General features: G+C 52.9%; 6 protein-coding genes and 2 non-coding genes across 15 annotated transcripts; 5 read left to right on the forward strand and 3 right to left on the reverse strand.

Moving 5' to 3' along the window:
• The first annotated feature begins 4,226 nt into the window (after window positions 1-4,226).
• On the forward strand, window positions 4,227-41,743 carry DTX1 (deltex E3 ubiquitin ligase 1). Its single transcript, XM_068990031.1, has 9 exons — window positions 4,227-4,561; window positions 22,304-22,982; window positions 38,111-38,172; window positions 38,539-38,700; window positions 38,936-38,997; window positions 39,511-39,669; window positions 39,755-39,916; window positions 40,004-40,093; window positions 40,747-41,743. Exons 1-9 carry the CDS (start codon window positions 4,303-4,305, stop codon window positions 40,969-40,971), a joined length of 1,860 nt encoding a protein of 619 aa, XP_068846132.1. The 5' UTR covers window positions 4,227-4,302; the 3' UTR covers window positions 40,972-41,743.
• Window positions 41,744-43,628: 1,885 nt separating this feature from the next.
• Window positions 43,629-75,136, reverse strand: RASAL1 (RAS protein activator like 1). Of its 6 annotated transcripts, none has more exons than XM_068989797.1 (21): window positions 75,057-75,136; window positions 70,359-70,415; window positions 67,369-67,482; window positions 67,168-67,229; window positions 62,038-62,167; window positions 59,696-59,777; window positions 59,414-59,545; window positions 56,630-56,718; window positions 55,963-56,080; window positions 55,672-55,825; window positions 55,223-55,287; window positions 54,815-54,927; window positions 52,699-52,903; window positions 50,181-50,318; window positions 49,306-49,450; window positions 47,699-47,871; window positions 46,136-46,273; window positions 45,916-46,051; window positions 45,072-45,192; window positions 44,067-44,125; window positions 43,629-43,768 (listed from the first exon to the last, which is right to left on the reverse strand). In XM_068989797.1, exons 1-21 carry the CDS (start codon window positions 75,119-75,121, stop codon window positions 43,629-43,631), a joined length of 2,436 nt encoding a protein of 811 aa, XP_068845898.1. In that variant the 5' UTR covers window positions 75,122-75,136. The 6 variants fall into 6 exon arrangements, with proteins under 6 accessions (XP_068845898.1, XP_068845894.1, XP_068845893.1 ...); XM_068989793.1 differs by having other exon boundaries at window positions 46,136-46,189; window positions 52,711-52,903; window positions 75,057-75,121; XM_068989792.1 differs by having other exon boundaries at window positions 52,711-52,903; window positions 75,057-75,121.
• Window positions 75,137-85,650: 10,514 nt separating this feature from the next.
• On the forward strand, window positions 85,651-95,476 carry CFAP73 (cilia and flagella associated protein 73). Its single transcript, XM_068990258.1, has 7 exons — window positions 85,651-85,706; window positions 88,278-88,383; window positions 89,161-89,265; window positions 92,370-92,570; window positions 93,182-93,421; window positions 93,625-93,783; window positions 95,399-95,476. The coding sequence occupies exons 1-7, from the start codon at window positions 85,651-85,653 to the stop codon at window positions 95,474-95,476; spliced, it is 945 nt and encodes a 314-aa protein (XP_068846359.1).
• Window positions 95,477-96,319: 843 nt separating this feature from the next.
• Window positions 96,320-113,954, reverse strand: DDX54 (DEAD-box helicase 54). 3 transcript variants are annotated; one of them, XM_068989738.1, is made up of 21 exons: window positions 113,781-113,954; window positions 111,358-111,487; window positions 110,295-110,365; window positions 109,518-109,706; window positions 109,125-109,174; window positions 107,981-108,022; window positions 107,759-107,854; window positions 106,872-106,993; window positions 106,687-106,748; window positions 106,448-106,579; window positions 104,977-105,187; window positions 102,315-102,449; window positions 101,454-101,684; window positions 101,289-101,362; window positions 100,481-100,684; window positions 99,283-99,425; window positions 99,076-99,189; window positions 98,333-98,437; window positions 97,953-98,062; window positions 97,849-97,851; window positions 96,320-96,949 (listed from the first exon to the last, which is right to left on the reverse strand). In XM_068989738.1, the coding sequence occupies exons 1-21, from the start codon at window positions 113,952-113,954 to the stop codon at window positions 96,717-96,719; spliced, it is 2,631 nt and encodes an 876-aa protein (XP_068845839.1). In that variant the 3' UTR covers window positions 96,320-96,716. The 3 variants fall into 3 exon arrangements, with proteins under 3 accessions (XP_068845839.1, XP_068845838.1, XP_068845840.1); XM_068989737.1 differs by lacking the exon at window positions 97,849-97,851; XM_068989739.1 differs by lacking the exon at window positions 97,849-97,851 and having other exon boundaries at window positions 97,977-98,062; window positions 113,781-113,951.
• Window positions 97,609-97,680, forward strand: TRNAC-ACA (transfer RNA cysteine (anticodon ACA)). The gene has a single exon. It is a non-coding gene; the product is annotated as a tRNA-Cys (tRNA).
• On the forward strand, window positions 103,402-103,474 carry TRNAG-CCC (transfer RNA glycine (anticodon CCC)). The gene has a single exon. It is a non-coding gene; the product is annotated as a tRNA-Gly (tRNA).
• Window positions 113,955-114,260: 306 nt separating the features above from the next.
• RITA1 (RBPJ interacting and tubulin associated 1) lies at window positions 114,261-119,687 on the forward strand. Its single transcript, XM_068990049.1, has 5 exons — window positions 114,261-114,511; window positions 114,685-114,826; window positions 115,474-115,839; window positions 118,683-118,774; window positions 119,212-119,687. Exons 3-5 carry the CDS (start codon window positions 115,556-115,558, stop codon window positions 119,526-119,528), a joined length of 693 nt encoding a protein of 230 aa, XP_068846150.1. The 5' UTR covers window positions 114,261-114,511; window positions 114,685-114,826; window positions 115,474-115,555; the 3' UTR covers window positions 119,529-119,687.
• A 2,789-nt stretch (window positions 119,688-122,476) lies between these two features.
• On the reverse strand, window positions 122,477-131,575 carry IQCD (IQ motif containing D). Its single transcript, XM_068990335.1, has 4 exons — window positions 130,847-131,575; window positions 127,992-128,225; window positions 124,352-124,423; window positions 122,477-122,779 (listed from the first exon to the last, which is right to left on the reverse strand). The coding sequence occupies exons 1-4, from the start codon at window positions 131,573-131,575 to the stop codon at window positions 122,477-122,479; spliced, it is 1,338 nt and encodes a 445-aa protein (XP_068846436.1).
• Window positions 131,576-132,435: the final 860 nt, after the last annotated feature.

The raw sequence follows: 132,435 nt of genomic DNA on the forward strand, positions 1-132,435 counted from the left end.
ATGAAGCGTGGCTGCATCGGAGAATTGGAAATCACTGATGATCGCAGAGCAAGAACATCATTGCGAAACTCACACACAGGTCAAGTAAGCGTGATTAGCCTTGAATTTGACCTATCACTCAAAGATCTAGAAAAGTGACAGGATCATCTTCTTTCATCTCATTGCACCGATGACCTCAGCTAGTATCATGGCTGCAAGGAAGCGAGACAGAAACACACAGAAGAGAAAATCCTGGGACTTTCTATGAGGGGCGTCATTCCTACACACAATACATTTTAAAAAGAGTTCGTGATGGACTGCATTTGTTCTATTGGCTCCTCCACTGGTGTCTGAGCCATCTCTCCAGTGGCTTGTGAGCTCCGTGAAGGTCAAATTCTTTTCCCCTCTTTGCAATTTCTTTCTCCCAGGACGGTGGGTGAGCTGGGCTCTGTACTTCCGGCTGCTCCACAGCCCAGTTGAGAGGGCCCGCCGCCCGTGAGGGCCATGCTGCCCTCAGCTGGATGCTGAACAAACACCACGGCAGCGCTGGTGGTGTAGGAGGTGCAAAAGCATTTTGGATTCAAATCCCAACTCTGCCACTCACTCCCTGGGGGAACTTGGACAAGCTGCTTTGAGCTCCAGGAGACTTTTTTTTTCCCATCTGTAAAATGAAGACAATATTACCTACCTTGTAGGACAATTGTGAAGGGGAGTGAGCATTACATAAGCGCCTTGGCACATAATAGACACACAATAAACAACAATGCTTATGTAATAAACACCAGCCATACCACACAAGGGTGAATAAGACGCAGTCCCTTATCTCAAGGATGTCTCACTCTAGCAGGGACAGATTCCACTGAAGTGGCTTGTTGTGATAAAGGGTGTCCTGTCGAGGTATATTGGAGAAGACAATGGCACCCCACTCCAGTACTCTTGCCTAGAAAATCCCATGGATGGAGGAGCCTGGTGGGCTGCAGTCCATGGGGTCACTAAGAGTCAGACACGACTGAGCGACTTCACTTTCACTTTTCACTTTCATGCGTTGGAGAAGGAAATGACAACCCACTCCAGTGTTCTTGCCTGGAGAATCTCAGAGACAGGGGAGCCTGGTGGGCTGCTGTCTATGGGGTCGCATAGAGTTGGACATGACTGAAGTGACTTAGCAGCAGTCGAAGTATATGCGATGTAACGCAGAAGATGGGATGAGTTCACGGAAGGCTTCCCGGAGGAGGTGACCTTTAGTCAGATATTGAATAGCGTTGTACAGTCTGGAGTCTTGAGTTCTTCTTTCCAACTTGCTGCTAAATTTCTAGGTGACCTTGAACCAGCTTCTTCTCCACTTTGAGGTCCCCAGACCCCCTCCTGTAACATAAGGTTGTTCAGCATCAGCTCCAAATCTTTTGGGTCACAGCCTCCCTTGAGAAGAATCTGCAGAAAGCCAGAGCCTTTCTAGAAAAAAAAAAAAAAAAAAGCACAGACATGTAAGTCAGTAATGGGAGGACAAGAGAGCCATCAGTGGACCCTAGGCTAAAACTCCAGAGCTCAGCCATCCCATTGGCACGGTAGCATCTCAGAGCTGGCCCTGCCCTCAAACACAGCTTGTCTTTAGTCTGTGGAGGCACAAGCAAACAGAATCAGGATCCAGTCTGGAAAAGCCCCTCAAGCACTGGACAGCAGGAGATAGCAGGGCCCTAGGGAACTGGCGGGGGTTGGGGGGGTGGGGGTGGGGTGGGTAGGTCACTCTGGCTGGCTGGGGAACCAGAGTTCCATTCTGGGAAAGCTCCCCTGAGCCGTCTGCCCTTGACCTTGTCTAGTTTATCACCATCTGCCCTGGAGAGGAAGAGGAGCGTGGGCTGCTCTGGGCAGGCTCCCAAACAGGCTGCTGACCCCCGTCTGCCACCCAGGCTGGAGTTCCCGGACGCATCCTTCATCTTTCCTAATCTAAACACCCGCAGGCCCCGAGTGGTCCATCCCTGCCCCCCCGCCTCCCCCCACCGCCCAGATGATGTGTTCTCAGTTTCATCCAGCTTGCTGGACAAAGGCTAGCTGGCCCTCCCATTAACACTTGAGCTGCGGCCACCACCTGCCTCCCTGTCCATCCAGCCTGCCCTTGCCTAGCATTTATTGAGCACCTGTTGTTGGCAGGCATCCCTGAATGAGACGACAGAGGGCCCACCCTTACCTTCCTTCGAGGTCTCTGCCTTCTGGCTTAGGTCCCCTCACTGTCCTGGAGGCAAGATGTTCTTGCTCCCTCCACTTACCTGGAGCAGATTAGTTGTCTTGGGGGAAGCTGGCTCTGGGCTGGCTAATTGGGTACTGGGAGGAGAATCAGCTCTGAGTGGTGTCTGAGCATTGCTCTAAGCTGCTGTGTGATCCTGGGCTGATATCTTGCCCTCTCTGGGCCTCAGTGGGCCCATATGTACACTCCAGAGTTCACAATTCCCTCTGCCAGCCCCTCCTCACTCCCCTCCCCCAGAAGAGTGGAAGGAGAAAAGAAGCCTACCCTAGAACGCCTTAAGATCTTTCTTTAAACAACCTCTGGATCCTAATCCATTCGTTCCAGCATTTATTGAGCATCTATTGTGTACCAGGCCCTGGACTAGGCAACTGGAACGTAAAAATGATTCAGATTCAAGCAGGTGACCAAATGGACACCCCATTCCATGGCCTGAATCCTGCTGGGGTCAGGAGGCCCCGTGGGGTCCCAGGTGGGCCTAGCCCAGGATATGGAGCGCCCGGGGACTCGCGTGTCAGCGCCGGCGGTGCTTAGGGCCGCGATCTGTCTCCTCCCCTTCCTCCTTCTCCGCCCCCTCCCCCTTCCCTCCCCTGAGCGCGGCGACGGCCGCCTCCCACCCGCGGGATCCCGGCGTCCGGCCGCCGGCTCACGCGTCCGTCGGTCGGCTGGGTAGTCTGTCCGCGCGCAGAGAGCCCAGCGCCCCGCCGCGCGGCCTGGGAGGGAAAGGGCGCGGAGGCGGGACCGCGGCTCCCTCCCACTCCGGGGGGAGCCCAGGAGGCGGCGGTGCTGAAGCGAGAGCCAGAGAAGGAGGCAGAACCGGGGAGAGGCGGTGAGAGCGCGGGGTGCCCAGGGACCCCACCCCCGGCTCCTTCGGGAGGCCCGCGCGCGCTTTGGGGAGGTCTGGCCTGGGGACGGAGGGTTGTTACCCGCAGGGCGGGAGGCATAGGCGATCCAGCTCCTCGCTTCGCCTGCTCGGTGACGCGACCCCTGAGGGGCCCTGGGCCGCGCCTGCAGCGCCGCGCATCCTGGCACCTCCCGGCGCATCCCGCATCCCTTGGCCCGGAGCGGGTCCCGGGGGAGGCGAGCGCTCAGGGTGCTGAGGAGGGGGCGCCGCAGGCGAGGGGTCTTGGAAAATCGCGCCCCCAGCCCCAGCCCTCCCTTGAGGCCTGCCCCAAGGGAGCGCGACCGGGCGACCCCCTTTAGCCCCCCTCGCTGCCCGCTCCCCCCATCGGTTCCCCATTGTTCTCAGCCCATCGCTCTCCGGGGGAAGGGGGGAGGGGGTGCCGCGCTCTGGTCTTAAAGGGCCCTCTCCCTCCCCTTCTTGTCTCCTGGCAGGTGGTGAGCGCGAGTGGGGTGGGGCGTGCCCACGGGCCCCCGCCCCCCTCGTCCCCCAGCCCAGCTCGGGAGCCGCAGCTCGGATCAGGGGGCTGGGAGTAGCCGCCGCATCCTCCCCCGTGCGTTCTTCGAGCCACCTGGGCCTTCCAGGACGGCGTGGACCTGGGGTGGGGGTACAACGGGGACAGGGACGCCCCCTTCAGCGGGAGCCGTCGGGGGGCGGGGGGGCGGACCTGAGACAAGGCCAGCAGCCCCCTGGAGCCAGGCGCAGGGTCTGCGAGTGCAGAGGGCCGGCCAGGGCGCTGCAGAGAAGGCCGGCTGGGGCCGGGCCTCCTCCGGGGGTGACAGGCCCTGCCGCGGCCAGAAGGAACAAGGGGACCAGCAGGAAAGAGCCCGGACCTAGAGTAGAGGCAGTTGCCTCACCCCCTCGTCTGAGCCTGGAGGGAACCCAAGGATTGAGAGCACCGTTTTCCCCTTCCTAAGAAAGACACTTGCCAGAATACACCTAGCCTGAGACAGCTCTGAGGGGAAGGGATCTTGGAGCCTGGAACATTCCCCCCCAGCCCCCAACACTCCTTTATCTGAGGCCTGCGGGCCTGAGAGGGCCGCGAGGACACAAAGGAGGCCGGACAGTCCTTGCTGCCCTCCCTGGGGTGAGAGGAAGCTCCCCTCCACCCCCGCCGGCTGCCAGGCCCAGGAGCAGCTGGGTGGGGAAGAAGGGGGTCCTGCCCCCTCGGGCGGCAGCGGCTATGTCACGGCCAGGCCAGGGAGTGATGCTGCCAGTGAACGGGCTCGGCTTCCCACCGCAGAACGTGGCCCGGGTGGTGGTGTGGGAGTGGCTGAATGAGCACAGCCGCTGGCGGCCCTACACAGCCACGGTGTGCCACCACATTGAGAACGTGCTCAAGGAGGATGCCCGGGGCTCTGTGGTCCTGGGACAAGTGGACGCCCAGCTGGTGCCCTACATCATCGACCTTCAGTCCATGCACCAGTTTCGCCAGGACACAGGTGAGTGGACTCGCGCCCCCTCCCCTCCCCATCGCCACCACCATCACCATCGTGCCGGGATGCTGAAATACCCCAGCATCCCTGAGGAGGGAACCCAGAACTGCGAAAGGCCCACCTGCTGCTCCAACCCCCTCTCCCTAAACGGGTCAGTCTAGCCTAGTCCAGTTGAAGAACTGGGTTCCAATCCAGCCTCTTATGTAGGGCTGCAGATGAGTTATATCGCTTCTGTGAGCCTCAGGTTCCCCTCTGCAAAATGGATGGGCCAGTGTCTCTAACAGCTGTGTGAGGATTAAATAAAACTCTGCTCACTGAGCCCAGAGCATAGATCATTAGCGTTCAATCATCAGAATGAAAGGGCTTTTCCTGCACTTCCTCAACTGATACTTTTTCAACCACTACAGCCAGTCTTCCTAGCCTGTTTGTGGTAGTCCTGGTAGCTGTCCCATTTTACAGATGAAGAAACTGAGTCTCACAGAAGCTGAGCATTAAACTCACAGAAGCTGAGCGACTTAAACTCAGAGCTGAGATCTAAGCCCAGACAAGGGGTTTCCAGAGCTGAAACTCTTAACCAGAACCTCCTATCAGCTCTGAGAGCTGGTATTGTTGGAGTGATGTAGTGGTGATTGCAACGATGGGGGCAGCTGAGGGGGATTGGTGGTGTCGATGGTAGAAGGGCGGTAATGATGGAGGAAATAGTGTTGGTGGCAATGTCAGTGGTCGTATTGACTGTGGAATTGGTGGTGGTGGTGGTCTTGGGAGCGGTGTGATGGGGTGGTCATGGTGGAGAGAATGAGGCTGATGGCAGCCTTGGTGTCATGTGATAGGTGATGATGACGATAAAAACGAGGATGTGATTAAAAACAGCATTTCTGTTCGCCATCACTGTGGAGACCTGCCGGAGTCATTGTTGCCTGGAGGTCTGTATGAAAAGCTTGGTGGGCAGTGAGGAATGGCAAGGTCTTGCCTCTTAGAAGCTGCCAAGAATCCTTGACATGATCACCCCCAGGAGTGCGCTGATGGGAGGTTTGAGGGAGATACAATGACTCCCTAGATGATAGAACTGCATGTAACAGCCTGGGGGATAATAGAACACATTCCATCTCTCTAGAGCTATCCTGTCCAATATGGTAGCCACTAAGCCCTTGTGGCTATTGAAATTTAAGTTAATTAAAATTAAATCAAATTTAAAACTTAGTTCCTCGCTCCCACTAGCCACATCCACATGCTCAGTGGCCACAGGTGTCTCGTGGTGACTATACTCGACAGCATAGGTCCAGAATACTACCACCATCCAAGGGCGTTCTAGTGGCTAGCTCCACTCTAGAACATCGCTTGGTGCCTACTCAGTCGTCCCCACGTGTGGAAGCAGGTGAATTCATGACAAATGGTTTGTTGTGACTTTCCCGCACATCTGTGTCCCCAAACTCTGGGAACTGGCAGCAGTCACTGGTGGTACCATTTGTTCGTTCAGGCCGTCATCGACTTACCGATCTCCTGTGTGTCAGACCCCCGTGCTGAGTGCTAGAATGCTGTAAGGAGCAAGACCGCCAGGGTCCGGGAAATCCAATGGTTAGGACTCAGAGCTTTCACTGCCATGTCCTGGATTCAATTCCTGCAAGCTGGGTGGCACAACCAAAAAGAAAGACAGCCGGGGTCCTTCGTAGAGGTCTATTTGTGGAGGACCTATGCAGGAGATCCCTGTGTAGTCAGCAAGCAACACATTAGCCACACAGATAATCAGGTGCAGGTCTCAGAACATGGAATAACTTTGGTCGAGTAGTGGTCACAGAAGGCTCATCTGAGGAAGTCAGGTTTGACTAGAAATCTAAAGACTGTTTGAGGGAGACAGCTTCCCAACAGAGGGAACAGCTAGTGCAAAGGCCCTGTGGCAGGAAGGAGCAGAGTATGTTCAGACCCATTGCGTGTGGATGAAGGGAGGTGGCATGAGATAAGGTCGGATGGGGGGAGAATGGATACATGTGCACGTATGGCTAAGTCCCTTGGCTGAAACCATCACAGTGTTGATAATTGGCTATATCCCAATACAAAATAAAAACCTTTTTTCTTTTCTTTTTATTTATTTTTTATTTTACTTTACAATACTGTATTGGTTTTGCCATACATTGACATGAATCCACCACGGGTGTACATGAGTTCCCAATCCTGAACCCCCCACCACCTCTCTCCCCATATCATCTCTCTGGGTCATCCCAGTGCACCAGCCCCAAGCATCCTGTATCCTGTATCGAACCTAGACTGGCGATACGTTTCTTACATGATAGTATACATGTTTCAATGCCATCCTCCCAAATCATCCCACCCTCTCCCTCTCCCACAGAGTCCAAAAGTCTGTTCTATACATCTGTGTCTCTTTTGCTGTCTTGCATACAGGGTTATCATTACCATCTTTCTAAATTTCATATATATGTGTTAGTATACTGTATTGGTGTTTTTCTTTCTGGCTTACTTCACTCTGTATAATCGGCTCCAGTTTCATCCACCTCATTAGAACGGATTCAAATATATTCTTTAAAAAAAAAAAAAGATGAAGTTCGAGCAGGGGCTGGACATAAAGCCGTGAAAGGGGCTCTGGATTTTATCCTGAGCGTAGAAGTCACCATCGAGCTCTCATGCCGATCTTTCCAGAGAGGCAGAGTCCCTGATGAAGAATTGCTGGGCATCCATCCCCTGCCCCATTCTCTCTGGCTTTATTCCGGAACCATCCCTGGTGGAGGGCAGGGATCTGACAAAGCGTTTGATAGGTTCAGTGCTCGTGCTGGGCGTGGGGAGAGTTTTCCAGGGTCTGACAGGTGGTCCTTGGAAGCAGGAATTGCCCCATTCGAGGCTGCCAAGTTGGCCAGTTTGTCTGCGATCCCCACACCTCTGTTCTGGGCTCCTTTTCTCTTCCCACACCCTCACTTGGGCTCCCAACTCCCCAGACTCCCTCCATTCCCCTTTTCAGGGAGCCCCTTACTCTCAATGGCATTCCTTTTATGGGTCAGCCTTGCTGGATCCCCTAGAAGTTCAGCATCAGTCATATTCCCACTGCCCCCTCCAGGAGCTGCTCACTCCACACCTGCCCCCTGTTTGCCGGAAAAGAGAAAAAAAAAACAGTCAGCCCTCCACAGGCTCCTGGGAGCCTGCCAAGACCCCCCGGTGAGAGAGGAAAGCCTGGAAACCTCTGGGGCCAGCAGGAGACCTAGGATGCCCGGATAACTGCCAGAGGGAGGGGCAAGGTGTCTCCCACCAGGAGTGTTATCATGTGCTTGCCCACTTCTCCCAGGAGCAATACAAAATTAAGGGAGGACATCTGGTCCTCACCCTTCATGACTCAGGGAAGAGCCTCGAGCAGCCATTGTCACCTCCCCAGACCTCAGTTTCCACATCCATTAGATGCGCAAGAGTTTCACTTTGCCAGCATGGTTGTTGAGTTGGTGGAGAGAATCACACACCTTATTTTATCCCAGAGACCTTAACTAACTGATTGCCCACCATGTATCCAGCATGTATTGAACACTGCAGATGCCTGAGAGATGAGTAGGAGATCCTAAATCTTGAAGATTGTGGCAGGCACACACACACACAAAACAATATAACGTTGTAAAACCCAAAGCTCGCATGTATATATTGAAATGAATACAGCCTCTCTTTAGATTTTTCTCTTTTTAATATCTATTTTTATTTATTCACTTGGCTGCTCTGGGTCTTAGTTGTGGCACACTGCATCTTTGATCTTCGTTGTTGAGTCATGCGGGGTCTTTTCTTTATGGCATGTGGGATCTAGTTCCCTGACCAGGAATCGAGCCCGGGCCCACTGCATTGGGAACGCAGAGACTTAGCCGCTAAACCACCAGGGAAGTCCCCTAGATTTTCTAATTGTAAGATTCTTGACAAATTCATTGCAGCAGAACTTTATGTTTTTATGGGAGTTAGCAGCATGCCCCAGTGACCCTGACATTGGCACCACAGACTCTGTGATAAGGTCAGATAGAAATAGGTTAGCCTCTGTGGATCCTACAGTCTCCATCGTAACTGCTGCTATAGCCTGACTCTGCCGCTGTAGTCTCAAAGCAGCCAGACAGTATGCAAATGAATGAATGGGTCTGTGTCTTAATAAAACTAGTTGCAGCCACTGAAATTTGAATTTCATATTATTTTCACGGGTCATGACATATTCTTCTCCTTTCTCTCCCCGCTGCGACCCCCACCCACCAACCATTTGAAAATTTAAGAACTGCTCAGCTCATAAGCTGTGCAAAAGCAGGCAGCCAGTGGATTGGACCAGTGGGCTGCAGTTCACCTACTCCTAATATATCCTTAGCCTGCCCGTGGAGTAGGACCGTGCAGATGCCATGGCACACTCAGTGTGGCCTGTATGAAACACTCGCCTCCTGGCGTGTGCCGAGGTGTACGTGTGTGTGCTTACACACAGCGCCGCCCCGCCTCTACATCATTGACACCCGAATGCCCTGTCTATAAGCCTGTCATGCTGCCAGCGGAAAGCAAGCCCAGGTGTCAGGCTTGGGCCACAGGGGAAGGGCCAGCCCTGGTCCCATGGGGGCTGCTGTTTGTTCAGCCTGTGCCCCATCACCTCTCCCCTGCTGGGCTGTTTTCATCACTCATCACGGGGGGTGAGTTTCCCTTTGACGCCCTGAAGGTCTGGAACCCACGTGGCAGGGATGCCATGACCCTGGTGTTCCTTTCACAGGCACGTCTGCTGTGATGTGGGTGATAATGGGCCAGCGTGGCACTGGTCCCCCATAGCTTTCCCGGTTTTCCTTTGTCTTGTGCCGACCAAACCAGGATTTCACAAATGGGAAAACCAAGGCGGAGGGGTTGGCCCAGGTGGGCAGAGCCGCTGGTGGTGGAGCTGGGTCCAGGAGCCAGAGGGGTTCTTGGAGGAAGGTGTTGGCTCCCAACAGCAGTGGGAGAAAGATGTGGGAACTGCCTCCTGTCCCCTGTGAGAGGTCACCTGCTGAGAGCCACGTCCCCGCTGCTGTGGAGGCAGGCGGCCACCCCTAAGGGCTTCATCTAGACCCTGGGTCCTCCTCTTGGTCCCTGCATGGGACAGAGATCTGAGCTAACCACTCCCCAGGCCATTTCCAGATTTCTCTCTGAGCTCATGTGGCTGGGAGTAGGGGCAGGGGAGTGATGAACTGACCTATTCTTTTCTCCCTCTGCTGCTGGGGGCACTCCTGGCCGCCTTCTGCCCATTCTGTAGATGGGACAGCTGAGGCTGGGGGATGCCAGCCTGGGGACCATCCACAACTGCTGTCCCCACAGCTCAGAGCATGGCTGTGCCTGGCACTCCCAAGCTGTCAGGCTGGGGTGACAGGTGGCGCCTGGTTTCAGCATCTCCCAAGCCAACATCAATCCCTTCTGTGGGCAGCCGACGCTCCACTCAGCCCGGGAGCCCTGATGGGACATCCCGTCTGAAGACACTGAGGCTGTCGCAGACTGGGTAGGGCCACCCAGAGAGAGGAGCAGGCGTCACCAGGGAAAGCACCACCAGGATTTAGACCCCTAGGCAAGTCGTTGTATCCTCCAAGAGAGAGGCCCAGAGAGGGTGCGTGACTTGCCCAAGGTCACACAGTCAATCACTCCTCTGGAACCGGGTTTCTCACACAGGTTTCAAGGATAGAGACTAAGGTTACATTCAACAAGCCTGCCAAGAGTCGCCTCCCCCTCCCTTGAGCGCTCTGCTGGGGCTTGTTGCCAGATTCTGTACCAAAGTAGGAATAGCCTTGTGCAACCCCAGAGGCCTCCAGGGCCCAGCTCCCTGGTTACACAACCCCTTGGGACCTTCTCCCAGACAACCCGGAGGGCCCCCAGGGGGCTGGGCCTGACACCAGGGGCAGGAAGGATGATATGTGTTTGGACTGGGAGGGGGTCTGTCCCCTGGTGGCTGCAGCTCCAGCTGATTCATACAAGGGTGTCTCTCACCACCACCTGTTGCACTGCCTGCATCTCCACCCTGACAGATCCATCCTTTTGCCTCCGGCTGCTTGTCTGGCTCCTGGAGTTTCCTCTGGTACCATACATTCATCATCACCTTTATTTGATAATCACTGGTGCCTACTCAGTACCAGGCCCTGGACCGGTTCCCTGGAACTCAGAAAGATGGACAAGACCCCTGCCAAATGGGTTTCAGAGTCTAGTTGAGGCAAAGGCAAGTACATATCATGGGAATAGCAGCCAAACTCTCAGATGCAGATATAGATCTGGATTCCAGCTTGGCCCTTTGCTGGCTGTGTGACCATGGGCTAGCCCCTTAACCTCTCTGAGCCTCAGATTCCTATCCTGCAAAATGGGAATAAGAATAGTCCCTACCTGAGAGGATTATTATCGTGAGGATTGAATGAGATAATGTAGGTAAAATCACAGAGAATATTACTTTGCACACAGTACTCATGTTCAAGTAGGAAAAAGATTTAAATATCTCATAGGAGAGGTATAGGTTGCCTGACCAGATGTTATGGACAGTGTATGCCAGGGGCCTCCGAGTGGGAGGACTTCCTGGAGGAGGAGTTCTCCAAGAGTCTGTATGGTTTGAGGAACACTTCTGGCTGGAGGCAACCCAGGCAGGCCTGAGTGGAAGAGGGAGGCGGTGACAGGAGCCGGGAGAGGTAGGGAGGGGAAGAGAGGCCTCTTGAGTCTCACCAGGCATGACTGGGCCTCCAGCTGTCACCCTTTAGCAGCCAGACCCCAGGGGACCCAGAGCCACACTACAAGACCAGCCTCATTAATCATGGGCCCTCAGAGGCCAGAGGTGAAGCCGGCTGGGCAGGGGCTGACGCAGGCCCTTCCCAACAGTCTGGGCTCCCTCCTCCCAGCCAGCAGGCATCAGCCCACTTTATACATAGCCAAGGTGAGGCTCAGAGAGTGGAGAGCCACCTGCCCAAGCTAGGAAGACGTGGATCAGAGATTCAGATCCGGGTGGCCTGCAGCACCCGCCCTGCATCAGGCCTGATTGCCCCAGCACCTTGGACAGCACCACCCCATGGCTGGACCACTCCTGTGGGGAGTAGGGGTGAGAGATGCTGGGTCACATCCTCCTCGTAACATCTTCTCTCCCCTTTCATGTACCCTGCCCCTGCTGCTCCCCTCTCTGTCCTTTCCTGCTCTTTCCCAACCTCCCCACACCCCGCATCCTCATCAGTCCAAGGGAGCTGTAGAGTCTGACCTAGAGATGAGGGAGGTGGTGGAAGCTGTGATGGGGAAGTGTGGGGGCTGGAATAGGAGAGGAGATAGGGAAGGTGATGAGAGCCATGGGGGTGGGGAGGGGACAGGGAGGTGATGGGGCTATGATTGGGGCTATTAATGGTAGGGTGGGGTGGGGTGGGGAGGGTGTGATAAAGGGGACTGTGATGGGGAGGGTCATAGCAGCAGTCATGGAGAGACAGCAACAGGAGTGCTGTGCAGACTGCGATGGAGGATGGTGAAGAAGGCGATAAGGAGTGAAGGGGGAGGCATAAGGGTTCTAAAGGGGGTGGTGGAAGACGTGATGAGAGGACAATGAGGAGGGGCTAGGGTGGGGAAGTGATGACTGGTCACACGAGAGCTGCCCATTCAGGCTGCAGGCAGTGGGATCCTTAGCTCCCTCCCCATGGTATGGAGGGTGCCTGGGGCCCTCCGAGGTGCCCTGCTCCCATATTTGTGTCCCCCTGGGCCTCCCTCTCACTCCTATCACACCCAGCAGTAGCCATTCCAGGACAACCTCCAGGTCCCAAGACAGTCGTCACCGCTTCCCCCCACAACAATGAACCCACTCAGGCTCCCAGTCAATGCAGGTATCCTACCAACCCCCAGCTACCCTTGACTGATACCAGCTGAGAGCACGGGGCCCCCGATCTGGAAGCGGCTGCCCCGGGGAGCCTTGTTGGTGAGGTCCGGGCTCTGAAGTCCCTTCTTCCCAGCTCTCTGGTAATTGTGGGGCTGGGGTAAGGCTGCGAAGGGGTGCTGACTTGTGACTTTGAGTAAACCACATTATCTGCATGAGTCTCGGGTTCCTCCTGTGTAATATGGGCCCAACAACAGTCCCCGCCTCATAAGATTCTGATCAGTATTAGTTTGTTCATTCAGCAGGAACTTAATGAGCACCTACTATCGGCCAGACACTGTCCCTGGCACTAAGGAGGCAGCAGTGAGTGGGACACACACAAATCCCTGCCCTCAGAGCCCTTCTATTTTGGTAGGAGTGATGGGCCTGGTACAGGAGGCCAGACACTGAGGAGGTCGGGATGTGGGGGTGGCCTTGATCTGGGGGCCGCAGGAGCAGCCAGGCTGGAGGCTGAGTCTCCCCCAGGTCCTGTGGAGCTGCCTCCTGGCTCTGCCACTCCAGCCAAGTGCCTCTCTCTGGGCTCCTCCCGTTATCCCTCTGGAGTTGTTCCAGGCTGCCGCTTCCACCTGCCCGGACGGTAGTGGCAGGCGGGTGATGGGCTATGGGAGGAAGTCTGGCACCGGGCCCTAGAGCTGAATGCCCTGAAATGCAGAACAAAGGAGGAGGCAATCAAAGGAGGCGGTGCTGGCGGCCAGGACAGTCCTGCCAGCAGCCTCAGCGTAGCCACCTCTTCTGCTGATGACAAGCTGAGCCCCACTGTCACAGAGCCTTTGTCACCTCTCCCTCCAACTGACTGCAAGCAGAGCACACCGGGGGAATGCATAGGGTTCACCCGAAATGGCCCCGATATGGAGCCCTCCCCGTTCCTCTCTTCTAGGGAACAAAGGTTCATTTATGCCAAGGTGTTAGTCACCTGGGACCGTGAAAATACGAGTCAAGGAGCCAGGGGTCAAGATCTATCTCTACATTGTAGGTGATTTGAACCAAGTCCCTTTCTTTTTGGGGGGTCCAATTTCCCCATCTAGAAAAGAGGCTGAGAATTCAGATGCTTCCGGGGCTGGGGCAGCCAACAGAAGTGTGTGCAGTGGCTGAGAAGGCAATGATGTTTAACTGTGGTTCTTTAGTGCCTGGTACACAGTAGGTGCTCAATAAGTACTTGAAAACATGTAGGGTGACTGTGACTCAGCTTCTGCTAACCATTGCCAAGAAAGCCAAACGGTGTCACTGACTCTTTGGATATTTGGGGATTTTTTTTGGAATCCAGACTTGAGTGAGTCCACTTCATTTAAAAAAAAAAAATGTTTATTTATTTGGCTGTGCTGGGTCTTGGTTGTGGCATGTGGGATCTTTTAGCTGTGGCATTTGAACTCCCAGCCATGGCAGGTAGGACCCAGTTCCCTGATCAGGGATCAAACCCAGGCCCCTGCATTGGGAGAGTGGAGTCTTGGCCAATTTTTTTAAATGCCTGGTCATTATACTTAGAAGATGTAAATAGTGTGAGGACCAAACAAAGTCACAGTCACGCTCCACTTTGCAATCTCCAGCCTAGTCATCTGTAGTACTCAGGTGGGTTCACATGTGTGTATTTGGTCATTCATTCACTCATTCCTTCATTCATTTTTCCAAGTGCCACCTCCCTGTGCTCCTGGCTATGGAAGGATGCTAGGGTGGCTGAAAATCACCCAGGCTTTGAGAGGCTTCCGGGCTGGAGAGAACAGACACCTCAACATTTAGAGCTTGTGTTCTGTGCTTTAACGGCGGTTCTGCAGGTACAAGGTGCTGTGTGAGTCCCAGGGAGGTAGTGATTCTCCCTGAGGGTGGCACAGATTTTAAGAGGATGGTGGTTGAGCTGAATCCTGACAAGCGTGCGGGAACCCAGGAGAGAGGGACATGGGGTGGTTTGAGTGGAAGGACATTCCAGACAGAGGTAACAGCGTGGGCAAGTACACAGAGGCAGAGCCGTGTATGTTGCATTTAGGGAATAACTAGACGCTTGGTGCTATTAGGGTGTGAGGCTGTGTAGACAGCTGGGCTTCGAAGATGAGCTAACACACTTGGACTGATTCATTCTGAAGGGCGCTAGGGAGCTACTGATGGGTGTAGATCAGAGGAGTGATGTGGTCAGACTGGAGTTTATGAAAGACCCTCTGGCTGCCTTGGGCGAGAGTATGCCTTACAGGGTGTGAAGGGTACAGACTGGGACACAGGACAGAGGGTGCTGCAGTCGGCTAGGCAAGCAGTCACGGTGGCTTGGACCAGGGTGGTGGCGCTGGAAGTGAGAAGTTCAAATCTGGCTGGGTTGAATCCCAGCTAATAGCTTATGTGTGTCATTTGGGGTAAATCACTGCACCTCTCTGTTTGGCATTTGTGCAAGGCAATGATAATAGTGGTACCTGTTCTGTAGAGGGTTATGTGGATTAAGTGTTAACATGTAAAACACTTGGCACAGTACCTGGCACATAGTAGGTCTTCTGTGGGTGCTTACCATCAGGATGGGGAGGAAGATGTCAGTTTCACAGATGAGAAAGTAGAGGCTTGGAAGGGTCAGGGCAGTGGCCCAATAGCACTGAGTGCTCCAGGAGATAGAAGACTCTCTGCTCCTTCTCTTTCCTGCCCCCTCATTTCCCTCTCTCAGCTGCTGCTGCTATGCCAGGGGGTCCTGAACCTGAGTGTGTTGGAAGCCATGTGACCGGGAAGCCACACACACAGCTCATAAAGTGGGCACAGCCAGCTTGCAGCTGCCGGCAGCCTCCGGAGGGAGGGCTTTTTGAAACCATTTTAAGGCTGGTAGCCTCTCCAAATGCCCCACAGCCCTTCAGCCTCCTCCAGGCAGGGCTGGAGACCCCCTCCCTTCCCCTGCCACAGAGCTTAGGGAGACTGGGCCAGCTTCAAACGTGCAGAAACCGCTAATGGGCCGCGGCTCAGTTGACAAGTCTCCTGGGAGAGTTTGGAGGGAAACAGAACACGGCGGGATTATTGATCACAGGGCGGGAGGGGGAGTTGCCCCGGGTCCACAGACTGCAGTTCGAATCCCAGCTTGGCCACCATTCCCGGGTGGACCTCCAAATCTTCCCAAGGAGCCTCAGTTTCACCATCTGCCAAATGGGGCCAACTACAGTGCACAAAACCTCTCAGGCTCTTTCAAGGGCTGAACGGTACGCATCAGCTCTTAGCACAGTAGCTGGTGTTCAATAAAGCAGGATGGCTCTTGTTGTCGATGTCAGGGAGTTGGCTAGCCACTCAGATAATCAGTCGAGGCATCAGGGAGACGGCTGCTATTCCAGAAGGCCATATAACAGCTTGGGTCTGAATGTCAGCTGTGTCCCTTACTTGCTGTGTAAACCTCCATGCCTCAGTCTCCTCCCCTGGAACACAGGCCAGTAAGAGCTGGGCAGTAAAGGGGATAGCTGGAGTCGAGCAACCCAGGGTGGGTTCCGACCGGATCACTTCCTTGCAGATGACCTCAGGGGTTCCTAACCCTCTCTGTGCCTCTGTTTCCTCCCCTCTAAAACGGGAAGGTGGATTTCCTGGTGGTCCAGTGGTTAGGACTTGCGACTTTCATTAGCCCAGGTTCAATCCCTGGTCAGGGAACTGAGATCCTGCAAGCCGTGGAGCTCGGCCAAAACAAAATTCTTTTGTAAATAAATAAAATTAACTGGGATGGTAATATCCCTACCTCATAGGGCCATTGTGAGGATTAAATGAGTTATGAGCCTGGCCACAAAAGTGTGTTCTCCGAGCGTGACTGTTACTGTGGTGTGACTTCTGGGTTGGTGGAGGCTTCAGTGAACTATCTCATCAGGCCCAGCATCCACTGGGTGTTGAACTCATGCTTAACCCGCTGCCCCCCACCCCCCACTCCATCACAGACCTCAGGCGGCAGTGGGACTCCCCCCCCCCCACCTGACAGGATGTCCCATGACTGCCTCCCACAGGCCCCCTCTTCCCGTCAGGGTCTGGGTGCCCCTAAACTGAGGTCACTTCCCTCCGGGAAGCCACCCCCAGAGGGAGGGGTTCATTGCTGGGCCTTGGGACTGGCCCAGCCCAGGGTAGAACCCTTTGAAGGCAAGAGAGGCAGACAGGAGGGCTCAGAACCTTCCCCTCAGCTCTCTACAGAGTCAGCTTTTTCTTAAAGCCAAAATCGGGGGGCTGAGACACCCACACACCCCACCTTCAGGCAGAGGGTTCAGATCGGGACCACGTTCTCCAGGCAGAAACCTCTCACCATGGCGAAACAACTGAGCGCAAACTGAGGCAGTGAGTTCCGGTCGCTGGAGCCATCCTAAGCTGGACTATCCGGTGGCTGAGCTAAACCAGTCTTAGAACCAGTCTAACCTGGCTTTTCCTTTACTCCGTGAATAAGGCATCATTCCCCAAATCTCCCAAGATTTCACTTCTCTGGGATCTCAGTTGTGTTCTGTAAAACAGGAACAATTCTAGTTCTTCCCTGGAAGGAACCATATGGGGATAAAATGAGTTAGTGCAAGGAAGGTGTTGAACTCAGCCTCTGGCGCACAGTGGGGACTCAGTCAACATCAGCTTTATTGTTATGGCCGTAGCTGCTGGCTACCCCCGCTGCCTCCCCTCTCTGCTCCTCCCTGTCTCTTGGCTCTCTGGTTCTCCCTGACTGTCCATGACTGCCTCTGTCTCTAGGCTTCAGGATCCTGTTTCTTTACGTCTCTTTGCCCCTGGCTCTCCTGTATCAACCTCAGTGTGCCACATTTTGATCTCAGCCCTCGGTGCGTGTACATCTCTCCCAGCCTCTCTTGCCCTCTCTCTTGCTTCCTCCCGTGTCTCTATCTCTCTTTGGTTGTCTCTGTCCCAGGCACGAACTGGTCACTGGCTGCAGTGACCGCAGCCGCCCCCACACCCCGTCTCCGGGGGCCCAGCTCCTACAATCCTCCAGCTGACATTTGGCCAAAGCCCCTTTCCTCTCAGTTCAGCTGGAACAAGATTGGAATTTTTCAACCAAACATTCCTGAGAAACGAAGGAGGGAGTGTGGGGGGACGGGGAACAAAAGCAGACACAGAAACCAGCCCAGAAATAGTACGTGCTTGACACAGGTTCCTCACCGCCGTGGGGACACAGACCCTGATGACCAGCACAGCTGGGTGCCCAGGAGGCTGGAGAAGGGGGAGTGGGCCCAGCAGAGCTCGTGGGTGTTAGAAAGATCAGCCGTGCATCCAGCCCACTTGTCTGAGGCCCTTCGCATCTCCCAGGCTGAAGAACCTCCAGCCTCTCATCTTAGACCCATTGTTCTGGTCTAAAATCTAGGCCAAGGCCACTGGGGAGGAGAAAGAGTGTTTCCGCGGTTGCTCCCTTGCACATCTCAAGATCGTGGCCCAGGCAGGTCCCCAAGGAACCAGCTGGCGCCCCCTGCCCCTCAGCCTGGTCCAAGGCCAGTGGGAGCTGGGGAGGTAGATGGACGGGCAGGCAGCACTGGGCGCTGCGGGGTGCGGGGCCGGGCGGGGTGAACGGCAGCTGCCCTAATTACTCCAGCTCGCCAGGTTCCGATCTCGTTTGAAAAGGACTCCAGGGACGCAGCCTTTAATAACTACCAGTAAACAGGCAGGAAAATCGATACCTGGTAAATAGAGCCCTGGAGAGAGGGATGCCTGGGCTGGCTGGTCCTGACCTGGCTGGGAGAAGCTCCTGGAGTCCTTTGTTGCAGAGCTGGTCAATGCCGACCTTTGGAACCCTGTCCCCCGCCTTTCCCGGGACCCCGTGTGCACTTTGGCTTCTGCCCTCCACGTCTGCACTCCCTCTCCATCAAGACCAGCCCCTCCCCTTTCCCACTCCCTCTGAGCCCTGACCTGTGCCAAGTAGGTTGCTTGTTTCAGTTGCAGATGCGTCCTTTGACATGCCTTGTGCCTAGTGCTGGGAACAAAAATATAGATGTGACCAAATCCTTGTCCTCCTGAAAGTCATCAACCAGTGAGAGAGATTAAGAACAAAAACAAATAGCTTATTGACAGTGCAAGGATAGACACACAATAAAAAGCAGCATGTGCTAGCTGTAACAGCAGAAAAGCACTTCCTGGAGGAGGTGGGCATATAGAGGGTTTTGTTGGGTGAATAGGAGTTTACCAAGTGACTGAGGGGTGGGAAAGGGCAAATGTGGTAACGTAAATAATAATAATGGCATCTTAGCTAATATTCACCAAGTACTTACTGTAGCCAAACTCTCTGTCAAGCACCTATGGTATGCATTATCTTATTTTGTCCCACAGTAATTCCTTGGGGGGGTAGGTATTAATACCCCCATATGACAGATGAGGACACTGAGGCTAAATGTGGAGCCAGAATTTGCACATGGCTTGTGAGACTTCTGAGCTGTTTTTCTCAACCACTTAACTCTGCATCTTCTGCCCTTGATCCCGCCCTACCCAGCTCAAGACCTGGCACACAGAGGTGCTTAAATATGGCAAGTTTCCACCCATTCCCTTCCCTTCCCAGCCAGGGGTTATACCTTCCAAGTAACACAGTGCTTTAACCCTTGCCAAGGAGGCCCATCAGACTTGAAGATCATCTGTCATGAACCCTCATTTTATAGATGGGGAAACTGAGGCTCTGAGAGGGGAAGACCAGGCCTCAGGAGCAGAGCCAGAGCAGGGTCCCAGATTTTCCCTCTAACTAATCCCCTCACAGCCCTGCCCATTGTCAAGGAAAAAAATCAATTTTTGGACACTCAATTAAAATGATAAAGCAGACAGGAGAAAGAGGCTGCCCTGGAGGCCCAGGGGGGGAACTGCCATGAAATTGACTGGATGTTATAGGAGCCTGGGGACCCCATGCCCACCACACCCCTCTCATTTGCCTCGACTTCCCCAGCTCTCTGGGCACTCGGCAAGGGCCAGGGGTCGTCCGTAGCCCTTGGGATGCAAACAGAGGAGAGAGCAGAGAAGCCTTTTCAGCCCTGGGTAGGGACCCACTGAAGGTCGGGTATAGTCTGTGCCAGAGAGAGAAGCCTGAGGAAGGCAAGGGGAGGAAGGGGTCCTCAGGATGGACCATGATGGGCCCTCATCCATCTGGCTGCAGATTCCAGGGCCAGGCACCCTGGCACTATGCCAGTTAACAGTAGAAACGCCTTCAAGGTAGGGAGGACCCACTGCACGCCAAGCACTGCGCTGGGCAGGGAGTAAAGCAGCCAGGATCCCTGATCTCGGGGGTAAGACAGACAGTAAAGCAACTCTGTAGATCAATGTATCATGCAGGTAGCACTGAGTGCCAGGAAGAGGCACTGAGTGCCAGGAAGAGAAACTGAGAAAGGGAAAAGGATGGCAGTGGGAGGGCAATGGAAGAGTGGTCTTTCCAAAGAGGTGATGTTCGAACAGAGACCTCAAAGAAAGGAGGGAGGAAACTGCAAGCAGGTGTGGAAGGTGGAAGGGACAGTATATGCAAAGGCCCTGAGGTTGGACATTGCTTCGGGTCATTAAGGAGCAGCACGGGGACCAGGGAGTGAGTGAGGGGGTGCTTTGTAGACCTGTGGGACCTTGTAGGAGCTTTATAGACCATGCAGTGCTTTGTAGATCATGGCCAGGAATTTGACTTTGACTTTGACTCCAAGTAAGCAGGGAACCATGGGAGAGTTTTGAGCCAAAGAAGAATGTGATCTGACTTGAATGAGATGCCTGTGGCTGCGGGGTAGGGGACAGACCCTACAGAAGGCAAGGAGAGAGGTGGAGAAGAGTCATGAGTCTACTCCCATGGTCCAGACAGGAGGGACATAGTGACTTAGACCAGACAGATTTGGTGTGCTGGGGAGAGGGGCAAGTGGTTGGGTGTGGGATGTATTTGAAGACAGAGATGACAAGATTTTACTAATAGGTTGGACATGGGGTGTGACATGAGAAGTCAGGGGTGGGTCTAAGGACTGAGGGTTTGGGGCTTGAGCAGCTGGAAAGATGGAGTTGCTTAACTGCAATGAGGAAGATTTCAGGAGGAACAGGTTTGAGGTTAGGGTTAGGAAGGAAGATCACAGCTGTCCTATGGCAGAGCTGAGTTTGAGAAACCTGTTGAACCTGTATGGGAAGCTCCTGAGGGAGCTGCTGGATACACAAGCCTGGCTTTCAGGGGAGAGGATATTGGAATCATCAGCGTACAGACAGTATTTGTCTTGAAGGATTCTTTTAAGACCCTCATAAGGAATGTCTGCTTGTGCCCATTTTAGAGATGAGAAAACTGAGGTTCAGTGTGATTGCATCACCTGATCACAGATACAGAGCTGGAAAGTTAAGCAGTTGGGATTGGAAATGAGGTCTGTCTGCCTCCCAGCCCTGGTGCCCTTCTCAGACACTGTGCTCTGTGGCTATTCTCACTGAATCCTCCCAACAGCCTGGTTTGAGAGGGGAGAGGTGGCTTATGGAATAGTATCAGCTTTATTTTCGAGATGGGGCCACCAAGACTTAGTGAGACTGAAGGGACGTGCCTACAATTGAGGAGCAGTCAAGGGTGCAGCCTTCCTGCCAGTGTGTCACGTGAACCATGCAAAAGATTCTCTCCACACTGGCCCCAAGGCACAGAGCAGGCTAAAGGCACTGAGAAGTCCTGCAGCCAGGACGTCGGTCATCTCTGCTTAACCCAGTGTCCATGGAGCCTTGCTCTCAGGAAGCATCTAGAACTGGGAAACATGGAGCGAAAGTTGGAAGCCAAACTTCAGGGCCTCTGTTTTTTTTAAATGGGTGTGTGAATACCCACCTGGCTGAGGTTATCATATGGTTTTGTTCATTTTGAATGACCTCTCAGCACGGAGCTCAGTGTGTTTGTTAAAAGACAGGAACAGGCAGTGTGTTTGTTAAAAAAAAGGAACAAATAAACAGATGTATGGAAAAAAGGATAAATAAGTGGGTGAAAGAATGGATCAATGCAAGGATAGCAAAAGGCATGACTGAATAAAATAACCGGATCCTGAATGAATCAATGTCTGAACTAAATGAATTCACTCATATATTCAAGCAACTATCTAGTGAGCACCTACTGTGAGCAGGCACTGGGGATACGGCAGTGAATAAAGCAAAGTCCTTGCCATTCTAGTGAAAAGAGAGACGGGAAACAAGATAAATGTGTGAAACATAAAGTATACCAGATGGAGCAGGGAAGGAGAGGGGAGAGACGAGACGGTAAGTGGAGGGGAGAGACGGTATAAAGAGGTGGTGCACATTTTTACATAGGATGGTGGTAAGTGAAGGAATGACTGAAATCGTGGATGATGTAGACGGGGGAAAATACATGCTAGTATGACCTGGCGGCAGGCATGGGTGACTGGGCTGATGGAAGGGTTACTGAACGAATGAACTGAGGAATACATGAATGTGTGAACCAAGGCGTGAATAAAGGAATGAAGGAGCTTGTAAGTGGACTTGTGCTTGAAGTACTCAATGGCTGGATGAACGAGCGACTGAATGAGGGGACGGATGAAGGAAAGAAGGGCCACTGGGGTCTGCAGGGTGGTGGCCTCTGTTGATCCCTGCCCTCACCCCAGGCGCTGACTCTGCCTTCCAGCCCCTCCTGGTCTAAACAGATCCCACACCGCCTTCGCCCTTCTTCCCCGCCCCCTCTCCCACCGCCCAGCCTGTGACGGCCACTGTTGCAGGGCCTGTGTCGACCCTTGAGAGGTGGGGCCGCTTGCCTCCCCTACTCCCCTTGCTGACTGGCAGCCCCGCGCTGTCTTGACACCGCACTCCCTTGCCTTCCGCCCCCTTCTGCTCCGCTGGCCCCAACCCACAATGCGCTGACCTTCAAGCTCGCTCCTGCGCGTGTACTGACCCCCCGGGGTCGTCTCCCGCCCCTCCGGCCTGCCCTGACCACCCCCGACCCCGACCTCGACCTCCCCCGCCCGCCCGCCGGGCCGCGGAGGTTCACCGTCCTCGGGTCCTGACTGCCGTTCCCCTTGCGGACACAGGCACCATGCGGCCAGTGCGGCGCAACTTCTACGACCCGTCGTCGGCGCCGGGCAAGGGCATCGTGTGGGAGTGGGAGAACGACGGCGGCGCGTGGACGGCCTACGACATGGACATCTGCATCACCATCCAGAACGCCTACGAGAAGCAGCACCCGTGGCTCGACCTCTCGTCGCTCGGCTTCTGCTACCTCATCTACTTCAACAGCATGTCGCAGATGAACCGGCAGACGCGCCGGCGCCGCCGCCTGCGCCGCCGCCTGGACCTCGCCTACCCGCTCACCGTCGGCTCCATCCCCAAGTCGCAGTCGTGGCCCGTGGGCGCCAGCTCGGGCCAGCCCTGCTCGTGCCAGCAGTGCCTGCTGGTCAACAGCACGCGCGCCGCTTCCAACGCCATCCTGGCCTCGCAGCGCCGCAAGGCGCCCCCCGCGCCCCCGCCGCCCCAGCCGCCTCCGGGAGGACCAGCGGGCCCGCTCGCCGTGCGCCCCAGCGCCACCTTCGCCGGCGCCGCGCTCTGGGCCGCGCCCGCCGCCGGCCCCGCCGAGCCCGCGCAGCCCCCCGGCGCGCCCCCGCGGAGCCCGAGCGCCCCCGGCGGCGCGCCCACCCCGGGGCAGAACAACCTCAACCGGCCCGGGCCCCAGCGCGCCACCAGCGTGAGCGCACGCGCCTCCATCCCGCCGGGGTAAGCCGGGCCCTGGGCGCAGGGGTGGCGGCCCACCGGGGCTAGGAACAAAGAATTACAGTCATTACAAAAATCATAAGTACTACCTAGCGTCTATTAAGTATTCACTTTGTGCCAAGAGTTAACTAAGCACCTTAACGCTCGTTTATCTCCAGGAATGAGGACCCTATGAGGGAGGGAGCGTCATCAGCCCCAATTTACAGATAACGAACACTTTGCTGCATGGGGAGGGTTAGTAGCACATCCCAGATCGTGCAGTTCACAAGCGATGGAGCCATAGCCGCCGCTACACTGGTGTGTGTGTGCACGCCTGCTCAGTCGCTCATTCGTGTCCGACTCTGCGACCGCATGGACTGCAGCCCGCCAAGCTCCTCTGTCCATGGGATTTTCCAGGCAAGAATACTGGAGTGGGTTGCCATTTCTTCTTCCAGGGGATCTTCCTGTCCCAGGGATCAAACCTGCGTCTCTTGCACTGGCAGGCGGCGTCTTTACCACTGAGCCGCCTGGGAAGCCATAATGGCGTATAGTCCACGTCTGCTATTTACTAAATTCTTTCTCGCACCATCTCATTTATTACCCACCCCCCATTTCATCATGTCCCTATTACAGATGAAGAGGCAAAGGCTGGGAGGGGTATGATACTTTCTGAGGGCCACCCAGGTGGAGGGCAGGGATTGAAATTCAGACCTGTAGGATTCCTGGAGTCTGCACTGTGCTGTCTTTGAAGTTCTAGAGCGTTCCCATACCCTGCCCCAGGCCATATCCATCTCATGTGGAGGCTCAAGCAAGCCAATATTGTCCAAATATTTGTGGCCCTAAAGGCCACACCTGAAATATCACCATTACATGGGACTAATACTACGGTTTTCAAGCTGGGCTTTAGGGACCCTTGGGACAACACGGTATAGTGGCAGGAGAGGGAGCTGGCCAAGAAACCAGCCTCTGCTTTCATTTTAACCAGATCAGCCCTTTCTGGACTCTCTTTTGCGAACTGGTTTTCGCAGGATTTCACTGAGGAAGGGAACCCGGATCATACCAGCTTTGGAAATGCCTGGGTTAAGACACCCATGCCCCAGGATATGGACCCAGTGAGCCTGTCAGCTTCCCACCCAGGAGTCCAGATTCACTTGATCTCAGCGGAGGACCAGACCCTGGAAGAGTTGGAATGGGAGGGCAGAGCAGAGACCTTGACCTTGAGATAGACCCAAAGGGAAAAGGGCAGGTAGGGTGTGGGCTGTGGTGCCCAAAACCAGGAACGAGCACAAAAAAGTCAACTCTGCTCGCGTCCCTCTGGCGTGACCCAGGAGAGTGGCCATGCAAGGGTCAGATGTGGAGACAACCTCTAAGGTCACCATATCCAGGTCTTCTTTTCACCAACAGAAACTGAGGCCTGGGGAAGGGAAGGGGCCCTGTATTAGGCTGCCCTTCAAAATCTTTCTGGGCTTCCCCGGTGGCTCAGACGGTGAAGAGTCTGCCTGCAGTGAGGAAGAGCCAGTTTCGATCCCTGGGTCGGGAAGATCCCCTGGAGAAGGGAATGGTTATCCACTCCAGTATTCTTGCCTGGAGAATCCCATGGACAGTGGAGCCTGGCAGGCTACAATCAATGGGGTCGCAAAGAGTCAGACACAACTGAGCGATTAACACTTTCACTTTCTGAATCTCTCTGGCTTCTGAACTTTTGAGAATCTGGCTGCTTGGGTTTCGATCCCCTCTTGGCAGCCACTTCTGAGCTATGAGATCTGGGGCAAGTCCCTCTCCTTCACTGAGCCTCAGTTTCATCATCTGTCAAGTAGGAGCTGTGTGCCTGATCATACATAGCGCTTTTATCGAGATACATAGCACTTATATCGAGATACATAGTGCTTTTATCGAGATACATAGCGCTTATATCAAGATACATAGCGCTTATATCGAGATACATAGCGCTTATATTGAGATAGCGCTTATGTCCTTCAGTGGCAGCCAGGACTACTAATGTTATCCCGGAGGAGGGTTGGTATGGGGGGCCAGGGAGTGTGATTTTCCACTGGAAGGACTACAGCAGCTGCCACCTGCCTGCCTAGCCCTCCCTTCCTCTCCCCCTTTTCCTCCAGATCATTCCTCTCCAGCATCCCAGTGCCCACAGGGAGGAGACCAGAGGAGGTTTGGGAGAGCATTTTGGGGAAACACTGCAGAAGGGACTCACCCATCTGGGAATCATAGACGGGTATTCATGTGGCTCCTTGCAGATCACAGCCTGGCTCTGGCCAGGCTGGAGGGCCCTAGGATGACAAGACTAGAAAACAAGTTGGAGTAGATGTGGGAGGGGACAGAAGCAGAAAAGTCCCAGGTGCCTTTGCAGCAAGAATTCGAGAATCTTCTCTCCAGGGCTGTATCACTGAAACCCACTAGTGGATTATGAAGTCAGAAGGCTGTAACCAAAATTTTCTGGGAACGGGATGGGATGGAACTGAATAGAATCAAATGAAGAGAACAGAATAGAAAATATTGGCATGGGTCATCCTTAGTAAGAATTGCTCCAGGAACCTTTTGCATGATTTCTGCATGTGTTTCATGGGTCGCCAGGTGAAATGAATTTCTCAGTCACTGATGAAATTTTTGAGAACAGCTGTTTCATGGCAAGCTGGGGGTCACTCAGTTTTTATTGCTCGGTATCAATTCTCTAAATATGTACTGTGGGTGCATGTTCACAGAGCCTGACAAGACAAATGGGGTCCGAACTGCTGGGCATACAGGCTTCAAATGAGTAAATGAACACAGTTGCTGGAGAGAGAGGGAAGCACTAGGGAGGTGATAGGACAGGTGTTGTGGTTGGGAGGCGATGGAGTAGTCAGGGCTGACCCTGCTGAGGAGGTGCATAGCCAAGGAACATCAGCTAAAATTACCCCTGGCTCAGGGGCTTCCCAGCGGTCCAGTGGTTTGGGCTGTGCCTTCCAATGCAGGGGACGCAGGTCTGATCCCTGGCAGGGGAACTAGGGTCCTGCATGTCTCAAGTTGTGACCAAAAAAAATTTTTTTAATAGCCCTGGTTCAGAGCAGGGGGGTGGGCCCAGGACACGTGGAGTCTGCTGCTGAGGGAGGGGATGGGAGGAAGGAGGCATGGGGATGGCAGACCCTAGTTCCTCCAGAGTGAAGCTTCCCGTTGCCCAGGCAACTGAGGCTCAGTGCAGCCCATGAGGGGAAAGGGATGGTGTCTCTGAGGAATCAGGGCCCCCACCTTCGCCCTGGTCTCCAGAATACCCAGAGCCCCTCATGGCCCTTCCCGCAGTCTCTCTGCTTCTGTGTTTAAGTCCGTCGGTGTGCCTGGGCTGCCATAGCAAAGTGCCACAGACTGGGGAGGCCCAAACAACAGAAATGTATTGTCTCAGTTCTGGAGGCTGGAAGCCAGAGAACAAGGTGTTGGCAGGGTGGGTTTCTTGTGAGGCCTTGGCTTACAGACAGGCACCTCCCTCCATCTTCACATCATCTACCCTCTGTATCCCTGTGTCTAAATTTCCTCTCTATGAGAACACCAGGCTTATTGATTAGAGCCCACTCCAATGACCTCGTTCATAACTTGATCACCTCTGTAAAGACCCTATCTCCAAGTGTCTGGGAGTTTGGAGAGGGGTTAGGACTACAGCAGGGACTTCCCTGATGGCTCAGTGGTAAAGAATCTGCCTGCCAACGCAGGAGATGCAGGTTAGATCCCCGGGTTGGGAAGATCCCCTGGAGGAGGAAGTGGCAACCCACTCCAGTATTCTTGCCTGGCAGATCTCAGGGACTGAGGAGCCTGGGGGTTACAGTCCACGGGGTCACAAGAGTCAGACATGACTTAGCAACTGAATAACAAGAACAATAGGACTCCGAGTGTGAGTTTCGGGTCCAGACACAATTGAAGACACAGCAGTGAGTCTGGGACTTTCCTATTACAGCTTTCTGAATCTCAGCCTCCTTCCAGTCTCTCTCTGTCTCTCTGTGACTGTGTCTCCCTGTCTCTGTCTGTCTCTTGCTCCTTCTCTCCTGCCTTTTTCTTTCCTTTTCAGCAGCTCTCTCCTTCTCTGTCCCCTTTTCTGCACCCTTCTTCTCTCCTGCAGAGAGAGGTGCATAGCTTCTCCTCCCTGGCCTCAGTTCCCCCATCTGTCAAATGGAGCTAAAATCACCCAAGTCCACGTGTGCTGGCTCATCAGAACTGATGGGTGTGCAGATGCATTTAAAATCACCACACATGATCGATGCGCAAAGGAGGGATGAACTCAGACATCATTCTTTGTCATCCTTCTTACCTCCCATCCTCAGCTCAAGACAGAGGTCCAGAGAGCGGCACTGACTTGTCCCCAGGTCACACAGCCAGCAGGACTACAGTGTCCTCCTGGCTGGGGTTTTTTTCCACTCCCCTCTGTGATGAGGCGGGAAGCCAGCTGGCAGCTGATGCCTGGGGGACGGAGACACAGGGGTGGGGAAGATCCGCCCTGTCTCCTGAGAGGGCAGCGTCCAGCACTTTGGAACACAGCTGTGGGGCAGACTAAGAGTTTCCAGCCCACGTGTTGGAGGGGAGAGGGAGGGGGAACAGCTGCAGGCCTGTTTCCATTTACTGAGCGCTCACAACGTCCCAGGCTCTGTCTCACGGCTTTCACGTGCATCGCCTCTCTTGCTGTGCACAGAAATGGTGGTAGGCCCTATTATCCCCACTTCTCAGATGAGGAAACTGAGGCTCTGAAGGCCTGGCGCCTGTTCAAGATCACGCAGTTAGGATCACGGTTCAGAAATCCCAGTCGGTCACGGTACTGGGGTGGCCCCTGGCTGCCCACTCCAAGTTTCGGGCCAGGATCCGAGAGACCTGGTCCTGATGCCACAAGGTGTGTGGAGGTCCAAGGAGTCAGGGGACCCGCAGCAGCTGAGTTTGGGGCCAACTTCCCTCTCTCCTCTCACTGTGTGACCCCAGTGGAGCCCATTGCCCTCTCTAGTCCTCAATTTTTGCACCCTGTGCAGTGGGGCTGGCAACAAAGGCCAACAAGGGGGCAGATATCAAACTGCCTGCATTTCAAATCCATCCCTAGCAGTGGGAGAGGGGCTTAGCCCCGCCCCCTCGAGCACATCCCTATCAGACCAGTACGATGTTGTCATTGAGATGCTGTTCGAGTTTTCAGACCTCTGATTCTTAGCCTGAGAACTTCTTCCTGTTTACTGGCCACCCGTGATTCCTTCTTTTACCAATCACTTGTTTATTTCTTTTGCTTCTCCTTCTCTAGGGCTCTTTCCTGCTTTTTTTATTGATTTGCAGGTGCTCCCTCTGCATTTTAAGGGTCTGAGCTCTTTATTTATCATTTTGCCCCAGTTTGCTAATTTTGTACCTTCTTTTTATTTATTCATTTTTGGCTGCATCGGGTTGGGTCTTAGCCGTAGCGTGGAGGATCTTTCCTTGTAGCTCACAGGTTTCTCTCTAGTTGTAGCACGTGGGCTCCAGAGCAAGAGGGCTTGGGCCCAGTAGTTGCACCATGCAGGCTTGGTTGCCCCCTGGCATGTGGGATCTTAGTTCCCCAGCCGGGGATCAAACCCACATCCCCCTGCAGTGGAAGGCAATTTCTTAACCACTGGACCAACCTGGGAGGTCCCCCTTTTTACCTTCTCTATAGCCTATGCTTGTCTGTTTTTTAAATTAGTTAATCCTTTTATTAATATATTGAGCAACTTCCGTGTGCCAAGGACTCTTTGGGGGCCCTGGAGATCCAGCCATAAACAAAACAGATAATCCCTGCCCTCCCGAAGCTCATATTTCTAGAGAGAGAGACAAACAATAAACAAAATAAATAAATCCTAGTATGTGATAGAGAGTAGTAGTGACTACCGAGGGAAAATAAAGAAAGGAAGGGGTGTAGGGAGTAGTGGGAGGGGTATAATTTGAAATGAAGAGGTCAGAAAAGGCCTCACTGAAAATATAATGTTTGAGCAAGGATTGAAGGAGGTTAAGAAGCAAGCTATGCAGAGAACTGGGGTCGGGGAGAGCCCTGTAGACAGAGGGAACAGCTTGTGCAAAGGCCCTGAGGCAGGAGCAGGCCTGGTTTGTGCGAGGAGACCAGTGTGGCTCCAGAGGCGACAGGGGGTGTGCGGTGGGAGAGGAGGTCGGAGGTGAAATGGGGCCAGTCCTGTAGGGCCCTGAAGGCTGTGCTGAGGACTTTGGCTTTTCCTCTGCGGGAAATGGGAGCCAGCTGGTGTTGTGAGCTGGAGACAGGCTGGGATGACTTTGCTGTCATAGGTTCACTCTGGACATGGAAGATAGGTGGGGGGTGGGAGGGGGGGCTTTGATGTGGCTGGTGTGTTCGGGTGTTTTCCTTCTTCTTTTCATTTCCTGCAGTGATTTTACGTTTAGGTTTGAACGCATCCACATTTTGTTTCTCCGGCTCTTTACTAGGTATTACATTTTAATGCTTCAAAAAACAGCAGTCCCAAAGGCACAATGTGAAAAGTCTCTCCCGCACTGTGTCCCCGTGGGGCCTCTGAGCTGCCCACTCTCCCCCTTTTCCTGGCCTTGCTGGAGGACAGTGGCTGTAACCCTGCTTTTTCCCTTGCGGCTGCTGACTGCTGGGCTCCTCCTGCGCCTCACCGCAAGGTCAAACCAAACACCCCCATCCCCCTACCCTCCCACCCCGCCCCCCAGACCTGAAGCACTTCCTGCCCTGCTCCCTGGGAGGCCAAACCACACTCCTGTCAGTACGTGGCTGCCCCAGGCCGTGGGAACCGTCAGCCCTCCCCTCCCCTCCCTTCCCCTGCCTGGGCTCCCCACACCACCCCCCCCAACCACCAGAGCAAGCAAGCAAAGCGGGCTAGAGACCAGGAGGATGGGGGAGGGTGACCTAGAGCCCCCAGGCACCTGGGCCCTAACTGACTACCACCCCTCAAAATGTCGCTCCAGGGCATTTTGGTACTGTTGAATCCTTAGGAGTGGACAGGGTCAGGGACCCATTTGACAGAGGGGGAAACTGAGGCCCATAGAAGGTCAGCGGCTTGTTCAGGCAGCCTGAGGGGTGCTCGAGTGAGGAAAGGGGAAGCGAGCCAGGCCATGGCAGCCGTTGATGGTCTGTGGCTTTGGCTGGCCCCGTGGGGCACCTCCCTGGAGCTTGGTGTGATGTTCTCAGCCCTCTGGCTCTGTGGGGCGTGGGGGTGGGGACGTGGTTGACCCTGGACTGTGGAGGACAAGAGTTCAGGTACAGAAGGAGTGGGCACTGAAGAGGGGGCAGGTCACAGGAGCAGGTCCAGGGAGGTAGGTGCCATATGTTGTTTAACTTCCTTCTCCCCATGACGTGGCGTTCCCACTTCTGCCCCGTCCTCACCCACCTGGACCCAAATAGCTGAGGCCTGAACCTCCAGGGGCTTCCCAAGGGGTCATGGGGTAAGAGCCAGGTGTCTAAGGAGAGCCTGAGGCCCATCGGGGGACCTGAAACCACCATCAGAGACTGTGACGTGCCTCGAGCCTGCCGGGGACATGGAGGGGAGGGAGAGGACAGGGAGGCCAGCCTAGATAGGTGGATGGAAACTATAGGGAGTGTCAGTGTGGTTTCCTGTGTCCCTGGGGTCTTGGACCCCCCACATTGCCTGGGAAGGAAAGGAGCAGCCAGATCAGGCAAACGTACCCACTCGTGCAGCCCCCAGTGAGCCCTCCCAGGCCTGAGCCAGCTCCAGGGCCCAGGTCAAAGGCTTTGCACCACTTCTAGGCAAAGAGGGCTCAGAAGGCTGGCTCACCTCCAGATGGCCCCACATATCAGCCTCCACTCAATACTTACTGAGAACCCATTTGTGTCCAGTTTCATCCTCAATCCTGGGGTCACAGAGCCAGGTTAGACAAGTTTCCAGAAGCTTGCAATCTGGTGGAAGAGATGGGGTGAAACTCCACAGCTAGAAAGGAAGTCAGGAAACATCTGTGTCCTCAAAGAAAAGATAAACGCAGTCCCCTGGGAATTAAAATTGGTTAGGGACTTCCCTGGTGATCCAGTGGTTAAGACTCTGGGCTTCCAATGCAGGAGGCAGGAGGTTCAATCTCTGGTTGGGAAAATAAGATCCATCATGCAACATGGCATGGCAAAAAAAAAAAAAGAGTGGATATGTATTCACTGGGGGTAGATTAGAAGACCCTCCTGAAGATGGTGACCTTGAAACCTGTCTTCAAAGAGAAGAGGTGAATTGAGAATAGACAGTATGGACAGGCAGTGAGTACAGTGTGGCAAAGGTAGCCAGACAGGAAAGGGCAGGGAACGGTGTGAGGAACAGCATCTCGGAAACCCTCCCCATGGTATCTCGTCCTGCCTGTGAACGCGGCCCTTCAGCCAGAGTAGGTACGAGGCATCTCTCTTTGCTTGTCTTTTGACAAAAGAAGGAGAGAGGAGCCAAATGCCCTTTTCCAGACTCATCCTGGGGAGATTTTGTTTCTCAAATACAGCCTCCTGCCTTAGTCTCTGAACCAGGGTAAGAGAACTTGGTTTTGTGTGTGTGGAGAAGAGCACAGACTAGAATCTGACATTCTGGGCTCACATTTGAGCTCTACCACTTACTGGCCAGTGACTTCACCTCTCTGTGCCTCAGTTTCCCCCTCTATAGAATGGGACGATCAGATGACGGAGGCGGGGTATACAGCCGAATCTGGGACATAGCAAGCTCTTGAAATTATTGCCCCCCCACCCCGCCCAGCCCATCTGTGTGAGGCGCGTTCCCTGAGACAATTTCCAGGAAAGGTCAGGGTTCCTCAAAGCCTGGCCATGGAATCTCTGCCTTGAGAAGGATGCGAAGCATTTCTGGAAATTTCTTAGAGAAAGCTTACTCGGGCTGTTCCCACAGATGCCCACAAAGCATGCTCACTTCGCAGCACTTTTTAAAAAAATTGTTTGGCCACACTGCACAGCTTGTGGGGTCTTAGTTCCCTGACCAGGGAACAAATCCACACTCCCTGCCTTGGAAGGGCAGAGTCTTAACCACTGGACCACCGGGGAAGTCCAGTGTGCTTGTTTTAGAATGGACATTGGCAGAGAGTCTCTGAGGGGACCAGAGGCTACAGAGAGGCTTCTCTGGGCATCTGCTTCAAGGCTCACTTCCAATGTGTGCAAAAAAAATTCACAGCAAGATTGTGCCCGAGCATCACCTCAGAACATCCCCACAAAATCCAGTCTTCCTTCCTTCTTTCGTGCCACAAGTCCTGCTTGAAAATCTACTGCGTGCCATGTACTAGCGGTGACAGTGGGTGGGAAGGAAGGTCTTCCTGCCCGAGGCAGCGCTACAGCAGCCTCTGCGGGAAAAGCCTTCAGGCGGAGGGCGCAGCAAGTGCACAAGCCTCCAAAGGGCTCAGCAGTTCATTTTGTTATTATTTTAATCGAAGAGACACTGTTATTTTATATATATATATAGAATAACATCTCATCTATTATATATATAAAACAACGTCTCATCTATTATATATATATGTGTGTATATATATATATATATATGCTTCTTTCAAGACCTTAGTTCCTCAACCAGGGATCGAACCCATGCTCCCTGCAGGGGAAGTGCAGAGTCCTAACCACTGGACCACCGGGGAAGCTGCAGGGCTCAGCATTTTAGAGCAACAGCAGAACCGTGTAGAGTAGAGAGATGGAGAGGGTAAGAGATGAGGTTGCAGTGCCAGGGAGGGTCTGGTCATATGGAAGACTTTTATATCAGACTGTGATATTATATATATAATATTAGTTATGTATAATTATATTATGATAATATAATTAATATTATATCAGTTATATATCATAAAATTAAGTAATGTTAGAGCAAAGGCAGAGGCCTCTCTAAAGCGGCAAGGAAGGTCTCTGGTAGGGTGACATTTGAGCAGAAACCTGTGTTGAGGGAGGGAGCAGAACTTGAGGATAATTGGGCATTCTGAGAGAGCAGTCAGCAAGTGCAAAGGCCCTGGGGTGAGGATGTGCCTGACCTGTTTGCAGAACCGCAGGGAAACCTGCGGGGTGGAGTGGATGAGGGGGGAGCACAGGGGAAACGGAGTTCAAGGGATCAGTACTGGCTGTGTTGCATGTGGTAATGTGTGTGTGCTAAGTCGCTCAGTCATGTCCCACTCACTCTATGTGACCCTATGGATCATAGCCTGCCAGGTTCCTCTGTCCATGGAGATTCTCCAGGCAAGAATACTGGAATGGGTTGCCGTGCCCTCCTCCAGGGGATCTTCCTGACCCAGGGATCAAAAACACATCTCTTAGGTCTCCTGCATTGGCAGGTGGGTTCTGTACCACTAGCGCAACCTGGGAAGCCCATACGGTAAAGAGGCTGGAATTTAAGCAAGGTAAGAGCCAGGAGGGGCTGAGGGTAGAGGAGGAACAGAATCTGACGCTGAGATGGGCAAGGCATCGGACCCATCCCTGCCCTGGGGCAGCCAGGCCTGGCTTCTGGTCAGAACAGGTTTCAGGCCTGCAGGGCTCCTCTGACCCTTTGCCATGCGGGGGCGTTGGCGGGGCGGGGGGGCGGGGGGCGGGGGGGGCGGGGGGGGCGGGAGAGGGCGGAGCCAAGGGCGAAAGCCCGCCCCTCCTTCCCGGAGGCCTGCGGGCAGCGGTCTCCTGTCCAGGGCAGGAGGATGTTCTCACTGACTGACGGGGAGGAAACTGCATCCCACATCAAAAGGGGGCCTGGGTGGTTCCCACGCTCCGGCATCGTGGGAACCTTGCTACCCTGGGTTCTCGCAGGGGCCTGCAGATTGAGAGAGCTGGGGGCCACCTGGGGACTGTCCCTCAGCTTGCTGATGGGTAAATACAAAACAGCCCCACCATCACACCTTACTCACAACCCTCCTCCCAGGAGCAAGACTGATTTTTGTAACCCAGAGCTCTGTGAGTTTTAAAGGGTGCCAGAGATTGGAGGACTGCTAAGATCTAACATAATCCCTTTCTGGGGTCCCCTCACCCCCCTTTCTAACTCCCTGGCCAAAGGCTCAGCATGACCGGTGTCACAGGCCAGACCAGACTTTGTGCTTCATATAGACCTGAGGTAGCCAACTGTCCCTGCTGGTTAGAGGCTCCCTGGAAATCTGTGCTGATGATTCTACTTGGCTCGAGAGAGTGCTGTGATGGATTAGTGATGTCTGCCACAGGTAGGAGTCAAGAAGTGGTGGTCCTCATGCTAAATATTTTTCTTTCCACCCATTTTACAGATAGCCCTGTAAAGAGAGAAGGAAGGATAGTTTTCTCATGAGATACGAGGGAAGGAAGGAAGGAACGAAGGGGATGGGGAAGCCCTGGGTATATAGAGGACCTAAACAGTCTGTCTATACTGCAAGTGTTTTAAGGAATTCCCTGGCTGTCCAGTGCTTAGGACTCCACACTTCTACTTCAAGGGACATATGTTCAATCCCTGGTCAGGGAACTAAGATCTGCATGCCAATAATATTAACAACAATAATACAATGGAAGTGTTTCAAAGGACAGCAGAAAGAGGAGAAGCCAGATGTGCCTCCATGCTATCTCATAAGAGGATTGGGGGACTTCTCTGTTGGTCCAGCGGTTAAAACTCTGTGCTTCCACTGTGCAGGAGGTGTGGGTTCAATCCCTGGTCAGGGAACTAAGATTCCACATGCTGTGGAGTGTGGCCAAGAACAACAAAATAAGAGGATGGGGGTGGGATGAGATTGGGGTGGTGGTCTCCATTCAGGAATGTCCTGGAGGATTATGACAGATCCCAGGAAGGGGGAGATGGATCCCCCATCCCTTGGGTCCTGGAAGGCTGCAAGGTGGAGAAACTCAAGGCATCCCCACTCTCACCCCTGCAACAGACTATGAGCTTTGCATGCTTTATCCCATTGAACCTTTGCAAGACTCTATTCCCATTACACATGGGGAAACTGAGGCCCAGCATCTTTCCCCTGTCACACCTCAGCTACCCAAGCCTGGGGGCCCCATGGTACCTCTCCTCTGTTGCACCTCCCTCAGGAGCTGTGTTCAGTGACTCCAGGTCACCAGAGTGTTTGGAGACCCCGATGTCTGCTCCAGATGCTGCCACCCACCTCAGGGGTGGGTTCTGGGAGGGGTATCCTGGCTGACTGGGTGTAAGCCTGTGATGCTGGGCACGCACAAAATGATGGCTGTGTGCTGTGCGTGTGTGTGTTACTGTGTGTGTAAAGTGGGAGCCTCCCAGCCAAGTGTCTGCATGTCAGTGTGGGGGAATGTAGGTCAGAGTATGTGGACCAGTCTGCTCGACCCAGCTTCTCCTGTCCAGTTGCATGCGTTTGTGGTGTCTGCGCGTGGGTATCTCTCTGGGCGCTGTGTTCCCTGGAGTGTGTGAGCACATATTTCCGTGGTGTTCTCTGTGTAGCAGTGTGTGTCTATGTCTAGACCTGTGTGTGTTCGTGGAGTGTGTTCCCGGAGGTGTGTCTGTGGGTATGTGTGCATGGTATGTATTCCCTGGTGTGTGTGTGTGTGTGTGTGTGTGTGTGTGTGTGCAAGAGTGTGTGGCACATTCCCCGAGTATTCATGTATCTGTGTCTGTATCTCTCTACAGGAAGGGGGCCTCCTGGGTTGTAGCACACTTGTGTGAGCGTGTAGCTGTCATGTGATCCCTGGAGTGTGTGTGTACATGGAGGGGGCGGCATGTTTGCAGGGGTGTGTGCCGGTCTGTGCAGTGTTCATGTGTGCATGAATCTGTGTTCTATTGCCCTTGGCATGTTCCCTACACATGTGCATGCATACATAGCCCATGTTCCGAGGGGGTGTGTGTGTGTGTGTTTCTGGACCCACTGCAGCAGCACGCAAACCTGCCAGGTGTGCCACTGGCTTAAAGACACCTTCCCCCCAGCTCGCTGGGGCTGACTGCGCCTGCCGGGGCAGGTGTCCAAACAGCACTGACCGGGCTCGGACCTGAGCAGGCATGCTAAGGGGGCTGCAGCAGCGCCTTCCCCAGCTGTCACTGCCCCCACCCCTTCCTGTACTTCCTCCTGCAACAACTCCAGGCCCTTTAGGCTGCCCCTGGCTTTTTTTTTTTTTTTTTTTGGCTGTATCAGGTCTTACTTGTGGCATGGGGAATCTTTGATGCCACATGCGAAATCTTCCTTCTAGTTCCCTGACCAGGGATCAAACCCAGGACTCCTGAATTGAGAACATGGAATCTTAACCACTGGACCACCAGGGAAGTCCCTGGTCCCTGGCTTTCATTACACTCCTCTCCTTATCAAAACTTCCCCATCCAATTTCATGCCCATCCACAGCAAGATACCAGTTCACCCACAAAGCTAAACCCTGAAGTCTGGACTCAGGTGGGCACACTGTACAGATCACAGCAGGCCTCCTCCTTCAACCCTCCTGACAGGTATTATCATCCCCATTTTACAGATAAGGAGACTGAGGAGCACAGAGGTTAAGTGACTCTCCCAGGCTTATCACTGCAATGCCTTGGTGGTTTCCTCTCCAAGATGGAGAGAAGTTATACAATGACTTAGTGGGCTGAGGTGCAAGAGAGGTGAAATTAACCAGGACTACACAGTGATGGTGATATGATGGTGCTTGTTGTTCAGTCGCTCAGTCATGTCTGACTCTTTGCGACGCCATGGACTGCAGCATGCTAGGCTTCCCTGACCTTCACCATCTCCCAGAGCTTGCTCAAGCTCATGTCCATGGAGTTGGTGATGCCATCCAACCATCTCGTCCTCTGTTGTCCCCTTATCCTCCTGCCTTCAATCTTTCCCAGCATCAAGGTCTTTTCTAATGAGTCGACTCTTCGCATCAGGTAACCAAAGTATTGGAGCTTCAGCATCAGTGCTTCCAAAGAATATTCAGGATTGATTTCCTTTAGGATTGACTGGTTTGACCTCTTTTCAGTTCAGGCAAGAATACTCAAGTGGGTTGCCATGCCCCCCTCCAGGGGATCTTCCCAACCCAGAGATCGAACCCATTTCTCTTGTGTCTCCTGCACTGGCAGGCAGGTTCTTTACCACTAGTGCCACCTGGGAAGCCCAATGATGGTAGTGATGATGGTTAAAACTATGAGTCTGTAGTAGGTACTAGGAAATGTGCTCAGCCTTTTACGTGTAGAATTTCACTGACTCTTCACAGCATATGTAAGGGAGGTGCCATGAAAAAAAAAAAAAGTGAAGATGTTAGTTGCTTAGTTGTGTCTGACTCTTTGTGACCCCATAGACTGTAGCCCATCAGGCTCTCCTGCCCATGGAATTCTCAAGGCAAGAATACTGGAGCGGGTAGCCATTCCTTTCTCCAAGGGATCTTCTTGAAAAGGAGGTGCCATATTATCCCCATTTAACTGATGAGGAAACACATTTATTAGAGATGTGGTGATGTGCCGTGTGTTGAAGTGAAGTCGCTCAGTCATGTCCGACTGTTTGTGACCCCGTGGATTGTAGCCTATCAGGCTTCACTGTCCATGGGATTTTCTAGGCAAGAGTACTGGAATGGGTTGCCATTTCTCTATCCAGATGCTTAATGGTTGAGCTGAAATATGAAAGCAGCTCTGAATGATTCCAAAAGCCAGATCCCTTCAGAAGGAAGAGCAAAGACGGGAGGCAAGCTACATTTTTCTGAGACCTTTTCATGTGAAGAGGGGATAATGCCTTAGTCACCAGAACTGACATCAATAATACTCCAGAGGGGGAAAACATTCATCATCCAGTGTCTTTGGAAAACCTGGATTAGCCACAGCTAACCTGTTTCCTTATGCAGGACTTATCAGAGCCTTTAATACATTCACATACAGTGTGAATGTCCTAGTGGGAGACAGTGAAGTGGCTCCTTGGTGATCCCTAAATCCTTCTTTCCCAGAACTTTTATGGGTATCAGCAAACTTTGAGAGAAGTTTGGCTAAGTCACGAATAGTTGGGTTTCAGATACAATAGTCAATGAAAAGAAACAGTTGGGAGCCAACTTCTCTCACCTGGGAGGAGGTTAGCTGTGGGAGAAGGTCAGTACTAAGTCTAAGGGTTCATTCCATTATCACGGGGTGGGGCGGGCAGAGGTCCTGGCCACACCTCACCCCATAATATTGACAGAAGGCTGTCAGAGTAGGAATGGAATTCTCTAGGGGTCATTCTAGATGCCTGGGGCAGGCACAAGAGTCAGAGACAGAAGTCAAAGCAGGGTCCCGTGATCTGGTCTGGGGAGGCTACAGTCTCTTCTCTTCTCCTCTCAGGGTCCCCGCACTCCCAGTGAAGAACTTGAATGGTACAGGGCCAGTCCACCCGGCCCTGGCAGGTGAGGTCCAGTCAAGGACGGAAAAGAAGGGCGGGGCCCACAAGGTGGCAGCCCCACCTATCTGCCATTGACCCCGCCCCTTGGTGGGCGTGGCCCAGAGGGCACATCCCCTACCACTGGGCTATAACTCTGGGGTGGGCGGAGCCCGCAGAAGGCTCTCAACAACTGGGCTTCAAGTTCGGGTGGGGCTGAGTGGGCACCGTCCATTGGACACACCCCATCCACCCATCCGAGGATTCCCGGGTGTGCCAGGTGGGCGGAGTCTGGGGAGAGACCCCAAGGGTCTTCTCAACGATGGGAAAGCAGGGTGGACAGGGCCCGGATGAGCACCCCGCCCCCTGACCAACTCTGCTCGGCGTCCCGCAGGGATGACTGGGATCCTGCTCTGCGCCGCGGGGCTGCCCGTCTGCCTGACCCGGGCCCCCAAGCCCATCCTGCACCCACCGCCGGTGAGCAAGAGCGACGTCAAGCCCGTGCCTGGCGTGCCCGGGGTGTGCCGCAAGACCAAGAAGAAGCACCTGAAGAAGAGTAGGCCTCCTAAGCTAGACCCTGACCCCTGAACTAACCCTGCTAACCCATCTGAGCTCTTCTGGCCCCATCCACCGCCAACTCCGATTACATAAAAGCTCAAGCAACCCCTGACATGTGACTCCCACCAGCCTTTACAGCTTCTGACCCCTCTGACCCCTGACCCTGTCTTGAGCCATGCCCTCAGGGCTAGACTCTGGGTACAGTCAAGCCCAGCCCAATTCTGTCCTTGCAGGTAAGAACCCTGAAGATGTGGTTCGAAGGTACATGCAGAAGGTGAAGAACCCACCTGATGAGGTGAGCCCCTGGGTGAGGGGGAGGGACGGAGGGCAGGCAGCCTCCCCTCCAGAGATGGAGACCCCAGCACCCAGCTCCTTGTGAGGTTCTAGGTGTTTCAGCCTCTTCTTCCAGTTTGTGGGTTTGCCGTCTCACTGTCTTTACAGCATCTTTTGATAAACACCAATGCTACGTTTAACAGAATCACATTTATCAACCTTTTGATGATCAAGAGTTTTTGCATCTTATTTTTACCCATCTTTTTCCACCAAACGTATTTAAGCTTTGTTTTCGATAGTTAAGCCTTGAATATGTCTGGAGGGGGTGTGAGGGAGCCATCTCTTCCTCTGCCATGCACTTGAATTCAGTACCTGGGGGTGTCCCCTCCCTTTGACAGATGGAGGCCAGAGAGGCGACAGTCTGCTGCTCTTGGGGGGGTTGAGGGTCTGGCCCCTGCTGAGGGGCACTGCTGACATGGGGGTGTCCTGCCCTCCCCAGTCCTCAGTCTCCTCTCTGTGCTCCCCTCGACTCCAGGACTGCACCATCTGCATGGAGCGGCTGGTCACGGCCTCTGGCTACGAGGGCGTGCTTCGGCACAAGGGTGTGCGACCTGAGCTCGTGGGCCGCCTGGGCCGCTGTGGCCACATGTACCACCTGCTGTGCCTCGTGGCCATGTACTCCAATGGCAACAAGGTGGGCTGGTCGGGGAGCAGCAGGAGGGCTGGGGAGGGGCCCAGACACCTGGGAACCTCACAGCCACACCCCCTCCCCGCCCCAGGATGGCAGCCTGCAGTGCCCCACCTGCAAGGCCATCTATGGGGAGAAGACGGGCACTCAGCCGCCCGGGAAGATGGAGTTTCACCTCATCCCTCACTCGCTGCCCGGTTTCGCTGACACCCAGACCATCCGCATCGTCTACGACATCCCCACTGGCATCCAGGTGAGCCCTCAGCTCCCTGACTTTGAACGCGCCAGCGGTTCCCCACTGCCGTCTGCGGTTCAAGCCCCCTGCTGCCCCTCCCCACAGGGCCCTGAGCACCCCAACCCAGGCAAGAAGTTCACTGCAAGAGGCTTCCCGCGCCACTGCTATCTGCCCAACAACGAGAAGGGCCGGAAGGTGGGTGCCGCGAGGGCAAGGGGGTGTGAGAGCAGGCCGGGGCCCCAGCACGGACCGCAGCCGTCTAGTGTGTGTGTGTCTAGCCCTGCCAGTGGCCTCAAAACCTCATTTCATTTACCAGCCCGCTGAAGTCAAGGTCTTAACACCATTTTAGAGATAAACAAGCCTCAGAGAGGGCAAGTCATCTGTCTGAGGTCACACAGCGAGGTCACACAGGAGCCTGGATTTGAACCCGAGCAGTCTAGACTCTTCATCGCCACACCGGAAGAGTGTCGGCTTTTACTTTTTGTTTTTCAAAATAAGCCAGAAATTCTGATTTTCACGTGAAACCTTCAGGTTTTTGAATACTGCCAACGAAGGAACGAAGCGGCTATTTAATAGAGTGTGAAGTTCAAGCCAAACATAGCTGAGGGTCATCAGTGTGAGACTCTTCACCCCAAAGAAATAGGCTGATAACATGGAAAGTGGTTTTACTGAGGGAGCTCAGAGTGGGAGTCAGTCTAGGGAAGGAAGTGAGCACACCGGGTGGCCACGGGGAATCCTGCAGGGTAATCTCAGGGTGGGCTGAGAGGGACTCAAGCCACTGGGCCGGGCTGCCTGTGACCCTTGCTCGCCCCGCCCCCATTTGCCCCGCCCCTTGCCCCGCCCTCCAGGTGCTGAGGCTGCTCATCACCGCCTGGGAGCGGAGACTCATCTTCACCATCGGGACGTCCAACACCACAGGCGAGTCGGACACCGTGGTGTGGAATGAGATCCACCACAAGACCGAGTTTGGATCCAACCTGACGGGCCATGGCTACCCGGACGCTAGCTACCTAGACAACGTGCTGGCGGAGCTCACAGCCCAGGGTGTGTCTGAGGCTGTGGCCAAGGCCTGAGACCCGAGGCTGCCCACCTTCCCTCCTGCTTTGCCCCTGGTCCGGCACATGCCTCCCTCCGCCGGGTGTGTCCTGGCGGCCCAGGTTCAGGGCTGGGGAGGAGCCTGCAGGAGAGCCAGGAGCGTTCCGGGGATTTGGCTGGTAGCAGTTGGGATGATGGGAGGATGGCAGGCCAGCCGGCTTCGACCCTAGCTCCCTTGAGCGGGTCGCAGGCGTGCACCGGAAACCATAGCAACCTCCCTGCTAAAAAGACAGAGCCCCACCCCCTCACACAAACACACGTGTCCTGTTGAACACATGCACGCACACCCACGTGCCTCTACTTTCCCCCAGACTGGGGGGGAAGAGACAGAAAGACCCCTGTGATACCCCATGTGGATTCCCATCTGTGTGTCTATCGCATCTGTACAGGCTGTCTGCAAGCAGGGGACTCAGGGCTAGCACCTGGGGGCCCAGTAGGGCTCCAGGAGAAAAGGGGGCACTTGGGAACCTCAGTCTCCTCCCATCTCTGCCACCCACTGATGGCCCACGGGGTGGAAGCCCCCAGATTATTCAGCAGTTTTGCAGAAGGGCAGGCCAAGGAGACAGACTAGGAGAATCTTGTTTTGTGCTTGTCTCTTCATCCTTCTGGGACCCTGACCTCCTCCCCTCCCATCCCCAAGCCTTATGTCGGTCCCTGATAAAGGCACTGTTTTCCTTTCTTCCCCACCCCATTCTCTCCACCAAATCACTCCAAACATCAAGATCCAAAGGCTGGAGCTTCTGGCTTCAAGAGCGAGACGAGGAGGCCTGGCTTAGGCCAGCAGGTTTAAAAAGCAGACCAGACAGCAAAGAGTCCATTTCCCTTTCCTCAGGAGTGGGCAGTGGGGTGGCTGATAGTCTCGGCCAACCAGGGGCCTGTTGCCCAGGCAACTCACCAGCTCCGCCTCTGTTGATTGGCTGCCATGGTGGAAGTCAGCCAAGATTTAAAGGGACGCCAGCGATTGCTCTTTTGAAAATCTACCAGTCCCACTGTGGGTGGAGAAATAAATGGTCTTTCTCCTCCTCAACTGGGTCTTTTCCTGTCAAGAGGGGCGTGGGTGGCTCTGTTTCTGGGGGACTTCAGTCCATCCCAGAGAGGAGCTTGCAACAAGATGGTGATTCAAGACCACTGTCCCTGTCAGGCTCGGGCAGCTGGAGATGGAGGGTCCCCACGCTTCTCTTGTCCTGGGGGTGTGATGGTGGCAGAGGCAGACCCTCCCAATCCTAGTCCCCAAGAGGGTACAAGTTGAAGTTCTGTTCTCAAGCACAGGTGCAAGGCAATGCACGCAGCTCCCCGGTTCAATGAATAGAAATGAGGGACTCAGGCTGGGAACCTCCAGGAAACAGTGGGGGAGCTGGGAGACGCCGTGATGGCTTGCTGGAACCTCAGAATCCCAGTCTCTGCCCTCAGGGAGGAGGACCAGGTTCTGTCTAGGGAGAGACAAGGACCTGTCCCAGGATCTGCAGCAAGTCTCCTATCAACCTCTCACATCCCAGGAGGCTGGGAGGCGGTAGTGAATGCTGCAGCTCCAGGCGACCCCTGCTGGACACCTTTGGGATAGCACCGCATCTTTCCTGGTCCTTAAGGTTTCTGTCCTACCCTCTAGTTACACAAAATGGGAAATGAATATTTGGAGACCCTTCCAATCCTGCCAGTTGGGTGTTCCCCAACATTTTAACTTATGTGATTCATTATCAAACAAAAGCTCACCTCAATATAAAATCGCCCAGCCCCGTGATCCTCAAATCTCACGTGCAATCCACATCACCTGTGGAACTTGCTGAGAGCCCTGATACCTGCCCTCATGCTCCTCAGATTCTGATTCAGTTGATCCAGGAAGCTGCATTTCCAGTAGACACTCTGAGGATAGGGTATCCAGTAGATACTCTGAGGATGGTCCACAGATACCCTGTGGACCACAACTGAGAAATCCCTCCCTGTTTCCTACGCTATCGCCATGGAACCCATTTTGAAAATCACACATATCAACACACTCACTCATTTTATACAGGGTAAACTGAGGCTCAGAGAGGGAGAAAGAGCCTGGCCTGAGGTCTCTCAGGCTTCAAGGGTCTGAGTCAGGCACTGGGCTCTCGGCCTCAGTTATTACTGAGGGCTCTGGATTGTAGAAGTTTGTGGTTAGGATTCTTGGCTGAAGACAGGGTTCAGGAGGATCAATGAGGTTACAGGGATTGGCAGACATGAAAATAGGAAGGGTTGAGCCCATGTTAAGTGCCTGACTTGGGCCACAAGGCCACAAGGGCATCAGGGATTCAGGTACAGCTGTATCTAGCAGCTCAGGACCAGGCTGCCCTTGCCAGTGTAGGTAGAGGCCAGTCCAGTGAAGCAGAGACCTCAAGCTGAGCCAAGTAAGTCGGATTCCGTATTCCATCCACTCCAGTCTGCCTCAACCCAGAGAGAGAGATTCATTCAGTGCAAGGCTGGTCCCCAGCCAAAGGACTTCCATGCCTGGGTTCTGGGCTTAGGACACATGGGACTAGGATATCTCTAGGAGCCTGCAAGTCACAACATCAGTGAGGTACAGGGCAGCCACGAGGGGATTCCTGGGCCAGGGGATGTTGAGAAGGGCCCACTGGCTCCTTCCTCCTCCTTCCAGACTGACTCTGGCATCTCCTTAGGGCCTCAGGGGGCCCGAAACCACCTTCCCCTGCTCCTGCTGCTGGAACTCCTCGTGGGCTTGATCCAGGTCTGTGAGCACCTCCAGCAGGCGGGCAGCTGCCTCCCTCTGCCGAGCCAGGGCATCAGTACAGGCCCCTGGGAGAGAGAAGAGGATGCCGTAGGGTTTCAGCCAGGCCACGGCAGGCTTCTCTAATTCAGATTCAGTGGCTTCCTCAGACTCTGGATGTGCCTAGAGCCCCAAGAATCCTAAAATGTGCCAGAGCCGGGCACATGCAGCTCCCCGACCTGCTGGTGGATTGCAAACAGGAGAGTGGGGGTGAGGGAGAAGGGGCTCGGAGACTGGAGTGGGAGGTTCTCGGCAAGTTGTGGGAGGTACCAGAGAAGATAAAGAAAAGGGATTTCCTTATCCCCTTACCTTCCATGGCACTGGAACCCTGCTCTGTGGCTGCCTCCAGAGTTGTATCCATGCTGGAATCCTCGAGGAATTTCATCCTGAAAGTTAAGAGGGAGAAAATCAGGCTGGCCCCTGAGTCCCAATCCTGCTCTCGAACCCAGAGATTCTGCTGGTTGAAGGAGACATTACAGGTTCCCACTAAATCATCACCATTGCCATCATCATCACAGCAAACATAGAGTGTCTGATGCTTTTCCAAGCCCTGTCCATGTATAAACTCATTTAATTAGCACAAAACACAGGTGGATACTTACTAGTAGCTCCATTCCACAGGTGACCGCTGAGACAGAGAGAGCTAAAGCAACTTGCCTAAGGTTGCACAGCATAATAATAATTGTTACCCTTTATTATTAGAAAGGGTATTATATTTCATTTTTTTATATAGAAAGCTAACTATGTGTCCAGGCACCTCCAAAGTGCTTTAGCTGTATGAGTTCATTCGGCCCTCAGGACAACCCCATGAGGTAAGGACTGTTGGTACCCTAATTTTCCAGACTGAGAAAACTGAGGTACAGAGAAGGTAAGCAACTCGCCCAAGTTTCACACAGCCAGTCCAGGATCTGAACCCAGGCAGGCCAGCTTCAGGACTCACACTGTAAGCTGGAACAAATCTCCATCACTGAGTTACAGTGATCCTGAGATCAACCAAGACAGGGTGGGAACACACCCACACTTGACGCCTGTGTCTCAGGAGTCCTGGGTATCAAAGGGTCTCAAGATCCACGGGACTTCCCTGGCAGCCCAGTGGTTAAGACTCTGAGCTTCCAATGTCCAGGGTGAGGGTTCAATCCCTGGTGGGGAAACTAAGACCCTCCATGCCATGTGGCATGGCCAAAGTGAGAAAAAAAAAAAAGGTCCCAAGATCTAGTTCCGTATCAGTCCACCTGAGGACGGCAACAGTCCTCCCCTGGAGCCTGCCCCCACCCAGAAGCTCGTCAGAGGCACACGGGAAGAATGAACCGGTGATCACGGGGTGGGACCCACCTGAGCCGATCCCGCCCCAGAAGCAGCTGCCGATACACCATCTGGGTCTCAGCATCAGGATCCAGGGGGTCACTCCAGTCCCCCAGGGTGACGGCTGAGTGCGTGCGGCTGCAACCGGAAGCTGGGGGCGACACAGCGGCATCATCTGTAGCTTCACATTCCCCTTCCAGAGCCTCCATGGCCAAGCCCTGCCCCTTAGACTTCTAAAACCACTCTCCAGACCTACTGCTTCCTTCCAACCGCACGGCCCCGCCTTCACCCGACAGAGCAAGAGCCTCCCTTCTCTCCGTGCCCCTCCCACACTCTAGGCTCAGCCACACAGACCTTTCTCGATCCTTCAGCCTGTCTTTGCTCTGCCTGAAACACTCTTTCTTCCTCTGTCCCTTTCTCCAACTTCACTACTTAACTCTTACTCTTCTCACAGGTCACACTTGAGCCACACCTCCTCCGGGAAGCCCTTCTTGCTGTCCTACCGTGGGGCTGGGCCAGAGGAGTTCTCTGGCATCTCAAAAGCCTCATCTTGGCATTTGTAACACTGTATTACAATTGTCTGGTTATTCATTTATTTTCCTGAGAACAAGCCTGGCATTTGGTAGGCACTTAGAAAAAAGTATCTGTGTGCCAGGCAGTGTTCTAATCGCTTTGCATATATCAACTTATTTAATCCTCACAGCAGCCCTACAAAGTGGACATTGTTATCCGGCCCATTTTACACTTGAGGAGACTAAGGCAGAGAGAGGTTAAGTAACTTGCTCAAGGTTGCAGGGCCAGCTCAGGCGGAGGTGGGACACCCTGTGATTGACAGGTGTGGAGGGCGGAGCCTGAGTCCGCCCTGCCCCCTCACCTGAGCGCTCGGCCTGGAGGCAGCAGGTCCAGTGCCCGCTGCGGAAGGCACCGGGGTGGCAGGAGGCCAGCTTGTCCGGGTTGGGGGCGCTGGCCTTGCGCAGGGCCGACAGCCATTGGTTGAGCTCGTTCACGTTCTGCGGGGAGGTGGAGGGGCGGTCAGAGATGGGTTGGGACCCCAGAGGCGCCCCCTGCTCCTCCCCCTGCTGGCGGTGCCTCACCTTGCACTGGAGGTAGGTGGTGTGCGGCGCCCCCGCGCCGTCCTGCGTCACCACCTGCATCACGTAGGGCAGCTGGAAGGCGCTCTCGTCAACGCGCTCCACAGCTCGGATGTGCGACACGGGGATGGAGGAGCACATCTGGGAGAAAGGACTCTCGCTGCAGGGCGGGCTAGGGCCAGGGGCCAGGGAGACCGGGCCTGGGGACAGCTTTCTTGTGGGTGCGTGCACCTGGCGGTGTGTTCCGGCATGGGGACAGTCAGCCTTGTGCATCTGAGCTATGTGTGTGTCCACTTGGCCGCCCTGTGAGTCCCGCAATCACTCTCCCAGTGATAACTTCTCTGGGCATCAGTTTCCATCATCATCACCATCACCATGGCAATCCCTGCTCCTGCACTTGGGATGTGGTTCTAAGCACTCTACACCTACCAACTTATTTTATCATGGCAACAGATTTCTGAGGCTGGGTCTATCATTCCTCCCAATTTACAGATGAGAAAACTGAGGCATAAGAGACTAAAGGACCCTCCAGAGGCCACTCAGCTGGTGGAGCCAGAATTGGACAGGGAGTTGAACTCTAGAATCTACACTCTGCTGATAAAGTAGAAAGAATAAGTGTGGACACCGTCTCCGGTGGTAGCTGTTATGATTTGTGGGTGTGCAGACACAGAATGGGTAGATCCCCATGGGTGTCTCAGTTTGAGCTAGACTTGAATGGCAGCCCCATGAGAGCAGGGAGTTTGTGTTTTGTTTATTGCAGTATCTCCAGCACCTAGAACACTGCATGGTACATAGTAGGTACTCAATAAGTGCTTGATGGGTGAATGGATGGGTGAATGAATGCCTGGATATGAGTGCATGTACCCTTGGGTGAGAGAGCCAATTTTCTGTGACTCTCTATAGGACTTGGGTGCATGGGTAGCTCAGTGGTAGAATTCTTGCCTGCCACGCGGGAGGCCCAGGTTCAATTCCCAGCCCATGCAGCCACAGCATCCCCTTTGGGCTTCCCAGGTGGGGTTAGTAGTAAAGAACCTGCCTGCCAATGCAGGAGACAAGAGAGACTCAGATTTGATTCCTGGGTCAGGAAGATCCCTTGGAGGAGGGCATGGCAACTCACTTCAGTATTCTTGCCTGGAGCATCCCATGGACAGAAGAGCCTGGCAGGCTACAGTCCATAGGCTCACAAAAGAGTTGGACACGACCAAAGTGACTTAGCATGCGTGGTATGCAGGCAGAGACCTGCGTGGAGACAGCTGAGGAGGGCTAAGCATTGTCCATGCCCTGGGAGTGTCCACATCTGGGCGGGTACGTCCCAGCCACCACAGGTGCACGTGCTGAAGATCATCTGATGGTGCGTGTAAGCATTTGCCTGTCCCTGTTCTGTGCCCACCTGGACCCACAGGTACAAGCAGAGCCTGGCCTTAGAATTTGAGTTTGCTAAGCTGCCTTAGGACCTTGGGCAAGTCCTTGTCCCCTCCTGGGCCTCAGTATCCCCCTGGGTACAAAGAGGCAGCTCTGTGAGGGAGGCCACTGTGGAAGTCCCTCCACCGCGGGCTGGAGCCCCACCTGCCACTCAGGACTCTTGGAGTAGGACAGCGTCTCCCCGCTGAGCCGGAAGTAGCGCTTCTTGAAGGCAAAGCGTGTGGCCAGGCCGGCAGGCTCCTCCTTGCGCTTGAGCAGGTAGCCTTCTCGGACAGTCACTGAGGGCGGGACCAGGGCCCTGGCTGGGCCCCCAGCCTCTGGAAAATGGGGAGGGGGGACTAGGCTCCACCTTCCGAGGGTCTCATGGAGGAGCGGGATTCTTGGCTCCCCGAGAGGCAGGAGGATGAATTAGATGGACTCTACTTTCTCCAAAGGGAATGGTGTTATTGAGGGCTGGGGAAGGGAATGGGGGTGGCAGGGAGTGGGGGCCCCAAAGTTGGCCTTGGTGATCCCTTTCCAACTTGAGGGATGTACAGGCACCAGCAGGAGGAGGCACGCTTTACGGAGCCAGTCCAGGGAGTGACTGGATGCGAGTCACTATGCCCTGGATCCAGCTACCCTTAGGGGACCCAGACACAGGCCCCCCACCCCCAGCACACAGGGACCCCACCAGGCCACAACCAGGCCTCCACATTCCCACAGGGTGCTCCCCAAGTACTTTATGACCTGGGCCCCACATTATGATACAGACTCATCCCTAACTCCTCTGCTTAAAACTATCCCATGGGGAGTTCCCTGGGGGTCCAGTGGTTAAGAATCCACCTGCCAGTGCAGGGGACACAGGTTCGATTCCTGGTCAGCAAACTAAGATCCCACATGCCGCAGGGCAACTAAGCCTGCACAGCTACTGAGCCCACATGTCACAACTAGAGAGAAGCCCTCGTGCCACAACTAAGACCTGACGCAGCCAAATAAATAAATACTTAAACATCAATAAAATAAATCTACCCTGTGGTTCCACCTCACTCCAAGTAAAAGCCTAACTCCTTCCAGCAACCCCACATGACCTGCCCCCTCACCTCTCCTCCGCTCCCTCTCGTCCATTCTTCTTCACTGGCCCCCCTCACTGTCCACCCCAGGGCCTTTGTACACACTGTCCCCAGCCTGAAACACTTTCCCAGGATCCTCAGTGCTTGCTCTCTGTCCTCTTTCAGGTCTTTGCTCTAATATCACCCTGGGGAGGCCATTCCTGGCCACCCTCTCTAAAAGGCTGATCTGCCGCCCCCCAGCCCAATATCCCCATCCTTCCTTTATTTTTCTCCTTAGCACTTCTCTCTCCCTAACACACCATATGATCTGCTAACTCATCTTGCTTACTGCCTGTTGTCTCCACTAGAATAAAGCGTCCACATGTCCAGGAGCTTCTTCTCTTTCACCCACTGCTGTGTCCCCAGACCCTGGAACAGTGTCTAGGGCATAGCAGGCGCTTAATAGATATCTGTCAATAGAGTAAGTGCCATGCCGCGATCCCCTCTCACATCTCCACAGGGGCTGAAACGGTCTAGAGGGCCTGCATCTGTTCATCCCTGGGCCCTAGCACAGCATATGCCAGGAAGGGTTTGCTGACTGACTAGCTGACCCACAGGTGTACAGTCTCAGTGAGTGCTGGGGTGGGGGAGGGGTGGTGGACGGGTTGTCCTAAGGGTTCCGTAGAGTGACAAGTTGGCTCTGGCAGAGCCATGGGAACTCACCCTCCTTCCCATCCACGTCCACCAGCTGGTCCAGGAAGTCTCTCACCCTGGAAATACTCTGCAGCAGGAAGGGGTGTAGGGGGGCCATCCACAGCTCCTTGCCCTGGCCCAGCTGCTGGCCCAGATTTCCAATGCTCTGCACAGCCTGGAGCAAAGGAGCAGGGGGTGCTGCCAGGGCCAAGGTCACTGCAGCAGGAGAGGGCCTCTGTGGACCCAGAACAGCCCCAGAGTCCTGGCTCCCAACTCAGTGTCCAATGAAAGGAGAAAGTGATAGAAGCACCTGCCTGAAAAGATATCTGCCCCTCTCTGTGCGCAGATGTGTATCCCCAGTGCTTTTACTCTGTCCCCCATCTAGAACCCAAATAACCTCATTCAGGACTGCTTGATCTCATCATACATACTTGAGCCCATCAGAACCTCCAAATGTGGCCCCTTTGTGAACGATGGTCTGATTCATACTAAAGTGTAAATGACTGCTAGCCTGCTTCCCACCTTCCCCCAGAAGGGGAGGGGTTTCGCTCCAAAGAGGGAATTGAGAGCAAAATGAAAGCCTTCACACTTAGGATGAAAAGCTGGGACTTCCCCCACATGGTCCAGTGGCTAAGACTCCATGCTTCCAGTGCGGGGGGCCCCAAGTTCAATCCTTAGTCAGGGAACTAGATCCCGCATGCCACAACTAAAGATCCCACATGGCACAACTAAGGCCTGGTGCAGTCTAATTAATTTTTTAAAAGCTGGAGGTGCCATGTCAAACAGATTTCTCTAGGTCTCATTTGGGTCTTCCATGGGTCTGGCCTCCCAATTTGGTCCTCCCATGCTCCTCCGTGGCTAAGAACACCCAGGATTTTGTGGGGGGTGCCCTCCACGGCCTGCACCTTGGCAAGCAGCAGCAGTGAGCGGCTGGTCTGGGGATCCGCGTGCTGGTCCCGGAGGTCAAACAACTTCGGGGTGAGGATGGCAGGTGCGAAGAATCGCAGGAAGAGAAAGCCGCTTATGGCCAGGTACTTCACATCCTGCGGAGAGGAGCAGCAGGTGAGAGGGGTCCTCCAAACCCACTTCCCAGTTGGGAAAACTGGGACAGCAAGGACAAGGGATCGGTGGTACAGGGAGAAGGGTACATGGCTCAGGAGGCCATCCTGGTCTGCCAAGGAGGCTTTTCTTCTCTAGGCCTCAGTTTCCCCACCTGGAAAACGAAGTAATAATACCAATTTTGCACCATCAGACTTAGCCAAACATCCTCAGAGTCTGCTTTGTGCCAAGCACTGTGCAAAGGGCACAGCCCTGTGAAGGAGGCATCGTCATTATTCCCATTTTACAGCTGAGGAAGCAGAAGCTCAGAGATGTCAACTGACTTGCCCCAGGTCACACAGCTGATGAGTAGAGGAAGCAGGATTCACACCCAGATCTGTGATTTCTGATCATGAATAGCAACAGGCCAAATATTTCTCCATGTATTTGCTTATGTAATACTCACCCTTGGAGGTTCTGTGTCTCCATCTTACAGAGGAAGCAACTGAGACCCAGAGAGGGAAGGTCACTTGCCCAAGGTCACACAGCAATAAGTGGCAGAGCCAGGATTTGAACCCAGGCAGAACTCGAACTCTGCTCTTCATCACACTGTCCTGCATTCAACATTAGCTGCTGCTGCTGCTGCTGCTAAGTCGCTTCAGTCATGTCCAACCCTGTGCCACCCCATAGACAGCAGCCCACCAGGCTCCTCCGTCCATGGGATTTTCCAGGCAAGAGTACTGGAGTGGGTTGCCGTTGCCTTCTCCTCAACACTAGCTACTGGGTGTCAAAAACTAAGCCTGCACAAGCCTGCACAATTCCTCAAGCAATCTCATGGGGTAGTACTACTATCCCCATTTTCCAGATAAAGAAACTGAGGCTTGGTAGCAAACCCATTTCAGCTGGCTTCCTGCACAGCCCCAGTTCCAGCCTCTGCCCTCCACAGATTGTAAAGCGTGATGGCCCTTCATGTGAGACCCTGGCCTGGGCCACCTGCACATAAGGCTGATTCCCCCAGCTCCAGAGGGAACTTGGGAAGAGGCGTGTCTCTCTCCTGGGCGCTGACCCCCTCCAAACGGCTCCTCACCTACCCATCACACTCACCAAGCTATATTTAGCCCCTGAGAATATGCTGTGGTGTTTATTTAGGGGTTGTATTCACACATAAGACAATACCCTCTCTGGGTATGTGCCAACTTTCCAGGGCACCTCTGCATTGACACTGAGCCTTGCCAGGAGCTGGGTCCCTGGAGCTGCTCAGAGATGGGGGAGGAGGTCCCACAGATCTGGAACCCCAAACTGCCCCTAGGCTGCCCCCCACCCCAGTCTGCCATGTTGCTCAGTAACTTTAGCCTTTGACGTCAGCTCATTAACTTCCTCCTTTCTTGAGAAGGAACCAGGTGTCAGAGCGGCAGAGAGAGGGGCTGCTTGGGTTTCTCTGGCCCCCTCCATCTTCATGGGCATGAGGAAGCCTCTGTTCCCTGCCCGCGGCCACCGCTCACCATGGGGGCTGAGACCTGGGGGACACTTGGGTGTCACTGATCGGGGCTCCTCCCACAAGGGCCAGGCTGTCTGGGGAGCTGGTATCCCACCTCCCCTGCCCCCAGCTGTGGATGTGTCCCACTTAGCACCTCCACCAGCAGCCGAGGCAAGAGCCCCACAGGGTGGGGTATAAATCAGCCTCATCCCAGTTGGAGGCCCGGGCTCATGTCTGAGGAGGAGGACAAGGGGAGAAGGGAGAGATTCCCCCTGCGAGTCTGGAGGCTGAGTCTTGAGTCCACGACTCTTAGGCAAAGCACCTCATCTCTCTGGGCCTCAGTTTCCTCCTCTGTAAAATGGGATAATACTGGCACCCACCTCACAGGGTGGATGTGAAGACGAGAAGAGATAATAAGCATGTAACACAAAGTCTGATCCCTAGACAGGGCAGTACATAGTGTGGTGGTGGTGGTTGGTCACAGTTGTGTCTGACTCTTTGTGACCTCACGGACTATAGCCCAGCAGGTTCCTCTGTCCGTGGGATTCTCCAGGCAAGAATACTGGAGCGGGTTGCTGCGTTCTCCAGGGGATCTTCCAGACCCAGGGATCGAACCCAGGTGTCCTGCATCTCCTGCATTGGCAGGCGGATTCTTTACCACTAAGCCCAGGGAAGTCCCAATATATGCAGTGTTAGCTGCTGTTATTATTGTCATCCTCATCATCACCACTATCATCACCCCTGGGCCCCAGATCCTGCCAGAACACTGTCCCCACTTCTGCCAAGACACACAGCACCTCAGGGTGGATAGCCCAGGTTCTGTCCCGCTCCTCCCCTGCCTCTCCCTGGGGCCCTGGACAAGCCACTGCCCCTCCCCAGCCTCAGTCTCCCCATCTACCCAAGGGGACCGCCTGACCCACCTCATGCTCCGCCTGGGAAAAACGCTCCTCCACGCGCTGGCGTAGCTGCTTGAAGGCGAGGCGCATGGCGGGTGGACAGCGCCCCACGGAGCCCACAATGGCATCCACGATAGGCCCCAGGTAGCCCGTCAGCAGCCCCAGGCTGGCCTCCCGCACATGTTCCTCGGAGGGTGCACCCTTGAAGGAGATTCTCCTGGGGAAGCAAGCGGAGGGTTGTGCCTCAGAACCCAACCCCTACTAAACTCAGAGAGCACCCACCTTCTTGTCCCTTCTCCATGGCCTCCCCTCCTACTGGTCCATTCCCCCTGCGGAGAGTTACCTCCTCAAAGAGGCCGTCTCTCTCCCGGTGCTCACCAGCATGGACCTGGGTTCCCTGCATTTTCAGTGCAGACCTGCCAGACACGCACTGCTGCCCCAGGACCTTTGCACTTGCTGTTTCCCCTGCCTGGAACATCTTCCAGCAGACCTGCACACGACTCCCTCCCTCACCTCCTCCAAGCCTTAGATTCCACATCCCCTTCTCTGTGAGGCTGTCCCTGTGACCTCCCTGGCTCTTCCCATGACATTCCCTCACTTTACTTCCCTCCATTTCACTAATCACCTGCAAGAGTCTTTAGTTCATTAATATTACCTGTCTCCCCCAATAAGACAGATTTGTGTCCGTTTGTTCCCTGCTACAAACTCAGCATTCAGCCTAGTGCTTGGCACAAACATGCGTGTGTGTGTGTGGTGGGGGTGTGCTCAGTCACTCAACTGTGTCCAGCTTTTCGTGACCCCGTGGACTGTAGCCCCCCAGGCTCCTCTGTCCATGGAATTCTCCAGTCAAGAATACTGGAGTGGATAACCATTTCCTTCTCTAGGAGATCTTCCTGACACAGGGATTGAACCCAAGTCTCCTGTATTGCAAGCGTATTCATTACCTTCTGAGCCACCAATGTCACTTTAAGTAGCCTGATTGTTCCCACTTAACAGATGAGGAAACTGAGGCTCAGAGAAGTCCCCTTGCCAACAGGTGGCAGAACATAGATTAGAACTCAGGATAAAAATTCCAGAGTCTGTCTGCACCCTGCCCTGGCCAGTTCCCAGATGCCCCTGCTCCCTGCGGGCACCCACTGAGTCCCACTGTCTTTGCCAGGTATTCTGGGAAAAGCCCTGGCCTTGGGGTTTCACAGATGGACTCTGCCCTTCTATTCAGGGGCTGCGTTCAAATCCCCACTTGGCAACTTCCCAGCTGTACAGCCTTAGGCAGGTGACCTCCCCTCTCTGAGGCTGTTTCCTCGTCTGTAAAAAGGGGTCCTAATGCCTGCTCCCAGGTGGTCAGAAGGGGTGGGTATCACTTGCTGGGCAAGGCCCAAAGAGAAGGAAAGACCCTTTCCTACCTCCACCATGGTCCCCTGTGGACTGCCCAGCAGCCAACTCTGATGGCTTGGTAGGAACAAGCCATCTGTTAAATGGGAACAATCTCATCTGTTAAATGGGAACAATCAGGCTACTTAAAGTGAATTGGTGGCTCAGAAGGTAACGAATATGCTTGCAATGCAGAAGACTTGGGTTCAATCCCTGTGTTCAATTCCCCGAGCTGGAGGGAAAAAAAGTCTTGGAAAGAAAAGAGGAGCCCAGGAGAAATGGAATGACCCCCGCAACCCTGTCATTGCCCTGCTCCCTAACCCATGTCATCAAGCACTGCAGCAGGCCAACCTCTGCCACAGACCCTCCCCCAGGGGCCTCAGCCACCACTACCGCAATAACAGAAATAACAGTGCTTCTGGAGTACTGGTTAGTGCCGGGCTTCGTGTGGATGACTCAGTTCATTCTCCCGATAGTCCATCCGGTAGATTTCACGAGGCTTGAAATAACCCACCCACCAGTAATGGCAGAGCCGGGGTTTGAACCCAGGGCACTCATATCTCAGAGGCCCGCTTAGAACCACCGCACCACACGGTCTAAGGGGTTGGCTGCTCTCAGGGGAGGCTGTGAGACTGTAGAACATAGGGCTCCCAAGCAGGAAGGAGGGGTGGGGTGGCAGAAGGCACAGACCCAGCCTGACAGGTCTGACAGGCAGACGAGGGGACTGTGGCGGGTTCATCCCTCAGGTCTGGCTCACCGGGTGCGGCCCAGGTCCATCTTGCAGGGATCCAGCTCCATGTACTTCCTCTCCTCGAAGACGCGGTTGATCACCGGCCTTAGGACCTCATGCAGGTAGGGCATGCCCACGAGCTGGGGGCAGGGGGCACCACACGGGGCGGGGCTGAGGGTGAGGCGGGGGTGTGCCCATGAGCTGGGGGCGGGGGGACCATGCAGGGAGAGGTTCAGAGAGAGGTGGAAGCCTGCCTCTGGGCTGGGGTGGGGGTGCAATTCCGGGTGAGGCCAGCCACCAGCCCCCCGGCTCGGCTGCCCAGGGCCATCTGAGGCCAGCCAAGCTCTGGGCTCCAAGTAAGCACTGGGAAGGGAGTCCCCGTGGAGAAGCAGCTGCCGGACTGCCCACCAATCCCCCAGGCCTTCACCTACTCACCTTCATAAACTGCTCCATTGACTTGGACGCCAGGGAGTTAGAACGGAAGAGGGTGTTGGGGTCAGCTGAGAGGACAGAGAGAAGCGTTTGCTTGGATGTAGGGGGCTGGATCCATCTCACCCCACCCACCCAAGGTGGGGGCAGGGGCAGTGGTCATGATCTTTTCAGCCTCAGGAATCGAGATCGGCCACATCAACTCCTTTCACGATACAAAGGCCCAGAATGGTTAAGTGAGCTGCCTAAGGTCACACAGCACATGAGTAGTAAAACCAGGTCCTGAACCCAAGACCATGCTCCCAGCTGGCTGGGGGTTCCTAGGCCCTGTTGCCCCAACACACAAAGACACAGCAGCCTGTCTTCTACCTGAGCTCCCCAAATCTCTCTCTGAGACCTTCTGCAGACCCATCCTTGGGGAGTGATGCCTGGGGGTAGTCACGCAGGCAACTCACTGGTCCGTGCCACCTCGCGCCGGGTGAGATAGTCCAGAAAGGGCCCAGTCAGGCCCTGGCCCAGAAAGAGCTTCACCAACTTGGTGGCCAGCTCCTGGCGGCAGTCCCCCGAGGTCAACTCCTCCAGGACAGCCAAGGGGCTGGCGGCATCTTCCTGCACAAGGACAGGAGGCAGGAGAGGTGGCCTGGGGCCCTGGGACCTCAAAGCAGAAGAGCTCAGCTAGACATCCCTAAAGCAGGGGGTGGCCATGATCCAGATCCCCCCACACACACCCCCAGCGACGCACCCACCTCTGCTGGCCCCAGCACCGACTCCATGAGCAGCTCCCTGAGCGGCTGGTAGTACTGTGAGGGCAGGACAGAGTCCTCGGTCAGGCGCACCTTCAGCCTCAGAGCACCCAAGCTCCCGCTGGCCGGGACCAGAACACAGGGAAAGGAGCGTAAGTATGTATGGGCAGGGGCGGGGAGCAAGAGAGGCAGGTGTGAGCGCCAGTGAAGAGCACGGATAATTGTCAGACAAGACAGGTATGAGCAGGTGTGAACAGGCGTGGGCAGCATAAACAGGGGTGAACAGGTATCGACAGGTATAAACAGGAATGGACACAGGCAGGCAGTGTAAACAGATCTGGCCAGTGCAGAAAGATGAGGCCAGTGTAAACGCATGTATACAGGAACGGATGGTGTGAACAGGTGTGTGGACGGGTGTGGAGGGACCAGAATTTCTGCACACACATCAGATTGAACCGATGTGTTTGCAGGTGGATGGGAATAAGGTGAACTCATTTGGACGCATGTAAACACACGTGGTGAGACATTCAGCAAGCATCTGTTAAATGAATGAAGGGACCTGGTGACAGCGTGTGGGCTGACGTGGGCACCCATAAGGACTGGCCTGCGAGCAGAAGACGGAACCCAACATGGTTCCAGCCCGGCCTCCTCCCACTGTACCCACATTTACCCAGAATCCTCCTCTGCTCTGGGAAAGGGCAGGAGGCGGAACCAGCCATTGGGCGGGTTGTGTTGCAGGACCTGTGGGGGGAACTCCACCTGTGGGGCGACACACAGACCCTCAGCAGAGCTCTGCCCTGCTGGGCCCTGGAAGAAGAGTTAGACTGCCCACCCAAGGAGGGGTGGCAAAGCCCACCCAGGGTCAGCTCCTCCTCCTCCACCGTGTTCTATCAACACAACGATGGCAACACTCTGTCCCCCAGTTCCCGATTATTAGCTCCTGCCAGGGTACCAAAGGCCTCCAGAGAGCACTTAATATACAATTGAGGAAACTGAGGCTCGGAGAGGTGGAGTAACTTGCCCAAGGTCACACAGTGGCTAGACACAGCATGTCTGGAGTGAATGTATTTTCAGCTCCATTGAGGGGCAAAACTTGCATCTATCAAAAGGCTTAAAGATAGTCCAGAAGGTCAAGTCCCACCCTCCCCCTCTCTTTTTAAATAACAACTTTATGCAGATAAAATTTATTTTCCATATAATTCACCAACTTAAAGTAATTCAGTGGTTTTTAGTATATTTACAGGTTGCGCAACTACCACCACTAATTTCAGACCATTTTCTATCAGCTCCTCTGGCCAAAGAAAGCCTATATCCATTAGCAAACACTCCCCATTCTCCAGTCCCTGGCAACCACTAATTTTTCTGTCTTTATAGATTCTCTTGTATTTAACTTATATGCAGAGTACATCATGAGAAATGCTGGGCTGGAAGAAGCATAAGCTGGAATCGAGATTGCCGGGAGAAATATCAATAACCTCAGATATGCAGATGACACCATCCTTATGGCAGAAAGTGAAGAGGAACTAAAAAGCCTCTTGATGAAAGCGAAAGAGGAGAGTGAAAAAGTTGGCTTAAAGCTCAACATTCAGAAAACGAAGATCATGGCATCCGGTCCCATCACTTCATGGCAAATAGATGGGGGAACAGTGGAAACAGTGACTGACTTTATTTTTGGAGTCTCCAAAATCACTGCAGATGGTGACTGCAGCCATGAAATTAAAAGGCACTCACTCCTTGGAAGGAAAGTTATGACCAACCTAGACAGCATATTCAAAAGCAGAGACATTACTTTGTCAACAAAGGTCTGTCAAGTCAAGGCTATGGTTTTTCCAGTAGTCATGTATGGATGTGAGAGTTGGACTATAAAGAGAGCTGAGCACCGAAGAATTGATGCTTTTGAACTGTGGTGTTGGAGAAGACTCTTGAGAGTCCCTTGGACTGCAAGGAGATCCAACCAGTCAGTCCATCCTAAAGGAGATCAGTCCTGAGTGTTCATTGGAAGGACTAATGTTGAAGTTGAAACTCCAATCCTTCGGCCACCTGATGGGAAGAGCTGACTCATTTGAAAAGACCCTGATGCTGGGAAAGATTGAAGGCAGGAGGAGAAGGGGACGACAGAGGATGAGATGGTTGGATGGCATCACTGATTCAATGGACATGAGTTTGAGTGAACTCTGGGAGTTGGTGATGGACAGGGAGACCTGGCGTGCTGCAGTCCACGGGGTCACAAAGAGTCGGACACGACTGAGCGGCTGAACTGAACTGAACTGATAAATGAAATTATGTAATATGTGGGGAGTTTGGGACAGGCTTCTTTCACTTAGCATTGTGTTTTCAAAATTCATGCATATTGTTGGATGAATGTGTCAGGATGAATGTCACAGGATCCATGTGTCAGGATGTCATTGCTTTTTATGGCCACATATTCCGCTGAGTAAATATACTATATTTTGTTTCTTCATTCGTCTATTGATAGACATTTGAGCTGTTCCTACTTTTGGCTGTTTATGAATGATGCTGCTGTTTACATTAACGTACAATGTTGTGCGTGGATATGTGTTTCCCTTTCTCTTTGGTACACACCCAGGAATGCAATTGCTGGGTCACGTGGTAACTCTAACTACTGAGGAAGTGCCAGACTTTTCCAAAGCAGCGGCACCATTTTACACACCTTGATGACTTTGGTGAAGCATGTGGTCATTTCAAGGGAGGTCTATGACCAAGTCTCCCTCTTATTTACTCTAATCTTGCCTCCTTTTAAAAACTGGCAGCTTCAGGATTTCCCTGGTGGCTTAGTGGTTACGACTCAGCTTTCACTGCCGCGGCCCAGGTTTAATCCCTGGTCATGCGACCCAGACAAAAAAAAACAAAAAAAACTGTCAAAATAAAAATGCTGAGTATACATCCACTCACTACTCCTGAGAGGCAAGAAAAATCATACCCACTTTACAGATGGGGAGACTGAAGTTCCAAGAGAAAGACCTTGAGCCCAGTGCATCCAGGAGTAAGACTTAGATTCTGGATTCAGAGAGACGTGAACTCAAATACTGATTCTGCCATTTCTTAATCATATGACCTTGGGAAAGCCACTTCACCTCTCTGAACCTTAGTCTTCCCATCTGTAAGATAGAGACAGCAATGGTCCCAGCCTCTTAACAGTGGCCATCAGGGTTATATAAATGAAGTGATGCTGGAGAGGCACTTAGCACAGTGAAGCACACAGTCAACCTGCATACTCTCATCCCGGAATAAGAATCTGGGCCCACCCTATGACCTTAGGTAGGTTCCTGCACCAATGGGATCATGGGACTCTGTCACCCAGGCCTGGCCAAGGTACCTGATAAGGCAAACGTCACATCTACCCTTCCAAGTGAGCCCCAGGATGCCCAGCCCTTCTCCCCAGTCCCCCTTGGAGGCAGTGGTGAGCCATGGAGGGTGTCTGGGGGGTGCTCACCATTCCCAAGAAGTCATTCTTGCCAACCATGTCCCAGTCCCAGAGTTCCACTCGCAGAGGGGATGGAGAACCTGGCATCTCCCGCAGCTCCAGCACCTCATCCCAGTATGGGAAGCGAGTCTTCTTGATGGTCTGGGAGGGGAGGGAGTGAGAGACAGAGAGAGCTAATGGGACCATTCTTGTCTCCATTTTACAGATGGGAAGGCTGAGGTTCAGAGTGGTTAAGTGGCTTTCCCAAAGTCATTTAATGCCCCAGTCTCCCAGCTCTGCTCCACCACTTACCGAAGTCTCCAAGCTCTGGCTGCCCCAAAACACACGTGCAAATGGGTCAGATGTGCCAGAGATGTCTCGGGGGGCCAGGTCCCTGAGGACAGATGAGGTAAGGAATGGGGGGGTCACAGGACCCTTAAGGACCAAGACCCAAGCCTTGGGGAAGGGGTTCAGGGTAGACGATTCAAATGCTGCTGATTTCCAAGACAACACAATAGTACATTGTAGGGATCTAGCAAAGAGCATCCCTCACCAGGCCTGTCCAAACCTGGTATCTTCCTTTTGATTAACGCTACCCTACGAGGACACATTACTATGCCCACGTTTTCTAGGTAAGGAAACTGAAGCGCAGAAAGGTCAAGCTGAACATCACAAAGCAGCAGGTGAAGGTGCAGTGAGGAAGGGAAAGGGAGCCTCTGTTTCCCTGGAGCCCATGGATGGGAGACCAGATGCCAGATGCCAGGGTTCATAGCCTGGATTCTCCCATTCACTGGCTGAGTTACACTGGGAGAAGTCACTTGCCCTCCCTGAGCCTCAATTTCCTCATCTGGAAAATCAGAGTAATAACAGACTGACCTCACAGGGCTAAAGGATGAGATGACATGTGAAGAGTGCTCAGCTCACTCATTCACTCAACAAACACTCCTAACCACACTAGGACCAAGAAAAGGCATGAGGAAGGGACCCCCTGCCTCTGGTTGCCATGACAACCCAAGTCTCAGCCTCTCCCACCCCTCCTTCTCAAGGTCCCCCAAATACAGGGACCCTCTCCCCCACACACCCAGGGGCTGCTTGTTTCCTCCTGCTGTTTCTCTCCCACCCTGCTTGGCATCCAAAGCCTTCTTTGGTTTCCTAGGAGCCAGCCTAGTTGCTAAGCGACAGCGATCGGTCCCTCTCCTACTTGCAAGGATCCTTTGTAGCTGGGGAGGAGGCCATGGGCACAGAGTAAGTGAGGAGTCCCTACCCCAAAAAAATTCCCTTTGCCTGTCCTATGCCTGCCTGCTACTCCATTCAATCTCCAGGGAGCTCCAGCTGGGGATAGAAATCTGGAAGCGGTGGGAGAGGCACAGAGAGGGCAAGAAGGGGCTTTAAGGTCACAGAGCAAACTAGAAATAGAAGAAATAGAGACCTAGTCCAACTTGGGTGAGGACTGGCCTAAAAGTAAGAATAAAGGGAGTAAGGCGTGGGGAAAAACATGAGCAAAAACCAAAATAAGACATGGGAGCGTGAAAGGAGTGGAAATAGTTGAAGAAATAGAGTGATGGCGCAGCTGAGAACGAGAGGAGTGATAGACAAGAGGGAAGATGGGTATCCCAGGAGTTGCATCCATCTTTTTTCTGATGTTTCCTTGGGACAGGACCTGCCTGTCCCTTTCTCCCAGCCCACATGCCTTGAGTGGGTTGATTCCTCCCTCTCTGCCAGGAAGGGGCTTGCAACTCAGGTCTGACCAATCAGAGTCAGTGTAATTGACTGACAGGTCAATTGAATAGGCAGGTACTCCAAACTGGGTCAATAAGAGTTAGTCCCAGGATATTGGGTGGAAATGGTGGAAGATAGTTTTTTCATTGGAGCTGCCAAATTGGTAGGAGGCCAGTCTGGAACTGTTAGGGTCAGCTTTGCCCCTACCTGGGGAGAAAGCGCAGCTACTGCTGCTAAGTCACTTCAGTCGTGTCTGACTCTGTGCGACCCCATAGACAGGAGCCCGCTGTCCCTGGGATTCTCCAGGCAAGAATACTGGGTGGGTTGCCATTTCCTTCTCCAATGCATGAAAGTGAAAAGCGAAAGTGAAGTTGCTCAGTCGTGCCCGACTCTTCGCAACCCCATGGACTGCAGCCTACCAGGCTCCTCCATCCATGGGATTTTCCAGGTAAGAGTACTGGAGTGGGGTGCCATTGCCTTCTCCGAGAAACTGTCTGAGAATAAAGTTAATACAAAAGACACCCAAGGAATCTATGTCTACAGATTCCTGATGTCTCTGTTGGAGCACCTGGATCCAGCCATGCCTAAAGCTGCATGTCATTTATACGAGCCAATCTGCTTGAGCCTGTATAAACTGGGTGTCTATCACTTATGATTTGATTAATACATCTCCACACCCATCTGCCTGGTCATTCTGAGTGTCTGGCCTTTGGTTGCTGGTCACTGGGGACCCAACAAAGATTTTGCTCATGCTTTAACCCAAGAAACTTGCAACCTGGTGAGCTTGGACTGTTTGCCTTATAAAGAATGTTGGTTTTGAGCCCAGAAGTATCTCAGGAGTGAGGTGGTCTCAAGGCAGCTGGGAGGAGTCCAGTGGATTCCTGCTCATTCTCAGACCACCCCCCACCCCACCCTCACCCCCATCATGACCATACCTAGCCTGGAGCACGTGACAGTGAAGACAACGGCCCTGCACGTCCTCCAGCGTCTGCACAGCCAGGCAGACCTCACCCTGCACCTCCGCGTCTGGGTCCACACGGCTTAGGTTGATCCAGCTGTCGATTCCTGGAGGGCACAGGCACCAGCATTCATTAAGCACCTACCACCGTCTAGGCATTGCATTATCTTTAAAAATTCAGTTAACGTTTAAAAGATATCGAGTCACGGACTTCTCATTAGCCTTCTGCTATAGGTACTGTAATTATCCCCTCTTCCAGATGAGGAAAAAGAGGCACAGCAAGGAGGGAGCTAGTAAACTGCAGAGCTAGGATTCAAATACAGGCAGCAGTGCCCCTAACCATGTACTATCACACTCTTCATCCTAGTATATAAAGCCCTCCGTCATTTACTCTCCCCTCAAGAAAAAAAAAAAAACACTTGGGCATTCCTATCTCTGAGCCTTCTTATAGGCTCTTGGCCTGAATCAATCAAGTCAGTCTTGGTCTTCTCAATCTTAACCTCTCCTTCTTTCTCTCTCTCTCCGTCTCTCATTTCTCTTAACACATTAAAGATACTGTTCCAGGGACTTCCCTGGCAGTCCAGTGGTTAAGATTCTGCACTCCCAATGCAGGGAGGGAGTATGGGTTCAATCCCTGGTCAGGGAACTAAGATTCCACATGGCAAGTGGCATGGTCAAAAAAATTTTTTTAATTAAAACTAACTAAATAAAAATTTTTAAAGATACTGTTCCACTGACTTCCACCTTCAGTTGTAGTTACTGGGAAGTCATTTCAGCCTAATAATTGATCTTGCATGAATGGTCTATCTTTTCCAAGTTTAAGACTAAGTCTTTGATTTTTTTTGCAGTCTCCCCACAGTATATCTAGGTAAGGATTTAAAAAAAAAAAAAAAACCCTGCTTGGTATAGAGACTTTCTCCAGAGAAGGCAATGGCACCCCATTCCAGTACTCTTGCCTGGAAAATCCATGGACGGAGGAGCCTGGTAGGCTGCAGTGCATGGGGTCGCTAAGAGTTGGACAAACTGAGCGACTTCACTTTCACTTTTTACTTTCATGCATTGGAGAAGGAAATGGCAACCCACTCCAGTGTTCTTGCCTGGAGAATCCCAGGGACAGGGAAGCCTAGTGGGCTGCCGTCTATGGGTTCGCACAGAGTCAGACATGACTGAAGCGACTTAGCAGCAGCAGCAGAGACTTTCTCAGTTATTTTCCATGTCTTGAACTTCTCTTATAAGCTTTTCATTTCTCTGAGCTGAAGTTTAAATAATTTCTTTAGAACTCTCTCCCAGTTCACTAGTTCTGACTTCAGCTCTGAAAGAATGATGTGCCACTCATCCACTTGGTTTTTAAGGTCAACAATTGTACCTTTTATCTCTAAGCATTTGATTTGGTTCTCTTCCAAGTCAGTCTATTTTTTTTTAATGCATTGCTTTAATTTATCATGGTTATTCCTGGCCCTTTATGGTGATTAAATTTTATTTATTGAATTTTAAAAATTCTTATATATCATAAATACAAAGTCTAAAGTCTTTACGGGTCTAAATCTGATGGTCATCATTTCTGCTGACTCTTGCTCTTGGTGGCTCACTTCCTTGTGTGTGTGATGATCTTTGATTGTGAAGTCATGCTTGTTTGAGCTCACTCTGTGGGAAATTTAACATGAGGATGCTTATCCCTGGAGAGGAGTAGCAGTTGCTTAGGACCTTTGAAGGGGAATTCTCAGGTTCAGTAAAAGCCACTTTCCCCCTGGCCTAAGATTTAGTCTGTTGACTGTGAATCTGATATTGATGTTAACTTTCAGGGAAATCCTTCCTTACTCCCTTGCCTCTTGCTCACCACTCCATATTAGGTTTTAGCTCATGATTCACCGGCAGTAGAAGGAGGAATAGAAGAGTGCATGGAATGCTGCTCCAGTAGTCTTGCCTAGAGAATCCCATGGACAGAGGAGCCAGGCGGGCTACAGTCCATGGGGTCGCAAAGAGTCAGACACGACTGAAGAGACTTAGCACACATGCTTGCGTGCAAATGGAGGAATACTGAATCCTCTTCCCATCCTTCCAACAAGGTGTTAGGAATTGCATCTAATTTATATCTCACTGTTATGTGGCCAGAGAGCCATTCTGTGGATCTGGTCCCCCATGCTGCCGGAAGTATAAGTTCTACTTTGCCTCTCTATCTCTTTCATCATTCCCAAGTCCAGGATGCCATCAGCTTTTTCTAACTTGATTAGCTATCTATTGCAATAATCAAGTTAGAAAAGTGAAGTTCCATCTCACCTCACTTCACTTGGTATTGTGTGGACTAAATGTAAAGTGCTTAGCACTGTGCCTGGCACATAATAAGCCTTCCCTAAATACGAGTGATGATTATAATGATTGGCACATAGTGTGCTGTCAACTAATGCTCACCGATGCAAAAATATATTATTATATCATTCAATAAATGGTGTCAAGATAACGAAGAATCATCTAGACCAAAGCAGTAAAGTTCAATCTCTATTGGATACTTTGTATCTGGGCAAGTTCCAAATAGATCAAAGACTTGACTGTTTAAAAAATATGGGAACAAATTGTTTTTAGAAAGAATCATATAAAGCAATCTGTCTTAATATCAAGACTGAGAAGGACTTTCTAGGCATTACATAAAATCACGTGCACCCCCCACCACACACACAAATTTTGATTGCAGAAAAAGAAGCAAATTTCCTACTGGAAAAAATGATAAGCAAAGTCAAAATATAAGCCACAAGGAGAAAAAAAATTTGCAGCTAATGTGACAAAGTTTATTTTCCTCATATATAAAGATCTCCCACAAAAAAGGAAGAAAAGGCAAACAACCCAGTGGGTGAAAAATACACATACAATATGAATAGACAATAGACATAAAAAAGAGGAAATAAAGAGACTTTTGAGTATATAAAAAGGTCTTCGAACTTACTTATACAGAAATGCAAAACAGCCCACACAACGAGCCAATTTTTTAACCTATCGGTTTCAAGATCCAAAAGTCTGGCATTTGTTGACAAGGTTAAAGGGTAGATTAAACCGTTAGCTGTTAAGTAACTGGAGAGCAACTTAACAATAACTATAATCACTATCAAACGTGCTAGTGTGGATACTCTTTGATCCAGCAAATCTACCTCTAGGAATTCATTATGCTGATTGATATAACTGGCCTATATGGGGACTTCCCTGGCGATTCAGTGGTTAAGACTCCTTGCTTCCAACGCAGGGAGCATGGGTTCGATCCTTGGCTGGTGAGCTAAGATCCCACATATTGCACTGCACAGTCAATTTTTTTTTAATTAATATAAACTTGCATGATGTGTGCAACCACATTTGTACAAGGCTGTTCATTGCAGCATTGTTTGAACTAGGAAAACACTGTCAGTAACCCAAGTGCACATCAAGAAGGCACTTAGCCAAATAAATAATGGTACATCCACAAAGCGGAGTGCCATGAAGTCATACTAAGAGCAAAGAATGCAGAGTAAGATCTCCAAGATACACGGCGAAGTGAAAAGACAGGATATAGAACAGTGTGCTTAATGGAGTCCTATTACTATAAAAAATAAAAAACTGAAGTAGCTCAGTCATGTCTGACTCTTTGCAACCCCTTGGACTATAGCCCACGAGGCCCCACCATCCACAGATCTTTCCAGGCAAGGATACTGGAGTGGGTTGCCATTTCCTTCTCCAGGAGATCTTCTTGTCCCAGGGATTGAACCCGGGTCTCCCGCATTGTAGGCAGACACTTTACCATCTCAGCCACCAGGGAAGCCCTGTTTCTATAAGCAGAGAACAAAACCCATATCGTAGAAAAAGCACAGACCTTGGAACTAGACGACTTGGTTCAAATCCCAGCTGTCCCGCTTAATCACTTTGTGATCTTGGGCACGTTATTTAACCCCCTGTGCCTCAGTTTGTTCACCGATAAAGTGGGCACAGGGCTTCCCAGGTGGCACTGGTGGTAAAGAACCTGTCTGCCTATGCAGGAGACATGAGACATGGGTTCGAACCCTGGGTCGGGAAGATCCCCTGGAGGAGAGCATTCTTGCCTGGGAAATCCCATGGACAGAGGAGCCTGGCGGGCTACAGTCCATGGGGTTGCAAACAACTGGATGTGACTGAAGCGACTGAGCATGAGCACGCAGAATGGGCGTAACAAGAGTACTCACCTCTTAGGGTTATTAGAATAATTAAGTGAATTGATACATGTAAAGCACTTAGCAAGTGATCAGCACACAGTAAGCACTATATAAATGTTTGCTGCTATTACTATTGCTACTTGCATATGGGGGGTTTTTTAATATTTATTTTATTTATCTGTCTGCGCTGGATCTTAGTTGCGGCATGCAGGACCTTTAGTTGCAGCACGAAAACTCTTAGTTGTGGCACGTGTGATCTAGTTCCCTGAGCAGGGATCAAACCTGGGGCCCCTGCATGGGAATGTGAAGTCTCAGCCACTGGACCACCAGGGAAGTCCCTTGCTTGCACAGGTTTAAAACGTCCCTAGAAGGACATACAAGAAACTGACAACACGGGGGATGAGAACGAAGAAGCTGGGACAAGAGGGACAGTTCCACTGCTAACTGTATCTTTTGAATATTGAATGTAAATAAGTTAACTGCTCAATAAATGAATTAAATTAAAATCTGGGCTTCCCTGGTGGCTCAGTGGTTAAAAAGAAAAAAAAAAAAACCGCCTGCAAATGCAATAAACACGGGTTTGATCCCTGATCCGGGGGGATCCCATGTGCCGTGGAGCAACTAAGTCCATGAGCCACAACTACTAACCCTGTGCCCCAGAGCCCAGGAGCCACAACTACTGAAGCCCCTGCTCCACCACAAGAGAAGCCACTGCAATGAGAAGCCTGTGCCCGGCAACGAGAGCGCAGCCCCCGCTCGCTGCAACTAGAGGAAAACCCATGCAGCAACGAAGACCCAGCACAGCCAAAAAGATAAATAATACAAACTAAAAACAATAACATTCCAAACAGAAGCAACAACCAAAATAATTTCCCCCGAAGGCTCTGTGCTGCCCTGTGCTGCTTGCCATGCCCCGGCAAGCGCCACCCCGCTTCCCTCTGCCTGGCACCCTCACCCACCTCGGGGGTCCGCTGTAATGGCCTCCCTGCTCAGCGAGATCTTGCCTATGATGTCATCGTGCCTGCAGAAAGGCAGGCAGGTGAGGGTCCAAGTCAGGGACCTCTGTCCTGCCCGTGGAGAGGTGGGCGCAGACGTGGACTGTGCTTTGGGGTGTCCCGCCTTCCCTCAGATGCCCAGGTTTGGGTCCCCAGCACACACACCCCACCGTGTCCTCGTCCAGCACGTAGAAGGACAGATGGTGGAAATCCAGGGGCAAGTGCACTGTGTATTCCTCCCCCCAGAAGGGGCTCAGGCTCCGCCAGATGGTTGCTGTCCTGCAAAAGGGGGCATAGGGGGGCCTTTGGGCCACACAGGCAGCAGATACCTGGGGACACACACACACACCCAGATCTACTCAAACACAAATACAGCTACACATACACACTCACATAGACCCAAGAACCCAGATATGAGATACACACAGATGCACACACAAACCATAACACACACCCAGAGACCTTGACACACACACACAACACACATTCACAGATATACCCAGGAAACCAGACACAAAGAGACACATGTGCACACATACAGATACCCATATGCATCTTCAAAAATCTCTAGAAATATACAACTGTGTCTCTACATACAGACAAGGGCAGACCCACACAGAGAAAACATTCACACGGATAACATAGACCAAAAACAGTGCCCAGAACATGGAGACACACACAGACACACATTCACATACACAGAGTGATACCCGGCAGAGATACACACAGAGGATCACAAAACCTTCAGTAACAGACAAGACACACAATTCCATTCATCCATTCATTCACTCCATAAACACTCATGCCAAGTCTTGGGGGCTATGGGAAATTACAGGAAGAGGTGCCAAGGTCCCCACCCCCACAGAACTCCCCCAGCAGAAAGGGGCTCCCTCCCCGAGCCCTTATGACACAGTGAGAGAAGTCCTGTGATTGGTTAGCCCAGCGGTGCCCACTGGGCTGAGGATGGGAGGGGTCAGGAAAGGCTTTCCCTAGGAGCTAGTCAGGCAAAGCAGAGAGAGGATAAAGACCATCCAGATGGCTGGAAGAGCATGTGCCAAGGCACTGAGGCAGGAATGGTGAATTTGAGGAACAAGAAATGGTGGCTGGGAGGCAGGAAAGTGTGAGGGGCCAGGGGACCATGAAGGCAGCAGGGGCCGGAGCACTTAATCAGCAAGAGAGAACCCCAGAAGGATGAAGGACCAAGAAAGATGCAGAAACAGACACACACCTCTTCACCCCAACACCTCTGCAGATGCACTGCCCTTTACCCAACAGCGAAAGAGAACTCACTTTGCCCAGTCAACGTACACTCAAGTTGACAGCTGCAAAATTTGGCCAACACTCCTGCCTCTGCCTTCTTCCTTCCGAGGCAGAAGGTAGATGGGCCCCCTTTAGGGTAAAGCGATTGGAGACTCATTCCCTATGGACCAAAACTCCAAGACAATAGCAGGACTATTAAGTGGGAGGCTGGGCTCTGCTCAGACCACATACTTCTCATTCTGGAAGTCAGGAGACCTCTCTGATCACACATGCACAGGAACACTCCTTGGAGGTCAAAGGGGAGTGACGTTAACTAAGGCCAGGCTACCCACAGGCCTCTTCAGCAGAGTCCATCCTGGCTAAGAGATGCGTGCACACATGGAAGGATCCTGAGATACACTAAATACGCACTGTGAGCCAGGTAAATCAAAATGACTGGTCAAAGAAAACCTGGAAGAGATGCCCATAAAAGCAATTCAAACTATCACAAGGGTGCAACTCAGGGACTCGCCCTCCGAGTCTGCCCTTATGCCTATCCCCACACATACTGTACGCTCTGCCCTCTTAATACTTGACTTGCTTCACGACTCTCCATCTTTGTGGGAATCCTTTTCTGCAAAGCCCAAGGGCCAGGGCCCTTGTCACTGACCACTGGTCTAGTAGATGAGATGGTCTGGTGCTCTCACCACCACAACCTGGCCTCAGTCTCCAGCTGGGAACTCAAGCCCCACTTCGCTTCCACCACACTCTCCCCCAGTAGAGTGTGAACATGGACACGCACACACACAGACCAGGGCCGCTCCATCAGACCGACCCTTCTTTCCAAACACTCGCTTCCCCCCTACCGCACCCTCTTTCCAGTTGGAAGTCCCCCCAGGCTCCCCAGCCCCTGAACTTGGAGGGTCCTCAGAACCAGAGAGGGGGAGACAGCAGCCTGGGGTCACGCAGAAAATCAGGCTGTGGGCTTGGGGGCTGTGTCACAGAGTGTGGGAAGGGGGCAGGGTAAACACAGAGAGAGTGAGGGGGGATAAACACAGAGACTGGCTGGGGTGCTGCTGGTTGACCCTCCCCAACATGGGCTCCCTGCCCCCAGCTCCCAGCCCATCTGGACCAGAACTGGCGCCAGGAGGATCCTGAATCCTCCGTCTCCATAGGAACCAAGGCTTCAGCCGCCCGCCCACCCACGCCCCTCAGGCCTGCGGGGGCTGAGAGCTGTCCCTCGGCCTGCGGGGGCGGCAACCAAGCCCAGCCCAGCCTGAGACTCGCTCACACAACCAGACATCTTCACATTCTCACGTGTTTACAGTGGCGCCTGTGTACCCAAATAAGCAGGCATCGGTGCACACATGCATGTACATGGCAGCCCACGTGTGCACACAGGCGTACACACCCCACACGCTGGTACACAATGCGAGCCTCTGAGTCTGCACACCCACAGGCATACACACCGGTGGTCACAGGCATTCACACCAGCCCTCCAACACTTCCCCACACACCATACACACTCACATGCAGGTCCAACTGGGCACACATTCACACACACACACACACACACACCAGTGCCCGCAGCACCCAGCAGGCCCAGAACCAGCCAGCCCAGCCAAGCATGAGATGCCCGCCCCCGGGGAGGTGCAAGCTGGCAGCCGCTGAGTCAGCCCCAGGACGCAGGCAAGCGGGAAGGTGGTGGCCAGTTGGTGGGACTAGATGGACAGAGGAGCCGGACCCCACAGACCCCACCATCCAGCCCCGTGGCTGGGGCACAAAACACCCACCATCAGGCCAGCGAGTCCATCCGTGGGGTAAGTCTGCCCCCCAAGGTTCTCTTTTCAATGTGAATCCTTACACCTGGACTCCCCCATCTCCTTCGCCCCATGCCTGGCTTCTCCCCGCCTCACCTGGCCACAACTTCGTCGTCCACTTTCACTATGCAGTAGGGGTCACTGCTCCCCGACCTGCAGAAGGAGAAGGTTTGGGGAGCAGGCTTGAGGGGGTAGACCAGAGTGGGGATCCCAGTCCACCTTCGTTTTATAGACGGGGGCAACTAAGGCCCAGAGAGGGGAGGGGATTTGCCCAGGGTCACACAGCAAGTTCAGTAGAGACAGGACCTCTGGGGACCAGCAGACCATGTCATGGCTGCCCAGCAGCCACCCACTGTGTGCCTGACCTCCTTGAATGGGCCCAGGGCTTCCACCCAGAGAAACAGAGCACTGAGACCCGAAACCAGAACATGCAGAGTCCTGGGCCCAGGAAGCCCAAAGCGCTGGGCCAGAGCCTGTGCTCATCTGGTGAGGCATCCCTGGCCTCAAGCTTGCTCACTGTGGAACCCCAGCAAGTCCTCGCCCCTCCGTGGGCCTCAGTTTCTCTGCTCTGTAAGTTGGGTACAATATTTCCACACACCTCTTAGGGCAGGGGAAGGAGCTAAAGAAGCTAATGTGTGGTGTGATGCATCACAGCTGGCCCCAGAGCTCTTCCCAGACACCTGAACCCCACCCTCGGGGTATGTGCTGCCCCCTCCGTTGGGAGTTTCCCTGGGAGAGGACACTGCATAGCTCAGCCTTCAGTGGGGATGGCCCTCAGTGGATGCTCTCACTGCAAGCACAGACCAGGGTAGCCAGACCTCAAAACTCAACCAGTAGGAGACATGGGCTGCAGCCCCTCAAGCAGCCACGAGACACTGACCAACCAAAGCCAGTTCTGTCCCCTCTTCATAAGGGTTACTAGTCCATCCCAAGACGGGCTGCATCCCCTCAAGTAGCCATGAGCCGTTAGCCAACCAAAGCCAGTTCCATTCCTCCTTCATTACAAGAGTTACTAGTCCATCTCAAGATGGGCTGCAACCCCTTGAGTAGCTATGAGCCACTGGGGCAACCAAAGCCAGTTCCATCCCCCCTACATAATAAGGGTTACTAGTCCATCCCAAGATGGGATGCAGCCCTTCGAGTAGCCATGAGCCACTGGGGCAACCAAAGTCAGTTCCGTCCCCTCTTCATAATAAGGGTTACTAGTCCATCCCAAGATGGGCTGCAACCCCTTGAGTAGCCATGAGCCGTTAGCCAACCAAAGCCAGTTCCATCCCCTCTTCATTATAAGAGTTACTTGTCCATCCCAAGCTGACCAGGGTTCCTCATGACTTCCCCCACCCCTGCCCGCATCCCATCACACAGGATTCCCTTGTCTTCCACCAAGCTCAGTCCAGCCTCAGGGCTTTTGCACTTGCTGTTCCACCATCCTAAGACACCTACTCTGTTCTTGAATGACTGTTCTTTTCATTCAAACCTCAGCCCCAAAGTCACTGCCTCAGAGAGGTGGTCCTTGATGACCACCGTCCTCCGACAGTGGACGGTGTAAAACTGCCCTCTGATCCCTCTGAGCACATGACGTCACCTTGCTCCCTTGTATCTCTGTGCTTCGTGTCTGTCTCCACAGCTCCCTGCCACTTCTGAACACTCAGATCCTTGGGGAAGGAGCTGTGCCTCCGTCCCCCTCCCTCCACAGCCTGGCAGAGTCGGGATTTGAACTCGGGTCTGTGGGGCTTAGCATACATGTTTCCAACCAACGCCACCTGCACTCCAACTCAAGATCCCTTCCCCACATGGCCCCGTTCCCAGGTACTCCAGCCCCCGCCCTCTCTCTTCCACCCTCTCTCGGTTCAGTCTGTCGCTGATCCACAAACACCAGGGATCCTGGGAAAGAGGGACATGGCACCAGGAGCTGCTCCAACCTTGTCTGCTGCCTGAGCCCTCTGCGCGCCGCCGTTTCCTCTTTGGTTGCTTTCCCTCAGCTCGCTCTGACGAGTGTGCCTTCATTTCCCCATCTGCTCTCCATCCCTGAACATCTCAGTCTGGTCGGCAACCTGTGCCTCCGCATTCCTCTTTGGCTTCCCTTTGGCATAATGCCCCAGGCCTGTTTTCCCATCTGGATCTATTCCAAACCCATTGGGTTGAGTAACACTGGGAGCCTCAGTTTTCCCCTCCAGATGCCCATGGCTGGGTGACACCCCCTCCATCTCGTGTCTCTCTTCACATCCTCTATCCCTGAGCTCTTTTAGGCAGGCTCCCATCCCTTGGTTTCCCCAACAGCAGCTGTAGGACAGACAGGCTGGAATCCACTAGAAAAGGGCTGGGAGCCACGCCTCCTCCTGTTCACCCAGCCTGACCCCTGGGCCCCTCTGGGAGTGGAGCACGTCAGCTCCAGGACTCTGACGCACGAAGGCCTTATCAGCCTCCTATCAGGTAGGGGCTACAGTGGCGGGAGGGGGCTGCCCCCTCCAGACCCTGGATCTCTCCAGACCCTTGGCCTCTCCCACGGTCCCTGCCCCACCTCAAGTGTGGGAAAGCTGGCCCCTGGGCCATCGCCTGTGCAGTCTGCTTGGCGTCTGGTGTGTGCGTGCTAAGTCACTTCAGTCATGTCTGAATCTTTGTGACTCTATGGACTGTAGCCCTCTCCAGGCTCCTCAGTCCATAGTATTCTCTAGGCAAGAATACTGGAGTGGGCTGCCATTTCCTACTCCAGGGGTATCTTCCCAACCCAGGGATCGAACCCACATCTCTTATATCATCTGCATTGGCAGGTGGGTGCCTGGAAGCAGTCAGTATTCAAATCCCAGCTGTGTGACCTTGGGCAAGTGACTATGCCTCTCTGAGCCTGAGTTTGCCCATTCATAAAATGGTAATGCCAATAAGACTCTAAAAAGTGTTAAGCACAGGATCTGGCCCGTAGGAAGCCTTCGACCACATATAGCCGCTATTGTGAATGACAGAAATAACTCAAATTATCAGCTGAGGCCTCCTGCAAGCCAGGGTTGGAGCCCTCTCAAACCTGGGGAGGTTTCAGAAAGATTCTGAGCCCTCTCCCTTAGGAGAGGGGAAAGAGGACATACCCCCCTCTAGGAGTCCCCATGGGCATGGAGATCCCAGCATGCTATGAGGGAGCCCCTCTGAGAAGGGCACCAACAGCTAGGGAAACTGAGGCAGGCTGGCGGGATCCCCAACTGGGGCCTAGTCACTTTCCCCTACCTTGGTACTGGGGTGAGGCCCACCTAGAGCTCACCTTGGCCCGGGAACTGGGGGGGAGGAGGGGCAACCAAGAGACTCAGGGATCAAGTATGAGTCAATTCCCTCCCCAGGAGAAGCAGAGGAAGCCCTGCAAGCCGTGTCTGGGTCCAAGGACAACACCCACCGCTCCCTTATGGCCCTCACCCAGGACTGGTAGAGACCGGAGCACCGAGAGAGGGAAACCCATTTCTGAAAAGTCTCCCATATCACCTCCCCAGCAGCTGCCAGGCGACCTCATTGCCTCAACAGTCCCAGAATTGCTAATGCTCAAGGGCTCTGAAAGAGCATCTCAGAAGAGGGGAGACAGGGGGCTTGTCTAGACACTGCATTGGCGCAGCAAGCGAGCTCTCTGCTTTCCTCAGATGCTTGTTTTGGGGGCCACTGATGAGGATGGGGGCAGCTAGAACTGCTCTAAGGAGCTTCCCTGTTGACAGAGCTCCAGGGCTGGGAAGGGGAAGGTTCATGAAGTCAAAGGCAGGACACCCTTCTCACTGGGACCCCCTGCTGGAGGTGTTAGGGCAGAGCTAAGACCCAGCCTGTGCAAAGGCTCAGAATCCACATTCCTGCTCCCCCTGGCCCCCTGGGTAAATCCTAAGTGATTTTTCTACCCTCATAACTGCACGAGGCTTGCAGACTCCCTGTCCAGGGTTCCCCTTGCTCAGAGGGGAAATCCAGACCTGGAGAGGATCAGGTTCAAGGTCATACAGTCAATGCCCTGTCAAGGATCCCACACCTGTTCCAGATACCCACACCCTCAGAGCCCCTTCTGGGCTCCAGGCCAAAGCAGGAGGGGGACCCCTCCCTCCATTCTGCTGATTCAGCAACTGCTGACTCAGCCCGGAGGGAAGCACAGTCAAGGACTGGTACTGCGGGGACCCCATCACCTGGCTGGGGAGGGGGCTGCAGGGGGAAGTTGGCTCTTCATGCAGCTTAGCATCAAGGAAGGCCCCCCACGGGGCTGGGCACTGCTGGCTGAGGCGCTAAGGGCTCTGGGTCCAGCGGAACGGTTTCCCCCAGGCCTGGCCAGTGGGCCACCTGGTGACACTCTGCAAACCTAACCACCAGATGCTTGCAAAGGAATGCTGGGGCTGCCTGGATCCCAGGCCCTCTGGGGCCCCTCCCAGGGTTCTCTGAATCGGTGCCCACCCAGGCCTGGAGAAACCCCACCTCCAACACCTGCCTGGACTAAGGAAGGGAGCCCTCCACCCCTAAATCCTCTCCCTAGCTCTGACAGAATCTGATACTATAAGCCCCAGGGCTGAAGCCCTGGAAGACCCCCTTTAGTATATCCCAGGAACAAAGACACCCCCTTCCTGGCGGCTGGGCGGGGCATCTGCTAAGTCTGAGTGCCCCCTCCACCAGGAGAGCGATGGGCAGGGGGCCTCTCGCCTCGCGACGGTGGATCAGCCCCAGTGTTGTTTTCAGACAAGAACCCCTCTCCCATTTCACCGACTTGCCCTGGCACGCCGAATGGGGCGACCCCGTCCCCATCCATGCCCGGCATGCCCCTCATCCCCGACTGGCCCCGGGGGTACTCACACATCCTTGGCGGGCAGCGCCCGGCCCTCCACGACGCGGACGTTCAAGGAGCTGCTTTTGGCCATGGCGCCCAGCCCCAAACTTTCCGACCAGGAGAGCGCCCGGGTTCCCAGACTGGACCGCTGCAGGGAGGGCGTCTACATGTCACCCGCAGCGAGCCTGGCACCCTCTCTCGGAGTCCCCGGGCCACCTGCCAGAAACGCGCGGGTAGCTGGACGGGAGGTTTCCGAAGGAGGAGAGAGGATGGTGACCGAGGAGGGGGCGCCTCCCTCCCCGGACTCTACAGGTAGGAGCTGGGCGCCGAGCTGGCAGAGCGCGCGGGGGACACACCGCCAGCCCTTGCCTTCTAGTCTGGCGCTTTGGGTGGGCAGGCGGGGCGGGCGGGGGGTGAGGGGGCGGCCCAGGGCCCTCCCCGCAATCCCGCCTCCCGCGGGGTCCCCCTCCCGCCCGTTCCCGGGCCACCCTCGCGCGCCCTCTGCCGGCACCCCAGCCAAGCGTGCCAGAGCGCACCCGCCGCGGAGCCCCGGGCGCGCGGAGGCTGGGACTGCCAGGTGGGGAGCGGCCCACGGCCATGATGGGCGTGGCGGCAGGCTCCTGCTGAGTTGGCACTGGGCACAGAACACACAGCGTGTCCCCTGCCTGCCCTGCTTCCAGCACGATCACACCTCTCCGGCTTTCCCCTGCCTGCCATCCCCGCACCGCCTGCTCGGTCCGACCTCCTAGCGCCGTCCCAGAGCAGTATCTGAGATCGTCGGGAGGCGTCGCTAGAGAAAGTCACACCCTCCCTGGGGGTCCTTTCAGAGTCCAGAGAGGGAGGGGCCTCGAACATCCCCTTCCATCTCTTTTAGTTCCCAATTAAATCCAGACTGTGCGTGCGGCAGATTCCACGTCACGGGCTGGCATTGCGGGGGAGGAAGCTGCGGCCGGAGGGGGAGGGGAGGGCTTGAAGATAACCACCACAGCGACGATAAAAAACCGTCTCCAAGTGTTTGAACACTTACTGTGTGCCAGGCACTGTTCTAAACGTTTTACACGGATTATCTCATCTTCCTCCTCACCATCATTCTATGTGCTACTTACTGTTGTACCGGTACCCCCATTGTACGGATACACAAACTGAGGTTCAGAGGGATTAAATAGCATGCGGAAGATCTTACAGTCAGTAACTGATTTGCCTTTCTGAATTTGAATGCTGACTCTGCCATTCGGTAACTGTGTGGTCTTGGGCCAGTCACTTAACCTCTGTGTACCTTGGTTTGGCTTTCTCATCTATTCCTATGTGATTATAGTATCTCGTTCACAGGGCTTTGAGAGAATTAGATGAGATAAAGCAAGTAGGAAGGAAGCAGGTACAGGTGTCAGAACACCAACAGGCACATAAGAAGCTTTTCAGAAAGTGTTTGCTATTATTGTCCTTCAAGGCAGAGATCAAATATCACCTCCTCTAGGAAGTCTTCCAGGATGGCCTCTCATGCCAGGCAGAGGTTTTCTTTCCTTTTTCTCTGCTCCTACAGCTCCAGGTTTGTACATTTTTTGTACATCTCATTAAGTGAGATAATGTGTCCTAGAACAGATACATACACTGTCTCTCCCCATGAGTTTGTTGTTTAGCTGCCTAAGAGTTCTCAGAAGGGCTGGCTATGAGCCTGACTCACTCTGGTCATTTCAGCCCAGGGCTGGGCACCAATGAGTAGGCTCTATTTATGATGTTCCGGAGGCAACACCCAGATCGGCAGTTCTGGGAGGGCCCCGCCCAGCCGCAGGAGCAGTCTATGACCTGCTTCCCTATCTCCCTCCCTGACTTCCCACCCAGCACGCCAGCCAGGCTGACGAGGAGTTCATATCCCTGGAATTCTCTCCCTGGCTAGCCACTGTCTGGTGAGTCCTCCAGCTTCCAAAGACTGAGCCTCAGTTATCCTATCTGCGAAATGGGCCCAGCAGAGCTGACCCCCCAAAGCTTAAAAGTATTGCAGCATCCTTCAACAGGGTCCGAAGGGTGATGCAGGGTTGAATTCAGAGCAGTAGTATCACCAAGGGAGTAGTTAAAGCCCTCCTGTAATTTTTATCAGTCACCCCAGATCCTCACGAGGGGAAAATGGGACTTTTTATATGACTGCTACTTCAAGACAGATGTCCTGCCTTTCCCCACCTTCCTCACCTAGGTGGGAGCTTACAGAGGAAACTTTTTCTTCTGAAAAAGAGATCTCAGGGTATCTGGCCCCCAGGGACTCTTGATGGAACATAAGAGTGGCCCTAGGGGCCACATGAGATGCCAGCCAACCCACCACCAGCCACCTCAACCCATCTTCCAGAACTGAGCAGGGAGTTACATTCTCAAATTCCCCTCATCTCCAGGATCCCAGGGTGGGGGTGGTTACAAAGGCTATGGACTGTGCCAGCCAGGCCTCTGGGGAGGAAACTCTGTCACCTGTCCAGTATCCGGCATCTGACCCTGCCACTTACCTGGAGCTGTGGCCACAATCCCTGTACTTTCCAAATGGACTGGTCACTTCCTGTTGTTCTGAGAAATTTGATCTGAAACTGGCAGAGGGTTTGAAGTCTCCTAGGACAGCTCTTGTCAAGGAACCAGAGGGGGAACAGTGGCCCACAGAAGGAATGTGACCTACTAGAGGCCACTTAAGAGAGAAGAGGGCAGGCTCCTGAGTGCCCAGGCCTGGGGTGTCATGTGGGAAGGGTCTTACCTTTCTCACGAGATTGTTGTACAGTTAATCAAGTTGTCTGTGTAAAGCATTTGGTATCATTCCTGGTACACAGCAGGTGCTCAAGAAAAGATTAGCCACTTCCCCCTTCCTCTGACCATTTTCAAGACAAACCAATAATCATTCTTGCCAACTCCCTATATAGTCTAGCACCCATGGGATGCACACAGCAGGTGCTTCATGAAGCCAAGCAGGAGGAGATACTGAGCTCAGGATATTTTTTAATATTTGTTTATTTTTGGTGTGTTGGGTCTTAGTTGCCCCACACAGGATCTTTTGTTTTGGCCCGTAGGCTCCAGAGTACATGGACTCAGTAGTTATGAACCATTAGCTTAACTGCCCTGCGGGATGGAACCAGGGTCCCCTGCATTGGAAGACAGGGCTACCAGGGACTGGGCTACCAGGGAAGTCCCCTGAGCTTAGGATTTAAGAGCAGAGGTTTTAACATTCAGCCAACCTGGTGCTGAATCCTGGCATCTACACTTATGAGCTGGATCCTCTTAAGCAAGTGAGTTACCCTCTCACTGCCTCAGTTTCCTCACCTGTAAATTGGGACTAATACTAGAGCCCACCTCATAGGCTGGGTGTGAGGATAGGATGATTAAACATCAAACATTCAGCTCAGCCTGGCATACAGCAGGTATTCATAAGTATCATGACCATCATGGAACCTCCCGATCCCACCACTGTGCCTGACATTGAGCCCCACTGAGTGACTGAGCTCTGAGCCTGGGTTCTAAGGAAGTGGCTGGGGTGGAGTGCCAGGCCCAGCCCTGAATTTTGGGGATGGATGGAACAGCCACCCTTCAGTGGATGGTGGTCACGCAATCTACACAATCCACTGAAGTGTGGATTCGGCTCCGGGTTGCTGAGCTGGGGGAATCTGAGGGTTTGCATCCGAGCTGAGAAATCTGATAGTGAGATCCCAAGGTTGGGCTCCTGCACCCCGAGTGGGCCCCACCACCCAGGACTGGCTGAGTCCCACCCCTGCATCTGAGATGCTGGACCTGGGGCCCAGGGAGGCTCACAGACATCTCCCCCCCATCTTAGAGTGGGGATCAGGCTTCAACTCGGGCAGGGGGTTGCTGGAGGCTGCTTCTACTGGCTCCTCAGAGCCGGCCATGCCTGTGACTTTTCAACCCTGTGTTCAATGATGCCATATCTGGAACTTAAATCAACCACGGTAGGAGAATTTGCACCATGGAAATCAGCAAATAAACATTGATTTTTTTTTTTTAATTTGAAAGTCAGTTTAACAACACACTCCCGGGCCCAGGCTGTCCGCATGACTCTCTAAAAACCACTCCTGAATTCAACACTTGTAAGATTTTACTCACATTGCCCCCACCCCACACTGTCTTTGCCCTGTCTTTCCACCAGGAAAGTCTTTACATTCTTTTTACGATCTACTTCCTGGCTTAAGTCCCACAGATTCTATTAAATAAATATTAGGAGGGGTGGGGTGAAATAAAGTGCAGACAACGTAAGAGCAATGTCATGAAACACTACACAGCTGTTTAGAAGAATGTTCTCGAAGACTTAAATGACAGGAAAAGTACTTTAAAAAAAAAAAAAGCAAGTCATAGAGAATTCCCTGCCAGTCCAGAAGTTAGAACACCATGGTTTCTCTGCCGAGGGCCCAGGTTCAGTCCCCGGTCTGGGATCTGAGATCCCACAAGCTGTGCAGCATGGCCAAAACCAAGCAAACAAAAACCAAGTCATGGGGAATACACAGTATATACAATCATATATAAGCATAAGCGTGATGCTTATAGTATTGATGCCATGAAATATTTTATCTTTTGGTTTTTGGCAGCAGCACGTGGCATGCAGGATCTTAGTTCCCCAATCAGGGATCAAACCCATGCACCCTGTATTGGGAGCATGGAGTCTTAATCACTGGACTACCAGGGAAGTCCCCATGAAGTATTTTATATATAAAATCCTTTTCATATATATAAGATGTTTACACACACATATATATATATATAATTCTTTTCTTACTTAACAAATGTATATTGGGCACCTACTATATACTAGGCAGTGGAAATACAGTGAGGTACAGACAGCCCAGCCCTGTTCTCTTGGGCCCGTAGGAGGGTGATAAGTAAGAGGCAGCCAGGAACAGACCTTCAGTAGAAAGCACGAAGCGTCGTGTAGCTGATAAAGCATGCATGGAACTGGAGGGCTTTCTTCGGCATAATGACATGTGCTTCTTTTTAATCAGGAATTGTAATCAGAAAATGATTCCCACTTCTGATCTCTGAAAGCCCCGCTGCCCCACTGTGTGTGTGTAGCTCTGCTTGCAGCCCCCTGGGGAGCCTGGCCGGTGGCACAGAAGGCAGCAAAGACCAGCCCCCCTCCCCACTCCCCGCGGCTGGCACTTCTCTGTGACCTTGGTCTCCTATTCTCTTGTTTTGTGGTGATTTACATGCTCTTATCTTCTAAATGTCAGGGACAATGTCTGATTCATGCGGTACCTCCCACACTGCTTGGCACAGAAGAAAAACTCAAAACACACTCTCTGGGTTAAGTAGAACTTGGTTCCCCTGGAGGGCTGGAACCTGGCCTCTCTCCTGTGATATTGGTGATATTATTATTTACTTCCTTTCTCCCCACAGTGCCTTCACCTTGCCAGTGCGCCACCTCTCTGCTGCACCCCTAACCTCAGAGCGGGAGGCAGATTCCTGTTCTGGCTCTGCAGACCTGTGCATCTCTAGATTTCAGTTTTCCCTGCTGGGAAGTGGCCCCATCTCCTCTGAGGCCAAGATCGCGGCAAGGCGGACCAGCCCTTGGCCAGGTTGGGGATAAGGAGCGTGTTCTTTGTCTCAGGAACACAAAGTCCCGTTTGTGAGTGCCCGGCACGATTCTGGGCAGGAAGCCACGTGGGACAGGAGGCAACACTGGGCGGAGTGGGCTGGATTTCCAAACCCCCATTTGCGGGCTGGCTGCCGAGGAAGCAGGCCACCAAGTCCCCTCCTCTCACGGCCAGAAGACAAGGTGTCTGTCTGTCAGGCCACACCGCAGCTTCCTTCTTCCTCAGTCCTACCCCAAAGTGCCCCTCCCCTGGCCTCCTGCCTTGGAATGGAGAAGTAGGAAGGGGGAGGCTGACCAAGCGTGAGACTGGGGGTTGGGGGAGTGGATATTTCCAGAGCCTGTGGGTTTGTGGCCAAGAGCAAGGCCAGCTAGAAGCTGTGTCCTGTCCTCTGTCCCTCAGCAGCCCCACTCCATCCCCTAGGATGTGGGGACAGAGACGGGGTTGGGGGGGTCCTACCTCAGCAGTGTGGCAGAGGAAAAACCCCAAAGAGGGAGCAAAGCCAAAAACTTCAAAAGGAGGTGGGAGCAATGCGCCCATTTAACAGAGAGGAATGCTGAGGCCTTGGCTGGGGGTGGATCCACCAGCCACAGAGCTCAAGCCACAGCTCCAGCCTTCTGAGGACTAGTGTTTGTGTGGGGACTGTCTCCCTGCCTCCAAGCCAGAAAGCTCCAAACCAGAGATGGATTATCTCTCTATAAACAAACCCCAGGGCCCTGCACCTCTCAACCTGTGTGTCCTTGGAGGAGTCACTTACCTCCTCTGAACCTCCATCCCTTGTCTGTCATTTCTAATTCAGATACTGCCCTTCCGTGGCGCTATGCAGTCCTCCTGACAGACATTTTTTTCTTTTTTGCTGCGTTGGGTCTTAGCTGTGGCACATGGGCTCTCTAATTGTGGGGCATGGGCTCAGTTGCCCCACAGCATGGGGGATCTTAGTTCCCCAAGCAGGGATTGAACCCGTGTCCCCTACATTGGAAGGCCGATTCTTAACCACTGGACCACCAGGGAAGACCCCAATCAAACTTTACAACACAGACTTTTGTTCTCTTCTAGGCAGGGCCATATCCTCCTGCCTTGGGACTTTTGCATGTGCTGTTCTGAAAACCTGGAGTACCTTTCCTCTCCTCTACTCGCCCCTTCTTACCCTTCAGGCCTGGGTTCATATGTCACTTCCACAAGAAGGCCTCCCTGCCCTCCTCCTTGCACTCTGCACCTCTCCTGGCAATCCTAACAGAGTGTAATGATGTATTTACTGAGTGATTTGATTCATCTGGCCTCCCCATTAGCCTCTACTGCTGCTACTAAGTCGCTTCAGTCGTGTCCAACTCTGTGTGACCCCATAGACAGCAGCCCACCAGGCTCCCCTGTGCCTGCGATTCTCCAGGCAAGAACATGGGAGTGGGTTGCCATTTCCTTCTCCAATGCATGAAAGTGAAAAGTGAAAGTGAAGTCGCTCAGTCATGTCTGACTCTTCGAGACCCCATGGACTGCAGACTACCAGGCTCCTCCGCCCATGGGATTTCCCAGGCAAGAGTACTGGAGTGGGGTGCCATTAGCCTCTAAGCCCCATGAAAGTGAAAGTGTTAGTCACTCAGTCCTGTCTGACTCTTTGTGACCTCATGGACTATAGCCCGCCAGGCTCCTCTATCTATGGGATTCTCCAGGCAAGAATAATGGAGAGGGCTGCCCTTCTCTAGGGGATCTTCCCGACCCAATTGAACCCGAGTCTCCGGCATTGCAAGTGGATTCTTTACCATCTGAGCCACCAGGGAAGCGAGCCCCGTGAAGACAGGTTTTCTCTTATCCACTGCTGTATCCTCACACAGTACCTGGCACATAAAAGGTGCTCCATAAACATTGGTTAAAAAAACCTGTAAAAGAAGAGAAATTAAGAAGGGAAGGAGGCACACCAGCTTCAGGATGATGGTATCCTCTGGGGAGGGAAGGAAGGGAATAGGTCTACGGAAGGAAAGATCCTAAAAGGGGCTCAACTTGGGGCTTCCCTGATGGTCCAGTGGCTAAGACTCCTCGCTCCCAATGCAGAGGGCCAGGGTTCAATCTCTGATCAGGGAACTGAGGTCCCACTTGCTGCAGCTAAAGATTCCTCATGCTGAAGCTGAAAGTCCCCCATGCCGCAACTAAGAACCAACACAGCAAATAAAATAAATAAATATTTAAATAAAAAGGGCTCAACTGTCTCTGGAGTGTTGTGGTTAAAGAGAATGGACTCCACATCCAGATGGCCTGAGTTCAAAGCCCACCTTTAACTTGATACCACAAGCACACTCCATAAAAGAAAATGTGGCAAATCAGACCTCATCCCAATTTAATACTCCACAAAAGACCATCTGAGGAGAATGAAAAGAGGAGCTACAGACTGGGAGAAGATATCCAACAGAGAACTCTCTGGAACATCTCGATATATCCTAGAATATTCAGAGAAGTCTCAAAACTCAGTTAAAAAAATCCAATTAGGACACAGGCAGCAGACAAGAACAGATATTTTGCTAAAGAGGATATACAGATGGCAAAGAAGCACGTGAAAAGATGGTCACCATCATTAGCCAGTAGAGAGATGCAACGTAAACCCACAGTGAGATATGGCTACACACCAATCAGAATGGCTAAAACAAAAAACAGTGATGGCAGTGAGGATGTAGAAAAAAGCTGGATCACATACATTGCTACTGGGAATATAAAATAGTGCAGCCGTTCTGGAAAAGTATATGGCAGTTTCTTAACTTAAAAACAAATAAAAATAAACAGGCACTGGCTATATGACCTAGCAATTGTACTCTTTGGCATCTATACTGGAGAAATGAAAACTCATGCTCATACAAAAACCAGGAGAGGACTCGTCACTGAGGCCTTATTCATAGTAGCCAAAGACAGGAATCAACCCAGATATCCTCCAACATGAATGATTTCTTTTTTGGCCCTGCCTTGCAGGATCTTAGTTCCCCAAGTAGGGATGGAACCTGGAGTCCCTGAAATGGAAGCTCGGGGCCCGTTCCTAACCACTGGGCCCCCGAGGAAGTCCCATAGTGTGAGGTACATCCGTCCCATGGAATGCGACTCAGCAACCAAAGAGGATAAACATCTGTAGCAAGCAGCATGGATCTCAAGAGAATGATGTTGAGTGAAAAAAAGCCATCTCAAGCGGTCACACAGCATATGATTCCAGTTACTGTATGACATCCCTGACATGACAGAATAATACAGCTGGAGAACAGATGAGTGGAGGCAGTGGTCAGGGAGGCAGGAGGGAGAGGATGAGTGTGGCTATAAAAGGTTAGATGGAAGCACTCTCGTGATGAATGTTCTGTATCTGGACTGTGGCAGTCATAGGAATTGACATGTGATGAAACAGCATAGAATGAAGGAATTCCCTGGTGGTTCAGTGGTTACAACTCTGATCTTCCACTACCAGGAGCCCAGGTTTGATCTCTGCTCAGGGCACTAAGATCCTACAAGCCTCACTATTTGGCCAAGTAAATAAATAATGTTTAAAAATTGCATAGGACTAAATACACGCACACACACATATGCACACAAACAAGCGCATAGAAAACGGGGCAACCTAAATAAGGTGGGAGGATTTTAATCAGTGTCCATATCTGACTGTGATCCGGGCTGTAGTTGAGCGAGATGTCACCACTGGGGGAAACTAGATGAAGCAGTATGGCTTCTCTCTTTTTATTTCTTAAACTGCACAGGAATCTACAATTGCTGGTAAGTAAAAAAGCTGTATCCATACAGCCATCCATCTTTTAGAATGACTTTTACAAATGTAAAACTGACAGTCCCAACTGCTGGCGAGGAGATGGAGCAATCCAAACTCACATGCATTGCTAGTGTGCGTATAAAACAGTGTAGCCCCTTTGAAAACCAGCTTTGCGGTTTTTTGGACAGTTAAACATGCACTTACTATATGGCCCATCTATCACACGCCTACATATTTGTGCAAGTGAAAGGAAAGCTTCTGTTTGCACATAAGCCCTGCACGTGAACACAGGCTATATTTATAATTGCCCAGAATTAGAAATAATCCAAGTGGAGGACAAATAATCAAACTATAGTATGTTATCAAATACTACTCAGTAGTGAAAAATGCATGTCAGTGTGCACACGTCAGTATGAATGAATCGCAGATGAATACGGCTCTGTGGAAGAAGCCAGCCTTGAAAGGCTGATCATCTATGCAAGTCCACTGAGGATATTCTGGAAAAGGGAAATGTACAGGGAAAAGGAACAGGTCAGTGGTTGCCAGGGGCTGAGTGAGGACAAAGTGGATATAAAGGGACATGAGGACTTTGGGGGGGTGATGAAAATATTTTGTGTCTTGACTGTGGTGGCTACACAACTTAATGCATTTGCTAAAACCCATAGAACTGTATGCTCCATATACACGGTGCTAGTGGTAAAGAACTCGCCTGCCAATGCAGGAGACATAAGAGACTCAGGGTTCAATCTCTGGGTTGGGAAGACACCCTGGAGGAGGGCATGGCAAGCCACTCCAGTATTCTCGCCTAAAAAATCCCATGGACAGAGGAGCCTGGTGGGCTACAGTCCGAAGGGTCGCAGAGACTTGGACACGATTGAGCATGCACGCAACACAGCTGATCACACAGCCGTGTTAGTGAAGCCCTGTCCCACCCATCTGGGAGGAGGTTTAACTAGCCATGGGGCACCAACAGTAGCAAATTCTTGGCCAAGAGACCCACGTCCTGTTCACTGCACCCCGACTTAGATTGGGAGTTCAAGGCTCCTCCAGAAAGGGCAGAAACTGCCCCCTCCCTGCAACCCCCTCTCTCTGGTGGGGAAGGGAGCGGATTCTCCAGTCCCGGGCTGGCAATGGAATGTTGTGTCGTTGGTTGCCCAGGCGACCAAGGCCTGCTGGGTGGCTGCCTTCCGGGAGTACTGAGCGTGCAAACCGTCCATCAGAAGCCCCCAGGGCCTCCTGCTGCTGCTGCTAAGTCGCTTCAGTCATTTCCGACTCTGTGCGACCTTGTGCAAAATTCCAGAAAGAAAGCAAGTCCGGGGCAACTGCGGGAGAATGGCAGTGCCCTGGGAGGAATATTTCCAACTGGTTTTGGAAGAGAAACTGTCTATGTGAGTGGTGTGCAGGGTGCACTGAGAGGCAGGCAGGATGGGTGGGCAGGAGTGGGTGGGTTGGCCCCTTCCTACCCCCCTTGATCCTGGCTTCTTCGGGCAGTTCTTGGTGGGGGTTTATGCCCCACTTCCCAGAGAAAGACGCTGAGCCTTGAAGGAAATGGCAATTTTCCCAAGGTCTCGGGTAGTTAGGGCCGAGCTGGGTCAATAATCCAGGTCTCTGATCTGTGCCTGAGCCCCACCCCTAGCTGATACCCAGTTGAGATGAAATCGTTTGACCCAAGGTGGGAAGGAATTACTCTTGTACCCTCTCCCTGAAAACTAAATTTTAGAGGAAGATTGGAGGAACCTTGTCTGCCTTGTTCAGCACTGTGGCTGGAGGGGGTCCCAAATTCAGTATCATTTAATATATCATTATATATATATTTTTTGGCTGTGCGGCATGTGAGATCTTAGTTCCCCTGCCAGGAATCTGCCTGCAATGCAGGAGACCTGGGTTCGATCCCTGGGTCTGGAAGATCCCCTGGAGAAGGGCATGGCTACCCACTCCAGTATTCTTGCCTGGAGAATTCCATGGACAGAGGAGCCTGGTGGGCTCCAGTCCTTGGGGTCACAAAGAGTCAGACACGACTGAGCAACTACCGCTTTCACTTTCACCAGGAATCAAACCTGTGCTTTCTGCAGTGGGAGTGTGGACTCTCTTAAGATTTATTTATTTATTTATTCTGATTTTTTTGGCTGTGGTGGGTCTTTGTTGCTGCACATGGGCTTTCTGTAGTTGAGGTGAGTGGGGGCTGCTCTTTGTTGCTGTGCGTGATCTTCTGATGGTGGTGGCTGGCTTCTCTTGTTGTGGAGCACAGGCTTTAGGGGTGCAGGCCTCAGTAGTTGCGGCTTGCAGGCTCAATAGTTGTGGTGCGTGGGCTTACCTGCCCTGGGGCATGTGGGATCTTCTCAAACCAGGGATCAAACCAGTGTCCCTTGCATTGCAAGGTGTATTTAACCACTCGACCACCAGGGAAGCCCGAGTGTGGACTCTTAACTTAGGAGAGTCCCCCAACTTCAGTCTCAGAGTCAGTAAAACGGGAGGGTTTCCCCTGGACCAGAGCTGGGCAAGCCAAGTGGAATGATAGCACATCCTTCCTGCTTCCGACACAGCTGACGCTGTGGGGCTGGGTCCAGCTGCTCCTCTCTCCTGGGAGCCTGGCTCCAGATCTCAGTCTCCTTCTAGACCCTCCCCCGCAGAGATCAACCTGCAGGTCAGTCTCAACTTGGCCTTATGGAAGAGCTGACCTCCCTGCTCCCCACTCAGCCTGCCATCAGCAGCAAAATCCTTCCAGCATCGAGGTTCCTCTTTGAGCTCCCCTCTCCCTGCCTCATCACCCCATCTGCTCTCCTCTCCAGTGGTACCCAGAACCCACTGCTCCTTACCTCTCTACAGAGCCACGCAGACCAGAATCACATCCTCTCCACATTATCCTGTGATCTGTCCCGGGTCCCCTGCAGCTGCCCCGCCCCTCTTATTGGCCTTGCTCCCCAGAGCAGCCAGAGGGGTACCTCCTCTGCCTCAAACCCTCCCATGCTTCGCATCTCACTCAGAGTCAAAGCCAGAGACCCCCTTCATCGCAGCCCACCACAGTCTGACCCTCGTAACTTCTCTAATTTCAATTCCCACCACTCTGCGCCTCCCTCCCTTCCCACCACACTGTCCTCCTAGCAGCTCCTTCTACATACCAAGGTCCTTCTCTTGGGGTCCAGCATTGACTATTCCCTCAGCCTAGAATCTGTTCCCTGCAGCATCCACATGGCTCCCTCCCTCTTCCCCTTCAAGTCTCTGCTCAAATATCCCTTTCTCAGAGACTTGTCTGTCTCCCTATTGAGAGATTTCCTTTAGTCTGCTGACTTTTTCATCTCAATCCCTACCGTGTCCCAGCATAGTTTATTTTTATTATTATTTTTTTGGCTGCACCACACAGCGTGTCAGATCTTAGTTTTCTGATCATTAGTCAAACCTGCACCCCATGCTTTGGAAGCCTGGAGTCTTAACCACTGAACTGCCAGCAAAGTCCCTGAAAGTGTGAAAGTGAAAGTGTTAGTCGCTCAGTTGTGTCCAACTCTTTGTGACCCTACGGACTGTAGCCAACCAGGCTCCTCTGTCCATGGGGATTCTCCAGGCAAGAATACTGGAGTGGGTTGCCATGTTCTCCAGGGGATCTTCCAGACCCAGGGATCGAACCTGGGTCTTCTATGTCTCAGGCAGATTCTGTACCATCTGAACCACCAGGAAGCCCAGGGAAGTCCCTAGCATTGTTTGTTGTTTGTTAGCTTTCTTTTCTGCATTCCCTAGTGGGATGCCAGCTCCTGGAGACCAGGGATCTGTCTGTCTTGACCAAGACTGTACCCCCCAGTGCCAAGAACAGTGCTTGGCACAGAGTAGATTCTCAGGACAATTTGCTGAATGAGTACAAAGTTCCAGAGCCAGGAGGCGGCTAATAGAGGCATGTTAGGCACCGCTGGAGAATTTGGGGGCCTACCTCCTGCCTCCCTTACTCCCACTTCCTTTTGCCCCTCCAGGAAGATCCCGGAGCAGAACATGGACCACGTCCCCCCGGTCCTGCGTCTCTTGGAGAAGAGGCAGGAGCTGGTGGATGCAGACGGGGGCCTTCAGGCCCAGAAGGAGGTGAGCCACTCAATGTAGTCCCTGAAACTTTGGGGGGACTCCAGACCCCTCCAAAAAAAGATGAGAAAGTGATGGAGCCAACTTATTACCACAAGGTCTGAGACGAGCCACTGTTCTGAGCCTTGCTTTCCTCATCTGTCAAATGGGGGTCAAATGAGGTCAGTGGTTGGTGCAAATCAATGTGCACTGAGCAGCTACTGTGTGCAGGGTATGCCCTGGGATGTAGAAGTCTCACCACAGCCCCTGCCCTCATGGGCTCACAGCCTAGAGAAGAGAACAGACAAGTGTCCAGGTAGTGACTGCTGTGAGGGGGGAAGCACTGAGCAGGGATGGCGGAACCCCAGAGAAAGACCCTGTCTCTACACAGGGATGGTCACGGAGGACTTCCTGGAGGAAGTGATGTCTTAAGGATGGCTGAAGGGCAAGTCAGCTTCTCCAGCAAAGAGGGATAGGGTGAAAAGGGAGAAACACACAGAGGGGACAGCATATACAAAGACAGGAAGGTGAGACCAAAACACAGGTGGGTAAGAGTCTGGAAAACAGTGTCAAAGGAGACAGGGTGAGCTGAGGCCTGAAGGAAAAGCAGGGATGCTGACATGCAGGGGCTACTGGAGAGAATTGGGGCTTCATCATAGGTAGTGGGAGCCACAGGTAGATATGAGCCAGGGTGCAGCAGCAAGATTAAGGGAAAAAGATGAGCAGAGTTAAACATGAACCTGAAGCGCTAGATGACTTGAAACGCCAAATACACACAGATATCTACTGCTTATCGGCCAGGTGTTCGAGATCACAAAGGCCTCCCTGAAACAGCGATGGGAACAGTTGGAACAGAAAGAGCAGGAGCTAAAGGGGTCATTCATCCGCTTTGAAAAGTTTCTGCAGGTATGTGGAGACTGGTGGGGGGGGGGTGGGGAGGCAAGGCAGAGGTCACAAAGTCACAATCCTATAGGAGCCAGACAGGTCACAGAAACTTAAAAAGTGGGTTCACCCAATTGAAAAGAATAAAATAAGACCATCCGCAGCAACATGGATGGTTGTCATACCTAGAGATTGTCATACTTAGTGAAGTTAATCAGGCAGGAAAGGAATATTGTATGACATCCCTTATATGTGAAATCTAAAAAGAAATCATACAAATTAAATTACTTACTTACCAAACAGAGAGACTCACAGTCTTAGAGAAGGAACTAATGGTTTCTGGGGAGGCAGGGCAGGGGGGCTGGCGGTGGGGTGGAAATGGGTGAGGAACGGATGGTTATGGAGCTTGGGATGGACATGTACACAGTGCTATATTTACAATGGATAACCAACAAGGACCTACTGTATAGCACAGGGAAATTTGCTCAACGTTCTGTGGCAGCCGGGATGGGAGGAGAGCTTGTGGGAGAATGGATACATGTGTATTTTATGGCTGAGTTTCACTGTTCACCTGAAACTACCACAACATTGTTAATCCGCTTCAGTTCAGTTCAGTCGCTCAGTTGTGTCCGACTCTTTGCAACCCCATGAATCACAGCACACCAGGCCTCCCTGTCCATCAGCATCTCCCAGAGTTCACTCAAACTCACGTCCATCGAGTCAGTGATGCCATCCAGCCATCTCATCCTCACTCGTCCCCTTTTCTTCCTGCCCCCAATCCCTCCCAGCATCAGAGTCTTTTCCAATGAGTCAGCTCGTCACATGAGGTGGCCAAAGTACTGGAGTTTCAGCTCTAGCATCATTCCTTCCAATGAACACCCAGGACTGATCTCCTTCAGAATGGACTGGTTGGATCTCCTTGCAGTCCAAGGGACTCTCAAGAGTCTTCTCCAACACCACAGTTCAAAAGTATCAATTCTTCGGCACTCAGGTTTCTTCACAGTCCAACTCTCACATCCATACATGACCACTGGAAAAACCATAGCCTTGACTAGACAGACCTTTGTTGGCAAAATAATGTCTCTGCTTTTTAATATGCTGTCTAGGTTGGTCATAACGTTCCTTCCAAGGAGTAAGCATCTTTTAATTTCATGGCTGCAATCACCATCTGCAGTGATTTGGGAGCCCAAAAAAATAAAGTCTGACACTGTTTCCACTGTTTCCCCATCTATTTCCCATGAAGTGATGTGACCAGATGCCATGATCTTCGTTTTCTGAATGTTGAGCTTTAAGCCAAATTTTTCACTCTCCTCTTTCACTTTCATCAACAGGCTTTTTAGTTCCTCTTCACTTTCTGCCATAAAGGTAGTGTCATCTGCATATCTGAGGTTACTGATATTTCTCCCAGCAATCTTGATTCCAGCTTGTGTTTCTTCCAGCCCAGCATTTCTCATGATGTACTCTGCATATAAGTTAAATAAGCAGGGTGACAATATACAGCCTTGACATACTCCTTTCCCTATTTGGAACCAGTCTGTTGTTCCATGTCCGGTTCTAACTGTTGCTTCCTGACCTGCATATAGGTTTCTCAAGAGGCAGGTCAGGTGGTCTGGTATTCCCATCTCTTTCAGAATTTTCCACAGTTTATTGTGATCCACACAGTCAAAGGCTTTGGCAGAGTCAAAAAGCAGAAATAGATGTTTTTCTGGAACTCTCTTGCTTTTTCCATGATCCAGCGGATGTTGGCTGTTTGATCTCTGTTCCTCTGCCTTTTCTAAAACCAGCTTGAACGTCTGGAAGTTCACAGTTCGTGTATTGCTGAAGCCTGGCTTGGAGAATTTTGAGCATTACTTTACTAGCGTGTGAAATGAGTGCAATTGTGCAGTAGTTTGAGCATTCTTTGGCATTGCCTTTCTTTGGGATTTGGATGAAAACTGACCTTTTCCAGTCCTGTGGCCACTGCTGAGTTTTCCAAACTTGCTGGCATATTGAATGCAGCACTTTCACAGCATCATCTTTCAGGATTTGAAATAGCTCTACTGGAAGTCCATCACCTCCACTAGCTTTGTTTGTAGTGATGCTTTCTAAGGCCCACTTGACTTCACATTCCAGGATGTTTGGGCTCTAGGTGAGTGATCACACCATCGTGATTATCCGGGTCGTGAAGATCTTTTTTGTACAGTTCTTCTGTGTATTCTTGTCACCTCTTCTTAATATCTTCTGCTTCTGTTAGGTCCCTACCATTTCTGTCCTTTATCGAGCCCATCTTTGCATGAAATGTTCCCTTGGTATCTCTAATTTTCTTGAAGAGATCTCTAATCTTTCCCATTCTGTTGTTTTCCTCTATTTCTCTGCATTGATTGCTGAAGAAGGCTTTCTTATCTCTCCTTGCTATTCTTTGGAACTCTGCATTCAGATGCTTATTATCTTTCATTTTCTCCTTTGCTTTTCACTTCTCTTCTTTTCACAGCTATTTGTAAGGCCTCCCCAGACAGCCATTTTGCTTTTTTGCATTTCTTTTCCACGGGGATGGTCTTGATCCCTGTCTCCTGTACAATGTCATGAACCTCTGTCCATAGTTCATCAGGCACTCTACCTTACCTATCAATTCTAGTCCCTTAAATCTATTTCTCACTTCCACTGTATAATCATAAGGGATTTGATTTAGGTCATACCTGAATGGTCTAGTGGTTTTCCCTACTTTCTTCAATTTAAGTCTGAATTTGGCAATAAAGAGTTCATGATCTGAGCCACAGGCAGCTCCTGGTCTTGTTTTTGCTGACTGTATAGATCTTCTCCATCTTTGGCTGCAAAGCATATAATCAATCTGATTTCGGTATTAACCATCTGGCTATACTCCTATACAAAATAAAAAGTTTTGTTTTGTTTTTTTAAGTTGGTTTACCAATATAAGAGGGGCCGGTGGGAAATACGCACTGCCTGAAGCATTTTAAAAAGCGTGGGAGAGAAGTGAGGGATCGAAAAGATTCTAGTTGAATTTGGCCCGCAGGCCATCTCTTTGCAACCTCTGACTCAACGTGTGAGTATTGGGACAGAGTGGCTGCGGCGAGCTCTGCAGGCTCCCAAGTCTTGAGGGTCGTTGTCTTCTCTCCATCCCCCTTTCTCAGGACGCCGAGGCCCGTCGCAGCCGCGCACTGCGGAGAGCCGAGGAGGAGCGGCACCTGGCGGGCCGCCGGGAGGCGGAGGCGCTGAGGCTCCGGGCTCAGCTGGCCGAGCTGCAGCGGGAGCGCGCGCGGCTGCAGCGCGGGCTGCAGCGTCTGGAGCCCTGCGCTCGCCTGCTGGAGCAAATGTTGGAGCTGTTGCCCGAGGTGAGCGCCCTGCAGGAGGTTTTGGAAGTGAATCTTATTGTCAACCCCATTTTACAGACGGTGCAACTGAGACTCAGAAAGATAACCTACTGAAGGACACACAGGCAGGTGGGGGAGGGGGAATCCAGGAACTCAGTTCAATGAAACAATGAATTGACATTCATCACAGGCAGTGAAACTTAGCTGGGTTTAACCGTAGAGATGGGGAGTGAAAGTCGGCTCAGTCATATCTGACTCTTTACGACCCCATAGACTGCAGTCCAAGGAATTCTCCAAGCCAGAATACTGGAATGGGTAGCCTTTCCCTTCTCCAGGGGATCTTTCCAACCCAGGGATCGAATCCAGGTCTCCCGCATTGCAGGCGGATTCTTTACCAGCTGAGCCACAAGGGAAACCCAAGAATACTGGAGTGGGTAGCCTATCCCTTCTCCAGCTGATCTTCCCAACCCAGGAATCGAAAAGGGGTGGGGAGGGGCGGGAGTAACTAACTCTTGGGGCGCAGGGATGTGTGATGCCCTCATTTCAGTTAGGCTAAGGAGGCACGGGGTTTGAGCATGGGCAGAGGAGGGGGCCGCCGGCCCGGTGAGTACCCCCTCCCGACCCCATCCCAGTTCCAAGAGGTCCCCGAACTGGTGGCGCGCTTCGACGGGCTGGCAGACATGCAGGCGGCGCTGAGGCTCACGGAGCGCCAGCGGCTCGCGGAGCTGGAGGAGGCGCGCGCGCGGCTGCAGCGGCTGCGGGACTCCTGGCAGGACGAGCTGCTTCTGCAGGGCCAGCGGCGAGCGCATCTCTTGGAGCGACTGGAGTCGGCGCGGGAGCGCACGCTGCACTGGGTACCGAGGCCGGAGGAGGTGGGCGTCCGGGATCCCAGGCTCCCATCGCCGCGAGGAGAGCCCGGGTTAATAAGAGCAGATGTGGCAACACTACTTTCATGGGCAGTTTTCCTTGAGAGAGCCTCGGGGATCTGACTTGCGGGAAGCAGAGGGGAATGGGGCTCCAGCCCTTCTCAGGCCGGCTCACACCTTAATGGGGCAGGGGGCGGGGTGTTCTCCAGGAATCCAAGTGGATTCAGATCCAGAACACGGCGGCTGAGAAGACCTTGCTCCTGGGGCGCACCAGGATGGCAGTACTCAATATGTACCAGCTGGTGTGTCAGCATCAGAGACGGCCACCCACCCTAGACATCGAGGACACCGAGGGGCAGCTGGAGCAGGTGAGGACCCCTCTGCAGCTCACCTCCAGCTCCCCAACTTTTGGGAACATACGGTGCCTGCGATCCCACCTTCTCTGGGTTGAGCATAACCCTCTGTGATCAGAGCCAATTCTCCTAGCTGTATGGCTGCCTAGTCCTCTGCCTGAGAGCCTTGGATTGGTCTCGACTCTGCTGCTACAAGGACAGAAGGAAGCTGGACCATCTCCGGCTCTCAGCAGCCTCACTGTACGCTAGGCCAGGGTACATACTGATGGATACAATACATTTATACCAAGAGTTCGTTTTAGGATCAAACAGTGCAAACAAGTGACAACATCGATAAAACCAGGGGACGGAAACTCACTTTTAACGAGTCCCTGACCCTCTGGCTCCTGCATGGACAAGCCTTAGCTTCCCCTGGGGTGTGAAGACGGGGTTGTACAGTGGTTTTTCTTTCTGCACAATGGCATCACAAAGGTCACTGTGTCCAAGGATGCCTGGTTTTTCTATTCACTCAGGTTTTTAAGGTGGTAGAACACGTGACCTGGTTTACACGGGAGGGAGGGGGTTTCTAACGTTGGACCCTTCTGTTAGGATTCTAGTGGGTGCCCAAAGCGTAGCCTCTGTGAGAAGTGGAGGAAGCAAAGCGAGGCATCCCACCTTTGCCCCAGCCCATCTCACTCCTGTCCTGTACCCCGAGGCCAGAATTCCAACCAAATGCCAAGAACTGGATCCCCAGAGCCTACCTTAGTGCCACATCCGAGTCAGGCAGATTCATGTGTACACCACTGTTCTCTTAAGTGTGGCCCAGGTACCCCAAGGGACAAAAGAAGACTCTAGGAGGGACAGAGGCTCGGTATGAAGTAACAGGCAAAAGCCAGTCCCTTTTCAACCAACTCTCTGATCTTTCCAAAGAGAAAGATTCAGTAGTGTTGGGAGTTGGGGGCGGTGACAATTATGCCTTTAACACCCATAATACCCCTGGTCTCCAGGGCCTGGGCTCACATCTTTTGTGGGCAACTGTAGCTGCCAGAATTCAGTAACCTGATTTCATTTTCATTTGTTATTCTTCCAGTTACCCCCACTTATGACAAGGGGTAATTTAATCTCTTTCCACTTTTGGTGGAGACATAGTTTCCTTGTCAGATGTTTATTTCAGTGACAAAGGTGAAGGAAGAGCCCAAGGTAAGATTACCATCATGTTCTAGGTCTTGGCACTGGATCCATGGGTGTTCATTAAGCTCGTATCAATAAATAGGTTAATTTAAACAAAATAAAGGAGAAGATGAGAGTAGGTCATACACTAATGAACATGACTGATCGAACTAAAAAGAAAAAAAAAATAACTGATGTAAGTGAAAATACTAACTCAACTATAATACAGGTGATAGCCAGCTAGAAAACTGAAAAGTGCCTGTGAATGAATTGCGTGGGAGGCTTTGACTGAGATGTTGGACAAGGCTTAAAAAACCTAGAAGGGTTTAGACCAGGTTCACTGCCCCTGGGGAGCCAACATCATTGCTATCTAATAGAAGTCTCTATCTCCCACCTCTGCTTTACATCCTCTGGTTTTGGGGGGGGTGGGGACTGGACACTCAGGAGCTGGGATCTGACTCTGGCTGTGCTGCGACCCCAGGTGAAGCTGTCCATTCTGGACCTCTCTGCCATGCTGGCCGGACTCCATCAGGCTGAGTCCACCACCCTCACCTCCTAACCCGACCCAGGTGAGCAGCGGGAGAGGGACTCCTCGAGGGACCCAGCCCGAGGACAGGGGAGGCACACATTTCCTGCAGGGTGTGGGCTGAGCGGCTCTCACCAGAAAGATGGGAGGGCTGTGCCCGCTCAGACGGCAGTGGGGTGTACACAAGAGGCACAGAGCAAGTACTAAGTAAATGTGAGCTACATGGGGGCCCCCAAACCACATCCACCATGTGGCCTGGTAACTGGTCGTTCCTCCCAGGACAGTGGGGGCATTTAAACCAGCTGATGTTTGTCAGGTTGGAACGGGGCCTGGTGCAAAAATTCTGGGAAATTCTAGATGAGCGTTTGGTAAGTAAAGTAAAATAAAGGACAAGCAAGAGGGTCACATGCGGACACCATTCCCAGGGCGTCTGCTCACAAAGGCTCCTCCACTCTGGACTGGCGCTCAGGGATGGCCAGTCTGAGAACCCAGCTGCAAGATGCAGCCCATGACCTTCGCAGGGTCCCCAGGAGGGGCTTGAGGAGCACAGGGCTTGGAGGAAGGCAGAGGCCAGGACTGGTGTTAACCTCTGGGTGCGTGGTGGACTCTTCACAGCCAAGAGGAACACTGTATGTTCTGATCTTTGACCCTATATCCCATCTGCCTCTCACCATCCAGTCTCAGGTGCAAGCCTGTCCTGGGACCCGAGGGCCAATTTCAAGGTCCTCAAACCTCGGCAACCTACCCATCCTCTGAGTCTGACTTTTTTCATCAGGAAAGTGGAGATATTGGCAGAACCCACACAGGACCCACCCACAAGCTCTCGTCTCATCGGCACTCCAGCTGGAATTCCAGCACCCTGGTCTGTCCCTTCCAACTCCTCAAGCAGACTGTGCTCCTGGTCCACTGGAGGTGCTCAATAAAGGTTTATTACATTAAAAATACATCACTGGGCCTCAGGCACTCAGGGCTCAAACCCATGGGGACACCACCTCTGAATCTGGAACACACGAAAAGCAGCAGCAGCTGAGGTGCAAGCTCAGGTTGTGGCCTACCTGGCAAACTCCTATGAACCCTTCAACACCCTACTCAAATGTGCCCTGTCTTAGGCAGAGGCAGCTGCTGACCCTCTGTGGCTGTGCGGCACTCCTTTGATGGACCAAGGGAGCTCCCCCAGCACCCAACTCAGGGCCAGGCACACAGCCGACCACAGGGAACACTGCTGATGCCCATGCCTGGACCAACTGAGGAATCGCAGGGCTGCGTCACCTTCTTACATCCTCTTCCTCATCTTGCCCTTCTTGGAAGGGGCACCCCGGCCAAAGGCGCCCTGCTGCAGCTCCTGGGCGCGGCGCCGGTTGCGGGCGGAGAGCTGCTTCAGGCCCCCGCGCTGCAGGAAGCGCATCTTCTGGGCGCGGCGCCGCTGCTTCAGGATCTGCTGCTTGGTCTTGAGCTCTGAGCGCACGCGGCCCGCGGGGGTGCCAGGAGTGCGGGGCTGGGATGCACCTGCCAGGGCAGAGTTGCCAGGAGCTCAGCTTTTGGGTCAACTCCCAATGTCTTCTCCTCCCAGAAGCCTCCCAGGTGTTCCCCTGTCCCCACTCCCATTCTGTGTTCAAGCCCCAACACCTGGCAGGTGGTAACTGCTGAATAAGGCTTAAGTCGTCTACTGTAATGGGCAACAGCATGGACCCTCTAGCCCAAACTGCTGGGTGCAAATCCCAGCTTGTGACCTCATGGACAATGACATAACTTCTCTGTGCCTCAGTTTCCCCGCCTGTGAATTATGAATACCATCTACCTCCAAGGTCCCAGAGAGACGTAAATGAGTTATTATGTGTGCAGTGTTCAGAACAAGGCCTGGTCCACAGTAAGGCCTCCTAAGTGTAACTATCACAATCAGAAATCACTCAACAAAGGCTTTTCAGCACCTCCTCTAGGCTGGGCACTGGGGAGCCAGGCAGGTTCCAATCCCCGTCTCTATGGACTGTATTTTCTAGGCTGTAGCTTAATCTTTTTCTAGCAGGAGAGAAATTGGAGGTCAGTGAGGAGAAGGGACTTGTCCAGTCACTCAACAAAGTGGTGGCAGCAGGCAGGAGCAGTCAGGCGCCTGTCCCAGCCTGCTCTCCCAGGTCTCTGGGAGGGCACTTTACCCCTTGCCCAGGGCTTCCCTGGTGGCTCAGAGGGTAAAGCATCTGCCTACAATGCAGGACACCCAGGTTCGATCCCTGGGTAGGGAAGATCCCCTGGGGAAGGAAATGGCAACCCACTCCAGTACTCGTGCCTGGAAAATCCCATGGATGGAGAAGCCTGGTAGGCTACAGCCCATGAGGTGGCAAAGAGTCGGCCACGACTGTGCGACTTCACTTTCACTTTTTCTTTACCCTTTGCCCACCTTAGTCTGTCACCTGCTGAAGGACCTAGGCCGCGCCAAGAGGACCAAGTACCCGAGTTAACCAAATGTACTACTTGGCAGCCTGTGTTTTAAGGACGACCCTCCCGGGGCTCTCACCTTGCCCTCGGCCGCGCTTCCCACCTCTTTTCTCTGGGCCGCGGCGGTCAAAAGTTTCTTCTTCTGAGTCACGATCATCGATTTTCTGTTTCTGTTTCCACTTTTGGTAGCTGGGGGGCTGCATTAAGGAGGCTGCTTGCGGCATGGAGATGCCCTTGGCGCTCCTGTGGTGTGATCATGCTCCCCTCCCCAACCAGGACACAGGACTCACCTAAAAGGGCTTTGGTGGTTGAATCCGCTCGACCCCGCCCCCTCCCTAGCCACCACCTATAGGAAGCTGGGGTGGTTGAGCTAGGCCACTCCCCTTCCTGACCCTACCAAGAGTGGCTGTGCTGATAAGAGCTCGGCCCCGCCCCTTCTGGTCCCGCCCTCCAGGATACAGGTCCCGCTTGTAGGAGCTGCTGATGTAGCGGCCACTCTCCGTCTTGATCTTTTTCTTGTCCTCTTGTCCTGACTGTCCCACAAACCGCTTCTTCTTACGGTCCCTGTGGGAGGAGTTGGGAGGTGTGCCGCAGAGGGTGGTGGTCCACTTCCCCTCCAGGCCTGTGTCCCTCTGACCCCTCATCGGGTTTTTGGAGGATTCAAGGAAAGCGGCATGCCCGCGTCCGGCATGCAGCAGGTGCTCCGTTAAGGCCTGTCCTTGCCCTTCCTCACCATTCCCTGGCATCCCAGGCCTCCAAAAACAGCGTGTGGGTGTCTGGGGATTAGTCCAACCTGGGAGTCCGGGTCAGGGGCATGGGCCCCCTGGGGGGTTCCCGACCCCTCACTTTACCACCTCCTGACTCTGTGACCCTGGACTGAGTCAGAACCAGAGTCTGAGTCTAACTTCTCCAGAACCAGAGTTCAAATGAGCAAACTGGGTCATGAGCCCCTGTCTAGAAAGACTAGCCCCTCAGAAGGGCAGATGGGGTCAAGACCCCTGTAGGGCATGACCACATGGGGATTGGGGGGGTGGGAGTCATGATCTGTGCTCCGCAGGATCCAGTGAGGGGTGGGAGGTGACATAATTCCTGCTCTAGGGGATCAAACGGGAGTCAGGACAGTCAGGGGGTCACACATCTGTCGTGGGGACCAAGTGGAGGGCAGGTGGGCATGGGAGGGGTGTGCCGGCTGGCTCACTCACCACTTGAGCTGCTGCCGGCCCTTGGTCAGGCTCTGGGCTTCATCTCCCATCAGGTCCAGCACTGCACCAGCTACCTGCTGCTCGAAGGCGCCCCCGTCCCCGCTGACGCTCAGGCTGTAGAGGGAGGGTGGAGAGACACTCTGAGGTTGGGAGAGGGGTCCAAACGCCCACCCTATTCCACCCCGGCCAGGACCAGCAGCCACTCACCCCCGCTCGCTGTCAAAGTCCTTGGGCCGGTAGGGGATATAGAATGCCTGGTCCCGCTGCCGGGCCTCCTCCCTCCGCCTCTTGGCTTCCCGGTGGGGTCCTGGCTGCTGCCGCTTCCGGCCGACAACTTCCATGAAGACATCCTGGTGGACAGAGGCCCAGCGTCACCTGCAGCCCCCAGGGAGCAAACTGGCCTCCCCACCTGCCAGCCCAGCTGGGGTCTAGGGCCAGGACCCTCCGTGTCCTCATCAGGACCCGAGGACCAGCAGAGGCAGTACTGATAGGGTGGGGGTGGGCAGGATGCCGACCAAGGTGAGCCCCACCACGTGCCAGGCCCAGCTCAGGCCCCTAGTCACATGACCAAGCCAAAGCCCCATCCCTCCCTGGGTGGCCTTGCTCTCTATGACGTGGACTAGTCCGGGGGTCTTCAAGTGTATTTTTTGCCTACTGGACCCTTTCTCCAAATCAAGCATTAGAAAGCAGGCCTGGGGCCTTACCCACCAGGTGATTGGGACACCCTGGTTCCCCAGCCTTGCCTTTGGCCACGAATGCCTAGTGCCTGACCCTGCCCGAGTCAAACCTCCGCTGCTAGGCCCCTTCCCACCTGCCCAGACCCCAGGCTGAGACAGGCGATGATGACAACGACACAGCCACCTGGGCCTGTGGGAATGCTCCATGTGCCGTCTTCAATCTGCCCAGAGGACCCAGGACCGGGTACTGCAGTCACGTGGCTGCAGTGCCCTTGTCTACCAGGTTCCAGAAATGAACTTTCCTGATTCGCTTGGCAGCAAAAGCCAACCTGAGCCGACAAGAGGCTGTGTCTGTCCCCTCGGCGTGGGGACCAGCACAGCGCACTGTGGAAACTGAAGCATTTCACGGCGGTGACACCCCAGACCCTGCTGAGAGTGTGAGGTCATCCACAAGGGACCCACCATAAAGACTCTGAGTCCTAAAACACACCTGGCCCCCTGGGCTTCAGGCAAGGGATGGCGGACGAGACCACAACCCCATCCCGTAGATAGGAAGGCTGGGGCTGGGTCACTGGTTGCCCCAAATGTCAGAGGTGGGACTGGACTCATTGCCTCCACCCCTAGTAATGGCTCAAAGCCCTGAGGTCAGCCCCACGGGCTGCTGGGACTTGACCCTCCTTTCCCCCACCCCAGGCCAGACTCCAGGGTCCCCAGGGTAGGGCCTGCACCTCTACACTCTCTCCTGCCACCTCCTCCTTCTCAGGCTGCTCCTCCTGCGGTGCTGGGAGGCTCGGGGCTGGGCCCGCCGGGCCCTCCTGCCGCTCCTGCCGTCCCCGCTGGAAGCTGGCGATGGCTTTGCGGTCCTTCTCCCGCTTGGCGCGCATCACCTGGCTGCTCAGGTCGCGGCTGGAGGCGTTGATCTCAAAGATGGTCTGTAGTGGGGGGACACCCAAGGCCTTCACCCACTGGCCACTTCCTCCCCAATTCCTGCCTCCCCCACTTGGTGTGCTTTCTCTGGTATTCCTCCCAGTTCCCTTCCACTCATTCCTGGCTTTTCACAATTACGGAGGGAGGCCCAGAGAAGGCGAGTAACAGGCCTAAGGTCACACAGCTGGGACACACTAGATCTGGGATTTCAACCTAAGTTCACTGGACCACAAACCAGTGCTTTTAGCCATGTGGGTCTCCAGCTCCTCTCCTCCCGGTGCCAGCTGGCAGGCCTCTCCCGCTTTTGTGGGCATCTCCCATAGACAAAAGACACGGGAGGCATCCCAATGGAAGTCAGGAGATAAGAGCTATTGAAAGCCTGCTCCTCTAACAGGCCTAGGACATGTCACTGCCCTCTATGAGCCCCAGTCTACCCATCTGTATGGAAGGCCTAGGAAACGTGCTGTGCACCAGCAGGGATGGCTCCGGAAGAAGCAGAACCTTGGCTCTAGGGATGCTGGCACAGCTAGAGCTGCGGATTGAGAGGATTCCCTGCTCGGAGCCCACTGGGGGGTCAGGTGCTCAGCCAGACCCGGGCCCTGCACTCACCGCCCGGGAGCGGTAATTCCTAATGCTGTCCACCAGCCTGAGCCGCTGTAGCTCCTCCTGCTGGAAGCGAGAGCCTGGCAGGAGGGAGGGAGAGAGGTGTGCGGTCCAGTAGGTTCTGCGGGGTCCACCGTCTCCATCCCACACCCGCCTGAGACACGGACTCACTGAAGAGGGGGTGCAGGCCCAGCCCGGCGAGGTCCAGCCCCTTGGCCCTCTTGATGGACTCGGGCGAGGGCGCTGGCCGTGAGCGTACATACTGCTGCTGGGCATTGTCGGCCACGCGGCTCAGGCCCCGCAGCTCCAACGATGCCTCCAGGCTGGTCCGCAGGCCGCAGTCCTCGTCATCCACCACGCCCTGTGGCACCCGGCCCAGTACGCCGTCCCCGCCTTCCACGCCTGCCGCCGCCAGGAGCCCCGGTCAGAGGCCGTCCTCTGCCCGCGGCCCGTCCCCAGCCCCGCTCTGGGTCCTGAGTCACTAAAATCAGCCCCACAAGGGAAACCACTTATCGAGTGGCTCCGCCTGTTTTTATAAATACAGGTTTATGGATCACACCCCCCTCTACTCATGTCTGTATTGTCTGTGGCTAATTTCACACTACAAGGGCACAGACGAGGAGCTGCTGGGCATCAGGTGACCTGCAGGGCCCAAGATGTTTACTATCTGACTCTTCAAGTGAAAGTGTTAGTCGCTCAGTCGTGTCTGACTCTTTGCGACCCCATGGACTGTAGCCCACCAGACTCCTCTGTCCATGGGATTCTCCAAGCAAGACTACGGAGTGGGTTGCCATTCCTTTCTCCAGGGAATCTTCTTGACCCAGGGATGGAACCCAGGTCTCCTGCATTGCAGGCAGATTCTTCACAGCCTGAGCCACCAGGGAAGCCCTTATCTGGCTCTTTACCTGCCTTTCAAATACAGACATCTTCCCCTGGGGTCAAATCCCAAGCCAGGACAGCGTGGCCCACCTCCACCCCCTGTCTACATCATGAACTCCAGGGGGACCCAGTCCTGCTCCGGCTTCTACTCACCTGAGGGCTCCTCGGGGGGACGGGCAAGGGTCAGAGCACGGCCCAGGAACAGGTGTAGGTCCAGCAGGTAGGGGACCTCGTCAGGGGCCACCAAGGAGTAGGCCGTGCCACTTCGGCCGGCCCGGGCCACGCGACCTGCAGGGGAAGGTGGTCAGACGGGGACAGAGGCAAAGGGCCCCAGAGCCCAGCATGAGTCCTACGTGCCCAGCCCTAAGGGTGGAGCCACGCCATGGCCCCACCTTACTGAGCAGTGTCCCACCTAAGAAGGGGGCAGGGCAGTGAGAGTCACTGGGGCTACCTGCCCGAGAGGTTGTGAGCCCACATGGTGCTCTGGGAGGTTAGCAGTAGAACTTCCCTGGCGGTCCAATGGTTAAGAATCCATCTTGAGATGCAGAGGACATGGGTGCGATCCCTGGTCGGGGAACTAAAATCCCACATGCCACAAAGTAACTAACTAAGCCCGTGAGCCGCAACAAAAGATCCCACGTGATGCTTTGAAGACCCTGGGTGCCACAACTGAGACCCGAAGTGGCCAAATAAACAATAAAATTTAAAACAAAGATAGACGCAAGACACTGCTTTTCATCGGTATCAGAGGTCTTTAAGCATCCCCCACTATGGGTGATTTTTCCCAAAGAAACAACCCAGGGTGCAAAGATTCAACCGCAGGGACCCCTATTCCCTCTATTGGAAAAGCAGCAAACCAGAAATCACTTAAAAGACGTAAGGACAGAGGGTCAGTTAATTAGCTGATGACCACCTGGGGTGCGTACTATACAGCTGAGGAAAGGGGCCGCACACTGCGGTCTGTGGCCAAATCCAGCCCTAGCCTAACTGTGTAAATAAAGTTTTATTAGCACACAGCTGTATTCCTTCATTTACATATTGTCTGAGACTGCCTTCAGGCTACCAGGGCTGAGATCTGTAACAGACTACATAGCACCAGAGCCTAAAATATTTACCATCTGGCCCTTTACAGAAAGTTTGCCGACCCGTCACAAAATGGTGTTTAGATGATGAACGGAAAGCACACATGCTGTACACAGAGGTAAGAAGGTTACAGGTAAGAATGGCCAGTGTGGGGGCTTCCCTGGTGGTCCAATGGCTAAGACTCTGCACTCCCAACGCAGGGGGCCTGGGTTCAATCCCTGGCCAGGGAACCAGATCCCACGCACCACGGCTCAAAGTTCACGAACCACAACTTACGATCCCACATGCTACAACCAAGACCCAGCGCAGCCAAATAAGTAAGCAAATAAAAATAAGTCTGTTTAAAAAAGGAACATCCAGTGTGATTCTATTTTTGTGTTAAGTAAATCCATGGAGAACATGACACTTTGGCTTGTTTCTGAATCTTGCAAAAACCACATGTCACCATGTTTGGAAGATTTTGTTTGTGGTGGTCTGATTCACACTGCTGGTCATGTAGCACACAAGAAATTCCCTTTGGGGGTTCTGAGATGCCTCAAGGGATGCGTGGGGCCAGCCCTCCCAAAGCAACGGAATCAAGGGTACAGGACGCAGCCGCCAACGGGGAGACAAGGCTGGAGACCCAGGTGGAGGCTCCCTTGCACCCCAAAGGTCCGCCCACGGGCAGCCCACCACAGGCGGCCAGAGTTTACCCATTCGACAATGTTCAATTTCACGCAAGACAACTAAAAGAAACCAGCCCACCAGATGCTTCTCTCACATGAACTTACTTAACTTACTCGTATTAAAAATATAACACACGTATTTATGAGTTAAAAGAAGAAAAAAGCAAGTAGGCTGATGGTTAAGAGGGGCTGGAGAAGGGGAAGCAGGAATTAGATTAATGGGTACAGGGTTTCAGTTTGTTAAGACAAAGATGCTCTAGATAAAGAAGGTGAGTGCCGGTTACACAACAGTGTGACTGTACTTGATGCCACTGAACTTACAGCTAAAAGTGGTTAACATGATCACTGCATGTTTATGTATATTTCACCATAATTTGAAAAAAAAGAATCCCAGACGCCCCGCTTTGCTAGCTGTGTGACACCTGGCTAGTTCTGAACCTCCCCGCCTCGGTTTCCTCATCTGTAAAATGGGGCCAGTGTGGCTGGTACCCACTGCACAGGGTTGTTGTGAAGACAAAAAGCAAGCGGAACACCTGGACCAGCGCCTCATATGATGAGCACCTGTGGCCGTCACATCACCAGTGGGGGTGGGGGACTTCCAGGAGGGGGATGTCCTGCCTTCTAGGTGTCCTGCTCCACTTTCAAATTTTCCTTCAATATGTGGGAGTTGGCCTGGGTGGGCTGGCCAGGCCTGACAGGCTGCCTGGATAAAGTAGGGAGTCAGGAGACCCTGTCTGCAGTTGATGGAGCAGGAGGCAGCTGTGCAAAGGTTACAAAGGTCCCCAGGAGTTTTAGGGAGAAAACTGTAGGGAAGAGGGGTCGCATCATCAAGGACCCTGAAGGCAAAGAGAAGCAGAGGACTGGGGAGCCCAGAAAACTCAGAGGCATCACCTCCTTAAGAGTCTGAGGCCGCCTGACAGATCCGCTCCCCAGAGAATCTGATTTATCGGTCCCCTCCTTGGGCCTTGGTTCCCCACCAGTAGTGGCAGGAGTCGAGTCCTGCGCCCTCAGTCCTTGCCGGGACTTGGCGCCCCCGCTGGGGTCCGGTCCAGCCGTGGGCTCCTTACCCACGCGGTGCAGGAAGAGCTTGCCCTTGGCGGGGAAGCTGTAATTGATGACGTTGTCCAGCAGTGGGATGTCCAGGCCCCGAGCGGCCAGGTCAGTCACGATGAGGGTGGAGCACTTGCCGTGCGTGAACCTGGCTAGATTAATCTTGCGGGCCGTCTGGTCCAGGGCACTGTAGATGTGGGCACAGCTCACCCCCTGGGTCGCCAGCAGCTGCTCGGAGTGAAGGCCAGAGAGAGGGAGAGGGGTTAGACACAGTGGCAAGACCACGGGCTCTGGAGTCGGGTGCCCTCCGTTTGAAACCCAGTTCAGCTAGGTGACCTCTGTTTGGTATCTTCATCAGTATAAATGGGACTCATATCACCTCTCATCTCTGCAAGGTGGTTTGAGTGTCAAAAAAAATGACACGTGCAGAGAGGTTTCCCTCAGGGAGGCTGCAAGTGCTACTGTAAGACACACACGTCTCCTCCTGAGTCACTAACAGGCTATGTGACCTTGTCCAACTTTCCTAACCTCTCTGCGCCTTCACTTTCTTCTGCAGAATGGTGAGACCACGTTTCCTCTCTGTAATTTTGTTAAGAGGATTAAATGAGCTAATACACACAGTGCTGAGAACAGGGCCCACAACACAGGAAGCACTATGAAAGTGGTAACTGCTCTTTAAAAATGATGATTTTGGTTTTACTCATCAGTGACTCCAGCAGCCATGCAGAGGAAGCACCGTTAAATGTGTGTCATGTGAGTGAAACCCAGTGAACTGCGTCCTCAGATAACGGACCCCAGGTGTGGCTGCATTGACTCGGGCCTGGGCAGCCTTGGGGGCTAGAGGACTCCCTCCCCAGGAGGGTGACAGGTATACACGTGCAGAAAAGTTCATCAAGCTGCTCACGTAAGATTAGGGCCCTTTATACAGCTTACAGCATGCAGGTTATTTCTCAATTTAAAAAAGAAACACAGGGGATACTAAAAACCTACAGAAAAATGATGCGACAGCTGAGATACACTTCAAAATACCCCGGATGGAGCGACGAATATTAGAGATAAATCAAGACTGGGTGTGAGTTGATAACTGAGTACCTGAGAGTTCATTATGCTATTTTCTGACTTCGGTATGTGTCTGAAATTTTTCATGTGTGTATCTGTGTCTCTCTGTGTGTGTCTGCCTGTGTCTGCGTGTGCATTCAGTCACTTTAGTCGTGTCTGACTCTGAAACCCCATGGACTGTAGCCCACCAGGCTCTTTGGTCCATGGAATTCTCCAGGCAAGAATACTGGAGTGGGTTGCCTTTTCCTTCTCCAGAAATTTTTCATAACATCTTCAAAGAATTTAAAAAAAAGCAGAGCTCTGGCCAGGCCCAAGTGCCGCTCTGGTGCTGCTCTCTGGTGGCCGAATCCGGAACTGCAGCTCCGAGCTGGCGCTGGAGTAGGTGTTGGTCCTCAACAGGAAAGAGGGTTTGGGGGCGTCCCTGCTCACCTCACTGAGATACTCCGCGTGGTGCTTGGTGGCCACAAACACGACTGTCTGGTCCTGGGGCCGCACCACGTTGCGTAGCAGGTGGAGCAGCACCGCAGCCTTGGCATCCTCCCGCACCAGGAAGAAGGAGGTCTGTGGAGAGAGGTTACTGGGGTTGGCTCGCGGGGTCAGGGTTGGGGTGGGGGTGGGTGGGTTCCCGGCCCCGCGGGCCCGGCGGAGGGGCACGGGCGGAGCCTCACCTTGAGCTGCTCGTTGAGTTTAGAGTCCACATCTAACCGGATGAGCACGGGCTCCGTCAGGCCTGAGGTGGGCAATGGAGGATGATGGGCGGGGAGTTGCTGAGAGTCAAGGCTGCCCAGCCCCACCACCCCCCAGGTACTGATGAGTTTCCTAGCCCCCAGCCCCGCTCCTGCGGCCCCCTCACCAGCTCGTGCGAACTCCACCAGCAGTTTGGGCAGTGTGGCAGAGAACAGGACAGTCTGGTGACCCCCGGGGAGGCGGCCGATGATTTCCTGGAGCTGCTCTGCGAAGCCCATTTCAAAGAGCCTGGGAGGGCAGAGGGCAGAGGGCAGGGCAGGGTCAGGAGAGGGGCTTCCATTCCAGTGAGTTCCAAACCTGTCATCCTGCCCTCATCGCTGTCACCTGGACAGATGCTTCTGTAACCCAGGTCACTTTTTCTCTGTTTGCCAACCTTATCCTAAGCAGTCCTGACCTTGGTACGCTGGGCCTGGTCTCAGTTATGCTTTGTTTTGTTTTGTTTCGGCTGCGCTGTGCGGCATCCAGGATCTTGGTTCCCTGACCGGGGACCAAACCCATGCTCCCTGAATTAGGAGTGCAGAGTCTTAACCACTGGACCACCAGGGAGGGCCTTGTTCAAATAAACGATACCAGCCCTCACTCAGGGTCAGGCACGGTTCTATATGAATAAAACTTCCCCTGTGCGCGCTATTTTATCCCCACTTTGTAACTGAGGCAGACCACCAAGGCCCACGGACCCTCAGGGATTTGCCCAAGTTCAGAGAGCTGGGATCAGCTCCCACTCCTATCTGGCTCCAGTCTGTGCTCAGCCTTGTGCTACTTTTTATCTCTTTGAAATCATGTGTTTGTTGTTTTACTATTCTTTTTAATATTCCTAATACAAAAGGAGAACTGTTGGTTCAGGGAGCCCCATCAGCTCTCACATGACCTGCAGTCTGTGGCCCACTTTGGAGAAACACTGCTTCAATCTGGGCTGCGTAGGTCTCTCCTGGCAGAGCCCTCCCTCCTGGCCAACCCTGATACAAGTACCCAGAAATGCTCCTGCAGCCTTACCTGTCGGCCTCGTCGAATACCACGTACTCCACACTCTGCAGCTTCAGGTTCATCTCCACAGCCACATGCACCAGGCGCCCAGGGGTAGCAATGATTCTGGAAGTAGTTGTGCCGGCCAGGTCAACCGGATCCAGGGTCACCAGCATAGCCCTCCTCTCACTCCCCAAGCCCTGGCCGTCGAGGAAGGGATCCCAGAGCCTCATCCCCAACCCACAAACTCACATGTCGGGATTTTCGTGCAAGGCTGCAAATTGGTCTTCCATCCTAGGAAGAAGAGGGGGTGTCTGTCAGCTTGATTGAATAGGTTTCTTTTGTCTCTCTCCCTTCCCATCTCCAAATGCCTAGATGAGTCCCACACCTTGATCCCAGGCTTGGAACTGGGGGAAAGCTATTGCTGAGATGCTAGCCGAAACCACTGCCGGGACAAGGGCTATAAGTTCAAACATACAAAAGGTCTGATAACAACAAAGTTCTCCAGTGAGAAGGACTCAACCATAGAATCCATCTCATTCACTCAGTTCAGATCGAAACAAAACTACCTTTGACCCACAGCACCACCTAGCAACTAACCCTGGAACTCCCAGCTCCACCTGGAAGCAGGTTTCCTGGATCTCTATGTCCTTGTTCTCAAACTGTTTAAGCATACATCCCTAACTTTAGTTCTCTGAAAACACCTCGGGACACCTGTAGGAGCCTGGAGGCAGAATTCTGGGCCAGGTCCAGCTTATGGAGGTATTTCTGACAACCACAGCAACAGAGATAATAAATTATAATGTAGGCAAAAGAGCACTAAAAAGCGAAACACTCTTTCAGTGAGAATCAAGAGTGACTGGTGACAGCGACATCCTGAGAATAAAGAAGGGGCCGCCCTTTGAGGGAGAAAATGTGGGACAGGGGCAGGGACTCTAATCTTAGCTCTACTTCCAGACCACCGTGTGGCTCTCTGGGCCTATCACTTCCTCAGCTGGCTCATCTGTAAAACAGGTGTGGTGCCTGTTACCTCAAAAGGACGGTATAAGCACATCAGGAAAAATATAGTGTTTTGTAAATTTGAGCTACCAAAAACTTGTGTGCATTCCACCTGAAACAGCCCCACATCAAGCATATTAAAACATATACAACTAAGCAACCCATTTGGGTGACCCTGGTGCTTCCAGCTCTCCTTTAGGAACACCAGAACCTGCGTCTGAGTTGTGTGGGAAATTTCTTTCGGTATTTTACTGTATGTTTCCCCTTGCTGGTATTTCAGGAACGTGCGGAGACGTTGCTGTTATTAACAAGCAGCACGGGCTCTGTCCATCTGATGGGGAGGCCCAGGCAGGCTTGCTTTGGGGGCCACCATGCAGGGCACCGAGGGGGCTCTTACTTGTCCCCACCCAGGATCAGGGCAGTCTTGAGGCCAGTGAACTTGCCAAGCTGCGGAGAGACAGAGAGAGAGAGAGACAGAGCTGGTGATGGGAGCTGAAGCTCCCCTGGTGGCTTGGTGGTAAAGAATCCCCTGCCAGGGCAGGAGATGAAGGTTTGATCCCAGATCGGGGGAGATACCCTGGAGAAGGAGATGGCTATCCGTTCCAGTATTTTTGCCTGTGACATTCCATGGACAGAGGAGCCTGGCGGGTTATAGTCCATGGGGTCGCCAAGAGTCGGATACGACTCAGCAACTGAGCATGAGTAAGGATGGGAGCTGACCCCGCCCACTGAGGCCTCGCTGACTGGTCCCAGCTCAGTCTAGCCACCCTGTCCCCCTGCCCGGGCACACCTCCTTGGTGAACTTCATGGTCTGCAGGGCCAGCTCTCGGGTGGGCGAGAGGATGAGGGCGCGGGCCCCGGTCTGGGCGCTGTGGGTCTTGAGCCGCTCGAACATGGGGATGAGGAAGCAGGCGGTCTTGCCGCTGCCCGTCCGGGCCATGGCCACCACGTCCTTGCCGTCCAGGATCATTGGGATGGTCTGCAGGGGAAGGAACGGGACCGGGGAGGGATCAGTTCCTGCACCCACCAACCACGTGATCCACAGCGTCAAGTCCCAGCGGAGAACTGGGGCATCTCAGCGGAAGGGGTGGGGCCTGTCTCCCAGCCCTGCTCCCACTCTTGTTAAAGCCCGTGTGCACAGGTCCAGGGGTGAGCGGCCTGTTACCCCCAACCCTTTCGACCTTTGGGACACCTCTCTTCCGGTTAAGCCAGGCTCTACCACCCCGTCTGGTCCTCCTCCTCAGGACCCCAGAGAAACGCTGTCTCCCTCTCCACTAAATGTCTGAGGACAACACTATCATGAGATGACAGTGGGTGATGATGGGGTGTCTGTAAGCTGTCGGGGCAGGGACTGAGCAAGGAGCAGCTTAAGTGGCAAAGAGGCCCGAGTCGAGCATCTGCCCTGCTGGGCCTGACTTTTCTCCGCCTGTGAATGGGCAAGCTCATGGGGCTTCGGCCAGAGTAAGAGGGGACAACAGGTGTGATGGGTGGAATGTCAAGAGGCCAGATGGATGGGTCGAGTTGGCATCCCCTCCTTCTGACCTGCAACAGCGTCCCTGCCCCATACCTTCCTCTGGATGGGTGTCGGCACCTTGTAGCCCTTCTTCATGATGCCTTTGAAGACTGGGTAGCTCAGGCCTGGGAAAGACACAGGAATGGCCAGGGGGCTGGAGAAGGCCCTATGACACATGGCTGAAAACTACACGGGACAAATGACTGTCTCAAAAACAAATAAACAGCAAGGAAAAAAAGCAATAGAACAAAGCTGATGGACTAATAGAGACTGAGAAGACAAGTTTACTGATTGTGGGGTATGAACTACATTTGGGTTCTGACATGAACACTCAATGCCATGGGCTTCCCTGGTGGCTCAGACAGTAAAGAATCTGCCTGCAGTGAAGGAGATCTGGGTTTAATCCCTAAGTCTGGAAGATCCCCTGGAGGAGGGCATGGCTACTACTCCCGTATTCTCACCTGGAGATTCCCATGGACAGAGGAGCCTGGTGGGCTACAGTCCATGGGATCACAAAGAGTCAGACATGATAAGCAACTAATACATATATATGTACATACATAATGCCGTGATACGATGGGGGTCTGAACACTGACGGGGCCTGGGATGACACTGAGGAACTGGGTTTGTTTTAGGCGGAGGAGGTCCTGCATCTCTTAGAGGCAGGTGGGAAGTATTTAGGGACAGGAGGAGATGACTTGTTTCTTTGCCCAGTTCTCTATCTGGGTGACTGTCTTTTTCTTATTGATTTATAAAAGCTCTTTATATATTAAGGTTATTAGCTCTTTGTCCCACAGTTGCAAATACATTCCAATATAACATTTACTTTAACTTACCTTACAGTGGTTTTTGGCTTTTACACATGTCTAATTACCATTCAACCCCCAGATATCTTTGCCTGTTCCTGCAACAGCATCACCCAAAGTATTGCCCTAACTGTTCTCTCATTCTGTCAGGCCCGCTGCCCACATAAGAAGGCCGTGACTGGCTTGGAGATTATCTGCTGCCTCCATCCACCCAAGCCTACCACAGTGCAGGGTCTGGAACAGATCATGGAGGCCATGATGACCCCCTGTGGCTCCCCCCACCCAAGTTCCCAGATGCCTGGCTCACCCACCCATGGACTGGAAGCCTCCTGATTTCTTCTTCTTCTTGTTCTGAGCTCGCACCATCTCCCGCATGTCTGGCTCCACGTCCGAGGTGCATTCCGAGGTGGGGAAAGTGGGTAGGGGTCTACCAGGTCCCAGCTGGGAGGGAGCAACAGAGAGGCAGCATCACTCCAGGTACAGTCAGACCACTGGGGGCAGGGAAGGAGGCTGTCCTGCTGCCAGGCCCCTCCAATTTGCCCTCATTCAAGGTGCTGATGCTCCTGTGAGATCACGTGACTTCTCTGCTAAAGGGCTCTCTGACTGGACGAAGACAGGGCAGCAGGTCTGAGAGGAGGCTCTGCAGACAGACTGCCTGTGTTTCAGTCTCATCTCTGTCACTTGCGGCTGTGAGACCTCAGGCCTGGGACTTCCTCGCCCACAGCCTGTGTTCCCCAATCATGAAAACGGGGATGAAAAGAGCATATGCCTTACAGGGTGCTGGGAAGAACAAATGGGTATGTGTACATCTTAGGACAGTGCCCAGATGGTGGCACCACCATCATTATCATCCAGACCAGTTATTCAGAGCCCTCAAAACTTTGGGAAGCCAATCGAAACATCTATTATGAATGAGGTACCAGACTTTTCCAGTCTGTCCTGCACCCGTCTCCCTCAGCCCCTTTCTGATCCATCACCCCTCCCCAGATCTGGTCTCTCTCATTCCTGGCTTCCTCTCTCTGCCACCCACTTGTTTTAGCACAATTAAAGCATACCCAGACACCTCCTCTGGGGAGCCTTCTTGGACTACAGCACTGTCTTCTTCCTCTCAGAAGTAACGTTTATAAAAATACTAACTCATAATAATGGCTAAAACTTATATGGCACTTACTATAAGCCAGGTGCTGTGCTGAGCGTTCATATAAATTAATTCACTCCTCACAACAACACTGTCAAGCAGCTATTATTATTTAGTCTGTTTACAGAGAAGGAAACTGACACACAGAGAGGTGAAGTGACCTGGCAAAGTCACACAGCCAGTAAGGGATATGAACCCTGGCTTCAGAGTCTATATTCCTTCCTGTGTGCCCCTCTGTGGTCCAACACAACCCTCTAGGTCAGAGCTGCACCTGTCTTGTACAGTCCCCGAGATAAGAATGGTTTTTAAATCTTAAAAGATTGTAGCAAAATCAAAGAAGACAGTTGTATGACCTTATATGACCCTGCAAAGCCTAAACTATTTACCATTTGGTCCTTTACAGGGAAAGTTTGCCAACCTACCCCTGCTCTAGACACATGATAACAAATTGCCTTTTAACACACTGGTGCGCCAGCAACATTTACTGAAGAGCAGAATGTCTGAACACTGTCATTCCCCCTTTCCACAGTGTTTGAGGCACACAGATCAACTACTTTCTGCATGTGCAGAAGTTGAGGCACACACAGATTAAGCAGTTTCTCCCATGTGTACTCCCCCACAGCCAGTACAAGGTGTTGAACACATGGCTGTGCCTTGGTCCCTAGTTATAGAGAACCTACTGTGTGAGGCTCGGGTGAGATGGAATAAGGTCCCCATCCGGTCCCTACTTCTGAGGAGCAGAGAGGGCTCTCTTCATATAAACGCCCATTCATTCATCTATTATACCCAGAGTCTTCTCTGTGCCAGACATCCGCTAAGCACAAGGCTGTGAGAAACAACAGGCTGTAGCTCTTTTGCTCCACTGGGGCTCACACCTGTCCCCCCCCGCCCTCCATTTGCATACACTTAGCACTCAGTAGTGGAAATAGCACAGGGTCTGGAACCATACAGTCCTGGATTTGAATCCTGGCTCTCCCACTCACAAGCTATGAGGTTTTGGTCAAGTTCCTTCACCCCTCCAGGGTTCTGTTTCCTTCTCTGGAAAATGAGGATAAGCACTTAGCTCGCAGGGTTGATGTGGGGATTAAATGATAAGGCTTATAAAGGCTTTTAGCACGGAGCCTGCACACAGTAAGTGATCAATAGACGCGAGTTTAACTTATTATGTTTCCCAGAGGTTTGGGGGCGTCGCTGTCTCAAAGCCACGAGGGGCAGCCTTCTCCTAACTTGTCTTCCGAAGAACCCCCAAACTCTCAAAAGTCCAATGTTCAGCACCCGCACTTTTCATTGGGCGAATGGAAACCAGGACCCGCCCCCGATGGCCAGGAAGAAGCCAATGAGAAGCGCTAGACCAAGCGTCAGCCAGGAAGGCCCGCAGGCCCCGAGCTTACCCAACACAGAGGCTTCGGGAGTCTAGACCCCAGGTGTGGAGGGTCCTGGGACACGTGCTCAGGCCGGAGGTCCTGCCTTGATCCCCCGGCCAGCCGATCTCTCCCCATCCTCAGCCGTGCCCGCTCCCCAGCTGGGGGAACTGCCGGGCACCGCGCGGAGCCGGGGCTCGGGTTCCGACGTGTATCCCAGCCCTGCGCTCCCTACCTTCTGGGCCCGGGCGTCATCTTCTGCCTGGATCTCAAACTCGCCGTCCTCCGAGTCGCTGCTGCGGGACTGGGACGCCGCACCCCGGCGCTTCCGGAGCCCCTTCTTCTTCTTCCACTGGGCCATGGTAGCTCTGGACCGCGGTGCGGCCGCCGGGCGCGTGCCGGCAGCCATGCGGGCCCCGGCGCCGGGAAATGGGAGGGGGCGGAGCCCGTAGGGACGTACCAACAGCGCGGCGGGGGCACGGGGGACGCCTCCACGCGGCCCCGGCTGCGTTCCTGCTCCTTCCGCTGCCTCCAGGGGCTTGATCCACATGCACGCACACACTCCCCTCGCTGGCGCGGAAGATACCCCTTCCGAAGCTTTGGGGAACTCCGGGGGGCGTCCGGAATCGGGGGCCTTAACTCACCCCCGAGGAGTAAATGGTTCCGGCCGCCCCGCCCCATCCTGTCACTCACGGGTTGCTGTTTGACGCGCGTGTGCGCGCGCGGAACACCCGTCGCTAGGGCCCGGCTGCCAGCTCTGAGTCGTTCAGCCCCGTACCCCGGTCTGGGGTTGGGGCTGGGGGCGGCCTTGGAACTTCCCGGAGTCGCGGGCTCCCGGGATTCAGAGCTGCCGATTCGGATGTCCGGCGCGCGCCTCCGATTCCCGAGCGCCCCACAAAGGAGTCCAGGCCTGGGAGCAGGGGACGCTGACGGTAACGACCGACGTCAGCGAACCAAGATGCTCAGGTAGGAAAATAACTCGATAATGCGGGCACATCGGACATCTCCGGGACGTGGACTTGGGGATCAGTGAATGAGGGGCAGCTGGAGGACTGGGTGTGATCCCCTAGTAGGAGAACGGTTAAGTGCAGGAGCTTTAGACCCTTAATCAGGTTCAAATTCAATTTCCACTGTTTTAGCTTTATAGGTGTGACTGACACTTGCAACTTCACCTTTTGAAGCCTCAGTTTTGTCATCTATAGAATGAACATAATAGAAGCTACCTCACAGGAGTGTTGAGAGGATGAAATGAGACAATGCTTGTAAAGCTCTTTGCAGGAGGTAGGCTTGGGATCGATCAATGCTGGTTATTATTTCTGCCCGATAAATATGTACAAGATATAGAAACCTGCCCTGTTTCCCCCATCCCTCATCAGTATAGTTGATTTTCTGTGTGGTGCCAGAATAGGCAGAGGCCCAAATCTCTTGTTCATTCCCCTAGTGTTCTATAAATATTGACTGAACACACACCAGTATGCTAGGAATGCGTATTTACTCATTAAATATTCATCTGTAGCACCCCTGTCCCCGTGATTTCTGTGTGCTCACTCACTCAGTCGTGCCTAACTCTGTGAATCCATGGACTGTAGCCCGCCAGGCTCCTCTGTCCATGGGGATTCTCCAGGCAAAAATACTGGAGTGGGTTGCCATGTCCTCCTCCAGGGGATCTTCCCAACCCAGGGATCAAACCCAGGTCTCCCACATTGCAGGTGGATTCTTTACCATCTGAGCCACCAGGGACGCCCACCCCTTCATTACAACAACTCAAAAATTGTCAAATTTCTGAAATGTTCCCTGGGATTGGCAGCTCCCCTTTGAGGAAGACTGGTTGAGGGAGAATGTGACCTTCTTGCCCTGGGGACGGGCCCTTAAGCGATTGCCAGTCTTTTCTGATGACAGATGGTTGCTACCCTGACCCCTTTTCACAGGGAGCCCTGAACGTAGGGCCTGGCAAGCAGAGCACCCCTGCTGTCACTCAGGACTACGGACAGCGTGAAGACCCCGGTGGAGATGGCCATCAGCGGGATGCGGACCCTCCACGTTCAGCACCGTAGCCGGAGTGGCTGCCGGGTCAAGGTTAGGCCATCATACGTGGATGAGACTTTGTTTGGCAGCCCTGCAGGCACCCGGCCCGCACCACCAGACTTTGACCCACCGTGGATGAAGAAGGCCAACAGAACCAGAGGAGTGGGGACAGGGGTGTCTCAGGCCTTGGGGGCCAATGGGAGCTGTGAGTCCACCTCCTCCAGTGGCAGCACCCCAACCCTCACACCAAGGAAGAAGAACAAATACAGGTAATAGGATAGGAAGATTCCCTGCCATTCATCTGCTGTGTGACCTTGGGCGAGCAATTTGACCTCTCTGAGCCCGTTTCCTCACAGTGGAAGGTGGGACCCAGTGGGATTATTGAGAAGACTTAAGGGGATTTGACATGTACAGTGGTTGGCACAGTTACCTGACACTCAGGAATAAATAAATGGTAATGGCATTAGACTGGACTTCTGAGGGCCAGAGGGGTGAGGTGATTTGTCCAACAGAGAGAGAGTGTTAGTCGCTCAGTTGTGTCCAACTCTTTGCTACCCCATATACTGTAGCCTGCCAGGCTCCTCTGTCCATGGAGTTTTCCAGGCAGGAATAGTGGAATGGGTTGCCATTTCCTTCTCCAGGGGATCTTTCCAAACCAGGGATTGAACCTGGCTCTGCTGTACTGCAGGAGGATTCTTTACCTTCTGAGCCACCAGGGAAGCCCTTGATTTATCCAAAATCACAGAACAATTTGCATAAGATTATTAGTGTGGTTGATCCATCAAATGACATAGATATGGTGATTCCAAACTGAAGCAAGTCATTTTGAAAATGGTTCTTGCTTCATTTTCACCAACATGTTAGAAAAATGGAATCTAATACCAGTGGTTATTTTTGTAGGGATTATTTAGATTATTTCAATGAATTATCTTATTGATTGTCATCAGTGTCTTGAACAGAAATATGGAAGACTAGTATATTAGTCAATCAGGTTTGTTTTATATAACAAAATACTATAGACTTAAACAGCATAAGTTTGATTTTGCAGTTATGGAAGCTTAAAGTCCAAGGTCAAGATGCCAGCAGGGTTGGTTTCTCCTGAAGCCTGTCCTTGGGTTGCAGATGGCCAGCTATTCCCTGGGTCCTCACATGGACTTTTCTCTGAGTGTGTACACTCTTGGTGCCTCTTCCTCTTCTTATAAGGACACAAATCCTATTGGATTAGAGCCTCACCTTTGTGGCCTCATTTGCGTGTGTGTTAGTCATTCAGTCGTGTCCAGCTCTTTGCGACCCCATGGACTGTAGCCCGCCAGGCTCCTCTGTTGATGGAATTCTCCAGGCAAGAGGACTGGAGTGGGTTGCTGTTCCCTCCTCCAGGGGATCTTCCTGACCCAGGGATCAAACCCAAGTCTCCTGCATCGCAGGCAGATTCTTTACCAGTGAGTCACCAGGGAAGCCCATGGCCTCATTTAACCTTAATTTAATTCAACACAAATCTTGGGAGGAGGCAATTCAGTCCTTAATAACTAGCCAGTCCTATTTGGGATCTATTCTGAGCCAAAAGGCACATCACTAATTGAGAGTGGGAATAGTGCCTATTTAAGGAGATAAAATTGAACAGAGATAAAAGCAAGACCCCATTATTGTCATGTCTACTTGACAGTTCCCATGGAGCACAGGGCAGGCTCAGGTTGACATAGCAGCGCTGACATCTACAACATGGCTGAAAGTGCTGAGTTCACTGTAGGCTGCATTAACAGAAGTCCATGACAGGAAGGCAACAGTCAACCTCATGCTCTCCTGGAGGTTGGAACTTTGTGCTGGATGCTGACAGGTAGAGGGTGTCAAGTTAGAAGGTGCATAAGAGGTAGAGATGCTGTTAAGCAGAAACTTTGGTACCAGACAGACATAGGTATCAACCAAATCTGGGTTTGAACAGCTAAATCAAGTGGCCAAAATGTTGACTTTTCAAAGACTTGAAGTTTGGGAATGGGGAGCACTTTTAGTTCTGGCCGAAAGTCATGGACCTCACACCTCACAGATATGCCATGAATATTTGTGAGATTAATTTTAAAAAAATGCTGAATGAATCTAGTTAAAAGTGAGAGGCCTTGAAGGCATTTAAGTCTGGCTTAGCGATCAGGAGCTTGAGCCCTCGAGTGGGGGGCTGGATTTGAATCTTCTCTATACCTTCCTTGTTATCCTCCCTGTGCCTCTGTTTTCTTGTCTATAAAATGGGATTATCATATTGCCATCCTGTGGGTTTTATGAGAAATAATGAGATAACACAAGTGACAAGCTGAGTCCTGGGCCTATACATGAAAAACCCTGAGTAAATATTCAAAAATTTTAAAAGCTACTCTGGTGGTGTGGCCAGGTCACAGCACCCTCTACATGCCAGGTGCTTGGCTGTGCAATTTCAGATGCAGTTAGAAGGGCCACATGACTGCAGAGGGTTCGGCTGACAGGGCCACTAGGAAAAGGGTGAAGTGGTGAGTTAAAAGAAAAAGTGAACGCTCTGAAGACTAAGGTTATATTAATGTTGGTTGCAAATAACATAAGGATTGGGCTTGCAAACAAGCTAAACGTGCCTCAGCAGACAAAGGGCATTTGGGGCTCATATAACAGGGGCTCAAAATGTTGGGATTCTTTCCCACACACATTCCAGGTGAGATGGCCACCAGCTCTTTTGCCCTTATATCCTTCCTGCCTGTTCTTCAGCACTCAGTGCGAAGAAAGACATCTCTCTCCTAGTAGTTAACGCCAAGATTCTAAGGGAGACTCCCATTGGGCAGAATGGGTCATGTGGTTAGTCCTGAGCCAATCAGTGTGGTCAGGAGGATGGGGTATGCAAATTGACCTGGACTCGGCCAATTGGGCACATGCCCAGGATGGGGTGGGGAGGACGCAGGGGGACTGGATGCTCTGCAGGGGAAAAATAGTAAGAGTTGGGAGTAGTGGTACTTGAGGGCTGTGGCTTCCCTGTGGGTACTTCTGCGATCTACAGGCAATCAGCTGCTGCTGCAGGGGCTTGCCTAGGGGTGGGGGGTGGGGGGGTGAGAAAGTTTACAAGGCTTATTTCCCCAGCTCATTGTTTCTCTTCCCTTTCCAGACTGATCAGCCACACTCCTTCTTACTGCGACGAGTCTCTCTTTGGCTCCCGACTGGAGGGCGCCGGCTGGGAGGCCAAGTGGATGGCGAGAGGTGATGCTGCAAAGCTCCACGCCCTCTTCTGGACACCCCCAGCTACCCCTAGGGGCAGCCATTCTCCCCGCCCCAGGGAGACTCCAGTGCGGGCCATTCACCCAGCTGACTTCTCAAAGACAGAGCACAGGATAGTGGCCAGCTCCCGGAGGCTGTCCGTGGATGGGTTAGACACTCCAAGCCCTCTGAGGCGGGAGTGTTCCCACTCCCTCACCCACCTTGATGTCCCCAGCACAGGTCACCCACCCGCCAGTAGCCCCTGCACAAATGGGCCCCGAGATCCCAGGCCTGCCCCATCAGGGGTGACCTTCCGGAGCCCCCTGGTGACTCCCAGGGCTCGTTCAGTCAGTGTTTCAGTGCCAACTACCCCCCGACAAGGTAGGGCTACCCAGAAAACAAAGCCCCCTTGGAAATGAGTTGCTTGGTCCTTTCTGCAGGTGTGCCCATGGGGTCACAGCGAGGGGCAGAGTTTCAGAGAATGGCGCTGCTGGACAGGCCTCTGGGGAGACCACAAGGCATTGGTGGAGCCCTCCTGGGGACAGACAGAGCAATGGTGGGCAGTGCCCCCCCTCTGACCACCTCTGGTTGCTCCCTGCTTTCCCCACTGATATGCACTGGAGGGTCAACCCTGACATACCCGTGTCCAGTCCTGTCACCGCCACACGGTGTATCAGTGCCAACCCAGGGGGTGTCCCCCAGGAGGGCCCCCACCTCCTCCATCACACCCACAACATTGTCTCACCGCCAAGTGTGAATAAATAGTGTGATTGCCAACCTGGAGGGCTCTTCCTCCCTTCAAGCCAAGCTCTTGCTCAGGATAAGTTTCCAGCTGAGTCTGGAGGCCTCAGGAATTTTCCCAGGCACCATGTGTGGACCAGCGGGGAACACGAGGATCTGGGTGGTATGTGAGTGGACATTTAAAAATTTTAGTAGTCATGTATTTATTTTCATGTATTAAATATACCAGTAGCTCATCAAAGCCATGAGTTTTGTTAATTTCTTTTTTCCCCATAAGGTAAAGACCAGTGTTAGGCCTGAATTGATTTAAGTAACAAAATTAATAATGTCGCAGTCACGACCGTGGCAGTGGGGCAACTGATCCTCCTCCCATCATGGGCTTCTAGCTAATGCCACTAATTGGTGGGTTGGCTGGTTCTTCCTGAATTCAGAATATGGGCTACAGTTGTTTTGAAATCAGATATATAAACATATATCTGATGTACATTTCCTACCTTTGAAAATGCAGGTCAAGAAGCAATAGCTAAGACTGGATGTGGAACAATTGACTGGTTCAAAATTGGGAAAAGAGTATGACAAGGCTGTATATTGTCACCCTGCTAATTTAACTTATATACAGAGTACATCATGCGAAATGCCAGGCTGGATAAATCACAAGTTGGAATCAAGATTGCCAGGGGTAATATCAATAACCTCAGATATGCAGATGATACAACTGGCAGAAAGGGAAGAGGAACTAAAGAGCTTCTTGAGGAGGGTGAAAGAGGAGAGTGAAAAAGCTGGCTTAAACTTAGCATTCGAAAAAGCTAAGATCATGGCATCCAGTCCCATCACTTCATGGCACAGGGGGGAAAAGTGGAAGCAGTGACAGATTTTATTTTCTTGGGCTCCAGGATCACTTTGGACAGTGACTGCAGCCATGAAATTAAAAGATTGGAAGAAACAAGCTGCTCCTTGGAAGAAAAGTTATGACAAACCTAGACAGCATATTAAAAAGGAGAGACATCACTTTGCCAACAAAGGTCCATCTAGTCAAAGCTATGGTTTTTCCAGCAGTCATGTATGGATGTGAGAATTGGACTATAAAGAAAGCTGAGCACCGAAAAACTGATGCTTTTGAACTGTGGTGTTGGAGAAGACTCTTGAGAGTCCCTTGGACTGCAAGGAGATCAAACCAGTCAATCCTAAAGGGAATCAATCCTGACTATTCATTGGAAGGACTGATGTTGAAGTTGGAACTCCAATGCGTTGTCCACCTGATACGAAGAGCTGACTCATTGGAAAAGACCCTGATGCTGGGAAAGACTGAAGACAGGAGAAGAGAGCAATGGAAGGTGAGTTGGTTGGGTGGCATCACCTACTCAATGGACATGAGTTTGAGCAAGCTTCAGGAGTTGGTGATGGACAGGGACGGCTGGCGTGCTGCTGTCCATGGGGTCACAAAGAGTTGGACACGACTTAGCGACTGAACTACAACACCAAAGCTCTTAAAAAGAAAAAGCAAAATCCACAATTATTGGACTTTGCCAAATTGAATAAGAATACAAAATTACAGTAAGAATACAAAATTACACATGGCACCTGGAGAGCACTCAGGATGGAGCCCTAACTGGTCAGGGCCCACCCTTCCCTGCTCTGCACTGTCCTGGGTCAGTCCCCTTAGGAAGAACAGCAACGCCTTTGCCCTGATGGAGTTGCATCCAGAATCACAGCATCCCAGTGGGTTGGGTGGAGGCCAGGCTTCAGGCCTTTCCTTGTGCCCATTTTCCCATGACGCACCTCCAGGAAGCGCAGATATTCCAGATAGGCCAGCTGGAGGCCACATCTTGGGTTCTATACCTCTACACTGGGGGAAAAGATGCGCACACACTCCTGGGGAACTGTGGGAGGAGCCGACGGTGACTGGGACCAGGGGCGCATGTACAGATGCTTACGCAAGTCGGGTGGGGCATGAGGGAAGCCAGCAAGCTGCGCTCTCAGCACAAACACAGCATTTTAAACGTGGATGTTTAAATTTCCTTGACCTCTAACAGAATTAGTACCCTCCTCTCCTCAGTTTTACTTGAAACTCTAATTTGCCTTCATCCCCTCCCCCTATGTTTTAACAGACATTGGCCACAAGTACCTCTTTCCTCCAAACTGTACTAAAAAGAAAAGGAAGCGACTGCCCAAGTATGATGAAAAGAGGCAACTGACCCTGAGGCGGTGAGGGCTGGAAGACATTTGGGAGTGGTGGGGACTGGGGCAACCTGTCTCTGCCATCTATGGGCATCTATAGGGGGCGCTGCTGCCCATCTTTTGAAGACATGGAGGCCCAAGCTATCTGGATGCTGAGATTTTTTTTTTTTTTTTTTCCCCCAGAAAAGGCATTTCTAAGCAATAGCCTCTGGATTCTTTTTTTTATGCCAGAAGTGAATTTAAAAATACATTGTTCGATCCCCCTGGATACCAAATAAGGCCAATGTGAGGTTGCAGGGTTTTGACCCTGCGCTTTCACAGTTTTAAATGGGGGCAAATTTGTAAACAAAGTAATTCCCAGAGCAGGGACTGAGGGCAGCTCGAAACCCTCCCTGTACCTCTAAGAATTCTCTGCTCGCCCCGCCTGCCTTTGGGGGCGGCTATGACCCACACCCAGCTGTCCTGGCCGGTGATGTGTCCGTCGCAGTCATGGCAACTTCCGGTCTGGGACCGAGGCGGGCAGGAGAGAGGGGTGCAGCCCGGGGTGTTTCCCACCGCCTCTCCGCCCCCTCCCCCCGCCCCCGACAATGGACAAAGCATCTGCAGCGTGGACACACCACCCAGGGGCCCCAGGGAAAATGAAGTTTATCTGTAGGCTGTGCTTGACAATGGTTTTTAATTTTGAAAAAGCGTTAAAATCATAAACCACGGGGCTCCCCATCCCAGGGGCTTCCCAGGCAGGCTCTTGAGTGAGAGGTTAGATTATGGCGAGCGCGAAGGGAGGACTTACTTCTTGCCCTTTCTTTTGCCCTTGCCTTTCTCCTTCTCTCCTTTGCCCTTGCCCCGCTTCTTCTTCTTGGACTTGAGCATGGAGCGGACCAGGTAGCCCTTCCACAGGGCCTGGATGAGAGTGGCGGCCCGCACCATGCGCACCATCTCCTGCTCGTCCTCTAGCCTCTTCTTGGCCAAGATCTCGCGCTCGGCCTGGATCTGGGAGAACTCTTCCACCAGCACGTCGTACCGCTTCTTCAGCTCCTCCAGCTGGAGCTGCTCCTCTTTGTGGATGATGTCCAGCTCCTCGTACTCGTCCTGGGGCAAGAGGCAGGGAGCGGGTGGGCCACCGCCAGGCTCAGAGCTCCCATCTCCACCCAGTTGTGCGCAGGCTCCCCGCCTCCCTGCAGGTGCTGCCGCCCCCAGCCATGGCCGCCAATGCTAAACTTGTCTGCATCCCAGGCCCGGATGGGAAGGGGAGAGATGATGGCGGTCCATCCCCCGCTTGCGGTGTGAGGCCCGGCTTAAATAATTTCAGGAATGAGGAAAACACCCAGCTTGTGAGCTGGGCCGACTGGGCTTCTAATCTCAGCTTGGCCACATCTTGAGGGGCTTCACCTTGTTCCAAGCGTTCTCTTTTTCATCATCTGAAAGGTGGAGACAATTCCAAACCCAGGAGCAGGGGTGGGAATTATTTCCCTGATTAAATGTTGGGCTGGATGCAACGTCCTAGATGGTGACGCCAGGCACACAGTGGGGACGTTTAAGAAAATGCCAGCTGCTGCCATCAACGTGGTCCGTGTCACAGAGATACCCAGAGAGGACCTTCCTCGGGTGATGGAACCCCACAGTTCTTCCCTACCTCTAACTAACCACAGCCTCTCCTGCTGTAATTCACACTTATCTCCCTCCCTCCCTCTTTCCCACCAAGTATCTATTAGAAGCACAGTACTTCCAGAGGAGGCAGAGCTAAGTGGACTCTGTCTTTGCCGTCATTAACCCACCACCCTCACTGGAAACAGAAATGAGCACAGCCTCCAGTCTCCCCCTTCCTAGAGCGCTGGGGATCAGACAGACCCCAAGTTGCCCTACTCTTGACAGCATGCCTGACATTGGGCCACTCAGAGGCTGAGGTCCCCTCCAGTGCTCACCAGGTCTTCGTGGCCCCAAAGTTGGGGCTCTGGGCTCTGGGCCGCTGATGTCAGCACAGAGCTGCATGGAGGCCTCAGGGCATCCCTGTTTTATAGGCCGCTGTCCCCTGAGCACCTGCTCCAGGCCAGATCCTGTGTTGTACGAGCCTCACTGAATCCCCACCATGGTCCCGGCCTGGGTGTTACTGCTTATGTTGATCACATGCAGAATCCAAGGTCAAGTCCCTTGCTTAAGGTCACACAGGGACATAAGTGCCACTAGAGTGGAACCTCCAGATGACAATGGGGACTTTCTTCACTGCTGGAGGCTGGCACCCGGCCCATCTCAAGCACTTGGTGGAAAGTTCCCGGGTAACTGAGTGAAGTGGTGGAGGTGAACTCGTACTTGAATCCAGCACAGATGAGTCCTGGCTGGCCGGGCTGCTGGAGGGAGCTGAACAGGAGGGGACAGGGAGCCTGGGATGTTGACCCTAGATGGAGCCGAGATCTTTGGATCTGGTGTCAAACGCCACTTAGTGGCTGGCCGCTTCCGTTTCCTTCCTTTGCCACTGCTGCCCTCACTGCCCCAGGCTAGACAAACCATTGAGCCTCAGGAAGGGACAGGGAAGTCACTCTGGGGAGGCCCAGAACTGGGCGTAGACCATGGACCATCTGAGGGCTTCTCTTCCCCTGCCCCCTCACCCCAATTCCTAGAAGATCTTGGGAAACACACTTGAGACAGAATTAGGCAGACAAATACCTGCTTTTCACTCATCTCCGAATCGTATTTCTGGATCCAGTTCTCAATTTCCGTTTCCACTTTATATTTTTTCTGAAAAAAAAAAAATTCAATTAGTCATTGTTTGATGGACCTATAGTAACAATGAACGGCACCGAGGCTGCTTTGTGTCAGCAGGCAGTATGTCACGCCTCGCCTACTTGAATCCACACTACGAGGTGGGTTCTCCATTTCACAGATGAGGGCACGGAAGATCAGGAGTACTGACTCACTGGACCCAAGACCATGGAACTGATGGGTGGTCAGAGCTCGGATGTGAAGCCAGCTGTCTGGCTCCAGAACATTCTAGGCAGATGGAGCAGCAGGTGCAAAGGCCCTGAGCTGGGAAGAAGTTCGTGATGTTTAAAGAATAGGCACCTGAGCCTGTGTGGCTGGGATGGCATGGCCGCGGGTGAGCATGGTCCCAGTGAGTTCAGAGTGAGAAGCTATGTTGCACAAGGAGGGTCTGCAGCGGGAGGAGTTTGGTTTCTAGTGTAAGGGGGAGGGGACGCTCACTGTTGCATGGATTTAGACACAGCAGAGGAATGTGCTCTAATTTTGTCTTTAAAAGATCAGCTCCTGTACATACAATGGAATGTTCAGTTCAGTTCAGTCACTCAGTCATGTCCAACTCTTTGCAACCCCATGGACTGCAGCACGCCAAGCCTCCGTGTCCATCACCAACTCCCAGAGTTTACTCAAACTCATCTCCATTGAGTCTGTGATGCCATCCAACCATCTCATCCTCTGTCGTCCCCTTCTCCCGCCTTCAAAGTTTCCCAGCATCAGGGTCTTTTCCAATGAGTCAGTTCTTCACATCAGGTGCCCAAAGTATTGGAGTTTCAACTTCAACATCAGTCCTTCCAATGAACACCCAGGACTGATCTCCTTTAGGATAGACTGGTTGGATCTCCTTGCAGTCCAAGGGACTCTCAAGAGTCTTCTCCAACACCACAGTTCAAAAGCATCAATTCTTCAGCGCTCAGCTTTCTTTATAGTCCAACTCTCACATCCATACATGACTACTGGAAAAACCATAGCCTTGACTTGACAGACCTTTGTTGGCAAAGTGATGTCTCCGCTTTTTAATATGCTGTCTAGGTTGGTCATAACTTTCCTTCCAAGGAGTAAGCATCTTTTAATTTCATGGCTGCAATCACCATCTGCAGTGATTTTGGAGCCCCCCAAAATAAAGTCTGACACTGTTTCCATCATTTCCCCATCTATTTCCCACGAAGTGATGGGATCAGATGCCATGATCTTAGTTTTCTGAAGTTTAGCTTTAAGCCAACTTTTTCACTCTCCTCTTTCACTTTCATCAAAGGGCTCTTTAGTTCTTCTTCACTTTCTGCCATAAGGGTGGTGTCATCTGTATATGTGAGGTTATTGATATTTCTCCCAGCAATCTTAATTCCAGCCTGTGCTTCATCCAGCCCAGTGTTTCTCATGATGTACTCTGCACATAAGTTAAACAATCAGGGTGACAATATACAGCCTTGATGTACTCCTTTCCCTATTTGGAACCAGTCTGTTGTTCCATATCCAGTTCTAACTGTTGCTTCCTGACCTGCATACAGGTTTCTCAAGAGGCAGGTCAGGTAGTCTGGTATTCCCATCTCTTTCAGAATTTCACAGTTTGTTGTGATCCACACAGTCAAAGGCTTTGGAATAGTCAATAAAGCAGAAATAGATGTTTTTCTGGAACTCTCTTGCTTTTTCGATGATCCAGCAGATGTTGGCAATTTGATCTCTGGTTCCTCTGCCTTTTCTAAAACCAGCTTGAACATCAGGAAGTTCACAGTTCAGATACTGTTGAAGCCTGGCTTGGAGAATTTTGAGCATTAATTTACTAGCATGTGAGATGAGTGCAATTGTGCGGTATTTTGAACATTCTTTGGAATTGCCTTTCTTTGGGATTGGGATGAAAACTGACCTTTTCCTGTCCTGTGACCAGTGCTAAGTTTTCCAGATTTCCTGGCATATTGAGTGCAGTACTTTCACAGCATCATCTTTTAGGATTTGAAATAGCTCAACTGGAATTCCATCACCTCCACTAGCTTTGTTCATAGTGATGCTTCCTAAGACCCACTTGACTTCACATTCCAGGATGTCTGGCTCTAGGTGAGTGATCACACCATCGTGATCATCTGGGTCGTGAATATCTTTTTTGTACAGTTCTTCTGTGTATTCTTGCCACCTCTTCTTAATAGCTTCTCCTTCTGTTAGGTCCATACCATTTCTGTCCTTTATTGAGCCCATCTTTGTACGAAATGTTCCCTTGGTATCTCTAATTTTCTTGAGGAAATCTCTAGTATTTTCCATTTTATTGTTTTCCTCTATTTCTTTGCACTGATCATTGAGGAAGGCTTTCTTATCTCTTCTTGCTATTCTTTGGAATTCTGCAATGTTATTCTGCCATAAAAAGGAGTGAAGTGTTGGCAGATGTTATGTGGGCAGACCTTGAAAAGGAGATGCTAGAAAGACCATATATTTGATGATTCCATTTACATGAAGAGTCCAGAATAGGCAAATCCAAGGAGACAGAAAGTAGATTAGTGGTTTTCAGGGGCTGGGGGAAGGGGAGTGGGTGAGAAACTGCTTAATGAGTACAAGGTTTGTTTGGAGGTGATGAAAGTGTTTTGGAACTAGAGAGAGGTTGTGGTTGTACAACACTGTGAATACTAAGTGCCACTGAATAAAATGGTTATATGTTTTGTTATGTGAATTTCACCTCAATTTTTAAAAATCGGCTCCTTAGTTCTTACAGGTTTCCCTGGTAGCTCAGATGGTAAAGAATCTGCCTGTAATGTAGGAGACCCAGGTTCAAACCCTGGGTTGGGAAGATCCCCTGAAGAAGGAAATGGACAGTATTCTCCAGTATTCTTGCCTAGAGAATCCCATGGACAGAGGAGCCTGGCGGGCTACAGTCCATGGGCTTGCAAAGAGTCCTACATAACTGAGTGACTAAACACACAGTCCTTATAGTGCAAAAGTTCTTAACTTGTGCATCATGCACAGGCTGGCTTCAGGGAGCCTGTGACCCAAGAATTGCCCACCCCTGTGTGCAGGGGCACCTGTGCCTTTTCATGGGGGAGAGGCCCAGGGCTTCCAGCAGATTCTCCAAAGAGTTGTGAAATGAAAACAAAGTGAGGACAAGTGATAGCAAGGGTGCCCTTTGTGTGGAAAGGGAGTCCACAACAAACTGGTGCTTGCGGGGTGCCTGCGGGGCCTGGGTCCTGGCTGAGATGAGGGAGAAGGCGGATGAAGAAAGGATACCTTTTGAGCATCTACTAGGCACCGCTCTCCACCCACCATCTCATCTAGTTTTCGTAATAACTCATTGAGGCCTATTCAGTCGTGATCGTCTTCAAGATATGGAAACTAAGGCTTGGAGGGGGCTGAGGGATTTGCCAGAGGTTTCCGGGTGCCTTCATTTTCTTTGCAGGATGGGTGGGTGGGTGTCCTCCTCCTTGCGGGGCTCAGAGGAGCTTGGGAGCTTGCTCGAGATCACAGAGCCGGCATGTAGTGGGACCCCACGTCTCTGCCCCCAGTGCCCCCCGGCTCCTCTGCCCTCCCCCCACCCTGGTGGCCCCCCTGCCCACGTCCCCCCTCCCCAGGGCACCTTCCTCAGGGCCTGCTCTGTGTCCCGGTTCTCCATGACCAGGTTGTGGAACTGCGACTGCAGCACCAGGATCTCCTGCTGGACCGCGGCCACCCTGGCCTGCGAGGCCCGGAAGTCCGCCTTCTGCTGCTTCTCCGCCTCCTGCTTGGTGCGCAGGAGGCTGTTCTCCGAGAACCTGAGCACCTGGTGCAGGTGGTTTTTCAGCTCTTGGATCACAAAGTTCTCCTTCTCCACCTGGACCGGAAAGAGGAGAGACTGGAGGATACCTCCCGCCATCGTGGGTCGCCGTGGCAAGAGAGGCTGGCGTGCCTGCAGCTCTCAGAGGTGGGGGGGGGCATTATTATGTCTCCCCATCTTTCCCCTGGCCCAGGATGAAGACGGAACCGCCTGCCTAGAGATGAGAAAATGGAGGGGTTGAGTCTGTCTGGGGTTGCGCAGCTTAACTGGAATTTGAAGCTGGGTCTGTTCCATCTGGAGCCCACGTCTGTGGCCACCACCCTCTGTTTCCTGGCGTGAGCCAAGGGCTCAGCGTGCCTGAGACAGCTCCATGCTCCTGCCTGAAGTGCAATGGGAAGTACCCAGTTGGCAGAGATACCTGGCGTGATGCATGAAGGTGTGAGATAAACACCCAGCACAGGGAATGCCACCGGTTCTCCCCTTGAGGGCCTGGCTTGGCTCTTGCCCGCAGTGGGTTCTGAAACAGGAATTAGGGTTGGGGGCGGGGGAGTTGGGGCTGTTCCGTAAATAAGCTCCAAAGGCTGATCACAAGCACAAGAGTTTCCCTCTGAACACACCGGTGCTGTGGCTGGCTCAGGCCGGCAGCCTTGGGCTGGGGGGCGGCTGGCAGGGGGGCCAAAGTGGGTCTGAGCTCACTTCCTGGACTCAGGGAGTGGCAGGTAGGGCTGGGGAGGGGGTTTGAGGCCAGCCAGTCCTGTGGGCAACTCTTCAACCTTCATGTGCTGGGTTTGAAGGCAGGCAATGCTATGAGGGTCAGAGCTTCTCGTGTGGACCCCTGAAGCCTGCCTAATTGGTGTCACCCCCTCATTTTACACTGAGATCCGATGACCTGATGAAATTTGCCCACCTGGCAGAAATGAAATTTGCCCACCCAGATCTGTCCACCTTGGCAGCCCCAAGTTGTTTTCCACCACCAGAATGAGATCAGCAAAGACACTTGGCAGGGTGGGGTCCTGTCCCTGTCTCTAAGTCACCCCTCCAACCTCTGAGTGACCTCCTCTGACTGAGCTCCTGGGAGCCTGTCATCTCTGCACTCACCAAATAATCAGCATGCCTGCTTTTCATGCCAGGTCTGCTGGGGACACAGTGGAGGGCTGAGAGAGACGAGGTCCTTGTCCTCTTGTGGGGGACCCAGACCCCAATCAAATCATCACACAAGTAGTCATCAACAAGCCCTAGCGAATGCCGAACAGGACCAAGTCAGGAAACCAGTGTGCCAGGGAGGGAGAGTGGCCTTGGTCTCTCATCTATCGCAGGGCGATGAAAAGATAGCAGCTGTCCCCCAGGACCTGCTCTCCCTGGCAAGGCTGTAGAGCAAAATGTTTTGCTGGGAGCCTGGCCCCAGCTACAGACCACTTTCCCAGCATCTCTAGCACTGGCTAAGAACTGATTCCAGGTGGCGGCCCAAAAGAGCAGGTCAAAGCCCCCTTCTCTGCTTTCCTCTTTTCTGCTGGCTGGACCAATGACAATATGACTGGGGGAAGCTGGAACAGCCTGTTGGGTCCACGGTTTGAAGTCTCATGTGGGGGATGTCAGAGAAGCCAGCCAGAAGGAACCTGGGCCCCTGACAAGTTTAAGAAGCAGAACTTCCGTGCCGGCTCTCTGTTAAACAGAAATCCATCTCCAGCTTGACTAAGCCCCTATTATTTGGCGTCTCTTTGTTTTAGCAGCTAAACCTATACTTATACATCATCTCCAGGGACTTTGTAAGATGTTGGTGAGAAAATGTATGTAAAAAAAAAAACACATAGGACTTCCCTGGTGGTCCAGTGGTGAAGAATCAGCCTGCCAATGTAGGGGACATGTGTTTGATCCCTGGTCTGGGAAGAGCCCACATGCTGTGGGGCAGCTGAGCCCGAGCGCCACAGCTTCCCAGCCTATGCTCTGGAGTTTGTTCTTCACAAGAGAAGCCAGCACAATGAGAAGCTGCCGCACCACAAATAGAGGAGAGCCCTGGCTCACTGCAATCAAAGAAAGCCCACAGGCAGCAACGAAGACCAAGCTCAGGTCGTCAAAAATAAATGAACAAAAATAATTTTTAAAATAAAATAACACAGTAGGTGTCCCCAGATGGTTATTAGGTTGGGATCGTGTTATCCTTTTCCCTCTTAAAAATTGTTCTAGAACTTCCACCCCTCTCACCTGCCCTCAGGACAAAGATCACATTCCAAAGATCACCTCAAAGGTGATCTCTCAGCAAAGTCTTAAATGCCTATTACCCAGCCCTGGCCTGGAAGGTCCCTCTCTATTTCACCCACCTGGTTTACACCCTCTCATTCTTCAAGTCATGGCTTCCACCTCTCTGAGTTCCAAGTTCAGGTCTCCTATAACACTCTCTTATCGCACCTTGTACTTAACCCTTTCTTGTACTTCTCAAGACTGTAAATAAATCAGCTCTTTAAGACGCCTTCCCTCTCATGAACTCCATGAGGCTGGGACCATGTGGACTCATCATTTGTAAGACCTGGCACCTGGTGAGTACTCAAAACAATATTTATGGAGCAAATGAATGAAAACAACTATTTAAACCGTGGAGGGAAGAAACCTCAATTGCCAAAAGACGTGGGACCTCTCCCCGGGGCTCCCGCTGTAATCTGACCAGTACCGTGTATTCATACCTCCGCATTCCTGTTCCTCACACAGGCGGCCAGTTCATTTTCCAGGGTGTCGATGATCTCTTGGTGCCTCCGATTCCGTCGGGTGATGTCCTGGATGAACTGGATCTTGTCTCTGGCTTCCATGGGACTGGTGAGTAACTTCTCAAACAGGAAACCTCGGAGTTCTACCAGGCTATCGATAAAACACTGGGCTTCCTTGCTCCTGCCCAAGGTCTGCGCCTGCAGCAGGCTGGCTGCCTGGGGGTTACTGAGCAGGAGTCTCACGACGTCCTTGGTGGATTCTTTGATTCCCTGCATCAGCGGCGGGAGCTGGGATTTCTGCACGTCCATGGCGAAGAGGCGCTCTCGGAACCACGCTTCATCCTCGAACTCTTCCGCCTCCTTCAGTTTCCTTTCTTCCTCCTGCAGGTAACTGACTCGGCCCAGGAAGGTCTGGCAGAGGTCCTCGTGCTCCCTCACTGCCTTCGCGATGTCTGGCCCCAGCATCCCCTCCGAAGTGTTGGAATCGGACGCCGCGTGGGACAGCAGGCTCACCAGCTCCACCTTGTGGATGGTCTCGTCCAGGACGGACATGATCCTCTTGGTCTCGATGGTGGTGAGTTTGGTCTTGGCGGGGGTCAGGGCTTTCGGCGGGGTGGTGGACTTTTTGGTTGTCTGGGCTATCAGCCTTATTTTGTTGATATCAAGACCTTGGTAGAGGGGGGCCACGGTTAGGACGTCCAGAGCCATTTTATGGGCTTTGCCTCTGCACACCCTGACAGATTGAGACTTGGGTAGGCTCCCTGGGCCTCCTGCTTTGATTATGTCTGGCCACCCTGAAAAAGGAAGGAGAAGGCAGTCAGCAGAGTCACGCTGACATCGGGATGGCTGGCGTGGCCATAGCAGCTGTAAACTTTTGACGCGGAGAGTTAACCTAGATGTTCTGCATCTTTGACCCAGAACTTCTCACGGAAAGCAGTTTTTAGCTCTGTCACAGTGTCAAGGCCCCAAGGGTAAGGGGACCAAATAAGGAGGTGGGTCTCAGGCACGTGTGTCAGGCAGGGGCCAAGCAGGAATACAGACATCATTCTAAGTATTTAAACACACCCTGGGCTTCCCAGGTGGCTCATTGGGAACGTCAGTGGAGACATCAGTGGAGACGTGGTTTGGATCCCTGGGTCAGGAAGATCCCTTGGAGAAGGGCATGGCAGCCCACTCCAGTATTCTTGCCTGGAGAACCCCACAGACAGAAGAACCTGGTGGGCTACAGTCTGTGGAGTTGGAAAGAGTCGGACATGACTGAGCACGCACACCAGTGACATGGGTGATGGAAGAGCTGAGTGGCCAACGAGGGGAACAGGAAGCTACCCAGCGATTGGCGGTGGCCGGAAGCCACATCGCAGGAGGAGGAGGGGCGGGTCTGGGGATCAGGGTCCCCTGGGGGAAGCTGGAGCCACAACCATTTCCTGTCCAGGAGTCACTGTAGCCCCAGAGGAGCTGTGGCCTCTGCTGGAAATGCAGCCCAAAGCAGAGAGAAGGGGTGGAAATCTGGTTCCTCCCTTCGTCCAGCCTTCCAGTCTAACACCAGCACCTCCTCTTGACCAAATTCA

Source organism: Capricornis sumatraensis, chromosome 17 (genome assembly GCF_032405125.1).
Source record: "Capricornis sumatraensis isolate serow.1 chromosome 17, serow.2, whole genome shotgun sequence".
Lineage (NCBI taxonomy): Eukaryota > Metazoa > Chordata > Mammalia > Artiodactyla > Bovidae > Capricornis > Capricornis sumatraensis.

Bases quoted from the DNA above. Each gene is read 5' to 3' on its own strand.
- CFAP73 (XM_068990258.1), top strand. From the start codon at position 85,651: ATGGCAGTGCCCTGGGAGGAATATTTCCAACTGGTTTTGGAAGAGAAA. The intron at 88,384-89,160 runs GTGAGCCACTCA...CTTATCGGCCAG, and splicing joins GCCTTCAGGCCCAGAAGGAG to GTGTTCGAGATCACAAAGGC. The intron at 93,422-93,624 runs GTGGGCGTCCGG...GGTGTTCTCCAG, and splicing joins GGGTACCGAGGCCGGAGGAG to GAATCCAAGTGGATTCAGAT.
- DTX1 (XM_068990031.1), top strand. From the start codon at position 4,303: ATGTCACGGCCAGGCCAGGGAGTGATGCTGCCAGTGAACGGGCTCGGC. The intron at 4,562-22,303 runs GTGAGTGGACTC...TTGCGGACACAG, and splicing joins CCAGTTTCGCCAGGACACAG to GCACCATGCGGCCAGTGCGG. The intron at 38,173-38,538 runs GTGAGGTCCAGT...GGCGTCCCGCAG, and splicing joins AGTCCACCCGGCCCTGGCAG to GGATGACTGGGATCCTGCTC.
- DDX54 (XM_068989738.1), bottom strand. From the start codon at position 113,954: ATGGCTGCCGGCACGCGCCCGGCGGCCGCACCGCGGTCCAGAGCTACC. The intron at 109,707-110,294 runs GTATGGGGCAGG...CTTCCCCTGCAG, and splicing joins CGACACCCATCCAGAGGAAG to ACCATCCCAATGATCCTGGA. The intron at 109,175-109,517 runs GTGTGCCCGGGC...GTCTCTCCGCAG, and splicing joins CCATGAAGTTCACCAAGGAG to CTTGGCAAGTTCACTGGCCT.
- RITA1 (XM_068990049.1), top strand. From the start codon at position 115,556: ATGGCCATCAGCGGGATGCGGACCCTCCACGTTCAGCACCGTAGCCGG. The intron at 115,840-118,682 runs GTAATAGGATAG...TTCCCTTTCCAG, and splicing joins AGGAAGAAGAACAAATACAG to ACTGATCAGCCACACTCCTT. The intron at 118,775-119,211 runs GTGATGCTGCAA...TCCTTTCTGCAG, and splicing joins GGCCAAGTGGATGGCGAGAG to GTGTGCCCATGGGGTCACAG.
- RASAL1 (XM_068989797.1), bottom strand. From the start codon at position 75,121: ATGGCCAAAAGCAGCTCCTTGAACGTCCGCGTCGTGGAGGGCCGGGCG. The intron at 55,826-55,962 runs GTGGGTGCGTCG...GTCCTTGTGCAG, and splicing joins CGGTGCTGGGGCCAGCAGAG to GAAGATGCCGCCAGCCCCTT. The intron at 52,904-54,814 runs GTGAGCCAGACC...TTGCTTCCCCAG, and splicing joins ATGGACCTGGGCCGCACCCG to GAGAATCTCCTTCAAGGGTG.
- IQCD (XM_068990335.1), bottom strand. From the start codon at position 131,575: ATGGCTCTGGACGTCCTAACCGTGGCCCCCCTCTACCAAGGTCTTGAT. The intron at 124,424-127,991 runs GTGCCCTGGGGA...TTTTTTTTTCAG, and splicing joins CAGAGCAGGCCCTGAGGAAG to AAAAAATATAAAGTGGAAAC. The intron at 122,780-124,351 runs GTATTTGTCTGC...CTCTTGCCCCAG, and splicing joins CGGAGATGAGTGAAAAGCAG to GACGAGTACGAGGAGCTGGA.